General features: G+C 35.7%; 10 protein-coding genes and 3 pseudogenes across 14 annotated transcripts; 1 reads left to right on the top strand and 12 right to left on the bottom strand.

The window, feature by feature from the left end:
* The first annotated feature begins 37,912 nt into the window (after nucleotides 1–37,912).
* Nucleotides 37,913–38,398, top strand: LOC143611374 (zinc finger protein GIS3-like). Its single transcript, XM_077085582.1, has one exon. The coding sequence runs from the start codon at nucleotides 37,913–37,915 to the stop codon at nucleotides 38,396–38,398; it is 486 nt and encodes a 161-aa protein (XP_076941697.1).
* Nucleotides 38,399–40,839: 2,441 nt separating this feature from the next.
* Nucleotides 40,840–65,291, bottom strand: LOC143611378 (cytochrome P450 CYP72A219-like). Of its 2 annotated transcripts, none has more exons than XM_077085589.1 (4): nucleotides 64,834–65,291; nucleotides 42,788–43,005; nucleotides 41,890–42,134; nucleotides 40,840–41,789 (listed from the first exon to the last, which is right to left on the bottom strand). In XM_077085589.1, the coding sequence occupies exons 1-4, from the start codon at nucleotides 65,105–65,107 to the stop codon at nucleotides 40,979–40,981; spliced, it is 1,548 nt and encodes a 515-aa protein (XP_076941704.1). In that variant the 5' UTR covers nucleotides 65,108–65,291; the 3' UTR covers nucleotides 40,840–40,978. The 2 variants fall into 2 exon arrangements, with proteins under 2 accessions (XP_076941704.1, XP_076941703.1); XM_077085588.1 differs by lacking the exon at nucleotides 64,834–65,291 and adding an exon at nucleotides 44,426–44,699 and having other exon boundaries at nucleotides 40,846–41,789.
* Nucleotides 60,086–61,187, bottom strand: LOC143611381 (cytochrome P450 72A14 pseudogene; annotated as a pseudogene).
* A 1,713-nt stretch (nucleotides 65,292–67,004) lies between the features above and the next one.
* Nucleotides 67,005–69,390, bottom strand: LOC143611379 (cytochrome P450 CYP72A219-like). Its single transcript, XM_077085590.1, has 4 exons — nucleotides 68,951–69,390; nucleotides 68,459–68,676; nucleotides 68,128–68,372; nucleotides 67,005–67,879 (listed from the first exon to the last, which is right to left on the bottom strand). The coding sequence occupies exons 1-4, from the start codon at nucleotides 69,222–69,224 to the stop codon at nucleotides 67,069–67,071; spliced, it is 1,548 nt and encodes a 515-aa protein (XP_076941705.1). The 5' UTR covers nucleotides 69,225–69,390; the 3' UTR covers nucleotides 67,005–67,068.
* Nucleotides 69,391–71,558: 2,168 nt separating this feature from the next.
* Nucleotides 71,559–75,759, bottom strand: LOC143611373 (cytochrome P450 CYP72A219-like; annotated as a pseudogene).
* On the bottom strand, nucleotides 75,623–79,342 carry LOC143611383 (cytochrome P450 CYP72A219-like; annotated as a pseudogene). The gene is made up of 4 exons (XR_013149759.1): nucleotides 78,791–79,342; nucleotides 78,332–78,550; nucleotides 77,999–78,243; nucleotides 75,623–76,801 (listed from the first exon to the last, which is right to left on the bottom strand). The product of XR_013149759.1 is annotated as a cytochrome P450 CYP72A219-like (transcript).
* Nucleotides 79,343–80,646: 1,304 nt separating this feature from the next.
* Nucleotides 80,647–83,583, bottom strand: LOC143611380 (cytochrome P450 CYP72A219-like). The gene is made up of 4 exons (XM_077085591.1): nucleotides 83,248–83,583; nucleotides 82,359–82,576; nucleotides 81,618–81,862; nucleotides 80,647–81,524 (listed from the first exon to the last, which is right to left on the bottom strand). Exons 1-4 carry the CDS (start codon nucleotides 83,519–83,521, stop codon nucleotides 80,717–80,719), a joined length of 1,545 nt encoding a protein of 514 aa, XP_076941706.1. The 5' UTR covers nucleotides 83,522–83,583; the 3' UTR covers nucleotides 80,647–80,716.
* A 14,029-nt stretch (nucleotides 83,584–97,612) lies between these two features.
* Nucleotides 97,613–98,347, bottom strand: LOC143611377 (putative germin-like protein 2-3). The gene has a single exon (XM_077085587.1). The coding sequence runs from the start codon at nucleotides 98,326–98,328 to the stop codon at nucleotides 97,870–97,872; it is 459 nt and encodes a 152-aa protein (XP_076941702.1). The 5' UTR covers nucleotides 98,329–98,347; the 3' UTR covers nucleotides 97,613–97,869.
* Nucleotides 98,348–103,040: 4,693 nt separating this feature from the next.
* LOC143611384 (uncharacterized) lies at nucleotides 103,041–128,914 on the bottom strand. 3 transcript variants are annotated; one of them, XM_077085594.1, is made up of 4 exons: nucleotides 128,441–128,914; nucleotides 126,738–126,806; nucleotides 126,541–126,656; nucleotides 103,041–103,302 (listed from the first exon to the last, which is right to left on the bottom strand). In XM_077085594.1, exons 1-3 carry the CDS (start codon nucleotides 128,852–128,854, stop codon nucleotides 126,651–126,653), a joined length of 489 nt encoding a protein of 162 aa, XP_076941709.1. In that variant the 5' UTR covers nucleotides 128,855–128,914; the 3' UTR covers nucleotides 103,041–103,302; nucleotides 126,541–126,650. The 3 variants fall into 3 exon arrangements, with proteins under 3 accessions (XP_076941709.1, XP_076941707.1, XP_076941708.1); XM_077085592.1 differs by lacking the exon at nucleotides 103,041–103,302 and adding an exon at nucleotides 125,583–125,811; XM_077085593.1 differs by lacking the exon at nucleotides 103,041–103,302 and adding an exon at nucleotides 125,583–125,798.
* LOC143611371 (uncharacterized) lies at nucleotides 112,167–112,532 on the bottom strand. The gene has a single exon (XM_077085581.1). It carries the CDS (start codon nucleotides 112,530–112,532, stop codon nucleotides 112,167–112,169), a length of 366 nt encoding a protein of 121 aa, XP_076941696.1.
* On the bottom strand, nucleotides 112,798–113,550 carry LOC143611370 (uncharacterized). The gene has a single exon (XM_077085580.1). It carries the CDS (start codon nucleotides 113,548–113,550, stop codon nucleotides 112,798–112,800), a length of 753 nt encoding a protein of 250 aa, XP_076941695.1.
* LOC143611369 (uncharacterized) lies at nucleotides 113,706–114,399 on the bottom strand. The gene is made up of 2 exons (XM_077085579.1): nucleotides 114,075–114,399; nucleotides 113,706–113,920 (listed from the first exon to the last, which is right to left on the bottom strand). The coding sequence occupies exons 1-2, from the start codon at nucleotides 114,397–114,399 to the stop codon at nucleotides 113,706–113,708; spliced, it is 540 nt and encodes a 179-aa protein (XP_076941694.1).
* Nucleotides 128,915–132,302: 3,388 nt separating the features above from the next.
* Nucleotides 132,303–132,980, bottom strand: LOC143611368 (receptor-like protein EIX2). The gene has a single exon (XM_077085578.1). The coding sequence runs from the start codon at nucleotides 132,978–132,980 to the stop codon at nucleotides 132,303–132,305; it is 678 nt and encodes a 225-aa protein (XP_076941693.1).
* Nucleotides 132,981–144,179: the final 11,199 nt, after the last annotated feature.

Here is a 144,179-nt window from a genome sequence, read left to right as displayed (position 1 = left end):
TTAAGATACATCCGCTTAGAAGAAGATAAAAAGATCCAGGATTGTCTTGAGGGACAAACGAAGCAAGAAACTCCTGAAAAGAATAAAGGATTCTGGAATAGGAACAACAACTCAAAGCCGTACGCCAAGCCCAATAATCACAACGTACGGGCAGTTGAAGAAGGAGATGACGATGAAGACTATCCTTGCATCTCCGATTATTGTTTCTCTATGGACACTCATGGCTTGATCTGTGCCATGAAGGACTTGAGAGAAAAAGCGAGGTGGCCACGAAAGAATGAAAAGGTTGTCGGCTTCAAAGACAAGTCTAAGTGTTGCGCTTTTCACGAAGATTTTGGCCACGCTACAGACGAGTGCATCACCTTAAGGAAAGGAATTGGATACCTCCTGAGCAAGGGTCACTTTAAAGAACTCTTGGGAAGAAAGAAAACCAAGATCCAGAATCCTGAAGATCCTCCACAAAAGGCGACACCGCCACCGCCGGATGCTCATGTGATCAACTTTGTCTCCGGAGACTACGAATTGTTTAGAGATTCTTGTGCCATAGCAGAAAGTCCCGCAGAAGAATTCGAGTTGGATAATGAGAGAAGACCACTCATCCTCACTACTCGAGTGACTGATCAAAGAATATTTTTTAATTCAAGGATCCAAGATCCTCGACAAGACAAGCCAGATGTGCGAGCAGTTAACTTCATCTCGGGAGGTTCAGACATATGTTGAACTTCCTTCTCTGCCGCAAAAAGATTCGCCAAGGAGATCAAGATGGATAACGGAGATCGTCCAATAGTTTCAACCACATTAACTACAGACAAAAGAATCTTCTTCGATGAAGAAGACAAGCTGAATATTCAGGATCCTCACCATGACGGTTTGATTATTACTTTATTTATCTCTAACCATTATGTACGCAGAATCCTAGTAGACGGTGGCAGCTCGGTCAACATTATCCAACATGATGTCCTTAAGAAAATGAATATCCCGGATTCAGAAATCATCCCCAGAACATCGGCGCTAGTTGGCTTCAGTGACGAAACCAAGAAGACACTGGGGGACATCAACCTCCCAATTTATATCGAAGGGTTAAATTCATACCAAAAATTTTGTGTTATAGATAACCTTTCCTGTTGCAATGTTATTTTAGGTAGGCCGTGGCTCCATGGAATGAAGGCTGTAGCCTCAACTTATCACCAGTGCATCAAGCTACTTACTCCTTGGGGAGTTGTAAAGATAGTAGGTGACCAAGCGGAGGCCAAGAACTATTATTCATCATCGATGAAGCCGAAAGCCAAGCCAACCATAGCATAGCAACTACAGCAACATCCTAGGGACGTGATAGAAGCTCGGGAGAAAAACCTTAAAGAAGTATCATTGGACCCCGAGGATCCTGAAATAAAAGTGTTCCTGGATCCAGTATCCCAAGTAAGATTGAGGTGGATATAATATCCTTCTTGGGGCGAAGAAGGTCTACTTTTGCCTTCAAGCACTCGGACATGACATGTATTTCAAAAGAGGTAATCACTCATAAACTCGACCTTGATTTATCTATAAAACCTGTCCATCAGAAGCGAAGGAAATTCGCTCCTTAGAGGAACAAGATCATACAAGAAGAAGTTGAAAAACTTCTTAAGGCCGGTATGATCAGAGAGGTTCAATATCCTCGATGGTTAGCTAATGTGGTCGTTGTTTCAAAAAAGAATGGAAAGTGGAGGGTGTGTGTCGATTTTACTGATTTAAACAAGACATGCCCCAAGGATCCTTTCCCATTACCACATATAGATTCCATGGTGGATGCTACGGCAGGACATGAAATGCTTACCTTTATGGATGCTTCCTCTGGATTTCAACAAATTCAGATGGAACCATCCCACTAAGAGGATACAGTATTCATGATTTCTACCGGCATATACTGTTATACCGCTATGCCGTTTAGACTAAGAAATGCAGGGGCAACATACCAAAGATTAGTCAACATGATGTTCAAGGATCAGTTGGGTAAGATCATGAAGGTCTATATAGATGATATGGTGGTGAAATCAAAGAAAGCTGAGGATCACCTTAGAGACCTCAAGGAAGCATTCAACATCCTCGACCAATATAACATGAAATTAAATCCATCAAAATGCCACTTTGGTGTTAAGGCTGGAAAATTTCTGGGATATATGGTGACTAAGAGAGGAATTGAAATAAGACCCGAACAAATTGAGGCCATCCTCAATTTGAAATCTCCTGCAAACACAAAGGATGTCCAAAGGCTTACAGGAAGAATAGCTGCTCTCAACCGATTCATCTCAAGATCCACCGAGAAATGCAAAGACTTCTACGATATTCTCAGAAAGAATAAGAAGTTTGAATGGACAGAAAAGCATGAGGCAGCATTCAAGTCGTTGAAGGATTAGTTATCCTCAGCACCATCCTTAATGAAGCCTGTAGATGGAGAATCCTTATATTTATACCTAGCAGTTTCAGGTAATGCAGTAAGTGCTGTTCTTGTTAAGGATCATGAAGGTGAACAACACCCCGTATATTATGTAAGAGTCTGTTAGATGCAGAAGCCAGGAAACCAGAATTATCAGGTAGAATGGCCAAGTGGGCTGTGAAATTAAGTGCATTTGATATCCAATATGAGCCAAGAACAACAATCAAATCTTAAGCATTAGCAGATTTTGTGGCTGATTTCACTAGTGATCTACAAAAAGAAGCTGACTTGGAGGTCCAACAACTGGAAAAGACCAAGGATCCTTGGATACTCTTCACAGATGGAGCATCCAATGTAAGAGGAACAGGATTAGGGATCCTACTGAAATCGCCACAGGGGGACATAATACCCCAATCCATATCTTGTGAGTTCCATGCAACAAACAATGAAGCAGAGTATGAGGCTCTGATCGCAGGTTTGCAATTAGCCAAAAGCATGGAGATCAGGTATCTTCAAGTTTATGTAGATTCTTTATTGATAACTAACCACTTTAATGGCTCGTATGCTGTTAAAGGTGAGAAACTAATGAAATATTTATATGTTGTGAGGGAGTTATCGAAATCCTTCGAAATATTTAGTATTACACAGGTACCGAGGGAATAAAATGCCGGGGCAGACGCCTTGGCAAACTTAGCCTCATCTCTGAAGATTCCTGAGGATTTGAAAATCCCAATAATCCACATACTCTCGCCAGCAATAGGAGAGCAAGAAGTTGGGGAAATAACAAATGATAAGCAGATTGTGCTTTGGGATCCATTATCCTTGGACAATCAAGGATCCTGGATCCTCCTGATCAAAAAGTACATACAAACAGGAGAAATTCCAACAACAGAGAATCCCAGATCCTTCAAACTCAAGGTATCATAGTACATTTTATTAAATGATATACTATATAGAAAATCTCTTGCAGGTCCATATTTGAGATGCATTGAGGATCCTGAAATCAAAGAAGTACTCAAGGATTTTCATGAAGGAGATTGCGGCAATCACACAGGTGGAAGAGCATTATTTTCTAGAATAATTAGAACCAGATACTTCTGGCCAACAATGAAGAAGGATGCAGTGGAGTATTCAAGGAATCTGATGCTTGTCAAAGACATGCAAACATCCTTCATCAGCCAGCGGAGCCTTTATATCCTATATTCTCCTCATGGCCTTTCATGAAATGGGGTATGGATATTGTAGGCAAGTTACCAAAAGCACCCGGTGGAAAAGTATTTATGCTCGCCATGACTGACTACTTCTCCAAATGGATTGAGGCAGAAGCATTTGTACAAGTCCGAGAAAGGGAAGTAATATCTTTTATTAAACGAAATATAATAACTAGATTTGGTATTCCTGCTGAAATTATTTGTGATAATGGTTCCCAGTTTATCGGGAATAGAACCACTAACTTTTGTGACAGTTGGGGCATCAAAATGATTACTTACACTCCGGTTCATCCTCAAGCCAATAGTCAAGCAGAGTCTAGCAACAAGATCATCATCAACAATCTAAAGAAGAAGCTAGGATCCAAGAAGGGAAAATGGGCTGAAGAACTTCCTTACGTTCTTTGGGCAGACAGGACAACTCCAAAGAATGCAACAGGTCAAACACCCTTTTCACTGGTGTTTGGATCCGAAGCAGTAATTCCCACTTCCTACTGCGAGAACGAGCATCCGTGATCCTCAAACCAATGAGGATATCCTTCTTGAAGACTTGGATACTATTGAAGAACTCAGAGACCTAACAAAGATCAGAATGACAGCTTATCAACAAAGGGTAGCTGGGGCATACAACAAAAATATCAGAATCAGAAGATTTCAAGAAGGAGATTTGGTGTTAAGGAAAGCCTTCCAAAACACAACAAATCCGGCTGATGGGAAGCTAGCGCCCAAATGGGAAGGACCTTATCAGATTGAGTCGGAAGCAGGAAATGGAGCATATCATTTTCTTACAATGGAAGGCAATAGACTACCAAGAGCATGGAATGCTATCAACCTAAAGAATTATTTTTTTCTAATTAGGATCCAATATCCTGAGAGGATATATTATCCTTAAAGGATCAAGGATCCTAAAATCGGTAATATCTATCTGATTACTTATTCATTTTGTATTCTTGTTATTCTAAGGATAATATATTTTTAACATTTATCTATTCCAAGTTTTTAAGTAACCATGCAGATTCTAGTGAGAAGTTCAATGTCTAGGAGGTTGGCCACCTCTCCTTTACATATAAGGTACTTTACTATTTCCCTTGGTCTTGGCCACGATTTGGTATGACCCCCGATGGTCATATCCCCTACAGTTTAAAGGTTTTCACCTTTCTCACGATCGTCAGTTGCGCACGCTATCCGATGTATAGTCCGGGGCAGCGGGACCGGTACACGCTTAGTGGCTGACAATTTCATTGTTTCCGGCTATATAGAGGATCCTACGAATTATGGTAGACGTACCATTTCCTAAGGTTTAAGGGGTTTTCACCTCTTCCCCAGGGCCATGTCGCCAGTTTAATCCCAAGGTTTAAGGGGTTTTCACCTCTTCTCAAGGGTCATGTCGCCAGTTAACACCAGTTTATTCGGCTTGTCCCCATAATATTTGTTGGGCTTGTCCCCAGTTTATTGGGCTTGTCCCCAGAATATTTGTTGGGCTTGTCCCCAGTTTATTGGGCTTGTCCCCAGAATATATGTTGGGCTTGTTCCCAGGTTATTTTATGGGCTTGTCCCCAGCTTAACGGATTTGATCCCGATTAATAATATGAATTATTTGCAACGAATTTTCTAAGTTATTACTGAAGATCGAGAAACTAAGGATCTCGGATTCTAAAACTACTCTTGTAAGGAACATTGAGAGTTCAATACTTCTGGTAACTTAGGTCTATCTGGACCTTCTGGTATGATCTTTATCGATAAACCTAGACTTGTTATTCATTGCAATAAATTCGGATATTCCGATTGGAAAGACTATTTTTTTTAAGGTTATTTGGATACTAAAAATTTTTCTATCTTAAGGATACTTTATCCTAAAATTTATGATTTAAGGATATTCTTTTCTAAATATTTTCTTCCTTAAGGATATGTTATCCTAAACAACTTTTAAGGATCTTTTATCCTAAAAACCTTTTACTTATGAATATTTGTCAAACTATTAATAATGCTAAAAGTTATATATAACAAATATTTGAAGATGAATAACATGTAAATAGGCAAAAGATTTATATATTAATTAAGATAAGCCCCGAGGACGAATCCAAAATTACCTAACCTGGACTTCACCATACGAAAAGATGGACCATCCATCCGGGTTAAGTGAAAGTTACTAATTGTTCATAAAAACACAATAAAAACAAAATAGAACGGGCTTAGGCCTTGTCTTTCGTATCCTTCATCGCCCGTTCATATGATTGTCTTCACCTCCACCGGTGCCTCGTTTCCACCTTCAGCCTCATTCAGATCCTTCACACCGCTTGTTCTTGCATCGCCCGCTTCAACCATTATTGCTTCAGTCTCATCCTCGCCTCCATCCAAGTCGATCAAGGCTTGCTTCCATTCTTTGATCTCCCATGAAGACTTATCGAAAGATGGATCGTTAGCTTCGGTAAACATTTTGATTCTGGCCTCAAGGATTGACTTGGCTGCCCATACTTTCGCTTCTTCGGCAACCCGATTGATTTCGTCCTGCATCTGAACGGCCAAAGCAGCAGCGTGTGCCTCTATCTCTCTTTTCTCTTTGGTCATCTTCGAGAGGGCCTTCTACTTGGCAGCAGCCGTTGATCTCAGCACAGCGAGGGTCTTCTCATGCTCTTCCATAGTCTTCTCATAGTGGTTTCGGGCAGAATCAATGGCCTATGAGTGAAAGTGGAATAAATTCAGGAAGATGCATGGAATAATAGAAATTAACGAAGATAAAGGATCCTTACAGAAGAAAGCATGTCCAGAATCTGCTTTTCGGCGTCAAAGGGATCTTCCGTATCTGAACTCCTCTTTCTCTTGGATCCAGACTTCGTTCAAGTTGTGATCAAGCGAGGCTCGAATGTAGGGGTTGATTTCGGGGTCTTTTTCTTGGTAAGCATGCAATCAATATCTTTAAGGGAAAACTTGGAGGCAGATTTTCCTGATTTCAGAGCACCTATGAACAACAAATAGACAAATAAGTTTTCAAATGATTAATACTTTTTATACTAAGAGTTAATATTTGACATAATTGATTCTGAGTTTGATCTTTGGAAAGCTTCAACAGATTTTGCTTGAAAAGTCCTAATTGCAGGATCTAATGACAGAAACCTCTTCACTCTATCTTCAACTCCTGGAAGATCAGCCAACAATTCGAAATTTTCAACTGCACAAATGATAAAAACTATTAGCAGAAGGATAGAATATCCTGTCTTGGTGACCTAAGGATCCTGGATCATACCCTTTGGTATCCACCTTTTGGGAAGGTTAGTTCCACCCGGAAAAGAATCTCGTCTTACGAAGAAAAATTGGTTTTTCCAAAGGGTACTATTAAGGGTGACTTTGGAAATGGGATTTTCTTGGTGAGGTTTTGATTTGAAGACAAAGCGTTGGGAACCTTTGGTAACAAGATTGTATTGATACGCTAATTCTGCTAAGCCGAACTCGACTCCTTCTTCTACGATTATCATTTCTATGGTATGAAGGACTCTCCACAGCATTGGCGTGGCCTGGATATAAAAAATTCCCGCTAAATTGAAGAACCTTTGCGTGAAACTGGGGAAAGGATACTTATTGTTTTGGACAAAAATCTGCTAAGGATCAAGTATCCAAATATGTTAAGTGAGGTAAGGTGCAAACTCGATAATGACAAGTGTGTAATCGTAATATTGGTGAATACAAAGGTTTGATCACGAGGGAAAAAGCCCTTAACCAAGATAGTCTTACTTCGGTCAAAACTTATCAAGGTAATCTTTGGTAAAATAACTTCGGTCAAGGATTAATAAGATAATCTTTGGTCAAATTACTTTAGTCAATGATCAACAAGGTAACCTTTGGTCAATGAGTATATGATTATCGTGATCTCTGGCACAAAAAACCCCCGGACGGTGAAAATTATCACCGTCAAGTTTATTAATGGTAAAAATCGGGTTACAAAGGTGGAGATATGATCAAAGATTACAAAGAATATCTAAGTGTGTGTGTATGAACTGCTAGAGAGTTCTTGACAGAGTATTTACGAGTGTAAGCAGTGAATGAATGTGAACAAGTGACCTAACTTTGATCATAATCTCAATATATATAAAAATAAAGGCTAACTAACTCCTATTTTTATGGCATTACTCCCACTAACTTAGTCTTCACTATTGACCACATGCTAGAGGTGCCTTGTAGCATAATTTTGGGTAGACCACGTCCTTGAGCCGTTACACTTGATAAATATCAGCCTTTATATAAGAAATAACCGTTAACAACACCAAATACCGAGGATCCATGATCCTGACATAGCTCTGGAACTCTTCATAAGGATAATTGGTCCAGACATGTCTTCAAGAATAACATATCCTCAGCATTCAGTTATTTGTGACTCAACAAGAAGTTCTATAAATCCGCCACTTCTCCCACTAAACGTGTTATAGCCATTTTACCACGTGTTTGACAAGTCCAATAGCGAAATATCCGGTGGAATAAGTCTTGGAGCCGTTATACTTATTAAATAACAACCTACATACAAGAAACAATTGTTAATAATACCAAGTACTGAGGACCACTGATCCTGACAGGATCTGTCTAAGGGTAACTGAGCCAAGAACATATATCAGGATAACGTATCCACAATGTCAAATTTCCGTGCCCTAACAATTGCCCCCAAAACGGCGGTTGTGATAAGATCACAGCTGTCATTTTGCCTTTGATTTCAAACTTCCTGCAAAAACATATGAGATTTGACAAGCTAGATATAATTATCATATATCTGTAGAGTTTCCTTGAGAACTTCCCTTCAAGCTAAATATCTAAATTTTCTTATTCTCCACTTAAATCATGAACAACTAGCAACATCTTTTTAACCCGGGTGGACGGTTCATCTTTCATATGGTGAAATCCGGGTTAAGGGTTTGGATAAGTCCAAGTGACTTATGTTTAATAATATAAAACTTTTGACTGTTTGCTTGTTATTTATTTTTGTGAAAGTTTGTTTGATATAGCTTTAGCTTTATTGAAAGTTTTAAGAAATAATATATATTAGTAAAAAGTTTTTAGGATAAAATATCCTTGCAAAAATAAACCAGGATCTCAAATCCTTATAAAAATAGATTGAGAATAATGAATCCTTATATCTATGAAGATATAAACTGAAATCAAATAAGTGTAAACCGATAAACAAAAATCATACCGTAAGGTCTAGTTAGACCTAATTTACCATAAGTATTGATCCTTTTGCAATCCTTATAAAACTGAATTAAAGGATTTTGAATCCATAAGTATTGATCCTTCGGTGATCCTCAGAATCTAATTTATGATACCTGATGCAAATAACTTATGATATTATCTGGGATTAAACCCAATAAATCAGGGACAAGCCCATAAAATTAATTGGGGACAAGCCCAACAAACCGGGGACAAGCCCATAAAATAAACTGGGGACAAGCCCAACAAACTGGGGACAAGCCCATAAAATAAATTGGGGACAAGCCCAACAAACTGGGGACAAGCCCATACAATAAACTGGGGACAAGCCCAACAAATATTCTGGGGATAAACCCAACAAATATTCTGGGGACAAGCCCAATAATCTGGTGTTAAACTGGCGACATGGCCCTTGAGAGAGTTGAAAACCCCTTAAACCATAGGGTTAAACTGGCGACAAGGCCTTTGAGAAGAGGTGAAAACCCCTTAAACCTTAGGGTTAAACTGGCGACAAGGCCCTTGAGAAGAGGTGAAATCCCCTTAAACCTTAGGGAATGGTACGTCTACCATATATCGTAGGATCCTCCATATAGCCGGAAACAACGAAATTGTCAGCCAATAAACGTGTACTGGTCCCGCTGCCCCGGACTATACATCGGATATCGTGCGCAACTGGCGATCGTGAGAAAGGTGAAAACCTTTAAACCTTAGGGGATATGACCATCGGGGGTCATACCCAATCGTGGACAAAGCCAAAGGAAATAGTAAAGTACCTTATATGTAAAGGAGAGGTGGCCAACCTCTTAGACATTGAACTTCTAATTAGAATCTACATTGTTACTTAAAAACTTGGAAAAGATAAACGTTAAAAATATATTATCCTTAGAATAACAAGAATATAGAATGATAAGTAATCAGATAGATATTACCGAATTTAGGATCCTTGATCCTTTAAGGATAATATATCCTCTCAGGATATTGGATCCTAATTAGAAAAAATATTTCTTTAGGTGGATAGCATTCCATGCTCTTGGTAGTCTATTGCCTTCCATTGTAAGCAAATGATATGCTCCCTTTCCTGCTTCCGACTCAATCTGATAAGGTCCTTTCCATTTGGGCGCTAGCTTCCCATCAACTGGATTTGTTGTGTTTTGGAAGGCTTTCCTTAACACCAAATCTCCTTCTTGAAATCTTCTGATTCTGATATTTTTGTTGTATGCCCCAGCTACCCTTTGTTGATAAGCTGCCATTCTGATCTTTGCTAGGTCTCTGAGTTCTTCTATTGTATCCAAGTCTTCAAGAAGGATATCCTCATTGGCTTGAGGATCACGGATGCTCGTTCTCGTAGTAGGAACCACCATTTCTGTGGGAATTACTGCTTCGGATTCAAACACCAGTGAAAAGGGTGTTTGACCTGTTGCATTCTTTGGAGTTGTTCTGTCTGCCCAAAGAACATAAGGAAGTTCTTCAGCCCATTTTCCCTTCTTGGATCCTAGCTTCTTCTTCAGATTGTTGATGATGATCTTGTTGCTAGACTTTGCTTGACCATTGGCTTGAGGATGAACCGGAGTGGAACTAATCATTTTGATGCCCCAACTGTCACAAAAGTTAGTGGTTCTATTCCCGATAAACTGGGAACCATTATCACAAATAATTTCAGCATGAATACCAAATCTAGTTATTATATTTCGTTTAATAAAAGATATTACTTCCCTTTCTCGGACTTGTAAAAATGCTTCTGCCTCGATCCATTTGGAGAAGTAGTCAGTCATGGCGAGCATAAATACTTTTCCATCGGGTGCTTTTGGTAACTTTCCTACAATATCCATACCCCATTTTATGAAAGGCCATGAGGAGAATATAGGATATAAAGGCTCCGCTGGCTGATGAAGGATGTTTGCATGTCTTTGACAAGCATCAAATTTCCTTGAATACTCCACTGCATCCTTCTTCACTTTTGGCCAGAAGTATCCGGTTCTAATTATTCTAGAAAATAATGCTCTTCCACCTGTGTGATTGCCGCAATCTTCTTCATGAAAATCCTTGAGTACTTCTTTGATCTTAGGATCCTCAATGCATCTTAAGTATGGACCTGCAAGAGATTTTCTATATAGAATATCATCTAATAAAATGTACTGTGGTACCTTGAGTTTGAAGGATCTAGGATTCTCTGTTGTTGGAATTTCTCTTGTTTGTATATACTTTTTGATCGGGAAGATCCAGGATCCTTGATTGTCCAAGGATAATGGATCCCAAAGCATAATCTTCTTATCATTTGTTATTTCCCCAACTTATTGCTCTCCTATTGCTGGCGCGAGAATGTGGATTATTGGGATCTTCAAATCCTCAGGAATCTTCAAAGATGAGGCTAAGTTTGCCAAGGCGTCTGCCCCAGCGTTTTCTTCCCTCGGTACCTGTGTAATACTAAATAGTTCGAAGGATTTTGATAACTCCTTCACAACATCTAAATATTTCATTAGTTTCTCACCTTTAACAGCATACGAGCCATTAAAGTGGTTAGTATCAAAAAAGAATCTACATAAACTTGAAGATACCTGATCCTCATTTGTTTGGCTAAAAGTTAACCTGCGATAAGTACTTCGTATTCTGCCTCATTGTTGGTGGCTTGGAATGCACATGCAATGGACTGGGATATTATGTCCCCATGTGGCGATTTCAGTTGGATACCCAATCCTGTTCCTCTTACGTTGGATGCTCCATATGTGAAGAGGGTCCAAGGATCCTTTGTTTCTTCTAGTTGCTAAACTTCCAAATCAGCTTCCTTCTGCATGTCGCTACTAAAATCAGCCACAAAGTCTGCAAGCTCTCGTGACTTAATGGTTATTCTAGGCTCATACTAAATGTCATATGCACTCAACTTCACAAACCACTTGGCCATCCTTCCTGACAACTCTATCTTTCTAAGCATATCCTTAACAAAATAGTTAGTTATCAAAATAATAGTATGGTGTTTAAAAATAATGTCTCAACTTGGTTGAGGCAATAATCAAAGCAAGAATTAATTTCTCAATGTGAGAATACTTGACCTCTACGTCTAAGAGGTTTTTACTTACATAATATACCGGATGCGGTGGACCTTCATGATCCTTGGACAGAACAGCACTGACTGCATTACCTGAAACGTCTAAGTATAGAGACAACAGCTCACCATAAATTGGCTTCATCAAGGCTGGTGCTGAGGATAGCTAATCCTTAAGAGCCTTCAGCGCATCCTTATGCTTTTGAGTCCATTCAAACTTCCATGGTCTTTCCTAACTGGTCTTTGAACATCATATTGACCGTCTTTGATATGTTGCCCCTGTCATGTCTGAATGCTTAAAGGAAAAGGTAGATTTTCTTCGCCCTAAGAAGGATACCAAATCCTCCTCAATCTTGCTGGGGATACTGGATCCTAGGAACACCTTTATGTCTGGATCCTCGGGATCGAAGGATACTTCTTTAACGTCTTTCTCCCGAGCTTCCAGAACGTCCCTAGGATGTTGCTGTGGTTGCTATGCCACAGTCTGCTTGGCTGTCGACTTCATTGACGAAGAATAGTAGTTCTTGGCTTCCACCTGATCACCGTCTATCCTTACTACTCCCCAAGGGGTAGGAAGCTTGATGCACTGATGGTATGTAGAAGCCACTGCTTTCATTCCATGTAGCCAAGGCCTGCCTAAAATAACATTGCAACAAGAAAGGTTATCAATTACACAAAATCTTTGATAAGAATTTAACCCTTCGATGTATATCGGGAGGTTGATGTCCCCCAATGTTTTCTTGGTTTCTCCATTAAAACCAACTAGTACCGATGTTCTTGGGATGATGTCTGGATCTGGTATGTTCATCTTCTGAAGTACATCATGTTGGATGATATTGACCGAGCTACCACCGTCAACTAGGATCCTGCGAACATAATGGTTAGCTATAAATAAAGTAATAATCAAACCGTCGTGGTGAGGATCCTGGATGCTTGATTTTTCTTCTTCATCAAAAAAGATTCTTTTGTCAGTGGTCAGAGTGGTGAATATAATCGGTTGGTCCCCGCCATCCAATTTTATTTCCTTGGCTAGCCTCTTAGCTGCAGAGAAAGAAGTGCCGCATATGTCTGACCCTCCGAAAATGAAATTGATCATGCGAGCATCTCGATGAGGATCATGGATCCTTATACTATCTTCTTGTTCAAAGAAGATTCTTTTATCAGCTATTGACGTAGTGGGGATAAGCGGTCTTTCCTCATTATTCAATTCGGTCTTCTCAACGAGGGTCTCTGTTGTCGGAGAGGAACTTCAAAATATATCTGCGCCTCTGGAGACGAAGTTGATCACGTGCGCATCTGGTAGTGGTGCTGCTGCTTTCTAAGGGGCTTCTTCAGGATCCTGGATCCTTGATTTCTTACCGGGTGACTCCTATTTTGTTGAAGTACACAATCTTTCCTAGATCCTTTTATCATCCTCTATCTAGTCTTATGAATCTGAGTGCCCTGTTTCTGACTTCATCTAAAGTCCTGCATGGAGTCATCACAAGATTGTTATAAAATGGGGAGCTCCTTTGAAGTCCCATCTTGAATGCTTTAACTGTAACTATATCAAGATTAGGAATCTCTAGGGCCTCCCTGCCAAACCTTGTAACAAAATCCCTAAGGGACTCATCATAAGGTTGGACATCTCTATATAAGTCACTAGTTAACTTCTCAAATTTCCTACTACAAAAAAATTGGATATTGAACAAGTTAACTAAATGTGAGAAAGAAATAACAGAAAAGGGAGGAAGACTTAGCAGCCATTTTAATGCAGATCCTGTTAGTGTGGATCCGAAACCCTTGCACAGACAAGCCTCCTTGAGTCTCTCGGGAATTGGATTGATCTCCATTCTTTCCCTGTATTGGGCTACATGCTCTTCAGGATCAGTGGTACCATCGTACACTTTCATGTTGGGGGTTCGAAAGCGTTTTGGGATCTCCGCGTCGCAGATTGGTGGAGCAAATCTGGAAAGTTTGTGGCTTCCTTCTGGTATCTCAGGAAATGGACGGATCACCCCTGGTACGCTGGATATCATATCCTTGAGTTTCTGTAGTTCCTTAGCCATAGCTTGGTTGATACCTGCATCCTGCATGGAACCACAGTTAGCATCTAAGGATATAGGATCATACAAGTTACCTCTTTTTTGCGTGAAAGTCGGCATTCCAGAAGAGTGGCTGATTTAACAAGCGTCTGCTACAGGAGTTGGTCCACCATAAGCTATGGTCTGCATGGGGATTATATCTCCTTCATGATTTCAGAAGATCGTTGGTGTTGAAATCCTAAGGATCCTTGACCCTGATAGAAAGATCCTTGAGGCTGGAAGTTGTAGGATCCTTGAACATATAATCTGGAGGATCCTGGTTGAAGGATCAATAGTCCTTGTTGAAAGGTTGAGGATCATTGAGCTGGTTGACCCACGGACTCCTGGTGAAGGATATATGATCCTTGCTGAAAAGTTGAGGGTCCTTGAGCTGGTTGATCCATGGACCCGTGGTGAAGGATAGATGATCTTTGCTGAAAAGTTGAGGGTCCTTGAGCTGGTTGGCCCATGGACCCGTGGTGAAGGATAGATGATCCTTGCTGAAAAGTTGAGGGTCCTTGAGCCTGTTGACCCATGTACCCCTGTTGAAGGATAGATGATCCTTGAGAGAACTGAGCCATGGATCCTGGACTGGTGAAATCCAGTACCCTGGGCATAAGAGGAGTGTGATCCTCCGCTGGCCTCTTAGTCTTCTTGAGATCTTCTATCGCACGAAGGATTCTCTGGTTGGTCTTGTTCTGTTGCTCCATATATTCTTTAACCTGCGAAAACATAGATGAAACATCATTGTTAGTATTAATCATCGGGGCTGCAGCAGCGGATTTTGAGCTCTGGAAGACTGGTAGTTGCGTCTTGCTCCCAGCAGCAGCAGTTCGTTGTACTCCCGTGATTGGCGGAGGCATCGGTGGCAAATTTCTTGATGAGAAAGAAATCCATGATGGCATGGTTGATGAAGCAGAGGTTGATTGAGAGGCCATTAATAGTAATATGGGTATGAAAAAATCAAAAATTGATGGGATTAATATGGATTATAGCACCAACTGCCCCACGGTGGGCGCCAAATTGTTTTGGACAAAAATCTGCTAAGGATCAAGTATCCAAATCTGTTAAGTGAGGTAAGGTGCTAACTCGATAATGACAAGTGTGTAATCGTAATATTGGTGAACACAAAGGTTTGATCACAAGGGAAAAAGCCCTTAACCAAGATAGTCTTACTTCGGTCAAAACTTATCAAGGTAATCTTTGGTAAAATAACTTCGGTCAAGGATTAATAAAATAATCTTTGGTCGAATTACTTTAGTCAATGATCAACAAGGTAATCTTTGGTCGACGAGTATATGATTATCGTGATCTCCGGCACAAAAAACCCCCGGACGGTGAAAATTATCACCGTCAAGTTTATTAATGGTAAAAATCGGGTTACAAAGGTGAAGATATGATCAACGATTACAAAGAATATCTAAGTGTGTGTGTATGAACTGCTAGAGAGTTCTTGACAGAGTATTTACGAGTGTAAGCAGTGAATGAATGTGAACAAGTGACCTAACTTTGATCATAATCTCAATATATATAAAAATAAAGGCTAACTAACTCCTATTTTTATGGCACTACTCCCACTAACTTAGTCTTCACTATTGACCACGTGCTGGGGGTGCCTTGTAGCAAAATTTTAGGTAGACCACGTCCTTGAGCCGTTACACTTGATAAATATCAGACTTCATATAAGAAACAACCGTTAACAGCACCAAATACCGAGGATCCATGATCCTGACATAGCTCTGGAACTATTCAGAAGGATAATTGATCCAGACATGTCTTCAAGAATAACATATCCTCAGCATTCAGTTATTTGTGACTCAATAAGAAGTCCTATAAATCCGCCACTTCTCCCGCTAAACGTGTTATAGCCATTTGACCACGTGTTTGACAAGTCCAATAGCGAAATATCCGGTGGAATACGTCTTGGAGCCGTTATACTTATTAAATAACAACCTACACACAAGAAACAATTGTTAATAATACCAAGTACTGAGGACCACTGATCCTGACAGGATCTGTCTAAGGATAACTGATCCAAGAACATATGTCAGGATAACGTATCCACAGTGTCAAATTTCCGTGCCCTAACACTTATAACCGATGAGAAACGGTTGGGCCGGAAAGTAAACCCAGTTTTTCAAAATGCTGTCACTACGAGCTGAAGGATCGAAAGTTCGAAAAACGGTGTCTGCTGGAAAATGTGATCGAATTTCATCGATATCCGAATTTGTGAATTTACAGATTTCGGAGGAGGGTGATTGAAGGAGATTTTGTGAATAAAGGTCATCAGGATGGAAAAAAGAAGAGGAGGAAGATGTAGTAGCAGTTGACAGGTTAAAGGAAGATTAATGAAAAGAAAGAAAGATACCTGAGAGACGCTTGGATATGTGGTTATAAGAATATTATAGTTATCATATATATAGGTGGAGCGTAATTATGGTTTGTGGATATTAAACCACCTGACACACGTCTAATCACCTTCTGTTTTGCAGGATTTTAAATTTCAAAATGACAGCTGTGCTCCACTATCACCCGCCATTTTGGGGGCAATTGTTAGGTCACGATTTTTATACTGAGGATCCTTTATCCTTGACTGTCTTATGGATAGTTTATCCTTGAAATATACATCAGGATATAAAGGATCGACGATCCTCGGTATTGTTTGTTTATTAATGATTGCGTTTAGTATGGTGATGTGTTAGACATGTATATCAACTTTAAGACGAACTTGCATCAATTATCCTGGGACATGTTGGGTCAAGAGTTTGACCCAAATGAGGAGATTTGACCTAAACGAAGAATTTGGAAGATTGGAATCTTCTCAACCTCCTCAGAAACTGCTAAGTATTGAATCCGAGCACACCTTGGACCTTCGAGTAAGCTTTTACTTAGACGAGTACGAGATTTTGCCTTCCGAGCAAGGTTTACTTCAAATAGTCTTCTTAAGTGGATATCCGAGCAAGGTATGCTTTTTAGTGATTTCCTGAGTAAGGATAATTGATTTTTCATATCCGAGCAAGGTTCACTTTGTCAAGCAGGGTTGTTCTTCAAGATCAAGTATTTTACTCTTCCGAGTAAGGTATGGTCAACCAAGTCCAAGAAGCCAAGTAATTGGAAGACCGGGCATGGTATTCTTTAATAATTATGGTCCGAGTATACTTGATGAGTTAATAGAATATCTCTAAGTTATTTCGAGTAAGGTTTTGCTCAAGTAAGGTATGTACTCCTGAGTACGCCTTATCAATAAGTTGTTCAACTGACAATGAGCCGAACAGGACCATAGAAGAACAAGGTTGCTCGTAAGGATTTGTCGGGCAAAGTTTGATAAGTCCAAGAAGATTGAAGTCTACTCGGTGAATATTTTACTTGGTAAAATATTCTTTAAGTAAAGTCTACCCTGAAACTGATTCCGAGTACACTTCTATGTTTACCAAGTCTGAAGGAAGCCCGAGTACACTGCGTACTCGGAGACTGAAGATTAATGAAAAGCCTACCCGGAAGACTTGTTTTACACTTAGTTTTATTTTTGAATATGTTATTTGAATATGTATTATCGGATAGGGTTTCTAGAAGGAATGACAGCTGTCTTAGGTTGGCAGGCCTATAAATAGAATATTTAGGGCACGCCGCCAAAAAAAATACGGATAACACTGACTCATTTATTGAGAGAATATTGTGTGACGGCTGTCTTAGGATTCCTAGAAAACCCTAAATCGATTATCCTTTTGTATGATTAACATTATATAAATGGAAATCTTTTGAGTGAATCCTGGGTGTGCCTTCTGTCCCTGAATATTCATTGCAACCGTATGTTTGTTATTGATTCCGCCTTTAACAAACGGTCATCTTTCTAAATATAGTAACCCGTCATTAACTCTCTTGTCAACACGATTAATTTTGTGTGAGTTGTGACATGATTGATTAAGATCCGAGCCGAATCGAACATCATATAAGTGGGACCTGACAAGTGGTATCAGAGCCTGATTACTGCTATTTTTAGAAAGATTGTTGCTGATTAAGATTTAAAGAAGAATGACGTAAGCAGGCACTGTTCGATTGATTTGTGACGTCAGCAGCCCTATTTTTTCATTTTTCTTCCAGATCTACAATCTACCGGTGTTTTCTCTTCCTTATTTCATTTAAATTTTTAATATTTATATCTAAATCTTGTTCTAATCATATCAGACACCTCAGATCTGAGCATTCTGTTTTCAGATATTATTATTTTGAAACTTTTTAAAGAAACTGATTTTTGATTTCTCAAAATGTCTGGATATGAGGAACAAGAGGTGTCTACTAACAAGATACCTAGGTTGTATGGACAGGAAAACTTTATCAAATGGAAGGTACTCTTTGAAGCAGCTGTATGCTACAATGACATTGACATGTGGAACTCCATCAAGAATGGTCCACAAACTACTGTTGAAGAGGGTGCAAATGCTATTGCAACTGCTGCTATAAGAGAAAAGATGAGAAAGGTGGATGACAAAGCCTTGGCTATGATTAAGCTAGGTTTGTCTTGGGAAATTCTGACCAAGGTGGCTCATCACACAACTGCTAAACAAATGTATGATGCCATCCTTGAGATGTATGAAGGGAACACTGAATTGAAGAACATTAAGAAACAAAGACTGAAGCAACAGTTGGAAAGGTTCAAGTATAGAGATGGAGAAAGGTTGAAGTCAATACTTGAACGTTTTCTGAGTATTGTGAATGAGTTGAGAACAACTGATTATGTAATGACTGACTTTGATTTGAATACAAAGTTGCTCAACTCAATGCCAAAAGAATGGTATACTGCTTGCAAATTCATCCTTCAAAAGCAGAATTTCAATGAATTGAAATTGGATGATGTGGTATGTTTTCTTCAAGCTGCTGAACTTGAAATGATTGAAAATGAAATGATCAAGGAAGATAGACCAAGCTTCAATATTTCAAATGCATTAATTGCACCTACGGGAAACCTGTCAACAAAGAACCTACAACAAATTCCCATCATAGAAGAACCTGCTGAACATAATGTTGTGACTCCAAAGTCTTTCATTGGGGGTAGTACAAGTACTCAAGGAAATCAGCAGAGGTTCAATGTGCAACTAATTGATGATTCTGACTCTGCATCTGTGTCTAATGGAAATGTTCCTAACCCTGGAACAGGACATGTTCAAAGCAATGAGACACAAGCTTTGTTGTCTATGTTTACTGAGTCATATAATGCATTTGTTGCAAAGAACATGATTCACGCAAGTGTGGTTCAAGATGATTTAGAACAAATTGATGCAGATGACTTAGAAGACATGGATTTGAAATGGCAAGCTGCTATGTTGGGATTGAGAAGTAGAAAGCTGTACAATAGAACTGGTAGATCTCTGGTTTCTGGTCCAAATGACAGGATTGGGTTTGACAAGTTAAAAGCAATATGCTACAATTGTCAGCAACCTGGTCATTTTGCTAGAGAATGCAATCATCCAAGAAATTTTCAGATGAATCAATTTCAGAATCAACAACCAAGAGGTCAACCTCAATATCAGCAAAATCAATCAAGAGGTCAACAACATTACCAGCAAAATCAGCCAAGATTCAACAACAACAGCAATCAGATGAACAATTTCAATAACAACAACAGTTACAATCCAAACTTCAATCCAAACTTCAACAACTTTCAGCCTCATATGAACAATCAACAACAGAATATGCAACAGACTCAAGGCTTTCAACCTCAAATGAATCACAATCAAAACCTTCAAGTAACACAAAGTAGTCAAAACAACACTGTTCTAGCAAATCAAAATCAGATCAGAAATCAAGGAAATGTGGCAGTGACTACACAACATGAAGGAAGCTTTGATTGGAGCAGTCATGAGGAGGATATTGCTGATGACATCAGAAAGGCAAATGTGGCATTCATGGCCATAATTGAGAAAGAAAAGGGAACCTCCTCTCAGGTACACTCTGCTCCTACAGTTGATTTAAATGAACTTATTAGTGAACTAAAAACAAAGGTAGGTAAGCTGGAAGGTGAGTGTTTCAGAAAACAAAGTATCATAAATGAGTATGAGGCAAGTGAAATGATTAGTGATGAAAAGATTAAGAGCCTTGAATATGATTGTATGGTCATTTATAGATCTCAAACAAGATACATCACTGAGATTGATGGTTTAAAAAAATTGTTGATTGAAGAAAAAGTGCAAAACACAAGACTAAAGGTTGAAACTGAATTTCTTAAGAATTTGGTCTCAACGAGGCAACATTTGTGGAATTCTGAATCAAGTGAAAGAACAGGACAAATACAAGACAGTTCCACCTCCATTCAACAAGAACTTTATGCCAAAAGTTGACAAAGAGAAAAGAGATGCATACTTACAACAATTCAAAGATGTCTTTCAAGACAGGGAAGAATTTGTTGATTTATACAGAAAGGTAGAAGTGAATGAAGATGGAGAGTTTGCGATTAAGAAAGAAGTGAAAATGGAAAAGTCAATTGGAGTTCAAGTCTCTGAGGATGACTTTGATTCAGATGAGTTTGATCAAGATGATCTGAGTGATTTGAGTGATCAAATTACTGAAAAGGAAATTCAAGCTGCTGAAAAAGGGAGAAAGTATAAAAAACCTGAATCTGTTGACAAGCTTCCAAAGTATCCACCAGTCCCACCAAAATCAAAGAAGCAAAAGGACAACATTAAAAGGGAACATATCTCTTTTGACATCTGTGAAAGGTGGAAGATAAACTACAATGCAGTTAGACCTCCAAGCAAGACTATATTGAATAGGATAAAGCAGAACAACAAGAAGAAGAAGGAAAATGAAAAGATTGATACAGAAAACTTTATCCCAGTTTATCCAATCTTTTCTAGTCATGAAGTGTTGGATGTTGGAGAAGTGGAGACAATGGAAGAATATGAGAAAAGACAGTCAAGGGTTAGAGAAAGCAGTGATGAAGAACCTATGATTATGAAGAAGATTGTCTTTGTTAAAAGCAATGTTGAAAGACAAGACATCAAGATTGAGGAATTTGTTCCTTTTTCAATTGACTTTGATGGTTTGAAAAATCAGAAGACTCTAGGAGTCAATTCACCTAAGCCAAGTGAAAGATTCAAGAAACCAAAAGAACATGAAGTTTTCAAAGGCAAGGTTTTGTGCAAAAGGTGTGATGAATATGGTCACCACACAGATTCATGCTATGAGAGATTCAAACTCAAACCATTTCATGTACCAGATGAAAAAATGTATGGTCAAGACTTTGTTCTGTACAAAGAGAAGTATGAAATGTATTTGGGAAAAGGAAATCTATGTGGAAAGAAGACAAGTAATGAAGAGAATGCTGAAATCAAAGGAAAGAAACAAGTGGCTGAGTATGTAAGAAGAAGCATGTCACCACAGAAGCACAAGAATATGACAAGGAAGAAAAATCAGTCATTGAAGATTAATCAAGACATTCAATCAGTTAAGTTTGATGACTCTCAATGATCATCAAACAGTGAAAAGACAAGAAGAAAAGATACTTATCAGAGAATGAAATCAACTGAACTTACTGGTGATGAGAAGTTCTTGATGAAACATGGATATGAACCACAAGGTTTCACTTGGAAACCTAAAGCAGAAACTAAAATTGAAGCTGTGGCTGATGTAAGAGACTACTCAGAAACAAAGGACTATGTCTTGAGAGAGAATGTCACTGACTCAGTTGAGCCTCAATGTTCAGTTTCACTTTTCAAAACACCAAGAGAATGTGGCAATGAAACTGATCATTCTAATAATCTGGAAATCACTCATGCAGATTCTGAACCTACAACACTCACTTCCCAGGCTGCCACTGAAATTGACACTGATAAGTTGCAAGTTGATGAAACTTGCACCTCATCACTTAACTAATCAAATTTCTCTTTGTGCAGGAACAGGCCACTCCATTGAATGACATATGGTATATGGATAGTGGTTGTTCTAGGCACATGACTTGTGACAAGAGGTCACTTGTAAACTATGAAGAGAAATATGAAGGTCCTGTTGCCTTTGGGAGTGATGAAAATGGTGGAAAGATTGTGGGAAAAGGAATCTTGACAAATGGAAAGGTGTCATTTGACAATGTGTTTCATGTTGAGGGACTTCAATACAATCTTCTGAGCATATCACAGATGTGTGATAAAGGTTACAAAGTTAGTTTTGATGATTCTCATTGCTTCATCTTAAAACCTGAATTTGTAATTCCACCTGAGATGATTATGATGATGGCACCCAGAAATGGCAACTTATATGAGTTAAATATGAAGGAAGCCATTTCAAGAGGTGGTGCATGTTTTGTTTCCAAAGCCACTGAAAATGAATCAAAATTGTGGCATAGAAAATTGTGTCATGTAAACTTAAAGAACATGAATAGACTAGTCAAGGGTGAACATGTGATTGGTTTACCTACAAGAGAATTTAAGTTTGATGATCACTGTGATTCATGTCAAAAGGGAAAGCAACACAAGTCTACTCATAAGACAAAGCTCATCAACTCAATTGATCAATCACTTGAGTTACTTCACATGGATCTTTTTGGTCCTGTGAGTGTGCCAAGTATTGGAAAGAAAAGATACTGTTTGGTGATCATTGATGACTATTCTAGATATACTTGGGTTTATTTCCTAAGTACCAAGGATGAGTCTGCTGAGTTGATTATGGGTTGTGTTACAATGATTGAGAACAAGCTGAATACGAAAGTCAAAATGATGAGAAGTGACAATGGTACAGAGTTCAAAAATGGAGTTATGGAAGAATTTTGCACAAAGAAAGGAATATTTCAACAATTCTCAGCTCCTAGAACTCCTGAACAAAATGGTGTGGCAGAAAGAAGAAACAGAACTTTGATTGAAGCTGCCAGAACCATGTTGACTGATGCAAATCTGCCTGTCACTTTTTGGGCTGAAGCAATCAATACAGCATGTTATGTTCAGAACAGGATACTTGTAAACAAAAGGCATAACAAGACTCCATATGAAACTTTCAATAATAGAAAGCCTTACATCAAGTTTTCAAGCCCTTTGGTTGCAAATGTTTTCTATTAAACACTAGACATTATTTGAACAAGTTTCAAACCAAGTCACTAGATTGTTTCTTTGTTGGATATTCTACTCACTCAAAGGCATACAGAGTTTATGTGAAAGATCACATGAGTGTGATAGAGTCATCTGACATCATTTTTAATGAAAATCAATTCAACACAGTCAGTGGTGCAACATGGCTGTTTGATCATGAGAGACTAATAAAGTCATTCAAGATTTATTCTGAAGACTTTGATGATTCATTCTACAAGACCAGTGTGATTGAAGAGAATAAGAAGAAAGAACTGGACTTGGAGGAATTGTGGAAAAAGGTTGCAAGAAAAGAAAAGGAATATACTTTTGTAAAAAGCTCCTCAAGTAATGCCACTGAACAAGATGAGGAAGTAAACAATCAGGACATTCCAAATGTATAAAATGATCATGTTCAGAATGGGAGTGACATATGCAACCAATCAAATGAAGATGAAAATGCTTCCACAGTAAGATTTCAAGACTTGTTTCAAAGCTTGAATCTGGGAAACAATGGTGCATCTACTTCAGGACAAACCAATGATGAAGCACCAGAGTTTCATGATGCAGAAGCTGATTTGATCATTGAAGAACCTGAACTTAATGAATCAAATCTTGACACAAATTTGTCTACAAATATGATAATACAAACTCCTACTGTTGAAAATATCATCCTGTTGAAAATATCATTGGTGACCTGCATGAAAGAGTAACAAGGAGTCATTCTGAGATAGCAAACATCTGTCTTTACTCTTGCTTTCTATCCCAATTAGAACCAAAGAATATTGCTCAAGCCTTAAAAGATAATAGTTGGGTAGAGGCTATGCAAGAGGAATTGGCCCAGTTTAGAGATCTACACGTATGGGATCTTGTAGACAAGCCACATGACAGATATGCAATTGGAACCAAATGGGTGTTCAGAAACAAAAGGGATGAAAGGGGTTTGGTGATTAAGAACAAAGCAAGACTTATAGCACTGGGATGTCTTCAAGAAGAAGGGATAGACTTTGAGGAAGTGTTTGCACCAGTTGCAAGACTGGAAGCCATAAGAATTTTTCTTGCATATGCTGCCTCAAAGAACATAAGAGTATTCCAGCTTGATGTTAAATCTGCATTCCTAAATGGAAAGATTGATGAAGAAGTGTATGTGGCTCAACCACCAGGTTTTGAGGATCCCATGTATCCAAACAGGGTGTATAAGTTAAACAAAGCCCTTTATGGATTGCATCAGGCTCCTAGAGCATGGTATGATGAGCTGTCAACTCATTTACTTGAAAATGGCTTCACAAGGGGAGCCATTGACAAGACACTCTTCTACAAACGAAAAGGGTTAGATTTGCTGCTTTTACAAGTCTATGTTGATGATATCATCTTTGGATCTACAAATGAAAATATGTGTTTGGAGTTCGAAGAAGTGATGAAGTCCAAGTACAGCATGAGTTCCATGGGTGAAATGAACTTCTTTTTGGGACTGCAAGTTCAACAAAAGGCTGAAGGGATCTTCATTCACCAAACTAAGTATGTGCAGGACATTTTGAATAAGTTCAACTGTCATGATTACAAGACTGCTTCAACTCCAATAGACACCAAAGAAAAGATGATAGCTGATGAAAAGGGGGAGTCAGTTGATGAGCATGAATACAGAGCCAAGATTGGATCTCTGATGTATCTGACTGCAACAAGACCAGATATCATGTTTGCTGTATGTGTGTGTGCTAGGTTCCGGTCAAATCCAAAAGTCTCCCACATGAATGCTGTTAAAAGAATATTCAGATACTTGAAGGGAAGACCAGACTTAGGGATTTGGTATCCAAAGAACCAATCCTTTGATCTGATTGCATATACAGACAGCAATTATGATGGATGCAATATGAGTAGAAAGTCAACATCAGGGGGATGCCAGTTTTTGGGAGAAAGGCTAGTGTCATGGCAATGCAAGAAACAGACTACAGTATCAATCTCCACTGCAGAAGCTGAATATGTTGCTGCATCTGCCTGTTGTGCACAAGTTCTCTGGATTCAAAATCAGATGCTGGACTATGGTTTGAATTTTCTAAACACCCCTATTCTGATTGATAATACTGCTGCATATTTTAATGTTAAGAATCCTGTGCAACCTTCTAAGACTAAGCACATTGAGATCAGACATCACTTCATCAGAGATTGCAGTGAAAAAGGTCTGATTGAAATGCAAAGAGTTGATACAAGTGATAATTTGGCTAACCTATTCACCAAACCACTTGATAGAACCAGATTCAACTTTCTTTTGAAAGCCCTGGGGATGATCAACTCTGATAAAGGATGTGTGCTTGGTTGGCTACCTCTATGTGCTACTTGAATATTTTAGAAGAGGTCACACATGTTGAATGTTACTGAGTATGTTACTAAGTATGTTACTGAATATGTTACTGAGTATGTTACTGAATATGTTACTGAGTATGTTGCTGAATATTTTACTGAGTATGTTAAATGTTATGTGACTTAACTGTTTCTATGTGTGTCTCTCTGTGATAACTGATTATTTGATTAGAGATTACACATATTGAATATGTTTCAACTGAATGTTGATTGAATATGTTTTGATTATGTCACTGTTTTGAAGTTAACTGATAGGTGCTTAAGTAAATATCTGTGCAATTTGTTTGAAATTGATGGTAATTCTTGACTATCATGTTAACTGATCTGATGTTATGATAAGCAGTTTGATCTGTTTAGGTGAAATTAAATGCTTATGTGATGTCATGAGTAATCACATGTTTATGGTTACTTGAATATGTCCTTAATCTGATTTTCTGAAGTTGTTAAGATAGGATAAACATTGAATGTTAGAACAGTCTGTTTTTCTTGATGATATTAAGATGATTAAGATTTGAGTGTGTGATGCAACTGTTTGTGTCAAAATTGTTTTATGTCAAAATTAAGTGATTCAATGAATTTTAATAACGAATTTTGCATAAATACTATATTTTGGTCAGAACATGAGCAAGTTGATTAATGGTGTAGAGATATGATAAGATTATTCAGTTCAAGCTTTTAAGAAGCTTAAAAGAATGATTTTTAAAAGGAAAAGTCTCAAGCAGTTATTTTTGCTGAAAAATTATGTCATTTGCCCAGTTGGAAGGACATACACTTGTGTATGTTTGGTCCTTAAATCTCTATAGATTCAAAGGATAGCCATTGACCTGAAAACTGAATGCATTTGGGGCAATTATGACTTGTTTCTTATTTCTTCACTTAAAACTATGTCAATAACTCTGACTTTGACAGGACATATATTCACATGTATGTTTGGCCCTGTTGACCACTTTTGGTCAAAACAGGATAGCCATTAACCTGATAAGAAAGAGATATTGGGGTGATTGAATATTAAACTGTATTTATGGGAAATGATAGTACATTGACTACTTAGCTGATCATATGGAATTAATAGGCTAAAAAGACCTTAGTATAGCCATTAACATGTATGGTTGCTTTCCCATGATGATGTAAAATCTAAGGTGATATAAACATAATGAATATGCTAATCTTTATGTGGAGATGCATAGTTGTTTTGCATGTCTCAAGATAGATCTCTCCGAATGATATGGCAGAAAAGTGATTACCCAGTCATACACGAGCCTGTTGTTATTTGGTCAACTAAAATGAAACATTTTTAAATATGAAAAAGAACATGCTTTAAGAAAATTTGAGAAAATATCAAAAACAAGGGGAAGAGTGAATAAATCAACCAAAAGTTGATAAGTGTTTTAAATATTTTATCAAACAAGAGGGTTACAACAAGAACTACAAAGATGTTGGCAAAATCTGTCTCATCTTTAATGAAAGGCATGTTGCTAACTGTAAGTCCAACGTTCTGTCATACAAAAAACTATTTTTGAATCTAAAAATACAAAAATACAATAATTTCTGTCATACAAAAAACTATTTTTGACTAAATACAGGAGGTTGGAATCAAATTGGGGTGATATGGGGAAAGCCAAATAAGCTTTGAGAAGAGATATGAGGCATCATAGCACAGTGTTGACCATTATTGCATTATGCTCAAATTGAACTTTAATCATATCACCAAAGAGATGAAAATCATGCTAAGTTTATACCTGCTGTTAACCTATCTAAGTTGTCATAATAATGCTGAGAGTGAAGTAATGAGATAGCTACTTAGTCAATATGATCCCATCCCTGAGATCTTTTCAGTTTAATAAAGATATTGTTTTGAAATGAATTATAACTGAAATTTGATCTCTAAATGCACCATTTGCTCTTAAACTATGTTCTGAAATGATACATAACTTAGAAATGTCTTTGACAAGTGGTTTAAGTCAAAAAGTGTTGCATTTTGCCTAAAATAGGTTGAATATGTAAGTTCGAGTAAGGTTTGATGCTTTATAACCTTATCGAGCACAAACTGTTTGAATATGTATTTTCGGGTAAGGTTAATGAATTATAACCTTTCCGAGTACAAAACAGTTGATTATGTGTGAATATGTAAGTTCGAGTAAGGTTTGATGCTTTATAACCTTATCGAGCACAAACTGTTTGAATATGTATTTTCGGGTAAGGTTAATGAATTATAACCTTTCCGAGTACAAAACAGTTGATTATGTGTGAATATGTAAGTTCGAGTAAGGTTTGATGCTTTATAACCTTCTCGGGCACAAACTGTTTGAATATGCATTTTCGGGTAAGGTTTAACTTTTCCGAGTACAAAACAGTTGTTTATGTGTGAATATGTTGTTTCGGGTAAGGTTGATAATTTTCAAACTTTCCGAGTAAGCTTAGTCATTTCTGACTAACTTTATGATTTTCGGGCATACTTTGAAGTGTTTACACTTTTCGGGTAGAGTACACTGTTGCACTCATTTTCCCGAGTAAGCTTGAAGTCTTGAGGTGATTATGTGTTGAAATAGCTATCCTTTAACAACAAATTCTTGTTTCGAGCAAGCTATGCATGTTATATGCTAGTTTCGAGTAAGCTATGCATGTTATATGCTGATTGTGTTTCCAAGCAAACTTTGTGAACTTGAGTAAGTACACCGAGTAAGCTTTGTGTGAATATGTTGTTAGGAAAGACTTGTTAATCTTTCCGGGCACACTTAAATGTTCTGTTTAAGTTTGTCATTTTTCGGGTATGATTTGATATGTTGAGTTTCCTCAAGCAAGGGAATACCTGATGATTGAATGTGTTTATCCAAGCGAGTTTAGTGCTAACTTAGGATTTTCGAGCAAGCTCTATGAAATTTTAGACTATAGCACACTTAAATGTTTATGTGTTTAATTTCATTCCGAGCATGCTCTGTGATATGTGTGTGTATGATTTCTTTGAAATTACAAGTGTTTTCGGGCAAACCTTGTTTTCCTAGCACACTTTATATTTCGAGTACACTTGTGTTCCTTCAATATACTTGGTAATTTCAAACTTTAACTTTCCGAGTACACTGTCTGCTAGAATTTCTTTTCAAGCACACTTAGTACTATATGAAAGTTATTCGGGTATACTTTACATAAGATTGTTGTCCGAGCACACTTTTCATTTGAAAGAGTGCTCGAGCACACTATGTCTACAAGCATACTTGAATGAATGCGTTGTTTGAATATGTTAGTTAGTATGATAAAATTTGATTATGATTCTTATTAGGGTTCATGCTAGATAAGTTTCAATTTGAATTTGAGAAATCTTTGTGAGGATCTTAATTGATTCTTAGTAAGAATGTTTATTTGATAACTGTGCTTGATTATTAGTCTTGTGATTTATTTCTCAAGAAATCAAGTATTTCGGGTAAGCTTTCTTCATAAAAAAAGAATTCGGGCAAACTTTGTATATTCCAAATTGAAAATTGTGCGAGTAAAGTTTGACCGAGTAAGGTTTGTTAGTGGAAGTTGATCGAGTAGACTTTGGATATATTAATCCTTCGAGTAAGGACTTATGATCTTAAATGAAATTAAATGTTTTTAATATATCAAGTGGATAATGTTACTGGGTGACAGCTAATAATTCACAAAATGACAAAAAGTATTTAAAACCCACTTTCAAAAAGGTATAAAAGAGGGACTTAAGAAAAATTTTCAACATTATTTCCCTCTCTCTCATTCCACTGCAAATTCTCACTCACTAAGAAATATAACCGACTTATCGAATTCAACATTAATCCAAACCCTAATTTTTATCAGTCACTAATTCCGACTCGGTAGGCATTAAATATTATGTTTTCTGATCACGATTAGACTGTAATGTGACTTGATTATGTATTTGAGTACTGACACTCTGTTTATGTGTTTAGGTTATTAATTTGTCGAAGAACAGGTTCATGAAGATTTCTTTCTTTCTTCTTCATTTTTATAACTTGAAATTATCTAAAGTATTAAACTTTATGACTAATTTCACTTTGAATATGTTTGTTTGTGAATTTCAGATATGGCAGACAACGAGCCGAAGTATGTTTTTGAGCCAAAGCACAATATGTGCGCATTACTACAAGTGACACCATAAAATGCACCAATGGCTCGAATGATTTCGTGGATGGCGCGGTCGAACATCAATTTTGCACTCACTGAAAGCCCGATTATTTACAGAAATCACTCATTGGATTTCTGGAGATCAGCAGAGTTGGTTGAAGATGTTGATGGAAAAAGAATAGAAGCAACCGTGGCCAGACAAGAGATTCAGATCACAGAAAGAATGATAAGGAGGTGTTTAATACTGAATGATGATGATCACAACCACATAAACTTCAACACAAAACACTTGTTGAAAATCTTTAAAGAAACGATGGGTTATCAGGGAAATGTCCATGAAGGACAGTTTCAGAAGGGTTTATTTCCGATGCTGTACAGATTTCTGATTCACCACATTATTCATGGATTTGCTCCGAGGAAGGGATCATGGACTCTGATGAGTCATGATCTAGCAAATGCCACAGTTGGAACTATTTTTGATCTGCCCTTTAATTTTTCCAAGATGATCTTTGAGAGGTTAGTAGGGAATCTAAAGAAACCAGAAAGGAGGAGGTTTTTACAGTACCCAAGATTCCTGCAGATCATATTCAACAGCATATTACAAGATTTACCAACAATTGGAGACACACATAAACTGCAAGACCCTGATGCCTACAAAAGAATCAAGAATCCTGTTGTCTCTAATACATTTGATGCAAGTGTTCCTTTTGAAATCTTACCTTGGTTGTTAAACCATGATTTGGCTATAATGCCTGTGCCTGAGCTGAGCTCAGAGGAGGACGAAGGGGGTGATGATGAAAGTGATGAAGGAGATTCTGATGATGATGTTGATGATAATGAAGGTGGAGATGGAGATTATGGCACCTGAACAGGGGGAGCAAAGAGAAGAACCTGAACAACCAATTCCAACACTACCACACTCACCACCACCAACCTCACCACATCAAACACCACTTCAAATCCCTACCCTAGACCAACCAGAAACATCCACACATCAATACACACATCAATCACCAACACCACAAACACCTACCACCAACCAACCTGACTTTGAACCATTTCCTACATTAGAAACTACAAGTCCACATGTTGATACACTCCAAAGAAATGCTGAGTTGATGTTGGAAAATGATGAGTTGAAAAGACAAGTTGAGGAGGTTAGAGGTGAGAATGTTGTATTGGGAAGGAAGAATGAAGAACTAACTAATGAAAATGAAATATTATTGAGAAAGTTAGCTGATGCTGAAATGATGATTCGAACCCTGGTGCAGGAGGTTGAGAAGACCTCAGCTGCCCCAAAACAGGGGGAGAATATAGATGATAATGATGTGGTTATGACTGATGCTGTAAGTGTTGAAAATGTTGATGGTTTGAAGATGATCTTAAATGCTTATGATGAAAGTGATGAGAATGAAGAGGAAGTGAGTGGAGATGAAACCGATGAAAATGAAAATGAAAAGTCAAAGGATGATGAGAATGTGCTAACAGAAGATTGACTGAGATTGTGGATGAGGAGATGAGTGTGGAGAATGCAAATGTGAATGCTGCTACTGAGGAACTGGTAACCACTGAACCTGAAGATGATCAAGAAGTTAGTTCCAAGAGGGTAGAACATGATTCTGAACTAGAGCAACTGTTCAAAGAGATTGATGAGTATGAAACTTCTGATGAAGAAGAAGATGAAGAGCAGTTGAGAAAAAGGAAAGAAAAAGGTAAAGGGATAGCAACAGAGGAAGAGCCTGCTGTGTATGTTGAAAAAGATGTAACCTTTAGAGATGATGCTGTTGCTGCTGCTCTTGCTGAGAAAGAAAGACTTATTAAAGAATCAATGGAAAGGGAAGCAATTGCCCATTCCTTGATAGAAGAAGAGTTAGCACAGCAGGACCTATTGATCAAAGAAGCCAATGTAGCAAAAGAGATATTTCAAGATGTGGCATATCAAGAGGTGATTGAAAGTTTGGTAAATATGAACAAAAATCAAGAGTTTGATGATTCTTTGGGAAGGGTGGTCAGCAAGTTTCAGGAGCAACAATCTGAGACTGCTGAACCATCAACCAATCTAAATACTGACATGATTATACCTGAGGAGATTGGTGAAGCCATGGATGTACTGGCTGCAAGAAAGTGGAATGAGCAAGTCAAAGTTGATCAGAAAACAAACCCACAAGAAAGTTGGTCTCAAAAAGTTCAAACTGCTGAAACACAAGAACCAGAAAAGGCTGCAGAACAAGAAGAAGCTGCTCAAGATGAAGAAACGTAAACTATCCATGACAAGCAAGAAAGACTATCCAAGATGCATGGAGAGTTTGCTGTAAAAGCATAATGATTTGCACAGTTTTATCAAAGAAGGAAGAGATCTGCTGAGCAGGCTGAAGCTGAAAGAGCTGATAGGAGGGGTATATGGGATGAAAAGAATAAATGTTATGTGGAGACCCCAGAGGATGATGAACCAATCAGAGCAATCCCCTTACAAACACTGAAACCAGGAGAAAAATTACCAGGGGTCCCTGATGTTAATGTTTCTGATCAAGATGAAAATGAAAATAATGATGAACCAGAGCATCCTGACTCTGATGAACCTAAAATAGATGCCATGATTGATTTATCAGATGATGAGGAGGATGACTCTGAGGAGTCTAATGGAAAGGGTGATGACAACCTGATCAAGGATGAGAGAAAGTTGGTACAAGCTCCACTGCTGAGACCCCTCAAGCTAAAAAGACTTATATTCAAAGGGGCAACATTGAAATCAATGCAGAGGAAGTCTTAAAGAAGGTTGAGAAGAGAAAGAAAAATGCTGAGCATTATAAATATTATTTGAAACTTAGAGGCTATCCTGAAGCTTCCTTGGAAAAATACACTGTTGACCAAATTCAAGATTTTTACAACAATGAGAAAGAGAAAGTTTCAGAAAAGTTTGTAAAACAGGATGATAAGGTTGAGTTGGAAGAGTTAAAGAAGAAATATGATGGTATGTGTGGATACCTGCTTGAGAAAGGCATGAAGCCTGAGGTTGTAAGAAATCTGAGTAAAGAGGCAGTATTTGACCAGTATTCCAAAAAGAAAGAGAAAGAATTAAAAAGGGTCTATACTGAGAGCTCAATCTTAAAAGAAATATCTGATGAGCCACTTGCTAAAAGAACAAGAAGACTCAGGACTGTGAGGGAAAAGGAGATGGAACAAGAAAAGACAACTGATCAACCTCCAATCCCTCAGCCAGAACAGCCTGAGGTTAAACCTGATGATGAAGAGATTGTGCTATGGGAAAATGAAGAGATGATTGGGATATTGAGGAACATAATGATAAATGAAAGGGGGATGACTGAGGCTGATTTTAATGCACTGGAAAAGATTGACTTGAGAAATCTATTTTACTACCAGAAGGAGGAATGGATGAAAGTATTAAGGGAGGGTGAAAACCCAAGATATTTTTCAGATGGCAGGTTTGTGCCAGCTAGGTTTGCAAACACTGTAGAAATGGCCAAAATGCTGAATGACCTTCACAAAGCTGGGGAGAATATCAAAGACATGGAGAATTGGCCAGTTGAAATGGTAGAAGGTGCATACAGGAAAGTATTCAATTTGGGTCCTGAAAAGCCAAGGAAATCCATCCCAATCAGACCTCCATTTCATCAAAGATTTCCTAGAGGAAGAGGTCAAGGAGGAAGAGGAGAATCAAGCAGCTCAGTACAACACAGAACAAGACCACAATCTGATGTGGATCTACCCAGAGAGCTGTATTATGATTCAGTCACTGATTCCCTTAAAGTGATTTTGGAGAGCAGGTTGCTAAGGGAGATTGTGGTCAGAAATGACTTCCGTGATTATAATGAAGAACAATTAAGAAGAATGGCCACACTTCACTTGTATGACTACAGAAACAGGGACAAATCAGCAGGAAGACAGATGAATGACTTATCAAAGTATCTACATGAAGAAGCTGATAAGGAATTCAAGTTTTTAAAAGAAAAAAGAAGTTGGAGAATGATTCAACTTCATAGATCAAAAAGGTCAGAGAAGCTGAAGAAAATGGACAGGGCTGAACTGAACTACCAGATAAGTGTCCGAGATTAGAATCCACTGTCCAACATGGATACGTGTATAAGATTGGGAAGAAGAATGAGAAGGCCAAACTATACAGTGCAGAAGAACGGTGTCATTGCTGAAGTGGAATACAAAGAAGACATTGGTTACTATGTACTAAGGAACTCTGATGGAAAAGCTTTGGCGACAATCAAGAAGGATGCAGATCTGACATGCTTACACAATGATGATCTTACAGATATAAGAGACTTGGTGATACCAGAAGGACACACTCACTACCAAGTGCTCAATATCTTCAGAGAAAGAGCTGCATCTGTAATCCAGCTGAGAAGACAAGCAGCCTACAACGAAAGAAGAAGACAAAATAGATAGAATAGGCTTTGCTATGTAATGTCTTCGGACAGCTTTTGCTTATGTAATTTGATTATGAAATTTGTCTTTTAATTTGATGTGTATTTTGCTAAGTGTATGTAACCATAGAGTGTTTTGGTTCAGCTGAGGTGTTCCAATCTAGGGGGAGATTGTTGGGTCAAGAGTTTGACCCAAATGAGGAGATTTGACCTAAACGAAGAATTTGGAAGATTGGAATCTTCTCAACCTCCTCAGAAACTGCTAAGTATTGAATCCGAGCACACCTTGGACCTTCGAGTAAGCTTTTACTTAGCCGAGTACGAGATTTTGCCTTCCGAGCAAGGTTTACTTCAAATAGTCTTCTTAAGTGGATATCTGAGCAAGGTATGCTTTTTAGTGATTTCCCGAGTAAGGATCATTGATTTGGCATATCCGAGCAAGGTTCACTTTGTCAAGCAGGGTTGTTCTTCAAGATCAAGTATTTTACTCTTCCGAGTAAGGTATGGTCAACCAAGTCCAAGAAGCCAAGTAATTGGAAGACCGGGCAAGGTATTCTTTAATAATTATGGTCCGAGTATACTTGATGAGTTAATAGAATATCTCTAAGTTATTTCGAGTAAGGTTCTGCTCAAGTAAGGTATGTACTCCCGAGTACGCCTTATCAATAAGTTGTTCAACTGACAATGAGCCGAACAGGACCATAGAAGAACAAGGTTGCTCGTAAGGATTTGTCGGGCAAAGTTTGATAAGTCCAAGAAGATTGAAGTCTACTCGGTGAATATTTTACTTGGTAAAATATTCTTTAAGTAAAGTCTACCCGGAAACTGATTCCGAGTACACTTCTATGTTTACCAAGTCGGAAGGAAGCCCGAGTACACTGCGTACTCGGAGACTGAAGATTAATGAAAAGCCTACCCGGAAGACTTGTTTTACACTTAGTTTTATTTTTGAATATGTAATTTGAATATGTATTATCGGATAGGGTTTCTAGAAGGAATGACAGCTGTCTTAGGTTGGCAGGCCTATAAATAGAATATTTAGGGCACGCCGCCAAAAAAAATACGGATAAGACTGACTCATTTATTGAGAGAATATTGTGTGACGGCTGTCTTAGGATTCCTAGAAAACCCTAAATCGATTATCCTTTTTTTTTCTTTATTATTCATAATGAGTTTTATATAATTTACTATAAAACGATTACAATAAAGTGGCAGGCAAACGGGCAACAAGCTGCGCCGCAACCCCCTTTTGAACAGCAAAGCCAATCCTGCTAAAACAGCCGTATGTTTGAGTGAATACTGGGTGTGCCTTCTGTCCCTGAATATGATTAACATTATATAAATGGAAATCTTTTGAGTGAATACTGGGTGTGCCTTCTGTCCCTGAATATTCATTGCAACCGTATGTTTGTTATTGATTCTGCCTTTAACAAACGGTCATCTTTCTAAATATAGTAACCCGTCATTAACTCTCTTGTCAACACGATTAATTTTGTGTGAGTTGTGACATGATTGATTAAGATCCGAGCCGAATCGAACATCATATAAGTGGGACCTGACAGGACATCCTATAACTGGAACATGGTTCTAGGATCCTAATTCAACATAGCTGATTATGGACGAACCCTCTAGAAGATTGACGTTTAAATAACAACAACGATATCTAGACCTGGTCTACCGCTTTATTCGCTAGTGAGTGGCTATTAGCACGTGGTTAAAGAGCACGTTGGTGAAGAATGGAAGACTAGCGGATTAACAGGATGAAGTTGTTAAGTTTGTTAATTACTTTTTACTTATATATTTGAGTATGATTGGGTAGGAAAACACATGTACTTACACACACACTAGAGCAGAAATTAATACTCTCTACACACTAGCTTACTTTGTAACCTCGATCGTATACTCCACAAACACTTGTAATCACTTTTTGTTATCAATAAACTCGACGAGGATAGTTTTCACCGTCCGGGGGTTTTTTGTGCCGGAGACCACGATAATCATATACTCATCGACCAAAGGTTACCTCGTTGATCATTTACTAAAGTAATCCGACCAAAGATTATCTTAATAATCATTGGCCGGAGTTATTTTACCAAAGATTACCTTGATAAGTTTTGACCGAAGTAAGACTATCTTGGTTAAGGGCTTTTTCCCTCGTAATCAAACCTTTGTGTTCACCACCATTACGCATATACATTTGTCATTATCGAGTTAGCACCTCACCTCACATAACAAATTTGGATACTTGATTCTTAACTGATTTTTGTCCAAAACAAACATTTGCAGATTTTCTTAGATCGATTTTAAAAGTACTAGTTCGATTTGACAACACGTATTGTTTCTCAAGCCTAGATCGATTATGTCCCCGACGAGACTCATCATTTGTCTATAGCACCACCATACATACATTCACCGAACATGACCCTCCCCTTAATTAATTTGCTTCTACTTTACTCCTAATGATAATGATACATCTCATCATTTGTCCCATGCATGTTGTTAATTAATTTGCATTATTTGTACTTAAAAATAAATAAAATAAATACATTCCCGAAAATGGCAGTGATTAGTTGGTGTAGAGGCTTAACATTATCTTTGTTAAAATTTGATATTAATCCTTTGATAGTTCAACTACCATGCAACAGCAACATGCATCACATTCTTTAACCCCTATCCTTCTTCTACGTCTTTAACTACATACATGACTAATCAAATAATATTACCACACGCGAAAGAAGATTAATTAGCTTAAGTAGAACTAGTTTAAAACGGCCGTGATTTGTTTCAACTTTAAAGTAGCTTAGAAATCGTTAATTATAATGAATCTTGATAGAATTAAAACAAACAAACAAAATGATAATTGATGAATGTGTTATGTTAATGATCATAATTAACGACAATCTCTAAACAATTAAAAGTAACAAAGCATTAGTTACATCAAATATTTGAATCAATAATGGTTGTACTACTTAGCACTTACTTTAATTCATGTCATTATTAGAAGTATGTTAAGGGAATAGTATCTCTAGCGTTCAATGTAAAGAAAGTATATGTAATACTCAATAGTTTTCATAAGTCCTAATTTACAAATACATAACCAATAAAATTGACTGTTACGAGTTATGACATTTTACACTAAATTTGCATCATTAACTTTTATGTATTTTTGTTGTTCGTATATACATTAAGATGTTGTTTAACAATCTTGTACTGAATCTTTGAAAGACCTGATCAAATAAGAAGTACGTAACCTCTGAATGATTCAATGTGTCTCTGAAATTTACTCATTAAGAGGCTTCAAGACCCTTAAAGGGTTTTCGTTTAGGTGAACTTAACATGTGCGCCTCTGACCGATTCAGATGTAGCATATTAATGAAATCATTAAGAGTATATCAAACAACCTATATCAGTTTCTTCAAATTGAGAACTTTAACTATAAATAGTTTTGGTTCAATTTATTTCTCTATGGAAATTTTATAAACAATAGGTAGAACGAAAAGTGTATTAACACATTAACAAATACGGATGTACGGCATAAAAGACATAATAGAAGATTCATATATATAGAAAGAAAATACTAATCATGCATGATACAATCATGCATTTTATGAGATTAATAAGTGATATACAAATAAACATAGACACAACCATAAGTCACCAGTCACATTTTTCTTTATCTAACTCTATTATATATTAAACACAATAATTTTCTTTATACAAAGAGATGCTCCTAACATATGATCATTGCAAGATTTAAAATGAATATAATATAATATAATATAATATAATATAATATAATATAATAATATAATATAATATAATATAATATAATATAATATAATATAATATAATATAATATAATATAATATAATGTATGTTGCTAGTCAAAACCTGTACAACTTACCCAAGATACTTTAAACATTATGTACCACATGCATCAATAAAGACTTGATGTTTGCCAAATTTACACTTACTTTTCTTATATGATAGAGATGTCTACAATAGTGCAACACCACCTATAAATATCACGACTCATGCAACATCTTTAATCCATGTAGCTAGATTCATAACTTATATATACACACACATAATAATTATATTATGGCAAAACCTAGTACCAACACAACACCACCTAGGTTAAAGCTCTTTGGATTCAACGTACTTGAAGATGAAAAAATTGTGGGGCCCACCAAACCACCGACTGTCTCCACGGACGGTCGAAAATACGAGTGTCAGTACTGTCGTCGTGGATTTGCAAACTCGCAAGCTCTGGGTGGCCACCAAAACGCTCATAAGAAAGAACGTCAGCAGCTAAAGCGCGCCCAAATTCAAGCTAGCCGACACGCAGCCTTCAATCCACCTCATAATGGCACCCGAATGATACTTCCAGCTAATGGCTTTAATCCCCCATCATGGTTCTTTGTTCCTCGGGTCGGATATGTCTTACCGGCTTCTTCATACGCTCGCAGCGTAGGTGAGCCATCGGCTGATCAGCCGAATATTGGAGCTAGTCGTGGGCTAGCCGGTTCAGATGGTGGGCCCGGGCTAGATGATTCATTTGGACTTGACTTGCATTTGAGACTTTAGCCGAGCCAAGCCGAGCCATGGTTAGGAGAAATTTTGAGTTTTTACTGGCTTGGATCTTGTAAATCGGATTTGTTAATTTCCTTAAAATATGGAGGCACTTGTTTAGCATTAGTGTATGTTTTATTTAATAAAAGGGAGATGATTAAGCTTGAAATTGTTGTACATGTATGCTTTATATTGATGTATAATAATTAGATAAATCGGATTTTAAGTTAATATTTAGAGTTTATTTGGTAGGCATGAAACTATAAAGTCAAAACATATTTTCTTGGAAAAAAATAGGACATAATGCAACATTTAGATAAAAATATATAAAAGTATTTTCTATAATATATAGTGGCTTAAGGTTGTGTAGTGAATGGCTATAAAATGAAGTGCTTTGCGCCATGTAACACACCCAATCAACAAATGATGAGTTTTTATTTTTGAGATGTAATGGTGTTGAGCCCAATACACACACACAAAAACAAACATCTATAATAATAATAAAACCAAGGTGAAGAAGGGCAAGTAATATTCATCGCCCCCTTTATCGCCTTGTGCCCCTAGTCGCCCAACTTTGTCACCCACTACACCCAGCCTAAATGGTGTCCGAGTGAAGTCGGGACAACCAAGGACATGATGAAAATGGTTTGGTACCGAAGAGGAATTGAATGCACATTCATCGATAATAAGATCTATTCTAAACCATCATCTTCAGAGCACTACATTCTGGAGTTCACTTAAAAGAAAGAAGAGATATAGAAGGATGGTGTGTCCTTAAATTTCATTAAAGGAAAGAAAAGAAATAAAAAAAAGGAAAGAGAAAAGAAATTGGGGGTGGAAGTGGTGTAAAGAAAAGAATAAAAAAATTACTTTAGTGGTTAACTTGTTAATTTTCTAAATGTTTAAGCCTCTGTAAAGAACAAAATAACAAAAGTTATAAAATAAACTCAAAAATCTACACTATCCCTAATAAGTAGGTTGTGATTAATAACATCTTTACAGCGTTCCTTTTCCAAAAAATAAGACTTTAAAATATAAATAAAATATTAATTATTCAACTTTAACCTACTAAAATAAGCTTTTTATAACAAACCAACTACATAAATGTAGTTCTTATTGAATTACTATCTATCGCCCACTTATTTTTTTTTATTATTAACCACTAACGACAATGTTTCTTTTCTTTGAAACGGACGACAATGTTAATTAAAATGAGATAATTATCACATGTCAATAAATCAAGATATATAAGTATATTTATAAATTTTAATTACTACTGTTAAGTCAGTTATAGAATATACAAATATATTTTGTGATGGAATGACTTAAAATATAAAATATGGCCCACTTTATATATATTATATAAAGAAGGTTATAGGCAAAAGTTTCATGTGCTATTAATTTAACTAGGAAAGAAGCTTGCTTTGATAAACTTGATATATAATTTGTTTGCTTGTTTTTAAGTAGGTGTTATGGAATTTTTAATGTTATTTTTGTTTTTTTGGTGCTCGTTGTGGAAGGCTTCATGACCGACATCAAAGCCACCTAAGCCTTTAACCACAACATCCCCCTCCTACAGCGGCGCCAATTTCTTCCACCCCCACCCCTCCTTTTAGCACCATCAGGTTACCCAAGACACTTACTAGTTGGGGTCCACCTTCACTAACAACCAATATCATTTTTTTATATTGTTTTATTTTAATATCTAGTTAAACCTAGTTAAATCACAACACGCTTTTAAAAGGTTGGCTAGTTAAAGTCCTTTGTCTAGATGGCAGTTAATGACGTTGATGTAACACTTTAACTAACCTTTACTAGTTAAATCACAACACACAACTTATTATTTATCACATGATTCAAGTACCACCAATACTATAAAACAAAAACATTGTATTCTTATCGAGTTTTTTTTAATTTTGAATGCTAAGCACCCACCCTCTCTAGCTAGCTATTTATAAATCTAAACTAATGTTTACCATAGGATTATAACCTCCAACTATTTAAGGAGCAACACCTTTACTACATACATTGATATCTTAGGATACACAACATTTGGTTGTAGAGTTTACCTTACATTGAAGAATCCCTATTCCCCAATAAACACTATGATATAATAAAACACTAAGTGACGACTACAACGACCACGACGATCGCATACCAAATAGTAAAATATGTTTGTTATTTTCTATGTTTTTTGTACCGAGATTATGTTCGTGAATTCTAAAATTTTTAGAAATATACAAAAAGGGGACTTTTTATTGAGTTTATTTTTAGCATTAAACTGATCATTAACCTAACCAGTATCATAAGTTAGGTTTTTAGACAAGTTAAAACCTGTTATTAACCTAACCGGTTATTTTTAAAAATCACGTCGACCAATAACCAGTCCAATTATTAACCGACGTGACCAAAACAGTTAACCGGTATTTAAACAATAACTGAGATTTGCGTCTTTACATACTGCATATTTGTGGGACTCTAAAGGCCCACTTTGTAGTAGATATGTCGCATGTCCTATATATGAATATTACAAACTATGAGAAATCACATAGTAGTATTATTTATATATAAACTACACACATAAAAAAATAATAATTATGAGATATTACGTAGAATCAAGTGAGCACCAAACTGAGGTGGAAAAGTGAGCATAGGAAACGGAGAATGCTTGTAAGACGGTGAAAGCTCAAACGAGAAGCGTTGCAAAATCATCGCCATCGCTGTTTTCGCTTCCATCATCGCAAGATTTTGTCCAATACAAACACGAGGACCACTAGAAAACGGGAAGAATGGACTCGACCCTTTACCCTTGGTTGCATTCACGATCCCTTCTGCAAATCTTTTAGGCTTAAACTCGTTTACATCGTCTCCCCATATTTCCCGGTCATGATGCACATGCATCATGGCTAACATTAACTCAATGCCCGATGGTATCGTCATGTTTCCTAGTTTTGTGTTCTTGTGAGTCGCCCGTGTCATCATGATCACTGGTGGGTATAACCTAAGAACCTCGTTTAGTATTATTGTCAAAATCTTGAGGTTTTTTATACCTTCATATTCAAGTTCTTTGTCACAGAAAACCTTAACAATCTCTTCTCTAGCTCGGGTTTGCCATTCTTGATGCATACTCAAACAAACCATCGTCCAAACCATAAGATTCGAGGTTGTTTCGGATCCAGCAATGTAGAATAGTTTACATTCTTTGATAACATCTTCCATACTCATTCCAACTCCATGTTCTTCAATCTCCTTTTTGTTTGATTCTAGCAAAATGCCAAGTAAGTCATCACATGTATCTTCTCCCGTCTCGATTGCTTTCTTCCTTTCGTTGATTAAATCCGTCAGTAGTGATCGGAGCTCCTTAACGTTTTCTTTGAACTTCTTTTTCGCTCGGGTTGGTATAAACCTAAGTTTCCAAACAACTCAATTCCAATATGTTATTCATTATATATAATCTGATTAAGATTACTAGACTAGATATATTATTTACTGTTTTAATTACTTACCTTGCTCCGGGAATACGAAGCATAAAAAGCATTTGGAACATAAGATTGATTTGTTCCTTAAGGATTTGGAATATCTTCTCCCCTTCTTCATAAGAGCTACCGAAAGCTGTTCGTGAAATCACATCTCCTGCCAAATTATCGATGTATGGCCATACGTCAACTTCTATGGGAGTGGATCCGGCGGTTAGTAGCTCCCATTTGTGGATCATATCACTACAACTTGAGCGGATAGCCGAGAACATGATCTATGCACACATAAATCCATGAAATGTATTAGATTTGGACAGATCAAGAAAATGAAAGATGTTATGTATTATGTATACCAACTGATATTATCTTTTTCACTTACAAAGAGTTTACAAATTTATTTTTCGTTGCTCAAAGGAGACCTCTAGAATGCATACATCCAATGCCACCCGGGAAAAAATTTACAACGTCGGAAGATGATCAGTGTCAAAATTTCATAAGAGGCAGTCGGGATTTTTAACATGTATATACCTCTGAATAATTTCATAGGGGTCCGTCAAGGGATTAAAAAAAAGGCTTATGGATTTGTTTGCGTTGTTTGAGTAGACCCTTCCCATGAGGTCATACTTTCCGGGCCATCCCCACCCACACACGTTTAACTAGGGAGCTCTCTGTTAACCTAGATAGAATCCGTCTAAAACATGTATTTTATGGTCGGGTATTTCTTATGAGCCAAATATCCCTCTTGTCCAAATTGGATGATGTTAAATTTGATCCATTTATAAGTTTACAAATGTCCTATTTTTGTAAAACCAAACACATTGGTATTAAACGTGTCAATGAGTTATAGATATATAAAACTTTCTGATCAAATATAATTAAGTTCCATAATAAATTGTGAGTTATGGGTATCAAGATCATCTACACAAACCTTCAGATTTTGAAGATTAAAAGCTGGATTGATGATTTTACGATGTTTGATCCATTTGTGACCCTCGGCGACAAGAAGTCCACCGGCGAGGCTCTCTTGAAAAGGCACGGGAGGGGGCTTTCGAAACTCGTCCGGTCTTAATAATATCTCTTTTATCAACTCTGGATCCCTTATATACATCCTTGGCTTTGGCCCCAACCACACGAACGATTTTTCACCTGCTCAAATGTTTTATGTTAAAACTTACCATTTTCAAAATCATTTTTTTATCAAAACTTAAAAATAAAATAAATTTAACAATTATTTTTTTGAACTCGTCTCACATACCCGTTTTCTCCCCAAAAGGAGAGATTAAACACAGAAAAATATAAAATAGAGGATCGTAAAAACTGCAAAATAAATATGTAAGACTAAGAGAAGCATTTACATAACGTTTTGATATCATATATAAAGTACGGGTGTGCATAAAACTGAAAAGGACCAATCCGAAAACCGAAAATCAAAAACACGAAAAACCGAAACATAAACCGACGGTCTGATTTATGTTTTCGTAAAAGACAAACTTACGTTCGGTTTTGGTTTTGGTTTTGCAAGTAAAAGAACGTGAAAAACTGAACTGAATTTATAGATTTTAATTTTTTTTATATCGAGTAATTTATAAAAATTTAATAAATATGTAAGTCAATTTTACACCCAAATTTCAAATTTCGTTACTTTGGGCTAGGGCTGTCACTTTTACCCGAAACCTAACCCGAAAAAACTTGTACCCGAACCCGAACCAACCCGACTTGAAGAACCCGAACCCGAGAAAAGACTAACCCGAACCCGAACCGAAGTAATTCGGATTGGTTCTTGGGTTTGATTTAGAAGATTTGGGTTAACCCGAAGAACCCGAATAAACTTTTAGTTTTGAAATTAAATATATTTTTATGTATAATAGGTTAAGTCTAGTCACTAAAGTTATCAGAATCTGGCTCTAATCGACTGTTGTCATTCTAACTATTATGGATTCATTGCTTATTAAAAATTTATGAATTCCGTTTATTACTAATAGCAACCATAATCGAACAACCAAATCACGCTCGATTGAATACGATTATGGTTCGAGTTAGTTTTACTCTTCTTTTGAATTGTTTTATCAAGTCAGGTTAATTTATTATTTGATTATATGTGTTATAAACAAAGAAGAATATTTTGTTTTAATTTTAGCATTATACTTTTTTAAAAAAATTTGGTTTTGTGTTTTTTTTAAAATACACGAAACCCGATTAACCCAACCTGAAAAAACCCGAACCCGAATTACCGAACCCAAAAACCCGTGAGAGATTTGGGTCGGGTTTCGGGTCAAGATTTAAAACTTTGAAACCCGAATAACTCGACCCGAAAAACCCGAATCCCGAAAAACAAACCCGAAAAACACCCCTACTTTGGGCTAAATTTATTTTAGACCAAACTTTTCAAGCTCTATATATTGACAAACCGAAAACCAAAACTAAACAAAAAATGAAAAATGAAACCAAACGGTTTTCAAAAACTCAAAAACCGAAATTTTAGTTTTAGCCCAAAACCAACAAAGACTGAACTATGCACCCTCCTAGTTTAAAGCAACAAATACCGCTACAAAGAATAAATTAATACCATATTTGGAGATGATATGATGATCAAAAGGTAGAGCATATGAAGTGATATCATGGGTGACTGAAATTGGCTTTGATCTTCCTTCTTTCACTATTGCTTCAAGCTCTTTCATGTCACCTATTAGAAGCTTGTATGGATTACCTTTATACCCTTCATCTCTTAACCACTTCTCTAGTTTCTTTGGCTTCAACCATACCCAGTTTAGTAATTTCCACCCCCAACTCAAGATCACAACTACAACAACGGCCATTGCAACTTTACCAATTGTTTCCATTTAAAAAAAGATTATAGAAGAAAAATGACAAGAACAATGATAAGGGCAAATAATTTTTAACAACGATGAGTCACTATGGAATTGTATGGATGTTAAGTAAAACATATACACCTCATGCTTTAGTGTAGGTTCCCAGCCGGATCTACACGGAATATCTCGTTCTACGTAGGTGCGGAATCCCTACGTAAGACGATACGAGCATAGAAGACGATACACGTTAAACACAAGCAAACACACGTTACAATAAACAAAGAACACGTTGTATTGCAACTAATAACACGTGATATATCAATCACCGATTACACGAACTAAACAACTTATTACAAACAAGCCGTAACCTAACACTTATATCATTCGACAACTTCGCCTAACATGCTAGGCGAAGTTGTCACTAACTTCGCTTGTTCCACAAGTTCGCCTATATCAGGCGAACTTGTGAGACAACTTCGCTTAATCATAAATACAAAACATACTAACTCGATTACAGACACTAGATACTTAACTACTGACATCATGTACCAACAGACTCCCCTTTGGCAGTAGCTTCATATCTCTATCTTCAAACACGTGTCTCGTAATCCCAAAAATCTTGTATCTTCCATCTTCAAGCATGAACGTCTTCTCGTACGCAAACTGAAACGACTCTTTGATATTTCTTTGCTTCTTCTTTCCAGGCAGGAATATAAAATATCTTTTTCTCATTTAGCACCTGCAGATCAGCTTGAGACAAATTCACTAAATGCATTGGATCATACACTCTCATCAGCTCTTGTTCATCTTCATCCTCCATCACTGCTTCAGCTGTTTCACTATCAACTTACCACCATTTCAGATCCTTTAGCACATCCTTGGGCATTTGTTTCATCGGCACTTCTTTTAAGCACCAGATCGGCTTATACTTCATTATCATCCAAGGCTTGCCATTTGCTCTCATTCCTCTGTCTCTGTCTTCAACGAGCTTTCCTTTCTACGGTTTCAATAACTCGAACTTTTTCTCTTTTATGCTTTCTTTCCAGACTATCTTCCCAATGATTCTAGCCTTGTTATCGTCACTCCTGTTTATCAACCCCAACCTGGCTAAGTCCTTCACCTCACACTCAGGCAACGTATTCAACGACCTCAACAATCTCTTGAAATACTGAACCCCATCATACCGTTTGATCACAAAGAGCCTCAACTGCTCATCATATAACCAGCATATAATCCCCTTTTTCGATTCAGCATAACCCCTGATGTTGTAACTTTTCTTGAACATAGTAGGGACCGCCGGTTTCTTAGTCTTTACGAACCACTGAGCGTAGCCTTCTTTCCATCTTGGCTGCTCCTCCCATTCTGTCTCATCACATTCCGTATCTTTACCCAAATCTGACTTTTCAACTGCTGGAATTTCATGCTCAACATTCTCCTCCACAATCTCTCCCTCTTCGACTTCACTATCAATCACGATCTCAGCCCCTATCTTCTCTATCTCCTCTAACGGTAACACATCCTCATCACCTATAACATCATCATCCAACACCTCCTCAGCCTCCACAACCACCACATCATCACCCCCTGAACCTCCAGCTGCACTCGTTGACTCCCCCTGAGATGTGGAAGTCCCAAGAGCTTGTTCAGTTCTTGGCAACTCTCCACCTGCACCTTTCGATGCATTGGGATCATCGTCTCGATCGTTGCTCTTTTTTGTCCTCAGCTCGTCACCCTTACAGCTCGTCTCCCCCTGAGATGCCAAGAACTATTTCAAGGCATCAAATATTTTACCATGCTCGATCAGGAGGGACGACTGAATTTGATTCTCCGCAACGAGGCGCTGAATAGCATGAGTCTGGATAAGATTTACTCTTGATTGTTCTGCCACGACCCTTTCAAGCGCTGCTATTCTTTTCGAGTCGGATAAGGTTGCGTCGAAATCAAACCTCATATGTGATATGTCTTGAGCGTACGGAGGAGGGATTCCCAATGTAACCGGCACCTCAGAAACAGGTGGAAACGTAACCGACAACCCTGCAGTGGCAACAACTGTCGACTCAACAAACCTTGCTACAACCTCCGATGGTGTAAGAGTTGGAGGTGACAAGGACACAATCTCCGGAGCCGAGAGCTGGAATGTAGTGGGTGGGATGCCGAAGGAAGATGAGGTAGTCACCACGGGAACATCCGCGGCGCTTAACCCTGTAACTGGCAGTGATGAAGGGACCATGGTCATACCAGACAGTGCGGGTGGAGTGAAACGAACCACCCTTGAGCTCTCACCAGCTCCTGAACCTGCACCTGCCCTTTCCCTTCTCGCTCTACGGACCAACCGATATAAATCTTCCTCAAAATCCGAATCACTGTCATCGGTGTCCCTCTTTCTCTTCCCATGAATCCTTTCTTGTGTAACTAAAATCCGTCTAGCTTCAATCACATCATCATCTGAGGAATCAGAGTCAGCCTCCGTCGTTGCTGCCATTGCCACATCCACACTAGTAACCCGTGCAACCGAGACCTGTACATCTTCCTCTGGATCAACACGTTCCATATCAAAGAATCCTTGGCCGCCAAAAGCAGCTTCAAGATCTACATTTTCCTCCGGTGCCACAACATGAGCAGCAGGTAAAGCTTGTTGTACCTCAGGCGGTGGTTGAGGTGCTCCAGCCTGTTGTGGTGCCGGATCCCGAAACTCGTCCCCACGAGCTGGAACATACTCTGGGTTGATCAAGTACCCAAATAATGGAGTATGTCGAGGACGGAGCTCAGGTTTACTCCTCGCACTTGATGATCTGCACTGGGCGACGATTCGCTTGCTGACACTCTCCACATATCTAATCGGGCGGCGCTGAGGTAACGTGGGAGCATCGTGGTTCAAGATCATTTGAAGGAATCTTGGATACATCAGGAATCTCTCACGCTCCACCGCTCGTCTTTGACGGTCTATCTCGTAGAACACCATCTGACTAAAGCTATAACGCTTATTGTAAGTCAGTGCAGTCATCGCCGACTGCATCGTCGCACCCATTCCATCTGTACCAGCCTTTCTCCCCGACATACACACGATCATCACGTGCATAAGAAAGCGCCATTGGTCTTACAAGAACCCCTTTCGTCTTTGAGTATCCCCCAATGGACCAGAGTAGCCCATTCTTAAAAAAGCACCATCTCTGAATGGAGCCACGAAGTCTGTGGGATCGTCTCTCGTTTCATTCCCAAACTGCAAAGCCACCCTGATCTGCTCAGACGAGAACTGCACAACCTGATTGTTAACCTTTGCACGCATAACCGGGGGCTCGACTCGACAATCATATTCCACTGTCTGCCAGAAATCTTCTATGTTTGGCAAAGAGATAGGCAGTGTTGTAGTAATATCGTGGAAGATACGCGAGTTGATAAGAAACGTGATGATTTCGCGGAAATCATCAACACCGCTCGCATCCGGGTCCAAAGTTATGTACATGTTATGCCCCGGGAAAAACTGCCGGTTGTTGTCTCCACCTTCATCACCACCTGCACCACCTGCTCCAGCTACAGCTGCCATTTCTGTAACAAAAACAGTCTAAGTTAGAGAAACGTCGAAGCAAATCACAACTTCGCCTTTTACCAAGAGCGAAGTTATGATTGTTTCTGTATAAGCGAAGTTAGAGAAAGGGCGAGGTTGTGAATAACTTCGCCTTTACTACAACTTCTCCTGATTAGCATTTAATATAATATAAAAAGTCAGGCGAAGTTAATGTTAACTTCGCCTAACCACAACTTCGCCCCTTAATACAACTTCGCCTCTTATTGATTAACATTCAAGGACCAGGCGAAGTTAAACCTTAGGCGAAGTTAGGAATAACTTCGCCTAAACTATAACTTCGCCTAAACTGAAGCGGCAACAGTTCAGTAGGCTAAACAAAGTTTATTTTGGATAATTTGTCGATTGTGGACACTAAGAAACATGTTTTTATGAAGATCTAGACGATCAAGTTGGTTACGACCACGTAAAAACGAGTTTAAAAAGTGGGTGTTGAAAGGGTTTGCTTGACCGGGGTTCCGTATCGGACCAAAACAACCTCTTATTAACGCAAATGACATTGATTATAAGATATAGTGACACTACACACCTTGAACACGGATTGAAACGAAGAAAGATAACAAAGATTGAATCGAAAAATAACTTCGCCGAGGTTTCTGAGATAAGTTCGCTGGTTTATGAAAAAAAATGAAGAGTTTGACCAAAAATATCTTTATATAGGGGTCAAAGATGAACAGGCGAAGTTGGGGCTAACTTCGCTTACCCCTTAACTTCGCCTGTTTTATTAACTTCGCTTGATAACCATGTTACAAAACAGACCATTATAATTAGGACGTTATGCCACTAACTTTTAAAACTTCCTTTAAAGAGTTAACTGATCCGATCAAGAACCAAGTAACCAGGTATAAAATCATAAAACAACATAAGTAGAATAAATTTTAGAAATAAGGTACACGGGATCAAATTTCAGTCTTGTCGGGGGACTAACATGTTTTAGAAAAGATCCGAACAGGAATCATACTAATTAAGTGACTGTCACATAGATCCATGTTCAGCTGTATTATGACATAAAGAAACAGGTTGTAAGCAGGTAAACAAACTTAGTATGGTTTTCATCGCTTCTGTGATACGGATTAGGTTCAATTAAGCTCAAAACTTAAATGGGCAACACATCAGAGATTGTGATGCCTCCTATCTATTCTCAAAGCTTATTTGGCTTTCCCCAAGTCACCCCGAGTTGACCTCGACCCGTAGTGTCTGATTAAATAGTAAGTACTCTTCGATCTTTAGACTCTTCTTCCCGTTCTCTTTCATGCCTCATGATTGATAAGTATTACATTATAAGCTTTAGAAGGCTTGAATTTTATTTTATTTTATTATTTTTTTTATTTTTTTTATAATAATAAGATTTACACAGCTTCAAGTAAACTACTGCAAGTCCCGAATCTGGATCACTGCAGTTTCTTGACACACCATCTTCTCGGGAATCAGAACACTCACGGGCTCGTGTATGACTGGGTAATCGCTTTTCTGCCTATCATTCGGAAAGATATATATGGAGACATGCACAACTCTTAAGGAGTTTCCACGTAAGATCGAGGAGATTTAGTTAGTATCACTTCTACTTTTACGCACCATAAAAAGCTACCATGACATACAATGACTGTTCTAAAGTCTTTTAGGCCTAATAACTTCACTAGTTAAGCCCACAGAATCAGTTTGTCCATCACTTTCCAAGGTTGGATCAATTTTCTTTTAAACATTGTATAGACACTTCTTACGAAGTAGTAGACTTGAAAAATTATTTCATCTCCCTTAAAAAATTTTAAGATCTATCACCCCGTTCAAGTCAAAGTCATCAGGTAAACGGCTATCCTGAGGATCCAATGGATCAGCTGGACCGACTACATACGAGTATGTGTCCTTCTAACTAAGTATGAACGACTAAATTTTCAACGAAAGAATAAAAACCCATCATAAACCGCCCCGGTCACTTTCAGTCATCTAATTAATGGCTATCCTCATCCTCTACATGTAGAAATGAGGACCAAACATATCCGAAGATATGTCTTTCAAACTGAAGCAACCGACATAATTCTAAGCGATAGTGACGTTTTTTTTTTGTACGAAAACACGGTTACTCGGGATTGATCATCCCATTTAGCTCAACAAGGTTTTGAAAACGAGTTTTGTCGAACGCTTTATTAAACAAATCAGCGAAATTATCTAACGAATCAACCTTTTCGAGCACTATCAATTTCTTCTCAGCACAATCCCGTATAAAATGATGACGGATGTCAATGTGTTTAGTTTTGCTATGCTTTACGGGGTTGTTAGTTACTGAGATAGCAGCAGTGTTATCTATGCAAATAGGAGTATGAGTGAAATTCAGACCGTAATCGCGCAATTGCTGTTGTATCCAAAGAACCTGGGAGCAGCAGTTCGATGCTGCCATGTATTCTGCTTCACAGGTAGAAATGGCGACTGAGGTCTGCTTCTTGCACTGCCATGACACTAATCTGCCTCCAAGAAACTGACATCCACCTGTTGTCGACTTCCGATTCTGATTGCATCCTCCATAATCAGAATCTGTGTAGGCGACTAACTCCAAGTCTCCCCCTTTCGTGTGCCACAACCCTAGCTTAGGCTTGCCTTTGAGATAACGCAATATCCTCTTCACACCTTTCATGTGAGATTTCTTTGGGTTTGCCTGAAAACGAGCACAAAGACAAACTGCAAACATAATATCAGGTCTAGATGCAGTTAAATACATTAAAGAACCTATTATTGCCCGATATTGGGTGGGGTCCACGTTTAAATCACTGTCTGAATCAGCACCCAATTTATGGTTGACGCAAACTGGAGTATCAAATGGAGTGCTGTCCTCCATCTTGAAGCGTTTGAGAACGTCTTGGACATATTTAGTCTGATGAATGAACATCCCATCTTTCTTCTGATCAACCTGCAATCCTAAAAAGAAAGTTAGTTCACCCATAGCACTCATTTCAAACCACTTTTTCATGACGGCTTCAAACTCCTGACACATGGCGACTTTTGACGCAGCAAAGATGATGTCGTCCACGTAGACTTGAACCAGAAGAAGGTCTCTTCCTTTTCTCTTCACGAACAGTGTGCTATCGATCTTTCCCCTTTCAAACTCATTCTCAAGCAAGTAATCGGATAGAGTTGCATACCAGGCACGAGGGGCCTGATGTAGCCCATATAGCGCTTTACTTAGCTTGTACACGTGATCAGGAAAGTCTGGGTCAGGAAAACCCGGAGGCTGCTCAACGTACACAACCTCATCGACTTTACCGTTAAGAAATGCACTTTTCACGTCTAACTGGAACACCTTCATCTCCTTGTGTGCAGCAAATGCCAAAAACAGTCGAATCGCTTCCAATCTTGCCACGGGCGCAAACACTTCATTGTAGTCGATCCCCTCTTGTTGATTAAAACCTTTTACAACCAGCCTTGCCTTGTTCCTTATGATTATACCTTTCTCATCTCTCTTACATTTGAAAACCCATTTGGTGCCAATCGCATGCACATTCTTCCGTTTTGCAACCAAATTCCATACCTCCATCTTCTTGAACTGGGCTAACTCTTCTTTCATGGCTTCGACCCACGAACTGTCCTTGAGAGCCATTTGATAGTTCTTTGGTTCAATCTGGCTGATGAAGCAGGTGTACAAGCATTTGTTAATGATGCCTGTTTCTTTAATGCTTGTGTAAACACAAGTGTGCTCATTCAAGCTTCGTCTTGTTTGTACACTGTCGGACAGATCACCTATCACGTTCTCCAAAGGGTGATTTTTGTGAACACTCGTCGTCGGAACCGAACTGACTTGCAGATTGTCTTCCAGGTTCGAAGATAGTTCATCAATGGGTGATTGTTGTTGAGAGTGAAAAGGATTGAAAAATTCCTCTTCTGTAGAGGTAGCAGGGGTATCAACAGCATTTGACGAGGAAGGTTGACATTCATCGTACTGCGGTCGTTGCACAAAATTTTCTTCCTCATCATAAAGAATCTTCGTAGCTATTCTCTCATCAACTTCTGCACAATCCAAGTAAGGCAAATTAAAAGATTTAAACAGCCTATCATAGTCGAAAGCCCCAGCGGGTCCCGTGCTTGGTTTTGGTGATTTGTAACTTGTGATGTCAGTGTTACACACCACCTCAACTTTGCTGGTCGATAGATTAAAGACTCGTCTGTTGGGTGTCCTAACAACATATCCGACTAAAATACCTTCGTCGGCTATCTCACCAAATTTTGAGTTCGTCTTTAATATCGAACACGGGGACCCGAATGGTTCGAGACCACTCAAGTTAGGCTTTCTACCATGCATAAGTTCATAACATGTTTTATTCAATCTTTTAACAGTTAAAACTCTATTAAGGATATAACAGGCTGTTGCAACAGCTTCAGCCCAGAACACCACAGGAAGTTTAGAATCAGCTAGCATGGTTCTGGCTCCTTCAATTAGCGTTCTGTTCTTCCTCTCAGCCACCCCATTTTGTTGCGGAGTATACGGAGCGCTGTACTGGTGGTCTATCCCTTTCTGTAAGCAGAATATCTCCATCTGATAGTTTTTGAACTCTGTCCCATTGTCACTCCTGATGTATTTAACCTTTTCCCCCATAATATTCTCAACCTTGATAATCAAATTCATTACCAACTGAACCGTTTCATCCTTTGTCTTCAGGAAATATACCCAAAAATATCGAGAAAAATCATCTGTTATCACAAAGCAGTATGATGTTCCACCTAGGCTTTTTACATTCACGGGACCGAAGAGATCCATGTGAAGTAGTTCTAGGGTACTGACTATTGAATTAACCTTCTTGGTGTGATGAGATTTCTTGTGTTGCTTTCCCTTTTTGCACGATAGACATTGGTCTTCAAAGTTGAAATTTTTCAAGGGAACACCTAGCACCAGCCCATTCTTGACAATGTAGTTCATTTTTAAAAGATGTATATACCCCATTCTTCGATGCCATAACTCGGACTCCGATTCAGTTGCTTTTGACAGAAGACATGATTCTTCTGTTGCCATCTCAGTCGACCTCATGTCCATAACATATGTATTCTTTTCCCTTAGAGCCTTCATTACTATCCATGCCCCTGGTATCTTGAAACCAGGATACAGTACAATCGCTTCATTTTTGGTAAAGTGCACAGTGTAATCTTTGTCACAGATTTGAGACACACTCAGCAAATTATGCTTCAGCTCTTCAACGAAATTCACATTTTCTAGCTTCATTTTACCATTTGTCACCGTCCTCATTCCAGTAATTCTACCACCACTATCTCCAGCAAAACTTACTCTACCTCCCTGAACAGGTTTCCATTCGTGTAACAAATTCTTGTTACCCGTCATATGCCGGGAACAGCCGCTATCCACAACCCATAGATTGTTTGCAGCCCTGTTCAACTGTTCCTGCACGATTAAAGCAAAGGATTAAAATCTGGGGACCCAAGACCTATTGGTCTTGGGTCGATTAAATCTGTTAAAAGGCATCCCGTACTTTGGCTGTCCAAAGTTAGTATTAGAATGATTTCTGTAAGTCCTAAAAGGATACCTTCTAGTAGATTGACTATGAGGCCATCCAAACCTTCGTGAATTAAATGAATTATAACTAATGATTTGGTTGTTAACAGGAAAAAACTGTGATCGACTTCTTTGAAGACCTGGATTAGTCCAATATCTGAACTTTGATGAGTTTGCATTCTTACCATTATAGTAATTACTGTTAGCTTTATTCTCAGTTTTCAAAGGCCTCATACCTCTGAATCTCTGATTCAGAGGACAATCAGCAATCAGGTGTCCTATTTGATTGCATCTGAAACAACTCCTGTGTTCAACTTTCAACTCAACAGTTGTTTTAGATGTTGAGGTTGCATTACTGCCCGTTTGTCTAACATATGATGGGACATACGGGTTTAGTGGAGAATTCTTCTCAGTTGGTTTAGGTTCCTCTCCACGTTTTAGTAACACTGCCTCTTCTTTTGTCTCACTAGACTCGGATGTCTTGTCCGAATTTGATGAGACAGAACTAGGAACAGAAATCTTAACATTCGAAGCAGGCTTACTCGTTTCGCTTTTACTAACTTCTGGATCTTTAATCGTAACCTTAACAGGAACTGTCTGACCAATTTCAACATCAACAGAATTCTGATTACTAGGATCAAAAGTATAGTTATGATTATAAGGTGGTGGAACTTCAGAATATCCAATTCCTCCCCTTTTAACTGGGGAACGTTGATCACTTACGAGGTGATCAAGTATTGCGGAGGAATTTCTAAATTGCTCAAGCTTTCTGTTTAGTTCCACCACTTTCACCTGGTAATCAGCTATCTGTTTATCCCTTTCAGCAATTAGTTTGGTTTTCTCTTCTAACACTTCATAGCTAAGATCAATTACTTGTATTTTTTCAGCTAGACTGGCTTTAAGACTTCTGATATCTTTCTCACTAGCTTTTATTTTTACCGTGTAACTGTTTTCTCTAGTTTTAGTATAATAATGATCTTCTTTTAATGTTTTAAATTGAGCATCCAAACTAACAAACTGATCAGTTATTGTTTTCAATTGTTCAGACAGATTTTCACATTTCGTACAAGGGAGTTTAGAACTTACCTCAGAGAGCTGATCATTCACCTCTGCCATATAAGCTTGATCTTCTCTTGTCTATTTGTTTTTTCCTTCAGTTTCGATGTTAACCAAGTTGGCCTGTTCGAACACTTCCTCAACTTGCAGATTCCAATTGTATTCCCCGTTCTGTCTGGATATCATCGCCCTATTCTCGTTACTTCCCCCATTCGGTTGTGTTGGCCTGTTCTGACTACGTTCTACTCCTTCATTTGTGCATTCTTTAGCAAAGTATCCATTCTGTTAACAGTTATAACACCGGACCTTTGACTTATCAAAACCTGGTCTTTCACCCACGAATTTTCTACCAGTCTTCTTCATAAACCGTTTAACTCTTCTTAATATCATTGCCATCTGCCACTGCAGATCCATCTCTTCTAGATCATCAGCATCAATCTGATCATAATCTTCATCCAAAGTTGCGGGATCGACTATTTTACCTTTAATGTAATTTTCGTAAGAAGCAATGAAAGATGCATAGAGAGCAAACTGCTGTTCAGCAGATTTAACACTCATGGGCATCTGAGAGTAGTTGTTGTTCGGAATACTTGAAGAAAAACTACCCTTTGTTGTTTGAGGTTTAGAAGTATTTGTTCCACCAGCTACGAAACACACATCACCATCCATGTTGAGAGTTACATGACCATCATGAGTTGAGTTAGAGCTCGAGTCTCCCTTTGAGTAGTAAGCAGATGATTCTGACTTCGAACTTGAACTTGAATTAACTTTCGCACCATACATTCCTGGATCCTGAACTTGATCAGTTGGTGTCTCTTTTCGAACCATGTTAAGTTCAAAAGTTCGTAGTTTGTTGACTGCTGTTTCCAAGTCAATGTTGACAAACTCTTTATCTTCTCTCATCAAGACAGTGTACATCTCCCATTTCGGTGGGAGAGCATCAAGGAGTTTTTCCACGATCTCTTCTTCTTTATAGTCAATTGAAAAGTTCCTGAGTTCGGTCATCAAGTGGTAATACCTTGTGATGATATCATCAAGTGTCTCATTCTTCAAATGCTTGAACACCGAGAATTGGGTTTTGAGTAGCTTAATCTTGGATGCACGTATCCCCAAATTACCTTCATATCGGTTTTCAAGCGCTTCCCATAGCTCTCTGGCGGTTTTATATTTCCTGAAGGTGTGAAGAATCTCTTGTGGAAGAGCCATTGTTATCGCAGCATGAGCTTTGCTTTCAGCCTCATACATTTTCTTTTCTTCCTCTTCCATCTTATTGTATTTCTTAATTTGTTCACGACCCTCATACAAAGACGTTGGTGGAATGTATCCATCTTGAATGCACACCCACATCTTAGCATCTTGATATTTAACATACTGCTCAAACCGATCTTTCCAAGCCACGAAATCGGTACCCTTAAGCATTTTCGGTGCCTTAGTAGCTGAACCTGCTTCCACCTCCATTTTTACCAGTTCCGTAATATTTATGGAAGTCATCTTTGGAAGAAATACTAACGATCACTCGAAGAAACAAACAAAAATATTGAATTATTCTGAACAGTACCAATAGGCGAAGTTAAACTTAACTTCGCTTAAGCCTTAACTTCGCTTGATTTTTCAACTTCGCTTTCTTCTCAACTTCGCCTGATTAGGCGAAGTTGTGGATAACTTCGCTTAAGTTAAGCGAACTTGTGAGGTAGGCGAAGTTGTTAATAACTTCGCTTAACCTTATATCTTCGCCTAAACCCTACAAACAGTGGCGGCAACTTCGCCTGATGAACACAACGTTTTTGCAGGTTTGATTTTTACGTTTTGCGAGGTATGCGAAGGTGTAATGGGTTGTTTTTGGTGAAGTGAGGTGAGTAGGACACAATAACTCGGTATTTTAACGTAAACTCGTCCCGCGAATAGTCGAACGGAACGATTTCTACACCCGTGTGATAATCCCGAACCACACAATCACGAGCAAATGCTCTGATACCAATTGTAGGTTCCCAGCCGGATCTACACGGAATATCTCGTTCTACGTAGGTGCGGAATCCCTACGTAAGACGATACGAGCGTAGAAGACGATACACGTTAAACACAAGCATACACACGTTACAATAAACAAAGAACACGTTGTATTGCAACTAATAACACGTGATATATCAATCACCGATTACACGAACTAAACAACTTATTACAAACAAGCCGTAACCTAACACTTATATCATTCGACAACTTCGCCTAACATGCTAGGCGAAGTTGTCACTAACTTCGCTTGTTCCACAAGTTCGCCTATATCAGGCGAACTTGTGAGACAACTTCGCTTAATCATAAATACAAAACATACTAACTCGATTACAGACACTAGATACTTAACTACTGACATCATGTACCAACATTTAGCATCCAAATATTATAATAATCAACACGTGGGGTGTTCCAGTATGACGGGTGAAAGTAAAGAGTAAGTTTATATAATCACTTAATAAGCTTAAAGCTATATGGTACGTAAATTTTATTTCATAATTGGGTATCACGTATACATCATGTATCATAGTAGTTTATAATATAAAACGTACGTTCATATATAACTATTAACTAGTTTATGTAATCACGTAGCCGCTGATATAGACATATTATTACGTAAAAGGTTATACATAAGAACTTAAGACTTGAAAAAAAAAACACAATAGCAATAGGCCAAATTTTAATTAAATATATATTAGAAGGGTGCCCGCACGATGTAGCGGGCATTTGAACATAGACCTTGGTAATCATGTAACAGCTATGGGCGTTCATGGTTCGACACGACGTGAAACACGACCCGAACACGACATAATTTTAAGCGGGTTTGAAGTTAGGGCACGAAAATTTGACACTGTGGATACATTATCCTGACATATGTCTGGATCAGTTATCCTTAGCATGTATCCCAGATCGTATCAGGATCAAGGATCCTCAGTACTTATTACTAATTAACGGTTGTTCTCATGTATAGTCTTATATTTAGCAGGTATAACGGTTAGAAGACTCAGTCTATCCACTAACTTGCAGTCAAGAAGATATTGACGTGTCTGGATCAATTATCCTTCTGAAGAGTTCCAGAGCTATGTCAGGATCATGGATCCTCGGTATTTGGTGCTATTAACGGCTGTTTCTTATATGAAGGCTGATATTTATCAAGTGTAACGGCTCCAAGACCTGGTCTACCCCCTATTTCGCAGCCTGAGTGATGAAGCACGTGGTCAAAGTGGCAGTTACGATTATATTGAAGGCAATGGCGGATTTTTAGGAATTATTAGTTAATAGTCTTTATTATTCATAACTCCATTGAGTTATTATCTTTTATGTATAAATAGAGGCTATGATCAGTTAGGAAAGGATACAACAACACACTCTGCTCACTACGAATACAGCAGCATACACACACACACATAGCTTTCGTTGTAATACTGATCATAATCTCCAACCTTGTATCCTCATTTTTTATATTAATAAAGTGGTGATCGACGAGTTGTCATCACCCGGGGTTTTTGTGCCGGCGATCCGAACCAGATCAAGGGCTTTTCCCCGTAACAAATCCGTGTGTTTGTGTTTGCAATCGATACATACTTGTTTTCATCATCATAGCACTAATCCTCACTAAACGAATTTGGATAAATTATCCTTAGCAGATTTTTGTCCAAAACATTCGATACAACACAAATAGGTATATGGGTCGACTAAAGGTTAAAATTAATAATGTCACAAGTATGAGATTTATTTTATTTTAGAGAATAGTGTAGAAATATGTAATGATCCATCAAACTAGTTAATTTAATATTAAAAATTAAATTATTATATGTTACGGTTAAAAAATTAATGTGCTAATATTTTTTGTATTTAAATTATAAAAGTGAAAAATAATGTGATTATTGAAGTGTATTGAATACCCTAAGTTGAGTTGTAATATTTTGGAGGCATTGTTTATATCTTTGTGAGAAAAATTAGGTGGACAATGGATGCTTTTAACCACCTTTTGTATTTTGATTGCGTATTTAGATTCTACATTCATGCTTTGTTGACTTGTACATTATAAATGACAGCTCGGTATTGAACGAAATTTATATCACAACGTTGAAAAAAATGAATCCGTCGTAATGGTATGTTTCTTTATTTTTTATGATATGATGTACTTAAAAATAAGGGGGAAAAATAAAAAAGAAAATAAAGTTGTCAAGTAGAGGTTAAAGATGAGGGGGCGAATATGTAACAATTCTTTAAATTAACAAAAAATTAGTATGGATGAGAGAACAATGTTGTAACTATATTTAAATAAATTGATATGTGAGATTTATTAATTCAATGATCATTTTGCCCCTATTGAAGGTTGTATCATATGCTTAATAGATTGTAAATTACTTAATCATAAGTGTCTTAATTATTTGTCCTCCTCTTCTATATTATATATAGTATATAAATATATAAATATAGTTTGTAATTATGTAATAAACCATTAAAAGTTATTCGGTTCTAAAAAAAATTGGTGAAAGAGTGAAAGTAGATATTAACACATAATGAGGATCAACAATTGTGGTTATTCTTTTCTGTCAATGGAGCCTTATTTCATAAAAAAGAAATATAATTTGTATTCGGTGTGAAAAAAATGAACTACTAAGCGTACAAATGCTTAGAATTTATTGATAAAACCATTTGTATTTGATCTAGTACAAAGGAAAAGAGCAAGTTGGGGCATCCAAACTTTAGTGCATCCACAACAAGCTTAATTTCCTTAGATCCGGATCTATGTGACGGAAGCAAAAAGACAAGCAAAGTCCACCATTGTAGATAGAAGTCCTTATGTGGGAAGTTTGCTCCTGCAAACTTAGTTTGCAACATATATGATGTGGCACACTCTTTCTCTCTATCATACATACATACATACACATACACATACATATACACATACACACATTATACGTATATAACCTTAGTTTTTAATAAGTTTGTAGATGTTTGTTGTTATGGAAAAAAGTAGGTTTTTTTAGAAAAGTAATTTGGAATTTAATATGGCGCTGATCTGGCGGTTTATGTAGGATATTATTGTTATGGATGCTCTAACAAACTTGACATTTGCCTTTGTTACGACATTTGAACCAATCTTTACTCAACCTGCTCATTTAGGTTTGGACTAACCTCTTAAACTAGATCTTAACTGAAAAATAACACTATCTCATTCCTGAAACCCGTTAATCGACATATCTTTCAATTAAAAGCGACCTACTTGATAATTCGGTAACCAAAATGTTGTGATTGTTTGGGAAAGAGAACAAGAAGTATATGGAATTGATTCAGGAGATTAATTCATATTGATTAATGTCTACTAGATTGAAATAACAATTCCGGTATATTGGTTTATAAAAAAAATTAACAACACTAAATTATAATACCCTCATGATGATGCATGACACTCATTGTACATGGCTATGTTGTATGTAGGTTTAATTAGGAACCAATGGTGTGGCATGTAACCTCAATTGAGCACCAAACTGAGGTGGAAGAGTAAACCATGGGAATGGAGAATGTTTGTAACATGATGAAAGCTCAAACGAGAAGCGTCGTAGGATCATTGCAATGGTTGTTTTCGATAATGTTATTGCAAGGTTTTGTCCAATGCAAACACGAGGACTATTAGAAAATGGGAAGAACGGGGTCGACCCTTTGACCTCCGTTGCATTCACAATCCCATCTTCAAATCTTTCGGGTTTAAACTCGTTAACTTCGTCTCCCCATAATTCAGGGTCATGATGAACATGCAACATTACTAATGCTAATCTTACACCCGGAGGTATCATCATGTTTCCTAGCTTCGTGTTCTTCTGTGTCTCCCGCATCATCATGATCACGGGAGGGTATAATCTAAGAACCTCGTTTAATATTATTTTCAAAATCTTGAGGTCTTTTAAACCTTCAAAATCAAGTTCTTTGTCACCAAAAACATTAACAACCTCTTCTCGAGCTCGGATTTGCCATTCTTGATGCAAACTCAAACAAACCATCGTCCAGACAATTAGATTCGAGGTTGTTTCAGATCCAGCAATGTAGAATAGTTTACAATCTTCGATCACGTCTTCCATACTCAATCCCACTCCATTTTCTTCAATCTCTTTCTTATTTGATTCTAGAAAAATGCCAAGTAAGTCATCTTGCTTACCTTCTCCCATATCAATTGCTTTCTTTCTCTTGTTGATTAAATCCATTAATATAGATCGAAGCTCTTTATCGTTCTTTTGAAAATTCTTGTTGGATCGAGTAGGTATAAACCTAAAGTTTCAAAACAAAAAATTGTTCATATGTTGTGCATATAATTTGATTAATATTATCCAAGTGTCTTTTTTGATACCTTCTTCCAGGAATGTGAAGCATATTAATAGATTGGAATAAAAGATCAATTTGTTCTTTTTGGATTCGGAATATCTTCTCCCCTTCTTCATAAGAGCTTCCAAAAGCGGTTCGTGAAATTACATCATGTAACACCCTATTTTCGGTTATATTAATAAAATAAAGTTCGTTTATTTTATAGCGGGTCGTTATCGGTTTAGTTGAATAGAATACGGGATGGACTTGTGTTGGGTAAATGGATATGGGTTATGGACTTGGGTTATGGAGGAATGAAGGAAAGACCATGGGCTTAAGCCCATGATCAAAAAATATATATATACCCTTAATCCTCCATTTAATTCATTTACACATATCCCTTACACCTCTCAAACACACACACTTAAGCTCTCTCTCTCTCTAGCCTCTCTAGCCGAAATATAGAAGAAGAATCGGATCCCGACCCAAGGTATGATAGTATTTTATTGTATGAGCTTAAATCCGTTAGTTATGGTCACTAAACGACGAGCCGACACCGTTAAACCGTTTAAGTCACGAGATCCGGGTGGAATCGGGTATAAACCGAACCTATGATGAGCTTAGGGGTAACCCTAGCTCAGATTTGGATCGAACGGGACGAAAAACGGTGAAAAACGAGTTAAAACTCGTTTTTCCGACGTGTTCGCGGTTTTCCGGCGGCTTTCCGGCAAAGGCGGCGCCGGAAAGGCGGCGCAGGAATAGTGGTACGAGGATAAGGAATGTCAGGGAATGTTCTGACATTCCCTGACCTAACCCTAGTTCGCTATGGGGGCTTAACGAATTGAAGGTGATTCGTTAGTTGATTCGCTTAAGGGAGCACAGCGAACTAGCTCTAGTTCGTCTATGATTCGTCTCCGATTCGTTAAGGGAAATGGGTAACGAATTACCCTTGATTCGTTATGATTAGTTCGTTAAAAGAAATAACGAATTAGAAGGTCCAATTCGCTATATGGACTGATTCGTTAAGAAGTCCAGTTCGTTAAGGGTTCAATTCGTTATAAGAACTAGTTCGCTAGGATAATCCAATTCGCTATGAACCAATAACGAATTAGAAGTTTAACAGAATGACAATAACAGTCCCTGGACTTAGAAAAGAATGATTTAATTACAAATAAACCCTTGAACTTTTAAGTAACATATTATTCAATGATTCAAAATGCTAACGGAAAATGTGATAAGATAGTTAATGAAAATAAAATTTTTCCAAGCTGACCTGGCAGCTTAACCCCAGCCAGGGGCTCTGCCCCTTGGACCCCGCTAGGGGCTGCCGCCCCTAGAACCCCGCTGCCAGGGGCGCTGCCCCCGGACCCCCGTTCGTTGTGGGTAATAATTAAACTAGAAAGACGATATGTGTAGTAATAGTTATTGATACGTATAATTATTATACAGTTAGTCGCGCACAGCTAAAGAAGGGGACAACCGTAAACGGTGAACGCAACCTCCTTGAGGTGAGTTTCTAGCCCCACTTCCTTGTTATGTTTTCAGGGCTGTGTGCATACTCGATGTGATAGTTAATACACTTATCTTAAGTGGTAAGTGTATGCCTTGTATGATTTATGTATGATGATTGTTTGACGATGCGTGAACGATCTTCGGATATTGCATGTACCGTCAGGTGGTAGTTAAGATATGATGAAAAATAGGATGTATGTATGAATATATGATGTATGCATAATGTATGTATGTTATGATGATGGTACGTGAACACTCTTCTGAGATTGCACGTATTGTCAAGGAAAGTATGTATGAACAGGTACGGTACAGTTACACGAAACAAAGGAACCAGACCCTAATAATATCTGTGATGTTAGGGACCAGACCCTAATAATATCTGTGATGTTAGGGACCAGACCCTTATAATATCTGTGATGTTAGGGACCAGACCCTTATAATATATGTGAGGTTATAGGGCGAAAGGCCCTTAAAACGTATGATTATGTATGTAAAGGAAGTATGAAGGTAAGAATGAAAGTATATGCACTTACGTGTGCATGTAAGAAAGTTAAGAGGTTAAGTATGAAATGTAAGAAGGTATTGTATGATTATGTGATTAGCTAGAACTCACTCAGCGTAGCTGACTTTTAGTATGCACGCAGGTGAGTAGGATGAGGCAGCTCGCGTGAGGAGACACGTGGCACTGAATAAGGGGCTGGCATCGGAAGACGCAAGACGTTTAAGTTTAATGTTTTGTTTATTTTGAAAGACAAGATGTTATTTTAAGACAAGAGGTGTTTTGTTATGAAATGTTTTATGAAAGCTTTTATATTCCGCAAATGTTTTAATTAACTCTGATATTTAGAACTGCGTTTATGAGTAAATCCAACACGAAAGTAGGGCTACCGGTAACGGGGCCTTACACATCACCTGCTAAATTATCGATGTATGGCCATATGTCCACTTCGGTGGAACCGGATTTAGTAGTTAGAAGCTCCCATTTGTGGATCATATCACTACAACTTGAGGTGATAGCCGAGAACATGATCTATGCACACATCAAGCAATGAATTATTTAAGAGTTGTATCGTATGTATCATGAGACCCTCCAAACCAATTAATATTGCTCTTTTACGGATTTGTTTTTGATTGCTTAACTAGAGATTTACCAGTTGTCACCCATCATGTACTTTTCAACTGAAACATATTTAAATCATTAGATTAACATCTATTTGAATGGTGCTGGTGTTACCAAAAATCCCGATGAAACCAAATGCGTTACTCAATGACATCACGTATGTTGCGGCACAACTTCCTATAACACCGCAGGGGGGGGGGGGTCCGACTCCTCTATTTTTCGCTCAGTGGTGTAAATCTACCTAGATTATGAAAAGTTTTTATATATATTAAGTATGCCATCCTCACTTTTTTGTCGAAGCTTCACCATTACCTGTATACCCTTACTAACTAAGACATATCTATATATCAAAATTCTCCTTTATATACTTTTTTATTTTTAACGATAACTCACATACTTTTTTGACTCTCTTCTTAAATTAAACCATTTTCTTTACCACCACGGGACTCGAACCCACACCCTATTGGGAAGATTATCCAACTCCTTTATCAATACTTGGTTTCTAAAATGCCCTAATACAATATAATTGAATTTGGTAGTGATAGCATTCTAGTAGTCAAACGTACCATATTACTATATTAGTTAATTATAATTTAAACAGAAGTATGATAATGTTTGTATAGATTTGTTATCTATGAAAATAACATAATTAAATAATGAGTTAAGTCTAAAACTGTTGGATCAAATCCAATATTAGTGTATTCTCTAAACGAACCTTGAGATTTGGCAGATTAAAAGCGGGATTGATGATTTTACGGTGTTTCATCCATGTTTGACCCTCGGTAGCAAGAAGTCCGGCCGTGAGGCTATCTCGAAACGGTTCAGGATATGGCTTTTGAAACTCATCTACTCTTAATAATATCTCTTTTATTAACTTTGGATCTGTGATATACATCCTTGGTATTGGCCCTAACCATATGAAAGAATTTTTACCTATTCAAAAGTGGTAAGAGAAAGAGAGTGTAAGAGATGCGGCTAAATAATCTTATCGTGTATCACATTCAAAACATTCAAACTAATAATAAAACACCGAGAAAAGGCGACTAGAATAAAATAGAAATAGAAGAAAATGATGAATGTATACCGTATTTGGATATGATATGATGATCAAAGGGGAGTGCATATGAAGTGATATCATGGGTGACTTGAATGGGCTTTGATTTAACTTGTTTCATTAGAGTTGCAAACTCTATCATGTCACCCATTAGAAGCTTGTATGGATTACCTTTATACCCTTCATCTCTTAGCCACTTCTCTAGTTTCTTCGGCTTAAGCCATATCCAGTTAAGTAATTTCCAACCCCACCTCAAGATCATAGTTGCAAAAATGGAGAGTACAACTTTACCCATTGTATCCATATCTTTTTTCAAGAAAAAATTAAGAAGATGATTAGTAAGAAAAATTCTTTCACTTTTATAGCACCTCTAGATGATGGAGTGGTAGTTTATCTTATATGTTATGATACGAAATGAAACGATATAATTTGTTATTATATAATATGACATGTGCTATGAGGTATGATATTATATTATACTACAAGAATAGAAACTCGTGTATTATATGGAGTTGAATAAAATAATAAAAATATCCAAAAAAGTACGGATATCATAACAATAGGTGTTGGTTACATAAAAAAACATAAATTTATAATTCACAAGTGTGTTGGTGTTTTTTTGCGGTAAATATAGAGAAAGAAGGACAAGATCACTTAAAAGTTAAGTTAGGAAGTATAACTTTATAAGATAAAAGATAGAAATTAATTGAATTGAAATTCAAATTACATATCAATGTTTTTACATTCAAATTAGGACATTGTGTAATTTAATAATTTCAAATCTCAATATTAGTGTTATCAAAAGTTTTCCAATTATGATTCCTTAAAGCTCCTTTTATTAATTTCCAAATGTTTAGCATTATATAATTAAATAAACAATAATATTTGTATATATGGTAACAACTAATAAATAAAGGATTTTGGTAACCAATTAATTATTTTTTCCGATTGTTGATATATGCAAACAAAATTAATTCAGTTTAATGAACAACTATCTGAATCATCAACGTTAAGTGATAATTGATGACTTAACTGTGAAAGTTACCGTTCGAAAAAAAAATTGATAAATTCAAAAATTAGGAGATTATAAACACAACCAGACGTTTACCCATGATTGTAGTCAATATTAGGGGCATCTTCTTCATTTCACACATCACCATCAAAATCATAGACTTCTTCATTTAAAAGCTCATCATCAAGTTCAACACCAATTAGTTCTTGATATAAACAATTACTTCAAATAAAACGTTTACTTAATTTATATAATTTGTTTCTTGTTGGTACCGTATTTTTTTTAAATATTGTTGTTAGTACCGCATTTGTGTTTTTTTAATATGTTATTTTTTTTATTATAAACCATACAAGATCTTTTCAGTGTTGACATGTTAATTTTTTTAATTTAGTGTAGCCACAGCCACAACACGACGGGTACAAAGTTAGTTTAGCTTAAATATTGATAACCTTCCATGAAGTTATATCATCAGTAGGTGATATTACCTACATGTCCTTGATGTTTTGAATGAACAAACCAAACTTGAGCACTTATAATCTAGTTACGAATAGGTGTATATTCTACTCTTAAAGGTTTACTAATTCAATTTATTTATATAAATTGTGTGAACTTGTGACTTTGGGGGTGAGTTGAACAAAATTGGACGTTCATACATTGTATTCAGTGTTGTAAAAATCGCTAGTCATTAGTCGCACGATGGAGTGAGAATTAGTGATTAATCGGGATTAATCGAATCAGACTTTAATGTATAGTTTTCGGTTTTATCTATACACGCAAACATTTTTGTATGTAATTTTCAGTTTTATACATATAAAAACATATTTTGGCTGGAAATTGGTCGAAATTTCGTTAGAAACTGCTAGTTTTTGCTGGAATATCGTCGGAAAGCGTTGTTTTTTTGTCGTAATCTCGCCAGGAACTGTCGGGTTTGGCTGGATTTGACCGTTGACCGATTAATTGGCCGACTAGCCCGAAATAATCAGTGAATTGAGAACTAGCGATTAATCGGTGCCTAGTCGGAGTCTTGCAACACTGATTGTATTGAAGGTGTATGCATACCACCTATTAAATGTTTGTGTGATTTTGCCAATACAATTATTCATCGTTAGTGCCAAAATCATCGATGTATCATTATTCTGTATACAATTTTTACATATTTAAACAATAAAATTTGGTAATACAAAATTATAAAGAAAAAAAGAAAGAGAAATTGGGTATGTAGTATACTGTTATTTATACATCAATGATGATAATTATGATATGTTATGCAGAATCAAGTGAGCACCAAACTGAGGTGGAAGAGTGAAAACCGGGAACGGAGAATGTTTATATGACGGTGAAATCTCAAACGAGAAGCGTTGCAGAATCATCACCATGGCAGTTTTAGCTTCCGTCATTGCAAGGTTTTGCCCAATGCAAACACGAGGTCCGTTAGAAAATGGGAAGAAAGGACTAGACCCTTTTCCCTTGGTTGCATTCACGATCCCGTCTGCAAATCTTTCTGGTTTAAACTCGTTCACATCGTCTCCCCATATTTCAGGGTCATGATGAATATGCATCATTGCCAATGCTAACTGCACACCTGATGGTATCGTCATGTTTCCTAGCTTTGTCTCCTTGTGAGTCTTTCGTGTCATCATGATTACCGGTGTGTATAGCCTAAGAACCTCGTTTAGTATCATTGTCAAAATCTTGAGGTCTTTTAAACCTTCAAAATAAACTTCTTTGTCACCGAAAACATTAACAATTTCTTCTCGTGCTCGGATTTGCCATTCTTGATGCATACTCACACACACCATCGTCCAGACGATCAAATTTGATGTTGTTTCGGATCCAGCAACGTAGAATAGTTTACATTCTTCAATAACATCTTCCATACTCATTCCAACTCCATGTTCTTCAATCTCTTTCGTGTTTGATTCTAGCAACATTCCAAGTAAGTCATCTTGTTTACCTTCTCCCATCTCGATTGCTTTCTTCCTCTTATTGATTATTGCCATCAGTACAGATCGAAGCTCCTTAACGTTTTGGTTGAACTTCTTGTTTGCGTGGGTCGGTATAAACCTAAATTTAAAAAAAAATTAATTCAACATTTGTTATGAGTATTAACTATATTTTAACTTAATTGTGTAACTACAATGGAGGTGAGAATATTCAATATATAGTATAAAGCAAACCAAACCAGAACAAACCTTAGGAAAACTTAACTTAGGCTTGTGGGAAAAACATAAGTAAATCATAATACTAATAATCTAATTCAAGTTAACAACATATAATGCTATTAAAATTACTAGATCTTTTCGTGTTGTTACCTTCTTCCGGGAATTTGAAGTATAATAAGCATTTGGAATATAAGATCGATTTGTTCCTTTTGGATTCGGAATATCTTCTGTCCTTCTTCATAAGAACTACCAAAAGCGGTTCGTGAAATCACATCTCCGGCTAAATTATCAATATATGGCCATACGTCGACTTCTGTGTGACTTGATCCGACGGTTAGTAGTTGCCATTTTTGTACCATATCAATGCAACTTGAACTGATAGCCGAGAACATGATCTATGTACACATATTCATCCGTAATTTTGTTTTTTAGATATTGATTATTAATATAAATTATATAACGTAAATTAAACAACTTAAACCTTGAGATTTTGAAGATTAAAAGCGGGATTGATTATTTTGCGATGTTTGATCCATTTGTCACCCTCGGTGACAAGAAGTCCCTGGACGATGCTATCTCGAAAGGGCTCGGGGTGTGGCTTCTGAAACTCATCCGATCTTAATAATATCTCTTTTATCAACTCGGGATCCCTGATATACACCCTTGGGGTAGGCCCCAACCATATGAAAGATTTTTCACCTATTCAAATGACTCATAGTTTGGTGAACATCCATTGTCTAAATGATTATTTCTTATTCAAAACTAAGGAAACAATATTATTTGGCTTCACGCTCAATATAGAACCAATTTTAAATAGAAAACTGTACGAACTGCATTGCATAGTGTGTGTGATTACATAACGTTCTAATTAATCATATAAAAGCAATAATCAGAACTAATATTTAGCAAACTCAACCATTAATACAATAAAAGTTTAAAAAAAGAATAAGAATAAGAAATTGATGAAATATACCATATTTGGAGATGATATGATGATCAAATGGGAGAGCATATGAAGTGATATCATGGGTTAGTGGACTAGGCTTTGATTTACCTTCTTTAACTACACTTGCAAACTCTATCATATCACCCATTAGAAGCTTGTATGGATTGCCTTTATACCCTTCATCTCTTAGCCACTTCTCTAGCTTCTTTGGCTTAAGCCATATCCAGTTTAGTAATTTCCATCCCCAACTCAAGATCAAAGCTACAACAATGGTGATTGCAACTTTACCCATTGTTTCCATCTTGTGTTTCCTTACTAAGTAAGAAAGCAGATCGTTGATAAGAACAAATAGTTGACTTCTATAACACCGACATTAAGATGGGATCGAGTGCTAGTTGATCTTATATATTATTATTATAATAGTTATAATAACTGTAGTAATAGAGTAATAATTAATAATAGACTTTTTTTTTTATAGTGTTTGGAACCACCTCAATACCCACACGATATTTCATGAGACGGGATATTAATCGTTGATACTGATTTTAAAACTCTAGGCCTTACTCACTTAAACACATCATTAAGGAGAAAACTCATAATGAGGAAAAACTATCTTAAATCAGGTTTCAAACTTGAGACCTTTAAATCTTAAGGCTTAACTATCGTTCTCATGTTACTGGAACATAAGACTAACTGCATTAGTATTAGACTAATAATTAACGATAAGTTAGACAAGAGCAAGTAATTGTATGAATGTTGTTTTTTATTAATGGAAAGTTATGTTCATTTACATATTTTTTTTATTCATGTGTTTATTTTTGTTATATATCTTTTATATGTATTTAATTTCCAGAAATCTTATATATAATTTTGTATTAATGTTGTTAGTCTTCTATTAAATTTATCATAATGTGTTTCTTCTTTTAAATTTGTTGCTTTGTGGTGTTGATAATAATTAATGTCAAAATGAATTACTTTTGGATAATAATTTTTTTTTGTTTTAAGTGTTTGGATAGTTATATTTTTGTGATGTGTGTAGTAAATGTTATTTTTCAAGGGTTATGATAAATGTCATATAATAGCATAGTCCATTTCAATAAGAGTACGTAGTACAAGCAGGCTTCAAATACCATTTCAAGGATTATGATTAATTGTACCCTCATCATCATTCTCTTCAAGTAACTACTAGCCAATACATTTCAAAATTTTGGTTATCATGTACTCAATGATTTGTGGATATTAACCATTGTCTTGACTCTTGATTCACCACACGCCGGCCTCTTTAAGGTCGGGCGTGGCATTTATGCTCGGAGGGGGCTTCCTGAGCATTCAGGTCGTCGAGAAAAGATTCAGATAGGCAAATATGGTGGGTAGCATATGTTACCACATGATTCTCTTCCTTTGTCTTTGTATGATATTATTGATATAAATTTATGAACATTTTGCCTTTTTGCATATTTGAAAACAGAACTACTTTCCGCAGGAAATAACCAAGTGAAGAGCGTATACACAAATTTTAACACAAATTCATTCAACATTTGTAACGTACGCGTATGGCAATGGAAGAGGATAGCCGAGAACATGATTTAACGGGTAGTAGTTCCCATTTTTGTACCATATAACTACAACTTGAACTGATAGCCGAGAACACAATCTATGTACATATCAATCCGTGATTTTCTTAAATTCTGATCATTAGTTTAAATTACTAAACGAGCACACACGTGATGCAGTGGGGAACACACACCAGTGAGGATGACAAAACCGATCCACACCGACCCGATTCTGAAGACATTCAATAAGAAGAACCGATACCAATGTTTGTTTGTTTTTTAACATTTAAGTTTTTTTTACCAATAAGTTATGTGATTAAATTCACTTAGATTATTGTGTGAACTTTGTGATTTTGGGGCTGAATTGAAGACAAGTGGACGTTCTGACGTTCATACATTCTATAGACATTGAAGCTCCTTATTTAAAGACTTGAGAAAATCATCATCACCATATCCTTATTCAGTATACGAAAAATTACATATCTTAATGATAAAAATTATGAGAATTTACATATGTAGTGGTATACTTTAAATAACTAGTGTTAAAACTAGTGGTATACTTTAAATAACTAGTAACACCTGTTGTGAGAAATTAAGGGTCATGCTAATTGAACAATAGTTGAACAAATCATTGACTCGGTTGTGTTTAAATAAAGTGGAGATGTAAGGAAGAGCTACATGCAAGAACAAATGAGTTTGACTCTTTGAGGACTATAAAACATTAGCCATATATAGCACGTATCACACTTACCACACAACTAATTTCAACTGATTAATTTTAAAATTGTATATGGATTTCACTATGTTTTCATAGATTTTGAAGGATTTATGTGTAAATCTGGATTTTCTATGGTATTTTGCATTTATCTTATATAATTATTCATCATTCAGTATAGTCAATCAAAGCTCTTATCAATCATATATTTTTTATTTAACACAAAATATTCAGACGGGTAAAATAGTCATTCCGCACTATCATTTCAGACATTAAACCAAACAACACTTACTGATTTAGCACTTACTGGTTCAGAGCTACTTAACCATTCAGACCTCTTACTGGTTCAGCACTTGTCAAAAAGCCCCTATGAGATGTTACGTAGAATCAAATGAGCGCCAAACTGAGGTGGAAGAGTGAACATAGGGAACGGAGAGTGTTTATAAGACGGTGAAAGCTCAAACGAGAAGCGTTGGAGAATCATCACCATGGCGGTTTTCGCTTCTGTCGTCGCAAGGTTTTGGCCAATGCAAATACGAGGGCCGTTAGAAAATTGGAAGAAGGGGCTCGAACCTTTGCATTTCGTTGCATTCACGATCCCTTCTGCAAATCTTTCTGGCTTAAACTTGTTCACATCGTCTCCCCATATTTCAAGATCATGATGAACATGCATCATTGGTAACGCTAACTGCACGCCGGATGGAATCGTCATGCTTCCTAGTTTTGTCTCTTTGTGAGTTGCTCGTGTGATCATGACAGCCGGTGTGTATAACCTAAGAACCTCGTTTAGTATCATTATCATGATCTTGAGGTCTTTTAGACCTTCAAAATCAAGTTTTTTGTCCCCAAAAACATTAACAATCTCTTCACGAGCTCGGATTTGCCATTCTTGATGCATACTTAGGCACACCATCGTCCAGACGATCAGATTTGATGTTGTTTCGGATCCAGCAACGTAGAATAGTTTACATTCTTCAATAACATCTTCCATACTCATTCCAACCCCATGTTCCTCAATCTCCTTCTTGTTTGATTCTAGCAAAATTCCAAGTAAGTCATCCTGTTTACCTTCTCCCATCTCGATTGCTTTCTTCCTCTTGTTGATTATAGTCATCAGTAGAGAGCGAAGCTCGTTAACATTTTGGTTGAACTTTTTATTCGCTTGGGTTGGTATAAACCTAAATTTCAAAACAAATTAATTCAACATTTGTTATGAGTATTAACAACATTACGTAATTACAATGGAAGGGAATATTCAATAGATATATATATACAAGAAACAAACTGGAACAAACCTTAAGAAAACTTAACTTAGGTTTGTGGGCAAAACATAAGTAAATCATAATGTTGATCAGTTCTTCATGTAAGTAATAGAAAACATGATAAATATTAAACCTATGAACCTGTTACAGCATGGAGAGTAGTAACCGCAGCAGAGTATGAAGTCGTCGACATGCTTGTCATCTTGATCGAGTTCCCCTTTAGGATGTATAGTCAGTAGTATACTTATGTGTGTGTGAAATTAGGTTATGATGTTAATATTTATCTCTCTTTATATACACCCTAGGGGAAACCCTTTATTAGTTAATTATAGGTAATATGGCCCATCAACAATTACCAAACTAATATATAATAAGGTAAAGTTAATATTTTGATCTATTATAATATAAATGATTATAATGGCCATATATAAATATATATAATTATAAATTTAATCTTACATTCTCCCACTTGGCCGAGTAATAATTTATTATGAGTATTAGATAAGCCTGATCAGGAGTTAACACTCATTTTAGTTTTAAACTTAAACTGGAGCAGAGAAATACAGTCATTGAATTGAACATCAGCTCAAGACCCCCATTAATCATACTGCAATCCTTATTTAAGACCTAAGTAGTTATGATCAAAATTTTCAAGTAAGCCCTTCAGAACGTTTGATTTGTATATTAATTCGTCTATATGTCATTATGCATACTAAACATATTAAGAGACGTACAAAATCAAAACTGATGAGGAAATTTAATAGTTAATCATTCATACTACGATATGCAGCTGTACGCGGTCATCAATAAACCCCTCATGATTATAAGCATTTTCGTAATACTTATGGGTAATAGACCTTTAGTTATAGGTTCCTTAATCATATCATGAATTTATTCGATATGAAAATTTAAATTCCTCAATTCATTCATAAACGAATAATTAATTTCATATCAAAATTTAATGCAGCACCTCTCAAGCTGTTACTGTTTGAGAAAACATGGTAGCTGACTTTATCACAATAAGTCTTCAATATATAATTTATATGGACTTTAATAAAACTTACGAGTCCACTAATAAATGTTCAACAACATTTATTGACAAAGCGTTGTAATTAATCAACATATTATGTCGTTATGACTTAGGTCGTTGTTATTAGTTCATTATGACTCCTCCATGAGATAGATTTGTCTAATGACATAAGAATATATCCCGAAAATTACATTTTCTTATATCTGAATATGACAAAATTTAGAGTAAATTACCGGTTTGAATTCTCACTTCTTCTTTTAAATTAAGTCTTTCGTTTCTTTTAAAGATATCTTAGTACTCTTTTAGATGCTTCACATTAATCTAGACATATCTAGTGTGTTGCAATTTGAGTAATATCTAAACAAGTATAGACTTGAATTTATATAAAGGGGAGAGCATATGAAGTGATATCATGGGTTAGTGGACTAGCCTTTGATTTACCTTCTTTGGCTACACTTGCAAACTCTATCATATCACCCATTAGAAGCTTGTATGGATTACCTTTATACCCTTCATCTCTAAGCCACTTCTCTAGTTTCTTAGGCTTCAACCATACCCAGTTTAGTAATGTCCATCCCCAACTCAAGATCAAAGCTACAACAATGGTGATTGCAACTTTACCCATTGTTTCCATCTTGTGTTTCCTTACTGAGTAAGAAAATGGATAGTTGACTTCTATAACACCCACATTAAGATGGGATTGAGTGCTAGTTGATCTTATATATTATTATAATAGTTATAATATATAACTATAGTAATAGAGTAATATTAATAATAGACTTTTTTTTAGTTGTTGGAACCACCCTTAATATAATACTCAGGTAATAATTTCTGAGACGGCATATCAATTGTTAATACTAATTTTGAAACTCTAGGTCTTACTCACCCAAAAACATTATTAAGGAGGAAACCCATAGAAGAAAAAAAAAACTATCTTAAACTTGGTTTCAAACTTGAGACCTTAACATCTTAAGGTTTATCCATCGCCCTCATGTTAATGGGACGAGCATAAGGCTAACTGCATTAATAATATACTAATAGTTAAACGATAAGTTAGACAAGAGCAAGTAATTGTATAAATGTTGTTTTGTATTAATGGAAAGTTATGTTCGTTTACATATTTTTTTATTCATTTGTTTATTTTTTTATAATATCTTTTATATATATTTAATTTCCAGTAATCTTATATAATGTTGTATTAATGTTGTTAGTCTTCTATTAAATTTATCATAATGTGTTTCTTCTTTTAATTTTGTTGCTTTGTGGTGGTGATAATAATGTCCAATTTATTACTTTTTAATAATATCTTTTTGTTTTAAGTGTTTGGATAGTTATATTTTTGTGATGCGTGTAGTAAATGTTTTATTTTCAAGAATTTTGATAAATGTCATATAATAGCAGAGTCCATTTCAATAAGTGTATGTAGTACAAGCAGGCTTCAAATACCATATATATGCAGGGGGGGGGGGGGGGGGTTGTCTATTTGCTATGACGCTGCGAGAAGAGGAAAATGAGCTAATGAATGAGCTAATGGGTGTGGCCACAGCTTTTTTCAACTAATCACACTCACCTATTCATATTTTAATTAAAATAAATAAATAAATAAGTTAGTTTAACCATTGCACATGCTTATTGGTTTAGTTATTAAATAGCCCTATGTCTATATGACATTGACATGACCACACTTATTGTTACTTAAAGTCCCTTCACTACACATGGAATAAGAAGGAAGAGCTGTGGAACATGCATGCCGATATATAGTAATCTTAAAGGTAAGATAACCATTCACATGAAACTACTACTTAGAAATTTCACTTGTATGAGCCTGAAGACTAGTGTTATACAATGATAATTGGGGTTGAGTTCTTAAGGCCGATGTACATATGAGATCCTCACATCATTGGTCGTCTAAGTGATGCAAGTTTCTATACAATAAACATTTGGTATATAAGACTTATTTGTTCCTTTTAGATTCGGAATATCTTTTTGCCTTCTTCATAAGAGCTACTAAAAGCGGTTGGTAAAATTACATCTCTGGGAAAGTTATCGATATATGGCCATACGTCGACTTATGTGGAACCTAACCCGCGGCCATTTAAGAGCTCCCCTATAACTGCAACTTGAACTAATAGCCGAGAACATGATTTATGTACATATCAATCCGTGATTTTCTTAAATTTTGATCAATAATTTAAATTACTAAATGAGCACCCACCCGATGCAGCGTGAAACACACACGGATGAGGATGGCAAAACCAATCCACACTTGAAGACATTCAAAAAGAAGAACCGAGACGAATGTTTGTTTGTTTTTTAAACGTTAGTTTTTTTACCATTAAATGATAAAAAATTACTTAGATTATTGTGCTAACTTTGTGATTTTGGGGCTGAATTAAAAATCACTATATCCTTATTCAGTATACAAAAATTTACGTATTGTAGTGATAAAAATTATGAGAATATCTTTACATATGTAGGCACTATTATTTATACATAAATAATAAAAACTATGAGATGTTACGTAGAATCAAGTGAGCGCCAAACTGAGGTGGAAGAGTGAACACCGGGAACGGAGAATGTTTGTAAGACGGTGAAAGCTCAAACGAGAAGCGTTGCAGAATCATCACCATGGCGGTTTTGGCTTCTGCCATCGCAAGGTTTTGACCAATGCAAATACGAGGGCCGTTAGAAAATGGGAAGAAGGGGCTCGAACCTTTGCCTTTCGTTGCATTCACGATCCCTTCTGCAAATCTTTCTGGTTTAAACTCGTTCACATCGTCTCCCCATATTTCAGGGTCATGATGAACATGCATCATGGGTAACGCTAATTGCACACCCGATGGTATCCTCATGTTTCCTAGTTTTGTCTCTTTGTGAGTTGCTCGTGTGATCATGGCAGCCGGTGTGTATAACCTAAGAACCTCGTTTAGTATCATTGTCATGATCTTGAGGTCTTTTAGACCTTCAAAGTCAAGTTTTTTGTCTCCAAAAACATTAGCAATCTCTTCACGAGCTCGGATTTGCCATTCTTGATGCATACTCAAACAAACCATCGTCCAGACAATGAGATTCGAGGTTGTTTCTGATCCGGCAACATAGAATAGTTTACATTCTTCTATAACATCTTCCATACTCATTCCAACTCCATGTTCCTCAATCTCCTTCTTGTTTGATTCTAGCAAAATTCCAAGTAAGTCATCCTGTTTACCTTCTCCCATCCCGATTGCTTTCTTCCTCTTGTTGATTATAGTCATCAGTAGAGATCGAAGCTCGTTCACATTTTGGTTGAACTTTTTATTCGCTTGGGTCGGTATAAACCTAAATTTCAAAACAACATCATTCAACATCTGTTATGTGTATGGACTACATGTTGACTGCATTGTGTAATTACAATAAAGGGGAATACTTGATATATAGAAAAGAAACAAGGAACCACAGAAAACTTAACTCAGGCTCGTGGGTGAAACATAAATAATAATAATCTAATCTAATGTAATTAGGGGTGACAATCTTGACCCAAACCATTTTAAATGAGTCAATTTGAGTTGTTTTACAAGTTAAATGAGTTGGTTTGGGTAAAATGTTTTAAATAAATGGGTCAAAATGAGTTATTTGAAATGCCATCATTTTATTTTCGGGTAAAAATGGGTCGGCAAGTTCAAAGAAATGGGTTGATGTGGGTTAGTGTCCTAAGGAAATGTGACAGGTTTCGAATCGGAACGGGTTTTCGTACAAGACAGGTTTCGGCACGAAATGGGTTTCAGATCAGAACGGGTTCGGTTCAGGTTTCAAGTCAACACGATTTTTCACCCGTGACGTGTTGGGTTTTGGTTTCTTTTGTTTCTTTCTGGTCGATTCCGGACTCGTTTTTGTTCGTTTTTTTAGTTTTGTTTTTGTTCGGTTTGAATTCTTTTAGTTTCGTTTTGATTGATTTTTTCGATTTCGATTGATGTGGTCCGGTTTTGGCTTTTTGTTTCTTTGTTTCATTTTCGTCGATTCTTTCGGTTTCGGTTCGATTCTAGATAGTTTTTTTTATGGAACGAGGACAATGTATGAAACATTTTAGTGTTTTTACTTTTTTTGTATATGATTTATATTTTGAGTTATAATTTTTTTATTATTATTTTTGAATATTTTTTTGAGAGTTTTTGATCTTAATAGAAACCCCTCAAAAAAAATAATTAAAAAATCATAACTTAAAATATAAGTAATAAACAAAAAATCTATAAAAAAAAAAATAAAATGTTGCCGCCGTTATTCTCGTTCACAAAAAAAAAACTACTCAAAACCCGGTTTGACCCTAACCTATTTTGACCCAAACCAAAACAACCTTTTTTTTAATTGACTCGTTTTGACCCAAACTCATTTTGACTCATACTCGTTTTGACCCATGACTCATTTCAACCCATGACTCGTTCGACCCAACCCAACCCAACCCATTTGCCACCTCTAAATGTAATCAATATTTAATAGCATACGATCTGATTAAATTACTAGATCTTTTAGTGTTGTTACCTTCTTCCGGGAATTTGAAGTATGATAAGCATTTGGTACATAAGATCGATTTGTTCCTTTTGGATTCGGAATATCTTTTGGCCTTCTTCATAAGAGCTACCAAAAGCGGTTCGTGAAATCACATCTCCGGCTAAATTATCAATATACGGCCAAACATCGACTTCTGTAGGACCGCATCCGGTGGTTAAGACCTCCCATTTGTGGACCATGTCACTGCAACTTGCACTTATAGCCGAGAACATGATCTATCCACGTACATATCAATTCGTGAATTGTTATATATTTTGATCATCAAATTAAATTATATAACGGAAATTAATTAACGGCTCAAACCTTGAGATTTTGAAGATTAAAAGCGGGGATTTATGATTTTACGATGTTTGGTCCATTTATCACCCTCGGTGACAAGAAGTCCTCGGATGATGCTATCTCGAAACGGCTCAGGTTGTGGTTTCTGAAACTCATCTATTCTTAATAATATCTCTTTTATCAACTCGGGATCCCTAATATATATCCTTGGTGTTGGCCCCAACCATATAAAAGATTTTTCACCTATACAAATAGTTCATGGTTTGGCTATAGTTTCAAAATGATTATTCCATAATCAAAACTAAATTCAATACAAACCAATTTTGAGTAGAAAACTGTAAGAGCTGCATAAAGTGTGTGGTTACATAACCGTCTTGTTTATCATATTCAATGAAATAATCAGAATCACAAGTGAGAAAGTCAACTATAATAGAATAAAAATGTAAAAATTAAAAAGAAGTAGAAGAAAATAATTATGATTACCATATTTGGAGATGATATGATGATCAAATGGGAGAGCATATGCAGTGATATCATGGGTGAGTGGACTAGGCTTTGATTTACCTTCTTTGATTGCACTTGCAAACTCTATCATGTCACCCATTAGAACCTTGTATGGATTACCTTTATACCCTTCATCTCTTAACCACTTCTCTAGTTTCTTAGGCTTCAACCATATCCAGTTTAGTAATTTCCATCCCCAACTCAAGATCAAAGCTACAACAATGGAGATTACAACTTTACCCATTGTTTCCATCTTGTGTTTTGTTTCAGAGTAAGAAAATGGATAGTTAATAAGAAGAAATAGTTGACTTTAATAACATCGACATGACGATGCAATCAAGTGCTACTTGCTCTTGTATATCGTTATTATAATAATAATGATAACAACAATAACGATAATAATAGTTAAAGGCAAGTCAGAAATATTGGTTATGACTTTATGTGTTGGACTAAAGAAGGAGTTCAATGTGGCCAGACTCAATGGTGCCGGTAGTAATGAATCGTTCTCGTCTGAACTAACCGGAACTGCCTATTACTCTAGCGAGCCGACATGTTTCCGTTCATCTTTAGAACCAATTTTTGCTAGATCAGCTCATTACCTAACTCAAAATACATCACATGTTTTTTAAGATTTATGTGGATAGAGACAAATACTTAGGTAACACAATATAACCTTAATGTATTTGAGTAATTAAATAACCTCATATACATCCCCTTGAAGTTATTAACCATTCTGGTTTATGATATCGTCGGTGTAAGCTAACTAACAAAACAAATTAATATTTCGTGGTGTCACATGATAGCAAAAACCACAAGTATGCGTAAATTATTATGTTGCCGCTCGCTACTTTTATCTAAAGTTGTAATGTTGCACCCTGGTTTTGTTTTACCGGGAGCATATGAAAACCAAGAACACGTTCGGGTTCTGGTCAAACTTGATAGACTCCTTTCGTTTATTACTAACTTGATGAAAAACAAAGAGCATTACAAGGGTTTATATAGGCCCATAAAACTTAGTAACAATGAATAAAAACTAGGATTACTGGAAACTAAAACAAATACCAAAATTAAATACAACTTAGTCTCTAAGCTATTCATTTTCATTTTAGCCATTTTGTCCCTCCGAGATCAAACCATACCACCCTTATCACCCGACTATTAACTAGTATTACTATTTTCACATGTTACACAAATTAAATACATAAAAGTTAAAAGTTAGGAGATGTCACGTAGAATCAAATGATTACCAAACAAATTAAGGTGGAGAGTGAATATAGGGAATGGAGAATGCTTGTAAGACGGAGAAAGTTCAAACGAGAAATCTTGCAAAATCATTGCCATGGTTGTTTTTGCTTTCGTCATCGCAAGGTTTTTTCCAATGCAAACACGAGGACCATTAGAAAACGGGAAAAACAGACTTGCCATTTTCCCTTCGTTGCATTCAGGATCCCTTCAAATCTTTCAGGCTTAAATTCGTTTACAGCGTCTCCCGATATTTCTAGGTCATGATGAACATGAATCATGGCTAACGATAACAACATATTATCGATGTAAAATCATCTGAATTATTGGTAACTTATCAGAAATCAAACTACTAACACCTTGATTTTCAATGGAGTGTCACCAATAAATTACCATATATACTCGCCTTTATCGATGGAATTCCGACAAATATATATGTTCATAAGGAACGTCATCTTTTTTTATTGTGGAACCTGTCAACGAGTGACCGCAAAATGTAAACCCGGCCCTTAGCTTTGGCTATGGACATATGTCATGTATACTAATATAATGTAGACATGTAGTCATATATAGTTTATTAACAAACAGATAAATATCACATATTTTAATATTCAAACCTTTGAAGGGTTGTATCATATAACAATTACTAACTTTTAAAAATTATTAGATGTTACGTAGAATCAAATGAGCACCGAACTGAGGTGGAAGAGTGAACACTGGGAAGGGAGAATGCTTGTAAGACGGTGAAAGCTCAAATGAGAAGCGTTGCAAAACCAAAACCATGGCTGTTTTTGCTTCAGTCATCGCAAGGTTTTGTCCAATGCAAACACGAGGACCGTTAGAAAATGGGAAGAACGGACTAGACCCTTTGCCCTTTGTTGCATTAGCAATCCCTTCTACAAACCTATCAGGTTTAAACTCGTTTGCATCGTCTCCCCATATTTCCCGGTCATGATGGACATGCATCATGGCCAACGATAAATGCATGCCTGATGGTATCATCATGTTTCCAAGCTTCGTCTCCTTATGTGTCGCTCGTGTCATCATGATTACCGGTGTGTATAACCTAAGAACCTCGTTTAGTATCATTGTTAAAATCTTGAGGCTTTTTAAACCTTCAAAATCAAGCTCTTTGTCACCAAAAACATTAACAATCTCTTCTCTAGCTCGGGTTTGCCATTCTTGATGCATACTCAAACAAACCATCGTCCAGACAATGAGATTCGAGGTTGTTTCTGATCCGGCAATGTAGAATAGTTTGCATTCTTCTATAACATCTTCCATACTCATTCCAACTCCGTGTTCTTCAATCTCTTTTTTGTTAGATTCTAGCAAGATTCCAAGTAAGTCATGTTGTTTACCTTCTCCTGTCTCGATTGCTTTCTTCCTCTTGTTAATTATAGCCATCAGTACAGATCGAAGCTCGTTTACATTTTCTTTAAACTTCCTATTGGCTCGTATCGGTATAAACCTATAGTTTCAAGACAAATAAACTAATCATATGTTAGTAAATGCATATAATCTGCTTAATATTACTAAATCTTTCAAGTGTGTTTGTTACTACCTTCTTCCGGGAACAAGAAGTATATAAAGCATCTGGAACAACAAATCGATTTGTTCCTTTTGGATTCGGAATATCTTCTTTCCTTCTTCATAAGAGCTACCAAAAGCCGTTCGTGAAATCACATCTCCGGCTAAATTATCGATGTATGGCCATACGTCCACTTCAATGGAACCGGATTCAGTGGTCAGGAGCTCCCATTTGTGGATCATATCACTACAACTTGAGCTGATAGCCGAGAACATGATCTATGCACACATCAATACATACATTATTTTAGATTTTAATTGATAAAGAAAAAAAAGAGATGACGTTTAACATATTGTTTTTAGCTATTAAGGATGTCACCCATCGTGGAACTTCCACAATGTACCAAAGCGTAATTAACTGTGGAGTTCTTCTTTTATCTACGAAGTCAATGTGCTCAAAATGCGTTAATGGTTTTTGTTGTCTAAAATTCTTAGGGGCAAAGAAAACGGTTCTGAAACTGGAGGGTTAAAACCAGGGGGTGCAATCGGTCAAACCCGATCTTTGACTTTTTCAAACCGGTTTCAACCCAAACTGGTTTCAACAAAGAATGTTTTTGACTTTTGTTGACCAAAGCCAGAACCTGTTCCAACATGAACCTATTTATTGTGTACCTCTATACATATTTATTATCGACTCAAAGTAACATAATTAAATGATTAGTTGGGTCTAAACCCCTTGAAACGGACCCAATATGAGGGTATTAATTAAACAAACCTTGAGATTTTGAAGATTGAAAGCGGGATTGACGATTTTACGATGTTTGATCCACTTGTGTCCCTCGGTAACAAGAAGTCCCCCGATGAGGCTATCTCGAAAGGGTTCAGGATGTGGCTTTCGAAACTCGTCTGGTCTTAATAATATCTCTTTTATCAACTCTGGATCCCTAATATACATCCTTGGTCTTGTCCCCGACCAAACAAATGATTTTTCACCTGCTCAAATAATTCATAGCTAATTTTGAGTGGACAACCATTTTACAAATGATTTCTTCCTTAATCATAATTATAAAAAATAACAATTTTCAAACAATTATTATCTAGGGGCTTGTTCAACACAAACACGATATTAAATAATGTCACTACCTGAAGAAAAAAAAAACTATTATTAACTACTAGGCATCCGTCATTGATTGTGCTATTAGGTACAGAATTATACACTAATGTTTCGGGTCCAAATACCCTTCTTTTTTTATAGTGAGAAACAGTGCCGGATCTTGGGTTGGGCAACCCGGACGACCGGCCGGGGCACTTATTTTTTAGGGCATAAAATTTTCTTTTTATATATATATTTTAATTATTTTATATAAAATAGGTACAAATCTTAATCAGTTAATCATCTTATTAGATATTAGGCTCAATCTTTTTTTACCCATAACCCATTTGAGATAATGGGCATGCAGGTCATTTTATTTCGTTACTCGTTAGAGTCTACGAGTATTTTCATTTCAGCTCGCCCGAGACATTTAAATTCTCAGAGACAGCTCTGATGAGAAACAACGGACCAATTTTGAACACGTAATTGTAAGAAAGGCATAATACAAGCATATACAATACATAACAAAATTGTAAATAAAAAACACTGAAAAAAAGTCAACGATGAATACCATATTTGGAGATGATATGATGATCAAAGGGAAGTGCATATGAAGTGATATCATGGGTGACTGGAATTGACTTTAATTTAACTTCTTTGATTATAGTTGCAAGCTCTATCATGTCACCCATAAGAAGCTTGTATGGATTACCTTTATACCCTTCATCTCTAAGCCACTTCTCTAGTTTCTTTGGCTTCAACCATACCCAGTTTAGTAATTTCCATCCCCAACCCAAGATCACAGCCACAACAATGGCGATAATAACTCTACCCATTGTTTCCATCTTGTTTTTTTCTTAGGAGAAAGAACTTATAACTAATAAGAAGGAATTGTTGACCTTTATAAGTTATAATTATAACAACCACATGACGATGATATCTAGTTGAATGTGTGTATATATAGATATTAAAACAACTAAAAGACAAACTAGATGGTATTTAGGAAAAAAAGAAAAAATGGACCATTTAACCGGTCAAATGTCGACAAAATCTCAATTTGATCAACTAATTTTTATAATGTCCATTATAAACTCGTTAACCTGATCACTTTATATTCATCATTCGACGAAATTTTTAACCAACCAGCAGCTGTCACTTGTCCAAAAAATCTTGTGAAGCAAAAAATCTTGTTGGAAGCCATAAAAATCTAGTGAGACGCCAAAATAATCATGTCGGCTCGACTATTTAAAAAAAATAGCAACCCGACGGTTTTATGATGCTTGGGAGAATCTGGTTGGTTAAAAATCCTGAACGAGTAATGATTAAAAGTGATCGGGTTGATGATTTTTAGAGTAAACATTTTATTGACATTAACCCAATCATTTTTTTTATTACTCTACGACATTTTTAACCAACCAACAATTATCACTCATCCAAAAAATCTCGTTGAAAGCAAAAAAAATCTTGCTATAAGACAAAAAAAAACCTTATATGATGTCTTAATAACTCCATCGGCTTTGACTATTTATATAAATTAGCAACCTGACGGTTTTATGACGCTTGACAAAATCTGGTTGGTTAAACAGTTAAAAGTCCAGTCAAATAATTATTAAAAGTGAATCGGGTCAACAAGTTTTAGAGCAGACATTTTATCCATGTTGATCTGTCAAATGAACATTTTCGTCAAATAGTTAATGTATTTGTATGAAATGAAATTATGAGTTATTAAGGTTAGACTAACGGGATAATCAATTTAGCCTGTCCAAAGAAATGTAGATTGTAGGGGAAACAAGAATAGAAAAGGATAAGGCTAATTTAGAGGAAAAATATTGATCAGGAATTCTTCAATAGGGTGCCTCACTCGCTATTAATGTTTAAAAACCGAACCGGCTGTTAATCAAACCTAAACGGTTTACTAGTCAGATCGGTTTAATCTTTTATAAAAAATTGAAGACAAAATAATTGTTTTTTCAGAGGATGAAGAACAATGTCAAGTTATTACACAAAGAGTGATAAAAATGAAAATGATGAAAATGATTTATAGTCACACACAAAAATTGTAAAAAAAAAATAAATAATAACTCAAAATTTAATACAAAAATGAAAAAAGTAAAAACACAGAAATGTTTCCACCGTCTTCCTCGTTATAAAACCAAATGACGATGATATCTAGTTGAATGTGTGTGTGTATATTAAAATAACAACTACAGACAAACTAGATAGTATTTAGGAAAAATGGCCCATTTAACCGGTCAAATGTCGACAAAATCTCAATTTGATCAACCAATTTTCATAATGTCCACCTTAAACTCGTTGAGTAGATCGCTTTCTATTCATCATTTGACAACGTTTTTAACCTTGTCCAAAAAATCTCGTGAAGCAAAAAATCTTGTTGGAATCCATAAAAATATTGTGAGACGCCAAAATAATCTCATAGGACGCCTGAATAATCCCTTCGACTCGACTATTTAAAAAGATTAACAACCCGACGGTTTTATGATGCTTGGCAGAATCTAGCTGGTCAAAAATCTAATCGTGTGATGATTAGAAGTGATCGGGTCGACTATTTTTAGAGTGAACATTTTATTTATATTTTGAGTTATGATTTTTTATTATTTTATTAATTTTTTTGTTGAGAGGTATTTATTGTGGTCACAAATTATTCACACGCTTCTCATTTTTCTCTTCATTTGTATTTTAATTAACATTTCCCTGAAAAACATACATAGTTTGAAATACTATATTGTTTAAAAATCATTTATAAATAGATATTTAAATAAAACTAGTACCGGTATGCGCGTTACAGCGGGAGCATTGATACATATTACCTTGTGTGTCGCAATGGGACGTTAATAATACATAAAGTTACAAACGTTTACCACGTGTTACAACGTAGATAGATGTGAAGTTGTCGTGAAGAAAACATAAAAAATATATTATATTTAACCGGTTGTTTTGGTTGCGTATTGCGTAAAGTCGGTATTGAATAAAATTTATATTGATGTTTGTATTCGAAATTTAAAGTAACATTACAATGTTGAAAAAAAGTTGAAATTATATTATATTTGACCCGGGTCAATTTCGAACGAAACTTATACCGGAACGTAATTATATATAGTCATGTTGCAATGGTTTCATGAAATATGTCAAATATTAATTATATGAATAATACAAAATATGTCAAAATGTTAAATTAATCTTGCAAAGGAATCGAATATAATCAACATAAAATATTGAGTTAAGTTGCAACTTCCAAATGAATTAAGCAACTACCATGAAATGGTTTATTTGATGAATAGTAAAGTTTGTAAGACAACTAACATATAGTTTTTTATATATAGATTATAGATATAATATATAATTATAGTTTTATTTAAAAGAATACATATATTTCTTACGAAGCTCACTAATAAAGACAAAATTTAAAAGTTGGGAGAAATGTATTTGTTCAAACCTGGAGAGTTGCATTTTGATAACGTGTGACAAAATATGGGAGAAAATTATTTGTTCAACACGTGACAAAATATTGTAGGTCTAATATTATAACTTCGAGAGTTGCATGCATGGTCAAACGTAACTTAACACACAAGTAATATAATGGAATCGGTTCAATAAGAAAACCTTGTTCCCGGCCTGACTGGGTTTGACAGAGCCGTCTTTAAGGACAACTTTAGTCCTCCAATTTCCAAAACAAAATAAATATTTATGCATTTGTAATTATTTAAATGTTTCCTTTAATTACAAGAAAAGAAATAGAACAAGTTATCAAAAATATATAAAGGTTGAGTGATAAAAAAAATACAAATAAAAAGATTTTAGATTGATTGGATATAAAGATACGTAAGAAATATGATATAAAACGTAGACGTAGTGGCTATTCGACACGACCTCAATCGATGTTGATTAAGTTCATTCCCATACCAAACTAAACCCAAAAAAATAAAAAATCCATAAAATTAATACATTTAAATAAAACGACAAAAAAATTAAATATTTGAAAATAAAAAAATCAAATAAGAAAAGAAATAAAATGAAAAGATTTAGAACGAGCTACTTAAAAAATTAAGAAACTATTGATTAATATAAAAATATAAAAAAAAGTCATTGGATTTATCAAATAAAATAAAATATAAAAAATGTAAAATAAAAATAAATAATAGATTAACTGATAGAAAAACTAAACTTAAAAGTGAAAAAATGAATACAAATTAAGAATAAAGTTAAAATGCAAATGACAAAAAAATGAGAAGGGTGAGAATGAATCCAGTCCATTGATCTTAGATTTGAATGGCTGAGATTAATTTAATAAATAAAAATTGATGAATGTAATAACTCATCTTTGTTGATTTTCTCTCTCCACATGCAATGCACATGTCAATTCCCCCATCATTTTAAAATGTCCATAACTTTTTCATACGACATTATTTTTTTTTAAAAAATTCACGATAATAATAAGCGTTTTTTATCTTTAATATGAGTATCATATTGTTATATAAAAATAAAAAAAATTTAATGGGTTTTTTAATTGTGTTTTTTTATTGTTCATTGTGTCATTGTGTAATATGTTGTTTCTATTGTGTTTTACGTTTCAAGTCATTGTGTTATACGTATTCACCATTGTGTCTTACGTTTTAGGTCACTGTGTTATACGTATTCACCATTGTGTTTTACGTTTCAAGTTATGTGTAACATATATTAAGCATTGTGTTTTATGTATTAGATAAAAAGACACAATGGTGTGCGAAAAAAGACACAATGGTGTGCGAAAAGAAACAATGATGAAAAAAGACACAATGGTGTGCGAAAAGACACAATGACGAAAATAGACACAATGGTGTGCGAAAAGACACAATGACGAAACAGACACAATGATAAGGAAAAAGACACAATGGTGTGCAAGACACAATGACGAAAAAAACACAATGATAAGCGAAAAGACACAATGGTGTGCGAAAAGACACAATGGCGTGATTTTTGTTTTAAAATTTTATATAACAAAAATCATACTCATATTAAAGATAAAAAAACGCTTGTTATTATGATGAATTTTTTAAAAAAAAAATATCATACGAAAAAGTTATAAACGTTCTAAAATGATTGGGGTATTAACATGTGTCTCGCATTCGGAGAGAGAAAATGTGTACAATTACCTCTATACCCTTTTTCTTTTGGTCCCCACTTGACACATGTCAATTATTTATGGCTTGTCACACTTCTCATTTTTGTTACCCTTTGTAGAATAACTTCACCCTACAAATTAAATGAAAACATCAAAATAGTAAATATTTTTTTTCTATCAACACTAGTTTGGTATAGTTTTTAAGAGCACCATAATAATAAATATTCTTTCCTTTCTAGTTTGAGAAAAAAACTAGTTACATGTTACCAAAAGTTGTATATAATTACAGCCTTGTTTTGTAAAATCGGGAGCACACAAAAGTTTAATTGATTGATTTTTTTTCGTTTATTACTAACATGATAAAAACAAGGGTTGGTTTACAATAACCCATAAAACTATGTCATGAAAGACGAGTAAAAGGTTATAAACTCTTGTGCAAACACCCATAAAAAAAGTATTATAATCTGTAGTTTCAAAATTGAGTATAGATGAACATGTTGACCGCAAAAGTCAAAACTATATGGCGAACTCAAATAATTGTTTCTCGGATAATCAAATATGAGTATTGGTCTATTGGATGGCTTTCTAAATTATGTAAATCTTTATCTTAGATTCTTAGTTGATAGAATTTGATTAATGATGTGAACGTGATAAATATAGATTATTTGTTGAGTTACTTAAGGACATTGTATTGGTCTATTGGATGGCTTTCTAAATTATGTAAATCTTTATCTTAGATTCTTAGTTGATAGAATTTGATTAATGATGTGAACGTGATAAATATAGATTATTTGTTGAGTTACTTAAGGACATTGTGGATTAATTGATCTTATCAGGTTCACTTAGTGTTTCTTCAAAAGGTGTGTATCTAAACATGGAGTATATATATTAATCACAATGGCGTGTGTAATATTATATCATGGTCATGTCAACTGGCATCTGGCTGATTGACGGTATAGTTTCTCGATAGAACGTCCTAGTAAAACTCCAAAGTTAGTATGAGTCCGGTTAAGACAAAATAGTCTGGCTAGAGTGGGGTAACATGGTTCTCCAAATTTGAAGAGTGCGGTAGCCTAACACATAAGAAAGTCATCGTTCCAAAAAGAGTACATTTCATTTTTCTTGAAATAAAGATTAATTCAATAACTTGAATACATACAATTGTTTTCGGTTGAAGCAATTAAAAGATTAATTTTTTTTGTGTTATATTAATTAAGGCGCTCTTTTTTTTCAAATAGAGGACAATATATGAACATTACTATTGTAAGAAAATAGTAATAGACTAAATGTCCATACTGAAATGCGAGTGTGTTGTATGTTCACAAAATGATTTTCAATATCCCAATCAAGTTACTTTCATGTCGTGTTTTAAACACGTTTGCATTTTAGTTAGTTTTTTTAAAATACAAAAATAAAATTTTCATTTGTCATGTATTAGCTTCAACTATAAAAAAGAGATGAACTTCTAAATAGAAAGGAAAATAAATAATGAGTTGGGTGGTATGCTTAGATAAAAAAGATGGACTAAGAAGTTATGGACTAAGGGTGTTAGGGCTTAAGGTCCATGAGCTTGGAGTATTTAAACTCATTATACCCTCCATAACCCTAAATCTCACATTTCCATCTTTGACTCCACACACTCAAAACACACACTCCACCCTTCATCTAAAATCCCTAGATCTAGAAGCTTAAGAGGATATTTGAGCTCCTTAATAGCTAACTAACAAGAAACATATCAAGATCTTCACCTCTAACCTCATTACAACCAAATCCCGTTTTTGAGTGAGCAATTGACCACGATCGCAATCGCAATGAACAATAATGCGATTGCGATTTGGACTTATGATATTTTGTGATATTAGAACTTAAAAGATATGTTTAAATATTTGTTCAATTTAAGACTTATGTAATGATTGGGTGAAGTTATTTTCCTCGAAAAGTTTTAAATCACTCTAATATTTAAAACTGTGTTTATGAGTAAATCCAACGTTCAAGTAGGGAACCTGGGTTTGGGGCCTTACAAGTTGGTATATGAGCATAAGTTCAAGAGAAATAAGCATCCTATATGCTTAGACTCGTGCATAGAATGTGACTAAGTGAAAGGAAGTAAAGAGAAGGCCAGTTCAAGAAAGTCATGTGTCGCTCAAGCAAGCTTGAGAACGATAAGGTACATAATTAAGTTCATAAATGTTTATCCAAACTGTTGATTCGTTCAAATTGGTTGGTGGAGGCATGTCGGAGACACATTGAATCGACTTCCCTGTTTTTGGCAAGAATTGAACAAGAGCGGGTCGTATATTATGAAAACCGAAAACTTGTTAATGATGATCCTAACGAATGGATCTACGCACAAAGGAGCGTCATGAAGAACGAAATCAAACCCTTACTGGTTCATCCCCTGCAAACAAAAAAGTTAATAGTGTAGACGGCCGAACCCTACGGTGTTCAAATTTCCGCCACTGAACACGGGGTCTCGGCTGAGTTCGTGATCGAGAGACTTAACCGCTATGTAACTTCAACATGCCTTCTTTTGGGAAGAGTAGAAGCGAAACTTGAAGAGTACTTGAATAACCGACAACAATAGTCAACAACCGAAGACGAGGAGGAGCAGGACCGCGGTATTAAAAAGAAAAAACCAAATAAGAGAAAGAAGAACAAGAAGATAAAGCAACAACATGTTTTGGCAAAAAGAATGCAAGTTTACGGGTTTTTTGTTGCTGCGATTATTCTGCTCATCACCTTTCTTTACAACCAATTTCTTCAAGGTTTCAATGAGTTTCTTTTGACGTATTTTAATTCATTTCTTGATGGGTTTTGATGTATTTTTTTGGGGGGGTTTTGATGAGATATTCTTTGATGATCATTAAATGGTGCTAGTATAGTATAATAGCTAAATCTTTTTTACCTTTTAGTCAATTTTAATATTTTGTTGCTACGATTATTCTCAGAGGTTTTGATGAATTTCTTGGAGGTTTTGATCAGTTTCTTCTTTGGGGCTTTGATGATCATCATTATATGGTGGTAACTAGTAGGTAATATTTTAACATCTTGTAACATTCGAAATTTTGTGAAATAATTATAAAGGATTTATTATTATTATTATTATTATTGTTGTTGTTGTTGTTTAAATTTTAAATAATTAATGAGTTTGGTGGTATGCTTAGATATAAAAGAAGGACTTAGAAAGATATTGACTAAGGGTGTCATGGGTCTAAGGACCATGGGCTTGGAGTATTTAAACTCCTTAAATTCTCTATAAACCCTAAATCTCACATTTTCATCTTTGCCTCCACACACTCAAAACACACACACACTCCACCATTCATCTAAAATCCTTAGATCTAGAAGCTTAAGAAGGAAATTTGAGCTCCTTAATAGTTAACTAACAAGAAGCATATCAAGATCTTCACCTCTAACCTCATACCAACGCAAATCCCTTGTTGAGTGAGTAACCCGCAAAGACCCGACGATTCCTGAAGATCTAACCGCCAGATCGACCTCGGATGTTAATAGAGTGTTCATGGAATATAAACGAAGATTCTTACTAGTCAGATCGGGAAGTTTGTTTTTATCAAGAAAACCGTAACAATGAGAGAATGATGATTCTGGTGACTGTTCGGGATTTCCGGTGACTGTAGCGGTGGTTTTCAGCGACGGCGAGTATAGGGTTTCGTAGATCTTGGCGAGACGGTTCTGTGGCCGCTTGAACCAGCTAAATCGGAGCTCGTTGATATAGTTTTGGGCTATTCGATTGTTGTCAAGCATAAACCTCAGAGGTACTGTTTTATTAAAAACATGTTACTTTTCGTGTACAGATTTTCATGAAACTTAGTAGGATGATAGATTCGATCTTGATTAATGATAAAGTAACGAACTTGATTATAAATGTGTTAGACGGTTCGTTTCGATTAAATGGGTAAGGTTCGATCCGTGAAAAGGATGAGTAAATGAAGTCGGTATGACATGAAACTTGGTATGATATTAAATCGAGTCATAAGAAATCAAAAAGTAATGAACTTGGTTGAAGGAAATGATTGAAACAGAAAAGTGAATCGACTGTCGATTCGGTAAGATACATGATGAATTTCAAAAATGTTTATCCAAAATGTCGATTCGTTCATATTGGTTGGTTGAGGCATGTCGAAGACACATTGAATCGACTTTCCTGTTCTTGGCGAGAATTGAACAAGAGCGGACCATCTGTTATGAAAACCAACAACTTGTTAATGATCTTCTTAACGAATGGATGTCCGCACAAAGCCGCGACAAGAAGAACATAATCAAACCATTTCTGGTTCGTCCCCTGCTAAGAGAAAAGTTAAAAGTGCGGACAGTCGAATCCTACGGTGTTCAAATAGCCGCCGCTTAACACGGGGGTCTTGGTTGAGTTCGTGATCGAGAGACTTAACCGCTATGTAACTTCAACCCGCCTTCTTTTGGGAAGAGTGGAAACGAAGCTTGAAGAGTACTTGAATAACCAACAACAATCGCAACAGTAGTCAACAACCAAAGACGGGGAGGAGCAGCGCCGTGGTACTTAAAAAGAAAAAAATGAAATAAGAGAAAGAAGAAGAAGCAACGGCAGGTTTTGGCAAAAAGAATGCAAGTTTACAGGCTTTTTGTTGTTGTGGTTATTCTCGCCTTTTTTTACAACCAATTTATTCAAGGTTTCGATGAGTTTATTTTGACGAGTTTTGTTTCATTTCTTGATGAATTTCTTTGGGGTTTTTTATGAAACATGCTTTGATGATCATTAAATGGTGCTAGTATATCATAATATATAACATTTAACAAGTTTGGTGCCACTAAGTGCTGATTGGGCCATTTGGCGGCACCAAATTGGTTCTTGGCATTATAATTTTTTTTCTAGTACCGTAACGAACATAACGTAAATCAACTGATGTGTCTAGACTCACAACCTCAAAGTCCGCAATTGACAACACACGAGTTTTATCAACGCCCAGTTTTACCAATCGACATCACCCCATTGGTCCGCCTCAAATTTTATACCTTTTTTCCCGTTTTTAGATCCGGAACTGTAACCAAATTAGTAACCGAAAACGACGTCCGAACTCGTGTCGAGTTACTGTCTCAATGCCTGGGATCGATAACACTTGACTTTTACCACCGCACGGGTTTACCGACTAGATAAATGTTGAATGATTTAATTGATTTATATGTTATTTGACGAATTAAGTTTTTTGGGTTTTATTGTTCATGCTTTACCAACAGTGTCTATATTGTAACGAACGTAACCAATAATGTTCGAATTCGCGTCAAATTCAAGTAACTGAAACCGCTGACATTGCGTCGATTTACCTCTGCAACGCTTATGGCATCTATAGATTTCCAAGATAATAGTTAGCATTAGGTTTCGATATGCAAAGTTTACTTTAATGCATAAACTTTGTAATATATGTAAAATCGAAGTTTATATTCCCCATGCGAACATATATTCATACATACTTATTTTTATATCCTTATTTGTTTATCACTATACCTCAAGTACTCTCTTTCATTTAAAAAGTTTGATGTGGATCACTCACTAAAAAGTTTTAACAAAATAACAAATAAAGATAAAGGTGTGGTCCAAACTTTACCTCATTAGATTTCCGTACCATAAACAAACAAAAAAAACAACACCTAAGCACTCTTGCACATCATGCATAGAAACTTGTAACCGAAACCAATGACATTGCGTCGATTTGCCGCTTTAACGCTCGTGACTGACAACGTTATGGTTTATCACGACTGGGTTTTTACCGACTTACCGGCGCAACGTTCCGGGTAAAACACTCGTTAGAGTATAATTGCTAAAAAAATTTACTTTCGAGTCAGTTTTAATATCTTGTTGATGTGGTTATTCTCGAAGGTTTTGATGAATTTCTTGGAGGTTTTGATCAGTTTCTTGGGGGCTTTGATGATCATCATTAAATGGTGATAACTATTAGGTAATATTTTAACATCTTTTTACTTTTGAATCAGTTTTAATATTTTGTTGTTGCGGTTTATCACATACCTTCTTATATATCATTAAAGATTAGTCTCTACCCTTTCGATCGTGAGTACTTCTTTTCAAACTCAGGATTATCTTGTTTATTATTCATTAATCAATTCATACACGTTTATAATAATAATAATAATAACAACAACAACATCAACAATAATAATAATTGTTTGTTTATGTAAACAATAGGCGCATTTTGGCTCACGGGCCCACTTATTTTAGGCCCAAGCCTGTTTATATTCGGCTTGGTTTGAGTTTTACAAGCCCGGCTCATTTAATAGTGTCGAATCACCCCCTTTGTACCCAAGAAAATCTGAATTTTATGCCACTGTGTACATGATATTTTATGCGAACCATATCCAGTCCAAACAGTAGTTTCTTTTCGCATTTACGGCACCCGCTCTCATATAGAAACCCTTTACTTAGATCTATGATGCACGCCAATTGTGACACCTTCATATATCAGTTTCTTTGTCAGAAGAATCTGATCAAGACCTCATTTTAGAAGTTCAAACACAATACTAGTTGCAACTTTTTTTTGAATATGCATACAAAGTGGGCTGAGAGATAGGGATGACGCGCACCCTATATTACTATTTATAAATAAAATGTGAGACTTATTTTTACCAGTTAATTGAACTCAAGTGAATTTATTGGATTGATGATCATTTTAATTAATTTTAATACACATCATTCATAGTTAACATATGTGCGTGTAGCCTGCCTAATAATATATCTTGTGCAATACACTAGTTACAAAAGATTAAGGTTTCTACATATATGATTAGATGAATATAAAATAGTTGACTTGTTTACTTTTACCTTTACTCGCTTCGTAAGCGGCAATTCATTTCAATATTTGACTTTTTAAGTCAAACTGTGAATCTTGGACTGCAAATTTGACTCTTAATACTCAAACTACCCTAACCTGCAATGGATCCGATGTATCAAACAATTATCGATCCGCCCTTGTGACCTTAGTGTATATACGCTGCTTGATCAATCTGAAATCTCAATTTCTGATTGACAACGTTATGGCATCTATAGATTTCCAAGATAATAGTTAGTGTGAGGTTTCGATATGCAAAGTTTACTTTAATGCAGAAGCTTTGTAATATATGTAAAATCGAAGTTTATATTCCCAATGCAAACATTTATTCATACATACTTATTTTTATATCCTTATTTGTTTATTACTAGGCCTTAAGTACTCTCTTTCTTTTGAAAAGTTTGATGTGGACCACTCACTGAAAAGTTTTAACAAAATAATAAATAAAGATAAAGGTGTGGTCCAAACTTTACCCCATTAGATTTCTGTACCATAAACAAACAAAAAAACAACACCTAAGCACTCTTGCACATCATGCATAGAAACTTGTAACCGAAACCAATGACATTGCGTCGATTTGCCGCCTTAGCGCTCGTGACTGACATCGTTATGGTTCATCACCACCGGGTTTTTACCGATTTACCGGCGCAACACACCGGGTAAAACACTCGTTAGAGTATAATTGCTAAAAAAATTACTTTGAGTCAATTTTAATATCTTGTTGATGTGGTTATTCTCGGAGGTTTTGATCAGTTTCTTGGGGGCTTTGATGATCATCTTTCAATGGTAATTAAATTAAAAACCAATCTCACTAAATATCTGATTTAAATATCCAATAAAGTAGAGATATACAAAAAATTAATATCTGATTTATTTAATATAAGATATATATTATTTATAATTAAAAAACCAATTTTATAGTAAAATAAATAAACGGGTCTTGTGTCTCATCAAACCCATATAGTTTTTAAATCGGGTTATAACATCTCATTTATTTGTTAAACAATTTATCATCAAACCATAAGTATATTATTAACTTTCATACAATAAAAAAATAAAAATTCTAAAAATAAATAAATATTAGAAACAAATAATATAAAACAACTCCTGTAATATGAGGGATAAAAACTAGTTAGGTAATATATTAACATCTTTTTACTTTTGAATCAGTTTTAATATTTTGTTGCGGTTTATCACATACCTTCTTATAAATCATTAGAGATTAGTCTCAACCCTTTCGATCGTGAGTACTTCTTTTCAAACTCAGGATTATCTTGTTTATTATTCATTAATCAATTCATACACGTTTATAATAATAACAATAACAACAACAACAACAACAACAACAACAACTTCAACAATAATAATTGTTTCTTTATGTAAACAAGATGCGCATTTTGGCTCGCGGGCCGACTTATTTTTAGGCCCAAGCCTGTTTATGCTCGACTTGGTTTGAGTTTTACAAGCCCGGCTCATTTAATAGTTTCTAATCACCCCCTTTGTACCCTTGAAACCGAAAAACAAAATCCGAATTTTATGCCACCGTGCACATGATATTTTATGTCAACCATATCCAGTCCAAACAATAGTTTCTTTTCGCATTTACGGCACCCGCTCTCATATAGAAACCCTTTACTTAGATCTATGATGCACGTCTATTGTGACACCTTCATATATCAGTTTCTTTTGTCAGAAGAATCTGATCAAGACCTCATTTCAAAAGTTTAAACACAATACTAGTTGCAACTTTTTTGAATATGCATACAGAGTGGGCTGAGAGATAGACAGACGCACACCCTATATTATTATTTATACATAAAATGTGAGACATATTTTTACTAGTTAATTGAACTCAAGTGAATTTATTGGATTGATGATCATTTTAATTAATTTTAATGCACATCATTCATAGTTAACATATGTGCGTGTAGCCTGCCTAATAATATATCTTGTGTAATACACTAGTTACAATAGATTAAGGTTTCTACATATAAGATTAGATGCATATAAAATAGTTGACTCGTTTACTTTGACCTTTACTTGCTCCGTAACCGGCAATTCATTTCCACATTTGACCTTTTCAAGTCAAATTGTGAATCTTGGACCTGCAAATTTGACTCTTAATACTCAAACTACCCTAACCTGCCATTGATCCGATGTATCAAACAATTATCGATTCCGCCCTTATGACCTTAGTGTATATATGCAGCTTGATCAATCTGAAATCTCAACATCTGATAATGCCATTAGAACTTTTGAAATTGATCTGCACTTTGTTTACAAAAGTCAATATTGACTTTGAAATGTACAAAATCCACTTTTGACTATCAATTCACAATTTTGGATAACAAATTCAATTTACCAAACTTTTGGCGAACATCCCAAAATACCCTTTGAATCTTTATATGTAATTTTGGAATGCGCAGAGCAATTGTAATATCACTTCCCAAAATATCCCTTGAGTAAATAGCATTCAACGTCGGATGATAAAGTAATCGAATCAGAAGGCAATCCTTCATTATCGACGCTGTCTTCTTTATCTCCGTTTTCATAACACGGTAGTTCTACGCAATTATTTGTTGCAATGTTTTAATGGTTGTCCTGAACGAACTTAGTTTGGTTCATATAGAGTTTTTAATGTTTTCAAAGTAAATGTGCATTAATTACTAGAGTAACCATACAAATCATATTACACACATACATCTTCACAAAATTACATATATGTAGAATTGTAGTATAAACAAAGTACATATGTAATATGAACACTTACGTACATGTAAATTAAACAATTGTTCATAATACATATGTAATTGCTATATAATATGAACAGTTGCTCGTATTACATATCTCATAATATGATAAGTCGTTTATAATTTATATAATACGTGTAATTGTTCATATTACCCACGCAGCGTTAGGTTAATGCGAGATGAGATTTCAACCATTAGATATTTAATTAGTTATCAAAAACAACAATAAAAATTTTATAACTAAACATAATATTTAATATATGAATTAATTAGCTATGGGTAATATTAACATTTTTCTTCTTGTTCTGAATCCTAGCACCATCAAGCAATTCCATCAATGTTTTATTGGCCGAATCGCAACCATAAAATCACAATAAAACAGTAGTCATCATTCACTTATAAATATAACAAGAGTAAACGAAACAACGTTATCGCATTCAAAAATACAAGTAAAATCACATGTTGTGATCATCACATATATAAATAGTTCAAAATTTTGATTGAATCTGTTCAATCACCTTAACGTCAACTTGAAAGGCCTTTGCAAGAACATCCTCAGCAATATCAGGGTCCGATCCAAACACAACATTTGCAATAGTAATGACACCCGGATTTTGACTACTCAAACCCGCAATAGCAAGAGCATACCCATATCCTATGTTTTTTTGGAAGTGAATTAGACCTTGTGGGAACACGAACACATCACCCTTCTCAAGTACTTTCGTAATCAGGCGGTTTTCAAGGTTAGATGTGACAAACCCGACAAGAAGACTGCCTTCAATGACGGTCAAGATTTCAGTGGCACGAGGGTGCGTGTGGGGAGCGTTAATACCCCTTGAAGCATAGTCAATACGAACCAAGGAAATACCCAAAGTGTTGAGTCCTGGTAACTCTGCTACAGTCACTGCAGTCACATTAGACCCCACGTCATTCGACGTATTGCCCATTATATTTAGCCCTTTATAGAGAAAATCATCTGCTACCACAAGCTTCACATATTTGCAAACCACACCATTCACGAATACCACATAAGCAAATCATGCCAAGGGTCAGAAATTTTACAGACTGAAAGTTTATTGCATATGACTATATAATAATTTTGCGGTCCGGGTCATCAATTACATCCTCAGTAGATATCATGCTCAACCATTTTTCAAGCCTAATTTAGAAACAGTTCATGGACCGTGATGATTCGTTTCGTTTCTTTATATCAATTATTATATATAATAAAAGAAGAGTTTGGCGCCGCTGGACTATAATTGGTCCGTTTGGCGGCGCCTGACTCACCAGCACAACGTCCGAAACAGACAACGTGCGTGATTTACGGACATTTTTTTTAGTTCAAGGACCATAAAGAACGTAACCAAGACCGACCAAATTAATGTCGACTCACCGGCGTATCTTCGGGACTGACAACGCTCGAGTTTTACAAAACCCCGGGCAATATTTTCAGACCTGGCCCGGACGTCTTACCGGGTCAAAGGTCGGACCGACCCGGGAGGGCGGACCGGTGTTTGACCCGGATGACGTCATAAATAATTTAAATATATATATATATTATATAAAATAATCACCAATTTTCATTTAATTGAACTTTGTTAATCGAGCAACATAGCCCAGCCAAAGCCCATTCATCAAAGCCTATGTAATAAAAGCGGCGAAGTCGGCAGAGGCATGAGAAAAGTAGAAAACAGAGTGGTGTTCTTCTTCTTCTTCAATTCCCATCTTCCTCTTAGTAAATCAAGTGTCCGGGGTTCCAATCGATAGATCCAATCCAGTAATTGATTGGCTTCATTCATAGTCGATTACAAAACTGGAGACGACGCACAGTTCAAAGCTTTTTTTTGTTGCCTTCTGGATTAATATCAATTTGGGGCGGCGGTGATGAGGTCGCAGGTGGGTGGGGCGGCGGTGGTGAGGTCGCAGGTGGGTGGGGCGCCGGTGGTGAGGTCGCTGCATATTATCAATTTCACTAAAAAACAAATCGGCCGGTCCGATCACCGGGTCCGGTCAAACCGGCGCCCGCACAGACCGGCCGGTCCAATAGAAAACGGGTCTTACACCCCGACCCGGACCGGTATTAAGGCTTGTATGTAGTTAATTATACACGGGCCGACTTTGCAATATATTTGTTTTTTCAACGAGTTAAAATGTGTTTTAAAATGGATTTTAGGTGAATGGGATATTATTTGGATATATGTTTCAAAATGTAAAATCATGTAAAAGTAGTATGTCGTAACTAATTGTGTCTTGAATTTTATCATAGTATGTAGGTGTTTATGAATTGAGTTGAAGTAACAACTACAAATGATACCATAAAATTAAAAATAACAGAAAACAAAATAAAGCATAGGAAACAATACATGCTTTATTTAGACCAAGCAACATAAGGAAAACAAAAAAATTAACTAAACCATTGCACACTAGTTTATTTTGATCACATAATCAATAGGGCTATCACTTTTACCCGAAATCCTACTTGAAAAAACACGTATTCGAACCCGAACTAACCCGACTCGAAGAACCCGAACCCGAGAAAAGACTAACCTAAACCCGAACCGAAGTAATTCGGGTTGGTTCTCGGGTTTGATTTAGAAGATTTGGGTCAACCCGACCCGAATATACTTTTAGTTTTGAAATTAAATATATGTTTATGTATAATAGGCTAAGTCTTAGTCACTAAAGTTATCAGAATCTGGTTCTAATCGGCTGTTGTCATTCTAACTATTATGGATCGATTGCTTATTATTAATTTATGAATTTCATTTATTACTTATACCAACCGTAATCGAACAACCAAATCACGCCCGATTGAATACGATTATAGTTCGAGTTAGTTTTACTCTTCTTTTAAATTGTTTTATCAAGTCAGTTTACTTTATTATTTGATTATATGTGTTATAAGCAAAGAAGAATATGTTGTTTTAATTTTAGTATTATAGTTTTTTTTTTTTAAATTTGGTTTTGGGTTTTCTAAGATACTTGAAACCCGATTAACCCAACCCGAAAAAACCCGAACCCGTTTTACCCGAACCCGAAAAACCCATGAGAGATTTGGGTTGGGTTTCGGGTCACGATTTAAAACTTTGAAGCCTGAATAACCCGACCCAAAAAACGAACCCGAAGAACACCCCTAATAATCAATGCTAAAACCGAGAAAATAACTAACATTGTTAGCCATTTTGTTCCATTTAAATAAGAGGGGAGATACTAAAGCACAGGGAAAAAATAAATATCCATAATACCCTTAGCTAATTAATTCGTACCTTAAATATTATATTTAATTGCAAGTATTTCATTGCTAATATTGAATGTTGATTAAATGGTTTAGTTGTTAAGATCTCTTCTCATGCTTGGCGTAGTAACAAGTGCCTCCCGGACTAAAGTAACTATATAAGTGTGTAATATGATTTGTATGTGCATTTATTGAAAACATTAAAAACTCTATACAAACCAAACTAAGATCGTTCAACACAACCATTACAACATTGCAACAAATAATCACGTAGAACTACTGGTTTATGAAAATAGAGATAAAGAAGGATGATCATCCGCCGGTCAGAGATGTCGCTTCCAATACGTAATCGTCGGTGTGGTTAGCTTCTCAGCCCATTTTGCTAAAATGCACGAGTGACGATCGATTGCTACAAACCCCCTGATTTGTGAAAGAGAATATAGTGTATGATGGGTGACAGTAGTTCATGGAAAGCCAAGAGGAGGGTCCTGAGGCTGAATTAATTTGTGAAGCGTGTAGCACTAGTCCTAGTCGTGCGTTTAAGGGCACTAGATGCTTGTCACACTTTATGAGCAATCAACATGTTATGAAATGTTCGGTTCCTTCATAATGAAATCATCAGTTGTTAGTAATTATTATCCATTCATAACAAAGGAAAGTTTGTTATACAATCAAAACACAACTCATAACTAGATGGAAATAAATAGAAGTTACAAAACAAGAATTAAATAATGATTTACCCTTAAATGACATTGCTTGATTTCATCTTACATCGGCAACCAAACATTACTAGCTAGGGTTGGCGGCGGCACACAGCGCTAGTGGGCATTGAAGACACTAACAAAAAAGAAGTTTAGGGTTAATGATTTTGGGTAGAGTAGGACCCGATGTTTTCTTTTTATAAAGAAAATTGGATCGTTTTTGGGCCTAAGAAACAAAAGATGGGCCGAGAATGGATCGTTTTGTTAACATTGTTGATGGTTCATTGTGCTTGAGTGATGGGCCCGGATGCTCGACCAATTCTATACGAGTCGAGTCGTGCCCTTATCTTTCTGCCTTCTTTATTCATCCGAGCATAGCCTCGGGCCTAGGTAAAATGGCCATTGACAAGGGTACCTCGTCAGTTAAAAATCATAGATAGCCTGTTTTTTTTTTAGAAGAATAACAATTTACCTTGTAACGATTAGGAGTGTCTTAGTGAGTCTGTATGTTTTTATGATAACATGTTCTTACTTTCACAGAGTGAAAACTGTCAAGTGTTTTAACCACTTAAGAAATGATAAGACATTTATAACTTCTCTCAAACAATACATTCATCCTCCAATCATCTTTACATTTTCCATATTATTATCAACTAATTTTTTTTATTTTCCATAACCAATTAAGTTTAAATAATTATAAAAAAAATAAGTCTATTCCTTATAAATTAATAATGAAAAAAAAAACAAAATAAAACTACAAATTATGATAATTATTAGAAACTTAAAACATAAGTTGTACAAGTCTATGTTTTGATAGAACCAACTGATTTGTTCTTTAGCAATTAGCACCCACCCACATCTTTCTTCTTTCCCCTTATGGCAAAATTAGTCACGAACAAGTAACAACGATCTTCCCCGCTACAACAACAAAAAAAGTATTCATGACTTTGCGAGGGACCTGCACACACTCATAAGTTGGCCCTATCTCAACGAACATCTCAAGAATGGCCAACGGTTGTAGTTTTGCAACAGGGCGTCTATAAGATGCGCCCATCATCCTTGGTGGGTGTATGTCAAACCCTTGTTGCCGGTGATCAAGTGAAGTAAGGCAATGTGTAGTGGGCGGCAATTTAGGCCGAAAAATGGGCGAGAACACCGCCCCATAGGCGACAAAGGGGCGATTTATGGGGGAGAAAAGGGGGGCGACATACATTTGTCGTCTGCTTGTGCTATAGAGGTGCTGACATGGCGGTCACCTATAGGTGGAAGGGGCACTTTATGGGCTACAACATCCCCCCCTCCCCCGGGGCTACATGTCGCCCCCCTTGGCCACATGTTAGAAACACCCTCCATTTTATAATCCTCCACTACACAGTCTAATATCTTACACTTACATTTATATTTTACAAAATCTAGAGATTCTCTTTGAAACAACTCGTCATCAATTTATAGTGTGGCATAGTGGTAAGTGCTTAAATCTTTTTAGTTAACGTCTCGGATACAAGTCCAACTTCAGCAGGTTATTAGTGATGCTGGTAACGAGTTCTTACTGTTAAAAAAATTGAACGTATAAAGTACAAAGTGTAAATCGAACAAAGAATTTGAGGTCTACTTGGTTCGAAATACTATTCGGGTTGATTTCTAATGCAACTCAGCTTTGTGGCAAATATCGATTACGAAAAAGTAAATAGCAAATTTATCATACTTCGGCAATTTGGCATCATTTAGAATGTCAGATGATACTTAGAATTTTCTACGGCAGCATAATTTACCAGATACTAGCATAATCGATGATCAAAATCAAGTCGGTTTCAGAGTAACAAAGAGACCATATACAGGAGCCAAAAGTGTGAGAATTTCGACCACAACAGCCACCATATCACGGCATATAGCTAAGAAATTGACTTGTGATTGACCAGTTTGACCATAAATTCCACCCGTGAAGAAGCTAACACTGGACAGCTGGTTGAAACTGATCCTATAAACTGCAAACAGGATTCTAAGAATGAAACTAACATCAATCAATTAAAAAACAATAAGAAAATAGTTATCTGCCTGTTTGCATTGAATTTTGAAAGATCAATGGAATATACATACAGGGTTATATATATATACACACACAGACAGAGATACATATATCATGTCAAATGTGATTGCAAATGAGGTTGCAGGTGAACCAAGAAAGCAAGTGTTGTATTGTGATCTCTTTTTTTTCTGATTATCACAATAACATTATAGAAAATAGAAATATTTTATGTGATTTTTGACAAATAGATGCGCATATTAGCATCCATGACCCTATCCAACCCAAATTAATATTCATGTAAATAGATACACATATTAGGTTATATAGGTTAAGGGATGTGCATGGTGCAGTTCAGTGCGGGTTTTGGCTAAAACCAAACTGAAAACCAAAACTTCGGTTTTTTGGAGTTATTGTCCTTGTGAGTTAGGAAAGTGACCGGTTCCGGGTCGGGTTTTTGACCGGTTCCTCCGGGTTTTTTCCACCGGTTCTGGGTACGGCTCCGAGGAGAAATCCTATACCTGGTCCTACCCGCGGGTAGGGTATGGGTAGGAACCGGTTCCGGGTCGGTTCCGCCGGGTCGGGTTCGGAACCGGTTATTTTGTGCACCTCTACGGCTCTACCCCACGTCATGGTTGACGTCTTCTATTGAAGCGCACAATGAACCAATTGCCTAACCTGTTTAATGGTCGGATTGGTTTTAAGAATCAGATAATGCAATTAATTTGAAATTTCAAAAGTCTGAAAATTTGTTTAAAAATTTAAAGGTACTCAAATTATAGCTTTAAATTTTTTAATTCACCTTTGATTTCCATTGTTTTACTTCTTAAACAGACCAACACACTGTGTTACTAGGATATGTATACTTTTTTTACTTCATTTCCTATAAAATCATAACGCTATGTTCTTCATTTTCTCAACTAGTTAACGGTCAGACCGGTGAACTGAACGTTATTTCATAGATTAATTAAATGTTTAAAAGTATACAAAGCTGGAAATTTCCCAACTTGTAAAATAATGAAAACCCCGTAAGGTGTAAGACTGTCTGCATCAGTTTGGTGCAATTTTTTACACAAACAGCCTAGTCAGCATGCCACATCAGCTTTACATTCATTCTTTCCATAAACAATTTTTTACCTACAACACTAACATATTCATCCATTCCACAAACAACTTCATATTTTTCACATCACCAACATTAGGGGCCCACCAACCACCATTCTTCACCATCCTTGGTGAAGGATGCTTAAGGATAATCCACCTCAACCTTCACAATAGTTGTCTTTTCCATCCTTCTCACAAATAACCTCCACATAAGCCATGGATGGCCCTGATGCGGAAGGTCTAATGTATTATTGATCAACTATATATAGAGTTACAAGAGATAAATACAAGGAAACATAATCAAATGCAATCTCCTAACTATGGTAACACTATAATACTAAAACTCTAATAATATATTCTATAATACTCTCTAATATTCCTCTGCAGTTAGAGTGGTAGGAAATCGGACACTTGGACCGGAGCGCAAAGCTTGTGAAGATATACGACCGGCTGTCACGTAGAGCAGGAACTCGATCGGTTATAGGATCTAAGAAGATCGGCAGCGTCTTGACCGTAGTCAAGCGGCTAGGCATGATGACAAGAGCTTCGACTTTGACGGCAGGAGCTATGACTGAGTCGGCCGAAGCAACGACTTGACGGCAAAAAAGAAAATTATATATTCTAAAGAATAAAACAAAAAAAGAAAATAAAAAAAACTTTTATTTCAAAGAAAAGAACTAAAACTATATAAAAATATAAAAAAATTTCAATCGTTTATAACACTATAGTCTAAACAGAGAAAAAGAAAAAAAATATGGATAGAAAAAGAAGGAAAAAAAAGAAACTCAAAAGAAATTTTAAATCAAATTACGTAAAAGAAATTTTTAATTTTTAATTTTTGGTACCAAAAGAAAAGAACATAGAGAAATAAAAGCAAACCAAAGAGAATCAACGAAGCACTAAAACAAAATTGACAAAGAAACTCAAAACCGTGGTTGACCGGACCAAAACAGAGGAGAATAAAAGAAAGAAATTGCTATGGGTTTACTTTGGCTGGTGGACATGTAGATTTGAGAGAACGACAAAAATAAAGTAATATATAAATATGTGTGACGTCCCTGAGGCAGGACGAGAATAAGAACAAAAGAATGAAACAGATCATAATCTTAAGGCTTTGATACCATATAAAATAATGAAAACCTCGTAAGGTGTAATGTATTATTGATCAACTATATATAGAGTTACAAGAGATAAATACAAGAAAACATAATCAAATACAATCTCCTAACTATGGTAACACTATAATACTAAAACTCTAATAATATATTCTATAATACTCTCTAATACAACTACTGTTAACATTTAACAAGCATGCTAACACAATAAAATTGATCAAAAGATTTGCTTTTGAATTCTCAACAACCAAACTCATGCATGTGTCGGTTGAAACCGAATTTTAGGCTAGTTCAAAAACAAGTTCTGTGTGTTTCCTTTTAACTACATCGGTGTCATAAACCGACGCTCACCCACCCCTTTCTCATCTACAAATTATTACTCTTTTAATCAGCATACGCATAAATGCGTATAGAGAAAATTATTCAAACCCGTAATGGTACTTTGTTGAGAAAGGGGTGATCAAGCGTCGGTTTATTAGACATATGAACACAATCGATTATCGCCACCATGGCTATGCTTGGACGACTAATTTTGCAATCTGCTTAGGAATCACTTAGGTAATTAGGGGCGTTCAAAACCAGATATCCGAACAACATTTTGGATAGTGGATTTACTTTCGGAATCTGAATCCGAAATCATATAACATATATTTAAATTTTGTAAAAATAAATATTTATAAAAAAGTTTAAAAAATTATTTTTAAAAATATTTCCGATATCCGAAATCTGAAATTTATAATTAATAGTTATTTAATAAATTAAAAAATATATATTTCGGATAATTCGAATATCCTAAATATCCGAAAAAGTTCAAAACCAATATTAGAATCCAAGTCTGAAAATTCAGAAATCCGAGATTCATCGGATAATTCGGATTCGAATACTTTGAATACGGATTCAGATTCGATTTTTTAACACCTCTAAGCTAACATATTGCACAAGAATGGTACAATTAGCTAAACCAAACTTTTAAATAGTCATCTTAATTTATTAACTCTTTAATGCATCCTTCAACCTTCTAACGGATAAAGATTATTTTAATGATCAGAAATCTAAAACTTGTCACAAGTAACGAGGAGATTAAACCAAATAAAAAAAAAATACATATCTTTCAACCATTGCATATCTAACCTCCTCATCATCATCCCTTATCAGACTTTCTTGAAAACATTTGCCTAAATCTTACAAACATTTTTCTCTTTCACTAACTCATTCATAGTTTTCATGGTAATCAAATTCATAGCCAGCTGATTTAGAAATGGTGTTTTGATGTCATTCTTCAGGATTTTGGTTGTCGAACCCCCCTGTCACCACCTCTTCATCTCTAATGTTGGTAAGTAGTTCAGGAGCTTTTTCAAAAACTTTTTTGATCGTCTTTTGCCTTAACCTATAATATTACATTCAAATTCAATTAATTCAATAGTTCAAAAGCAAATCAAAAGTTGTTACTATTATTTTTTTCACTTACAGAATGTTTGACGCGTCTTGGTTTATGTAAATGATATGTTGAAAGCCCCCTAGATTAGCTCTCGATAATCTTTGAACCTCCATGTTCATGAAAACGTTTGTCACCAATTCTTTAAGTCTTTCACGTCTGTAGCCCCCACTCCCGGTGAATACGGACCGGTGGTCAGCCAACGAGAGGGTATTTGCGACTGTCAGGTTTCCACCCCAAAAACCTCAGCTGTTAACCAAGAGAATTTTAGGGTATGGTCACCAACCACTACCGTGTGTTTTGTCATTGATTCAATAGATATTGCTCTTTTGATAAACATGTTCACAGCCAATCTTGTCCCCGACATCATTTTAGCTTCAAAAGATTATCACACAGTTAATTAGTTGTTTTAATTATAAACTATACACAACCCCCTAGCCCAGATAAACACTTAAAAACACAATAATAAACTTCATAATAAATTACTAACTTGTTGCATGCACTTGTTTATACATTCAGGTATTACACATATTTTCCCAAATCATCTCCATGAAGCACCCGTTTTTCCTTTACCAGAAAAACACGTTCAAAATACGTCAACACAATGGTTGGTGAGTTCTTAATTTTAAAAGTTATCTTTTGAAACAAAGATTTTCTTGTTTTCATAAATACCACTTCGCTCACACAGCCTAAAGTTAGCGTTCGTTAGAATAACAAAAATAGCATTAACGACTTACGGTCGTAAGAATATTTAAAAGCAAAATTTATTTGTTAAAATATTTATTCGTCCTTATTAGAACGAAACCATAAGTCACATCGAAACCAGTCTTTCTTCCGGGTAGAAGACAAGCTTCGGCCGCCACCGGACCACTGCGCCGGACCACCACCGACCACCGTGCACCACCACCGGACTACCGCCGGACGCCGGCAACCATGACGGAATCCTCTAACCTCTCTCTACCTTTCTCTCTCTAAAATGTAGTAATATGATGTTAAAATGAATGTAAAGTGGGGTGACCCACCTTATATAGTGCGGTTTTAAACGCGTTTTGCGATCGCGTTTCTGTCTCTCACTCCAACGAACCTGCTACTTCAAGTGACGTTATATTTTCCAAATATAATTTCGTCAAAATATTTATTTCAATCTCGACTTAAAATTGTCTCGCTAGCTTATGATTTCTACTAATAAATTTTTGACGATCGTTTCCCGGTGTTGGTTCCGTTGAACTCCGAACTTAATAAAACTAGTGTAGTTTTTCCCAAAAACAACTCATCCAAACTTATGATGTTTATTTGATTTATTTATCTAAATGATAAACCTCAAATACAGAGATTGTATTAACTTTTACAAGCTCATCGGTACATGTGTTTTAAGGAATGTGTTTGAAAATACTAATTTGCATTTTCTCGTTTCGTTATAACTCATAATTGAGTCACATTTCCGCCGGCGTTCTCGGTTTTCAATCCTTAACAATATTCAAATGGATTCAGCCATGGTCATTTTATCGAATGTCGGGTTGAATATTCACACGTGCAACCAAAACGTTCGTTTCTTCTTAACTTATCACCAAAATTTCTTTATTCTGTCTAACTTTTCTAGCGTTTTAAAAAATATATATTCCCGTCATTTCTAGCATAAAATACTATATTTAACTTATGGATCTTAATTCTCACATAACCCAGTCTAAACATATCTTAATTTCATTTATGAAATATAATAATACTTTTTTTTTATTTTGACGGGAATGTCCTCATGATCATGTCCTCAACATCATTTTAGCTTCAAAATATTATCACACGGTGAGTGGAGTGATACTTCTGTATAATAAAAAGCATATACACCTCACAGAATAAATTACTAACCATCAACTATACATAACTCACTAGCTTATATACACACTCAAAAACACAATGAATTACTAAAGCAAAACATGTAGAAATAGAATGAATCATGTAAAATGTGTTTTTTTTCTTCAGTGAATTTGTAATATCTAAATGGAATTTAACCAACTTTTCATTCTATAAATCTTAATAACATCAATCCAATTCTTTTAAAAAACTATTTCCACAAATTCAAACAAATAATTTGTGTATTTTTATATATAATCACCATAATATCTATAACATTCATTTTAAGGAGGGGAAACAACTTATACAAGCTACAAGTCAGGTACAAGAATACGGTCTTGAATAATTGATATTGTCTTCACTTCCGTTCCCCATAACTTGCTCATCAGATTAATCTTAGTAATATTTTATACAAAAATATATTTAAAATAATGTATATACACCAGAGACGCAAACGAGTCGAGCTGCTCATAAACTACTCAAACTCGGATAGATAAAAAGCTCAAAACGAGAGCTTTGTCAAGCTCGAGCTGAGCCCAAGCCTCTAGTGAAGCTCATTTAGTTATCGAGCTCGAGCCTTGTATGAGAAGCTCGTTTAGGCTAGTCAAACCTTGTGTATTTTTAGGTTTTACCTCTTTTAGAATTCTAAAGTATTAATTTCACATTGCCGTGTTCGATTCGAGCTTTGGACCGTTTAAGATTTTCTCAAAATATATAAAAATAATTAAAAACGTATATATATTAATTAAAATAATAATAAACGAGCCGAGCCCACACCTGAATAATGACGCACGAGCTGAGCTCGAGCTTTAGAAAAAGAGTTTGAAATGAGCCGAGCTCGCTCGTTTACGTACAATTTACACCTCCACAACTACTTAAAATATTATATTAAGCTTACCAACAAGTTTTGTGTGTTTCCTTTTAAATACATCGGTGTCATAAACCGACACTCAGTCGCTCACCCCTTTCTCATCCACAAATTATTACTCTTAATCAACATACACATAAATGTGTACAAAGAAAATTATTCAAACCCCTAATGGTACTTTGTTGAGAAAGGGGTGATCAAGCGTCGGTTTATTATACATATGAACACAATCGATATTGCCATCATGGCTATGATTGCACTAACTAATTTGCAATTTTCTTTAGGAAATTAGTTAGGTAACATATTGCACAAGAATGGTATTAGGTAATTGATTTGTTAAACCAAACTTCTATAGATAAGGCAAATTAATTTTTGAACTCTTAAAAAAAGTGTTGTTAATGGTGAATAGGGTTTGGATCAAATATAAATGACTTTTATCGTGAGTACAAATAAGTGAATAACTAGAGTAATTATGCTAACATTAAAATAATAATTACGGGTATGTAAAAATTAAATGGCTGTAGTAATTCTTGGTAAATGTTAAAATACAAAATGTCACACCAAAGAAAATATCTAATTTTTAAAGCATAATAAAACCACAATCCAACAGATTAACCAAAGAAAGGCAATATTGTTAAAAGCAAACACGCGGTACACATGTCATAGCAAGCTTCTATAAGCCCAAATACAGAAGCTGCAAAATACATAAGCCAAAATAAGTTTAGAGGTTTTAAAGAAGTCAGAATGACTTGCAACACAAACAGGAGAAATAAATATAGATATAGATATAAATATAAATTCTAAAAGTCTTAGATCTTCTTGGGCCTTCCATAGTGTTTGGCAGCACTGTCATCAAGTTCATTCAACAGAGTGAATGAACGAGATCCCATGGCTGCTCGGAATCTTGAAACAATCTCAACGATTTTAGATTCCGGGACATGAAAGGCAAAGGCACATCTTTCGAAACCACTATTGATGACCATTAACATCAGAGTATGCACCCTTATAGCAGATTCGTTTACTTTTAGACTCCGAATCTTCTCAATCGTCGTCTCCATGCTATGCTGCTTCAACAGTTTTATAACATATTAATAGGAGCTTATTCATATGCATGTACAAGACTACATAGTAATGATCAATTCCCATAAAACATATTCTAATAAACAATAACAAAACTAAAGTATTAAAGATTCGGGAATAAAAAAAAATGAATCAAACATAGATTTAAAATAGGGGTGTGCATGGTGCAGTTTTGGGCTTAAAAAAAAACTTCGGTTTTGGGATTTTTAATATCACTCGGTTTTGGTTTTTTGGTTTTTGCCATTTGGACTTGAATATATTAGGCCGAAAATAGTGAGTACATGTGTAATTACTTTTGTTAATTAATAAACTAGGTAAAATAAAAATATAGAAATTTGGTCCGGTTTTTACTATGCAAATTTTACAAAAACATAAATAGAAATTTGGTCCGTTTTTTTTTTTTTGGGAGGGAGGGGGGGGGGGCACGGGATTTGGCCTAGCTTTTTTTTTAACAAAGCTTATAGCTTTTTAAGTTTTTTTTTTACAAAATAAGCTTAATTTGGTGTTTGGTTTAGCCTTTTAAGCTTAAGCTTATTAGCTTATATAGGCTAATTTGAAGAAGCATGTTTGAAGATGGTTTTTTTTAGCTTACTTGGAGAAGCAGCTTATTTGTTTAGGTTTGGTTGTTTTTCGGTTTCTTTTAAAACATATAAATATAAATACAGAAGAAGCGGGTGTAGAAGGTGGTCCCATTATCCAGATGTAGCTCAGTATGTGTTATATATAAATTTAAATTTAAAAAATTATCAAAAAAAAAGGAGTTTAAAACATATATTCTAATAAATATAAATAATAAAAAAGAAGGTATATTCGAGAATAAAAAATACCTGTTTTTGGAGGGTGACATCATCATCATCATCGTCATCCGGTAGTTGTTTGTTATTGTTGTATTCAGCAGTTATGTTTGCAGATGACGATGATAGGTATGCATCCTGTTTCAACCTTAAGCGCTCCAAAAGAAGCCCACGGGAGTGCTGGTACCCGGCGACGATTCTCGTAAGTGTACGTAGGTCGACGGCATGTGCGATCGAACACAGCTTCAGATCATAAGCATCCACTGCTTCCACTTCCAGATCAAACAAGTGCTTGGCAATCGACATCTGATAGGGTTAGAACCGTAAGGAAGAAGAAACACAAGTTTAGGAGAAGAATTTGTTAATTTTGCTGAATGATTCGATCAGCCTTAACATTCCAAATAAATAGCCATGCAAGTACAATATTAGTCCTCATACTCAAAACATAATGAAAAGCAAACCCAAACAATAGAAATAGGCCATAATGGTCCTTGACAAATGCAAAACAAACAAACCACACTCAATTAAATAAAAGATAAATAAGAAGCGTATCAATACTCCCCGCTTAACCACTTTTTGTCCTCAAGAAGTGACCTCAGTAAAATCTGGAAAACGCAGCTTCAAATCATCAAGGAACTCCCATGTCGCGTCTTGAGTCGTCTGACCTCGCCAATGTACCAACACCTTCATAGCTGCCTTAGCAAACTTACGATCCAACACGTCTTGTGGCTGAAGTGTGAAACGGGCTTCCAACGGAAAGGGAATCACTGTAGTGGGCGGCCCCACCGCCTCCTTGAGTAATGAAACATGAAACACCGGGTGTATTTGTGCTTCTTCCGGCAAGTCTAACTTGTATGCAACCACCCCCACCCTTTCCACGATTAAAAATGGCCCGAAATATTTAGGCGTGAGCTTAGAATATTTGTGAACCCGCAACGAATTTTGCATATATGGTTGGAGCTTAAGGTAAACCCACGCAGTGGCGGATCCAGGAATTTTTTTTTTGGGTGGTGCACTACTTTTATATGTTTCAATTTCACCAAGTCGGGTATATAAAATTCCGGGTCGGTTTGAGGTTCGGGTCGGTTCTATGGTTCGGGAAAAGTTCATTACATAATAAAAATACGATAAAATAATAAAAGAGACACCGTCATTAGAAATTAAAAAACACGTAATATCAATACAATAGTCTTTACGAATTAAAAAAAAATGTTTATAGTTGTTCCCTACGAGTCTTCATCTTTTGAAAGCGTTGCATTACTTCTTCAACCGAAACTTGCTGGAGGAATTCCCTTTCAATGTAACAAATGCAAGAATCGTTCATGTATTCATCACCCATCCTATTACGCAAATATGTTTTCACATTCTTCATTGAAGAAAAACATCTTTCAACACTTGCTGTTGCAACCGGCAAAACTAATGATAACTTTATTAAACGATACACTAACGGATAATCAATGTGTAATCTTGTTTTTACCATCATTTTAGCAAGATCACCTAAGCCACTCAAGTTGGCAAACCGGTTATCTTCTTTCATGTTAGTAATGTAGTGGCCAAGTTCATATGCAAGCTTATCCTTTTCATCAAATTCAAAATCACATGGATACATCTCGGCCAAGTTTAACAAGTTTACTTTACTAAAGGCACTAAAATTACAAGACGGACTCAAAGAACTCATATTAGTAAGCAATTTAGTGGTTACCTTATTAAAGCGGCTTCCAAGCTCTTGAATTTGCATATCGAGAACCGTGTTGAAATTATTAACCACATAATGATGACGATTGGTTATACCGGTCTTCTTTCTTTTAAATCTCGGGTCAATATACTCGGCTTCCATATCAACCACTTCAATTTCATATTTTGCACAAAAGGATGTGACATCTTCCAAAAGTGAGTCAAAACCTTCAAGTTGATACCTTTTTAGGCTTTCATCGGTTAACTTAACTAGCTTAACTGCATTCAACATATCTTGATATTTTCTTTGAAGTGCTAGACACAATGTGTTAGTAACACCCAAGATGTATTTCATCAAATGTAAATAAAATACAAAATTAAAAGTTTTCATGAATTCTTGAAGCCCACGTGATTCATTTTAGTGATTTGAAAACTCTTCCGATTTTTCTATATATTCAAGCCGTCAATAACACTAGGATATAAAGTAAGCAAACGGAGAATTGTTTTTTCATGAGAACTCCAACATGTATCCTCAGCTCTTGCAAGTGACAATTCTTGATTCTTTCCACTTCCGGTTTCAACTTCCGAATTTAATCCCAAACTTTCTCTTTGACTGTCTCTTAATAAATCTATTCTTTTACAAGATCCACCAACAACATTTACTAAATTTGATAATTATTTATAAAGTCTGTAAATCTCATAATGTTTGGTTGCAAGGCCCACAACAACAAGTTGAAGTTGGTGAGCAAAACAATGAACATAATATGTTGAAGAAATTTTCTTTCAAAATTAAAGCTTTCAAACCATTAAACTCACCGGACATGTTGCCTGCACCGTCATATCCTTGGCCTCTTACCCTACCAATACTCAAATTGTGGCAAGCAAATAATTCATCAATTGCAGCTTTAAGAGATAACGCGGTTGTTTCCATAACATGAACAAGGCCAATAAATCGCTCCTTCACAAATCCTAATTTATCAACATATCTTAAAACCACGGCCACTTGTTCTTTTTTAGAAATATCTCTCGATTCATCAACTAATATGGAAAAGACACCATCATCAAGTTCTTCAAATATCCTCTTTAATACTTCTTTTGCAAAACAATTACAAAGTTCTTTCTGGATTGATGGAGACGTCATTTGATTATTCCCGGGAGGATTACCTAATATAACCTTACCAATTTCTTCACTTATTTCTCCAAACACTTTTAAGAACTCAATAAAATATCTCCGGTAAAGAGATTCTTCAGACTCATCATGACCACGAAAAGCTAACGAACTATTCAACAATGCTTTGGTAAGTCTAGTCGAAGCATGTAATCGGACTCTATATTGTTTTTTATGTATATATGTTCCTTTATCAGTGGCCACATGTATAGACTGAGCTTGGTTAAGTAAGTCTTTCCCCTTTTTACGTGCTTTGTTGTGAAAACTATTTCATTTACCAACATGATTGCTAAATTTCTCCCGACACCTATTCCAACATCGCAATCCTTCACTTAGAAATGCATCATTTTGTCCACTTTCCTTAAACAAGTAACAATGCAAACAATACACTTTATCCGCTTTGATACTATATTCCAACCAATTTCCAAATTCACTAGTATACCATTCCTCATTAAAGCTCTTAATTTACCACTAAAATTTGTTAGAGGACAATCATGCCCGGTTGGTTGACATGGACCTCTAAGTAGATATGTCCGCCTAATTTCATCTTTTTGACTTGGGTGATAAGATGAAATTGGTTGCCTTTTGGAAGGATCCCATGGTAGATCATGCAAATTTATTTTTGACGGTTTACTACTTGAAGATGATGATCCAATGTTCGATGGTTCACTGATGTGCTGTGTGCAGTGTTGCGTAAAATATGAAAGGTTGGATGATTTGCTTTTGCACAAGATCGCGTTTTAAATTTATAAAAGTGATTTCTACAAAGACTAAACACACACAAAATAGGCAAGTGTACCTATCGTATATGTAGAATAGTATTGGTAAGAACCAAGTATCGATCCGTGGACACAAATGTTTCTAATAATGAATCGTTGTTTTACTTTAATCGGAGGTTTTAATCATTTTGGGGTTAATTTTCTTCAAACTTCTTATAAAATATAAATACTTATATATATAATATATAGGTGACCAAGAAAAGAGATTCTAAACGAGTTGTTCAATTATGCGAAGGTTACCATCTAAGATCAAGAATCCACTTCATTTTAGCATTGATAAATAATATTTGAACATGTGGTAAACTTACCATAATAATATATGATAGATAGCTCCTTAAACCTTAAGTGAGCATATTTGGAACTAAGGAGATAGCATGCGCATTTTAAAGTCCACCCTTTCCTAATGTCATGCCTTCTCAATGATGTCAATTTAAGTTGGCAAGTAGTTTCGTAAAGTAGAAAGATTAGGATTGACTTCGATTTCTCAAATACCAATTCTAACAACTTCGGGTAGTTGTAGTTTAGTCACACAACCTCCCCTTGGTTGATTTATGTAGGTTATAATTACACATTCCATTAACATATGATTTCTTTAACTAATTTGATATCCTAAGCAAAGCCATTTTCGGATTACCAAGGTTTAGAAAAATACATCATAACTTATATCTCATCATTTCTAAGTACAATATAAGGATCCATGTTTCGATAATGTATCAAAGTATTTTTATCTTTCAAGAACATGAATCGATCATGAACGATTGCCAATGGAATTGACAACCACCAACTTTGAATTAGTGATTTAAGATGGTGAAACATTTCTCATCAAAAGATAATTGTAATATAACCATGTACTTTACTAGACTACACCACATATTTTATATAATTATCAACTAAAACAAAGCTTCTTCATAGATTTTAGATGGTAAAATGAGTTTAGCTCATAATGAGCATGATGATAAACATTAAGATGAATGATAATAACAAATACATGATTAAACTTGGAACAATCTAACCAAATGTAGATGAATCTTCCTTCTTAATGATGATGATGATGGATGATGATGATGGTTGATGGTGATGACCTCCAAGCCTTCAAACTCTTCAATAGATCTTCAAAGTGAGTGTTAGTGTGTGTTTTTATAAGAGAGAACCGAATAGATTTCTTTTCAAGGCACACTCTTCAAATGGCACAAGAGCCACTATTTATAGGCAATCTGGAGTGTGAAGCACGGCCCCGTGCATTTTTAAGATGTAAGGCCCCGTTACCGGTAACCCTACTTTCGTGTTGGATTTACTCATAAACACAGTTCTAAATATCAGAGTTAATTAAAAACTTTACGCGGAATATAAAACTTTCATAAAACATTACATATCGATTCATAATCATGTCTTAAAACATTCCTCTTGTCTTTCAAAATCAAAACATAACTTATAAAACATATCAGATCTTCAGATGCCAGGCTTTAGTCTTCTGCCATGTGTCCTCCACTCAAGTCAGCTGTCTCATCCTACTCACCTGCGTGCATACTAAAAGTCAGCTACGCTGAGTGAGTTCTAGTTAATCATACAATACTATACAACACCTTCTTACATACATACGTACTTAACCTCATAACTTTCTTTTATACACACATAAGTACTCATACCTTCATTCTTACTTACATACTTTCTTTCTTACTTACATACTTTCTTTACATTCATAATCATACGTTTTAAAGAGCCTTTCGCCCTATAACCTCACAGATATTATAAGGGTCTGGTCCCTAACATCACAGATATTATAAGGGTCTGGTCCCTAACATCACAGATATTGTAAGGGTCTGGTCCCTAACATCACAGATATTATAAGGGTCTGGTCCCTAACATCACAGATATTGTAAGGGTCTGGTCCCTAACATCACAGATATTATAAGGGTCTGGTCCCTAACATCACAGATATTGTAAGGGTCTGGTCCCTTGCTTTCGAATATTAGTAGGGTTCAGTTTCCTCTTCGTTACCATACAACCATGCAACATACCTCGAGTATTATTAGGGCTTGGTACCCTTTTCGTAACCATACAACCATACAACCGTCATTTCCTTCTTTTATTAACTTTATTACGTTCATACACGTAAACATACATATCATACTTGCCATATTTATAACGTTACAACCTGACAGTACGTGCAATATCCGAAGATCGTTCACGTACCATCAAGCAATCATTCATACATATCACATATATCACATATGGCATACACTTATCACTTAGGATAAATGTATTAACAACACATCAAGTATGCACACAGCCCCGAAAACATAACAAGGAATGGGGCTAGAAACTCACCTGGATCCTGTTACGCTCGTCGTTGATCGTAATTCCTTTCTTTAACTGGGCTCGGCTAACTGTATAATATTTACACATATCAATTAACTACTACTACTCGTTTTGTATTTCTATCTATATATGACCCACAACGAACGGGGGTCCGGGGGCAGCGCCCCTGGCAGCGGGGTTCTAGGGGCGGCAGCCCCTAGCGGGGTCCAAGGGGCAGAGCCCCTGGCTGGGGTTAAGCTGCCAGGTCAGCTTGGAAAAATTTTATTTTCGATAACTGCCTTAACACATTTTCCATTAGGTTTTTAATTTATTTTCTAAACGAACTTCACTTCAGGCGAAGTTAAACCTTAGGCGAACTTGGCTTCAGGCGAAGTTATACCTTAGGCGAACTTGGCTTCAGGCGAAGTTGTACCTTAGGCGAACTTGGCTTTTAGGCGAAGTTAAACCTCAGGCGAACTTGGCTTTTAGGCGAAGTTAAACCTTAGGCGAACTTGGCTTTTAGGCGAAGTTAAACCTCAGGCGAACTTGGCTTTTAGGCGAAGTTAAACCTCAGGCGAACTTGGCTTTTAGGCGAAGTTAAACCTCAGGCGAACTTGGCTTTTAGGCGAAGTTAAACCTCAGGCGAACTTGGCTTTTAGGCGAAGTTAAACCTTAGGCGAAGTTACCATTTCAGCGAAGTTGCCATCAGGCGAACTTGGCTTCAGGCGAACTTATCATCAGGCGAACTTGGCTTGCAGGCGAAGTTCATCAGGCGAACTTAGCTTGCAGGCGAAGTTGCCCAGATGAAGGCGAAGTTGTCGCGCTGCAGATCTGATTGCCCATAACTCCTTCGTTTCTTAGCCAAATAACTCGATTTTGGTACCCACGGAATCGTATGATCGGCGCCTACAAATCCCAACCATCAAATCGGCCTAAAATCGACGTTTTAGGGGTCCGATTTGGGCAGTTGTGTTTCGGGTCCGATTAACCCGTCAAATCCTAACCATTTTCAGTAATATTAGCTTTGCGGGATTAGTTCTTACCTTTCCAACTCAGATCTACCAGCAAAATCTCGGGTCTCGACTTCGGATCTCGGTCGGTTATGAGTGTGTTTTGAGGAGTGTGTGGAGTGTGTGTGGGGTTTGGTGAGAAATGAGATATTTTGGGATTTTGGGGGTATTTATATCCCTGAAATCCCATTCTCATTTATCCTATCTCAATTAATCCAAGTCCATGACCCGCTCCTACTCGATATTAATAATTAAAAACGCGAAATCACTAACATAACTTTCTTTATTCAACATTATAAATTTTAGGATGTTACATAAGACATGTGCCAGATTTGTTTTGTCTTTTCTGTGACGTGGTCACGGCCCCGTGGTTGAGAGGTACAGCCCCGTGCTTTTTAGTGACATGTGCTAATTCTTTTTGTCGTTTCTGGAGGTAAGCACGGCCCCGTGCTTCCTGAGGCACGCCCCCGTGCTTTTTAGTGACATGTGTTAATTCTTTTTGTCGTTTCTGAAAGGTTAGCACGGCCCCGTGCTTCCAAAAGCACGGCCCCGTGTTTCCTGAAACACAGCCCCATGTTTCCTGAAAGCACAGCCCCATGTTTTGCTGTTTTCTTTGGTTTTTTCTTTGGCTTTTCATTCGTTTCTTCGTTTGAGGCTGGATTCACCTGAAAATACATGTTAACATGATAAGTAGTTATTTTAACTATATTAAACGATAGAAGTTGCACTTTTTAGAGATTATTTGATGCTAAAAAGATGTATATTTTTATATACATCAAACATCCCCACACTTGAACCTTACTTGTCCTCAAGCAAGCTACTTATAAATATTCTCTAAAAATAGCAAGTTATGACCATAACTTAAACATCCCCAAAAGAGTTCCAAGAAAATGGGAACAAAATAACCAACCTTAAATCATGGGAATATATGTAGTGATACATAAAAAGGTGATTTTGTTTTTATGAGTTTCCGTTTATGCAAAACGTCACGTTCTCACAATGTTCACTCACACTCGGTTTTATATTTGATCACACCTGTGATGTATGTATGTGAACACTCTTAGTCAAAATGCAACCTGTGAAAAATAAGCTTGTAGCAATTTCAAATCTCCACCTTTGTGAAGGGTTGCATAGATTAGAAGGTAATATGGGTTGGTTTTGAGTAGGGATTTGGTATTTTGTGGTGGTTCAAGGGTTTAAGTTAATGAGGATGAGGACGGTAAATACAACTTCTGCTGATTGTCGGGAGTCTTAAGATGTCTTCAACGATTAGCTCCTTTCTCCCAATTGCTATTTTTTTTAACCTAGTGACTCTTTTAAGGTCAGATCGTCAAGACCAGTTTTGTCGAGGATGTGGATTAGTTCTTCCTCAATCCTGTTCTGAAAATAACTCCCAACTCTAATGGATCGTTCGGCTCTGAGCCTAATAGCCCCCACCCTCATTACTTCGGTATATTCATGCTGAGACTGAGTTTGACTTTTTCTACATATTCCTTTGTGGGACCAGTTTCCGCAACCTAAGCATCGTTCGTATCTTTTCGCTCTTCTCTTCATTGCGTTTTTGGAAATTCCACAAAATGGTGGCCTTTGTTCGTCTTGGCGCCACTTTTTCCTCACCTCATTGCTAAAGAGAAAGATTCTCTCCCTAAGTTATGGAGGCAACCTAGGTTTTGTGAAGTGATGCAGCAAAGGAAATTGAAATCAAAATAATGTATTTCCAGTTCTTTAGGGTCTGCCGGTAAAAGACTAGTGTTGTATTTTACCGGTGAGAGCGATAAAGTGGAAAAGTTTTGGTTTAGGATTTTGGGTTTTGTAATTTGGGTAATGGTTTGAGAGGATTGTGACAATATTACCTTTTTCCTTATACAACGCTTCGTGCGGTCTTGAAATGAATAATTGCGACAAGTTCTAAATCACACGAAACATATTACTCACTCAATGCTTCCGAAAAAATATTTATATGGCATGAGGTTTATCTCACAGTAACGGAGGGATTTGGTATAAACGCCATATTTTGCATAAATTTGTTCTCATTATTACAAAACTTCTTTTTACTTTTTCACTTTTTTGGTTATAGTAGATTTGTAGTTAGTTATTTGCAAAAAAAAATTCTCTTGGATTTTCTTTTGGTTTTGTCAAAAATAGTCTTTGTTTGCTACAAAAAAATTGTTATTAGAGAATCTTATAATTAGTTGAGCAAGCAATTGGTCAAGTAATTCCCCTCCCCACACTTGAATCTCACGTTGTCCTCAATGTGAAAAGATTCATAAAAGATTAATAATAAGATTCATATGAAGTATGGAGGGTAAAATGGAAAGGAACTTCCCTACGGGCCAACGAAATTTTGACAGAGCGTCCCCTGTTGTTCGTCCGTTTTCCTGTAGTGTACCTATATAAAAATTGCATACGACCAACAAGCATAATAATACTTAAAATTATTATTATTATTATTATTATTATTATTATTATTTTATTTATTATATATTTTAACTTTATTTCAATGCCTAGTTTAATCAGGGTCTTGGCCAGACCCTACTTCCAAAATGTTCGTTGATCTGGGTGGAGGATTAGTACCTCCGAGACGGTCTCTAATGGTCCATCGATGTATGGTTTCAATTGAGGTCCATTAACTTTGAACTTCGGGCCTTCAGAATTTGAAATCTCAACTGCCCCATAGTCAAAAACTGATTCAACTATGTGTGGACCTGTCCAACGAGATTTCAACTTTCCTGGGAAAAGACGTAAACGTGTGTTATATAACAGTACACGGTCGCCAACTTGAAATTTCTTGTTTCCTTTTAAATGGGCGTCGTGTAAACGTTTAGTCTTTTCTTTGTAAGACCAGGAATTTTCATATGCGAGTGCTCTTAGTTCTTCGAGCTCGTGAATTTGATCTTCTCGGTTTTTACTGGCAGACATTAGATCAAAATTCACTGCTCTCAGAGCCCAATACGCTTTGTGTTTTAGTTATACGGGTAGATGACATGCCTTCCCATAAACAAGTTTGAATGGTGTTGTTCCTATGGGGGTTTTGTATGCCGTCCTAAGGGCCCACAAAGCGTCATCTAACTTTTCTGCCCAATTTTTGCGATTCATTCCTATAGTTCTTCTAAAATCCTTTTAATTCCTCGATTTGATACCTCCACCTGCCCACTAGTCTGAGGGTGATATGGTGTTGCCAGTCGGTGGTGAACCCCATATCGTGCTAAGACTTTGTCCATCAGAGCGTTACAGAAGTGGGTACCTCTGTCGCTGATTAGGGCTTTCGGAGTACCGAATCGTGAAAATAACTTTTTCAGAAATCGTACAACTACTCGAGTATCGTTAGTGGGAAGAGCTTGTGCTTCTACCCATTTAGACACGTAGTCGACTGCTACAAGGATGTACTTATTTCCGAATGAGTTAGGAAATGGGCCCATGAAATCTATTCCCCATACATCAAAGACCTCACAAAATTGAATGCCTTTTGGAGCCATCTCAATTTTGACTGAGATGTTTCCGGCTCTTTGACAAGCATCGCATGCTTGGATCAAAACATGTGTGTCTTTATATATGGTGGGCCAAAAAAATCTTGCATCAAACACTTTTCTGACCGTAGTGGTGGTACTGTGGTGCCCACCAGTAGGTCCTTCATGACAGTGTTTGAGAATATCTAAGGCCTCCTTTCCCGCTACACACCTAAGAACAACCTGATCGGCCCCGATCCTAAACAGGTATGGATCTTCCCAGTAGTAGAACTTAAGGTCGGAGAAGAATTTCTTCCGTTGTTGATGAGTTAGCCCTTTTCTTAGGATTCTACAAGCCAGATAGTTTGCGAAGTCGGCAAACCAAGGACTTTCATCCTTTTCCTGCATGACTGCTTGGATATGCGTGAGAATTTCGTGTGGAAAATTATCATCGATAATTTCTTTGTGAAGTTCCTCTGAATCTGGGCATTCTAAGCGTGAGAGATGGTCTGCGGCTACATTTTCTGCTCCTTTTTTGTCTTTGACTTCTATGTCGAATTCTTGGAGTAGTAGAATTCATCTGATAAGTCTGGGTTTGGCATCCTTCTTGTTGAAGAGGTAACGTATGGCGGCATGGTCGGTGTAAACTATGGTTTTGAAAAGAACTAGGTAAGATCTAAACTTTTCAAAGGCAAAAACTACTACTAGTAACTCTTTTTCTGTTGTGGTGTAATTCTCTTGTCCACGATTAAAAATGGCCCGAAATATTTAGGCGTGAGCTTAGAATGTTTGTGAACCCGCAACGAATTATGCATATATGGTTGGAGCTTAAGGTAAACCCACGCAGTGGCGGATCCAGGAATTTTTTTTGGGTGGTGCACTACTTTTATATGTTTCAATTTCATCGAGTCGGGTATATAAAATTCTGGGTCGGTTTGAGGTTCGGGAAAAGTTCATTACATAATAAAAATACGATAAAATAATAAAAGAGACACCGTTATTAGAAATTAAAAAACACATAATATCAATACAATAGCCTTTACGAATTAAAAAAAATGTTTATAGTTGTTCCCTATGAGTCTAGGGAACAACTATAATATAACACACAAAGTGCTATAATATAATAAAAAATAAACATGGCAGGCGACAAAAACTAGTCGCCCACCCCATTATCGCCCCTTTTGTCGCCCCAGGGAACGGTGCCCGTGCCCCTTATCGCCCCCCTTTAAGTCATCTACTACAAGTAGCCTTATTGATATAGTTTAGTAAATTGATGAGGGCTTCACAAGTTAGAACAAAAAAAAAACAAGTGCAATTTTTTTACTCTCTTATACAATTTGTTGATTGTTTTATTTGTGTAAATTGATTTATCCTTCGCTTTCATCAAGGAATTGTTAACAAATTCTTAAAAAGAAAAGTGTTATATTTTAGTGAAATTCCATCTAATAATAGTGTTAGTATGAGACAAATTGGAAATAAATAATCTTATCTTTTGTGTATTGGTAATGGCCGATAATAATCAAAACTTATAAAATCACTACTAACGGTTCAACCTTTCAACTATTTTTGTCTTAATGGACTTCCGTTAAAAAACACTTAACGTTGTCAGGTTTTTTCCGAGTTACTAACCGATGTTTTAGGGATTTTGATCGGAAGAAGAATACGAGTCAACTGATGTAAAACTTATTTCAAAATGGTGATCCAAACGACAAAACATGGTTTCGATTCGGCCGTTTGATTTTCCAATTAACAAAAATCAAGCCATTTGAATCACCGTACGAGATAAGTTTTACCTCGACTCGTATCCTTCTTTCGATCAAAAGCCCTAAAACATCGGTTTTTAACTCTGAAAAAGACATAACGACGTTAAGTATTTTTTAACGGAGGTTCATTAAGACAAAAATAGTTGAAATGTTGGACTGTTGTTAGTGATTTTTAAAGGTAAGATTATTTTCGGCCAATACATAAAATGTGAGAATATTTATTTTTAATTTGCCAAATCTATACCATATATAATATAGGAATTATGGACCTCTTAAATTTTAAGAGGTACCACTCTTATTGCATGTCATACAAGTAATAATGCATAAAATTTTAAAAATTTAGGGGTAATTTAGTCTTTGCTCATTCAAAAATAAGTTACAATAATAATGGTTTTTCAATTTTAATTAAGTTTTGTTAATTTATTAAATAGTTACACATTTCTCCATAATTCTAAACTAACTACCCCCATGACTCTTTAACGACCGTAGCTTTTTAACTATTTAATATTTTTTCTAAAAAATTACACCATAAAAACGAGCATTTTATTCTCTTTAATTTGAGTATGGAATTGCTATAGTTTATTAATTTTTTAAAAACTAACATGTTACGCGATTACCATTTATTACTGGCAACTGGTCGGACAGGTTCAGCTAATGGTGTTGGAATGGGTTAGATTGGAACATGTTAATACAAAAATGGTTAATTTAGTTCATCCTGGGATGAGTTTAGATCTAAAGGGTTCATGTCAAAATGGAATTCGGGTCGGAACTGGTCCGTCAAAACGAATTGGGTTAAAAAATAGTTTATTTGAAATTACTATACATTTCATCTTTGTTTCTTGCTTGTCGCCACCAGTTACGCGCGTTTAAGCATCAGTTACGTGGATGACATACCGAGTTGCTCACGTATAGACGTTATGTGATGCGCTTACTGGCACCGGCAACATGTCCGATGCCACGTTAAATGCATACCACCGTCGGGTTACTTACGTACCGTTGCGAGGTTACAAACATACTAACATCAATTACGTTTGCGCGTACACCGCTGCATCGTGCGGGCAACTGGCTAGTATTACTAATGAACTGGTTTATTTGTGAATCATTTTTATTTGTTTCGCCTATTTTTAGTTTATCCAAATTGTACCCCCGTATTAAAAATTGTTGTATACGTCTGTTTGTGAGTAAAGAAAAATTCACAAAAATCTAATGATTTAAATCTAGATCTGAATCGCTCTTAGAATTATAAAACGAGACAAATATACATAGTGAAATCAAAACAAACACGAATGATAAACAATGTAATCAATTGATTTGATTGCAACCAAAGATTACAATCAACCTAAGGAGTATGCGTCTCTCGTTTAAGTCCCTCCTGTTGGGAATTATCGACCCCGGTTTCGGTGAGTTGGGCCAAACGAGTTCGAGTTATAATCAAACTCGTTTTACTATTAAGGAATAAATAAACATGTTGGTTTATTTATTTAAGCATATTAGATAAAGATAGTTTGTGTTTGAGTTTGAGTAGAATTATGAATCATCTAATTCTTATAAATACTCTTTGTAATCATTTTTTGATGTAATTTTCTGATGAATAATATTTGCAAGTTAGCAATACGTTATGGGTTTTCTCTTTGCTAAGTTTTCTGATAATCAATTCATTACTAGATAGGTATCAGAGCTTAGTAGAATATTTGCAAGCATGTGGCATATTAAGACACTCAACACACTTGTAATCCATAAAGTTTATTTAAAACACAAATAATTATTATACTTAGGCAATTTGTCATCATTTAGAATGCAAAATGATACTTGTAAATTCTACAGCAGCAGATTCTACCAGATGCTATTTAATATTTTTGAGTTAATGTTTAAAATAACTTGTAATTTCGAATCAATGATCAAAATCAAGTCAGTTTTAAAATAACAAATAGAGCACATACAAAACCCAAAAATTGCTGCCACTCGATCACGGTTGATAGCTAAGAAATTGACTTGTATTTGACCAGTTCGACCATAAGTTCCACCCATGGAGAAGCTATCACTAGAGAGACAGCTGGTTGAGACTGATCCTATAAACTGCAACAGGATTCTAAGAAGGCAACCAACGTTAAACAGTTAAAAACATCGAGGAAATAGTTGTTCTTAATGTCCAACAACTTAGCATCCATGACCCTATGCAGCCCAAATTCATCTTCATGACAAACAGATACATATATTAGGTTATATTGGTTTAGGTTTGGTATGCATATATAGTGGTAACCGTGAGACCCCAGTCAGGGCCACTAATACGGTAGGCAGGTGGCCTTCACTGGCTTAAGATTTAACTGTTACAGACAGAAACCAGTGAAAGCTGGATTCAAACTTGAAATATCTACAGACACTTAGCACTGCACCACCACCTCTAGAGGTTGGTTCAGTATATAATCACTGCAAACTAAAGGGGTATATACGCGGTTCAATAAAAAGGTAACATTATCAGCCATCTTGTTACTTATAGAACACTGGTGATAATTAAAAGAAAACGAAAACAACCATGAATAAGGGATATACGCCAGTACAAAAAGAATACACAGATGCACGAATCATATATATACGCGAGTAAAAAAAAGAATACTATTCACAGATCGTATAAACAGATCTAGCATACCATGTAAAATAAAATCACTAGTCAAAATATCTTAACATGAATCTGTCTAAACGCCTTGTTACAAAGACCAATTTCTGAACCTTCCCGAAAGAGTAAAAGGAAAGAATTCATACACAACAAGTATGATGTTATATGAAATTCTCGCTATCACAGTACCAAAAAGATACTTACATTTTGGTGCTCTTGCTCTCCACTCTCCAGTCATACCGAAGCACTTGACTTTATTCAGCGTCGGTCAACTATAGACAAAATTCTTCAAAGTTCCAGAAATATAGAAACCGCTACCTCTGCTTTGAACGAAAGTAAACACAATAAGATGCAAAACTATAGATTTAGAAGAATAAAGAATAGGAATAGAAGTATTGAACCTTCTTAGTCTCGGAAACTCTATACAGATCAGCGTGTATCTCAGTTAACCACAAACCAGGAAATAGAGTCTGCAATAATATTAATACAAATACAAGTTAGCATGAATGAACAACAATCAAATGCAATAACACATCACTTAATAAAAAACTTGCTTCAACCTTATGTGCATAAGATAAATGACGATTTGCAGATTGGGGTGTAAATGAGCCCACCCCGAGCTCGACTAGGCTCGAGCTGGGCTTGTTTTGACTTACGAGAGCTCTAGCTGTAGCTCTTTTTCTAATGCTTGGGCCCGGCTCGTTTATTATTTCTTAGATTATTTATATATGTTTTTAAATTTTTATATACTCCAAAATAAAACTTAAACGAGCCTAAGCACGGCTCAAGCTCGTGTAGCACCTTAAACTAGCCTAAGCTCGGCTCGAGCTCGACTGTGCAGTGTTAAGTCAATACATGCAAGTCCAAAACGAAATAAAACTTATAAAATACACAAGGCTCATTATAGCTCAACGACCCTAAACGAGCTTCCGATACAACACTCGAGCTCGATAACTAAACAAGCTTTATTTGAGTCTCGGATTCGGCTTAAGCTCTACAGTTGCAGTATGAAACTAATGCATACAAGTCCAATACAAGGTTAAACTTATTAAATACACAAGTCTATATGAGCCTAAACAAGCTTCCCATACAACACTCAAGCTCACTCGAAAACTAAACAAGATTTATTTAAAGCTCAAGTTCAGCTCGAGCTCGAAAAAGCTCAGCTCATCTCGAGTGGCTTGCAGCCGACTAGGTTCGTTTGCAACCCTGTTATTGCAGACAGTATTGTGCTTTGATTTGCTCTTCTTGTTCCTCTATACCTAAATTTTACCGTATACATTCTAATGAAATCGGCTCGTTTCAGGCTTTTTTTTCCTAAAGACTGAGCTCCGATCGTGAGTCATTCTTTCAAACCTGGAGTCTACTCGTTTATAACTTCTTAGTTGATTTATATACGTTTTTAATTATTTTAATATATTTTGAGAAAACCCTTAAACTAGCCACAGTTCAACTCGAGCTCGCGTACTACCTTAAATACATACAATACAAGTTGTATGATACAAGTTCAAGAAGAGGTAAAACTCAAAATACACATATCGATAACTAAACGAGATTTATTTAAGGCTCAGGTTTAAATCCAGCTCGAAAAAACTCAGCTCATTTCAACCTTTTTATCAATCCGAACTCGATCTCGGCTCGTCTGCACCCCTATTCGCATGCAGTATTGTGTTTCGATTTGATCTAGTTCCTCGGCTCGTGAGTCTTTTTTTTTCAAAATCGGGCTTTGGCTCATTTATTATTTCTTAGTTAACTTATATACGTTTTTAATTATTTCCTATACATTTCAAGAAAAACCTTAAACGAGCCGAAGCTCGGCTCGAGCTTGTGCAGTACGTTAAACTAGCCAAAACTCAACTTGGGCTTGATAACCTATAAATTACACAAAGCTCGAGCTCGGGCTCGATAACTAAACGAGCTATATTTGAGGCTTGGGTTTGGCTCGAGCTCAAGTTTAGAGCATTTTCTCGATCCGATCTCGAGCTAGTTCTAATTCTCATATCAAATTACTACAACTTAAATACTAATATCTCTATCAATACATTATTATACACAATTATATAAAAACAAACAATTAAACTAGGGTTTGAAACAAACAACTTACATCAAGATGATTCTGAATACTTTTCGGTCTCTTCTTCGGCTTCCGGGGCAACCGGCGTTCACCCATATCTTCAAAATCCTTCTCCATCTCACGCCGTGAAAGCGGCACACTAAACTTCGCCCTACCCTTCTCTCGTCTCTCAATCCCATTACCATTAATATTATTATTATTATTGGATGATGTGGGTTTCAACTGTTGTTGTTCTGCATCAAGTTCTTTCTTGAAATTGAGTATTGTTTTCTCCCAATTGGCTTCCATATCGCCGTGTTTGGCTTTCAATTTGAGGATTAGATTGTCGATTACTGCTGTGGATGGTGGCCACATGGTGGTGGTTAATGGGTCGGTTGAATTGGTGCATTTTGTGATGTTTAATTGGGGTGTTGAAGTGGGTGTTGAGTTGGATTTCTGAAGCATTCTTATTCAATTCAATTGAATTGAATTGAAGTGGGTTTTAATGTTTGATTTTGATTTGATTCAATTGGTTTGATGGATGTGAATGTGAAGTTTGTGTTCGTCACGTTTATTACAGATAGGTTTTCCGGCGAGGTATATATATATATATATGTATTAATGTATATATATTGGTGAGCCCAATAAGGGTATAAACTATAATATATAAAGCCCATGAGTGCACAACCCACCCGGACCCGTCAAAACCGAAAATACCCGGTCAAAACCCAAAAAAAAAACTAGAAAACCTGGTTAAATGCTCAACTATACCCGGAACAGATTCCTACCCGACCTGGTTTGACTTTTGTTGACCAAACCTCGTTACGGTTCTTGAAAATAATTGGTTTGTGGACCTCTAATTCTAGATGCCAATGAAGGATTTGAACTACCTCTTGTGAGATTGTTTGTTCGAAGCTCGAGTTTATTGGAGTTTCCGTTCCGCTGCTTGTTTTGCTAGAGAATTATGCTTTTGTGGTGGCACGATGGCTGTCAAGTGGCAGTTGATGGTATGATTTCTCAGGGTAATGCCCAAGCCAAACTTTGAAGTCGGTATGGACCTGGTTAAGACAACATGGTCTGGCTAGAGTGGGAAATGGGGTTCTTCAAAATTGGAGAGTACGGTGGCATAATACACAATAAAGTTGTCGTTTAAAAAGAAAAAAAAAGATGTCAATGAGCTGGTGGTGAAGTGATAAGGAAGAGACTTGGTGTTCCATATGACTCAGGTTCGATGCATGCCCCCGACATTTAGCTTCAGCGGCATTTATTAGGTGACGTTCACTAGTTAGATCTTTGAACTGAACGGGTTTTACTCACCACCACACTGTCGTGCCTTCGAGCGAGTGTTCACGTGTGTTGGCCTTATGTGAGAATTTTTCTCAGGTCGAATGACAAGTGTATTCCGATATAGTGAATTTAGTCAATAGCCTATTTGGAGGATTCGTTGATCATTCAAGAAAAAAAAACACTTCCTAGAAGTGACGGGAACTCAACCGATATCGGTTTGTTATGACATAGGTACAGTTCTTATGACACCAATATAGTATGCATATGCTATAGCGACCGTTAAATAAACCGTAAAAATAAATTCATAAAATAATCAAAATGATTTATAAATTTACATGTTTATTAAATCTAGTTACATGATACCATTTTAAAGAAGAAAATATTAAAAAAATGAAAATCACCATAACAGTTTTTTTAAGCGTTTTGTCTTCATGGTAAGTCAATGGATTTGTCAATTACTAATCACCAGAGTTTGTTTAATATAAAGTTAATTTTACTTGTTGAATGTTGATTATGATATTGTTTTATGGTGTTTTTGCAAAGGTGGCATTGGGATTTGATGATTATTGATAACTGGAGTTGTTACTGTTTGGTATAAATGCTAATTTTGGTTATAATGGTAGTTAAAACATGTTCATATCATCCTATATGTCCTTTCTTATTTATAGATTTTGATTGCTAATGGAATAAAATTATTCCTTCTTGAAGTGTTCATTGTAACCTTTGGCTAACCTTGGGAAACCGTGTGGGTCGGATACTGGTTGTTGTTCAAAATAGGTTTTGACCGATTTGGATTCAGTTCCAAACTGGCTTGATTAAAAAAGTTGCGATTATTTTGGGGTTAAAATGAGTTTTAATCATAATGGGCTCGTCTTGTAATGTGTTGTTTTAGAATAAAAAAAGTACATATTATTTGTTTTTATGATGGCTAGCGATGTTGCATAGTAGGGTTGAAAATCAATATAGATTATGTAAGTGTCATCTTTGTTTAGTTCTAAGTTTGTAGTATGTATTGATTGTGGTATTGGTATTGGACTATTGGGTGGGTGGGTGGGTGGGTGGGTTGTTGATTAATGCTCAAATTAGAGGGAAATATGAGCCTAAAAGTCTTGAAACATTCTAGTTGTAGCATCTGACTTCTTGAATTTACATCTTCCACATTTAGACCAAACATAATCGGGCGTTTTGGGGGGCGCGTTTTGGCCCAAAACGCCGGGGAACACCACACCCCTCGGCGTTTTGGGGTGTTTTGGCTTTTAAAAAGTCTCTCAGCGTTGTGTAGAAAACGCTGGTTGAAAAAAATGGTGGGGCCAAGGGAATAAATCATCCAATGAGATGGGAGGTGGTGGCGTTTCCCACTTTATGACTACGGATGGTCTAATACTTTTTTTTTGTCTATTGTTCTATTGTCTAAACCCCATCCTCAACTCAGGGTTGTCTTAAAACGAAACAAGAATCGGGGTTCTTTTCGAACTTTATTGTAACAAAGCGAAACAACTAACCCGAATATATTTGTCTTTTCAAATAACTTAATGGTCATTTTCATCGTTTAATATGTTTTTGTTATAACTTGAACACTTATTCATGGTGTTTATATAACCAACCTTAAAATTGGAGACCTTGGGGGCTAAAGCCTTATCCATTGTCTTTATTTCACTTGAAGATGAAACTTTTCTTTTAAAAAAATAGTTAAGAATTCCTATATGAAAATCAAATAAATATATATCAACTTACTTAAGTGTCAAATCACCAATGCTAATGTAAATCAACCCTTTCTCAAAAACAAAATATACAATAATAATTCAATTAAAGTAACATTTCAATTTGATTAAACAATCTTATCTTTTAAAATGATATAAATTATACATAAATGATATAAATATGCATAGTTTGACAATATTTATTGTAAACAGTTAGAATTACATTTAATAAAAATATTGAATTTATATACTGAAATAACTTAAAAGATAAGGACCACATATTAAAATATGTTAAAAAAGTGAGGATGGCTAAAAGATTGACAAGTGGCAAGAATGAGTAGTGTTTTATTAGAATAGATAGAGAGATTTTCTATTGTAACGCAACATCAATCAATATACAACATTTTGAACCTTTCGGTATACAATATACATATCAAGAGGGCATTTGGTATGTAGCAAAGTCATGCCTTCCTTCCCCTATTGTGGGACCCATTTGTTCGGTTCCTTACATTTTCTCTGATCTGAAAGAGCATGAGTACATATTGGGTACATCTAACGTCAAATAATGTCATCATCATCGTACTCAATATATCCTACCAATAGCAAAGCTATGATAGGGTCTGAGGAGGGTAAGATGTAGACAGTCTTACCTCTACCCATAGGGATAGAGATGCTGCTTCCGATGAGACCCCCGACTCGATAGTAGTTTTGCATCAAACCTTGGACATAAGGCACATAGCACTCAATCATCGGGACATCGGCTGATTGGTGCATGTACCCTTGTCTTTCTAGTGTATTTGAAGTCCACACATGGTGTAATTTTGTCATACTCGAACAGATCCATCGATAATTAGGTGCATGCAAATATAAGTATTTTGATAGTCAAATTAGTGCATAAATTTGGATCAGTACTATTTATTATTTTCTCATCTCTGGAAGTACCTGATCATTAGATAAACTTCCTCCTTAGCCGAGCAAGATTCAACAGAAATAATCCATCCAGGAGCAAGATTCAACAGAAATAATCCATCCAGCCAACCGTAAACATTCCCAAGAATCTTGAAGTAAGACAACCTGCAAGCCCTGATGAAATACAAGCTACCAACTAGTCCTGTGAAACCTGCAACGAAACCCGATCCCATGCCACTACAAAACCACAATGCTTCATCTTCATCTTCACCAACACGATTATGTGGTGAATTGTTTCCTTTGCAACTCCTTGATGATGGTGGGCCACATAGTTTGTTGTTCCCTGCATAAATAGAGGGGTCTGCAAGAGTCTGGAGCTGATTTACAGTCGGGATTGCACCGGAAAAGTTGTTGAACGATGGGTTCAATGAGCTTAGATAGTTCAAGCTAGTCAAACTTTGAGGAATCCGACCAGACAGCATGTTCATTGAAAAATCTAAAGATTCCATTTGACTTAGATTTCCAATCATCATTGGAATGTGTCCTATGAGTTGGTTTCTTGAAAGATTCAAGCTCTTCAATCCCACAAGGTTCATTAGAACATCTGGAATTTCTCCATTAATCTTGTTGCTAGAGAGATCTAAGGATATGAGAAACTTTATTGTGCTTGTGTACACCAACTCAATTCCCTTCATGTAAGCCAAAATATTTTCTTCATAGTAATAATCGTAATAACTGAAGTTAACATGACTGGTATCATACCGCTCAAATTAACGAAGCAATGAGGGATCCTCCCAGTTATATTATTCTTTGCCAAGTTTAAATGTTGAAGAGCATTGAGTTGGCAAAGTTGTAATGGAATCTTTCCTATAAACTTATTTGACCGGAGATCCAAGATTCTAAGGCTTGATAGGTTTTCTCCAATCCAGAAAGGGATAGTACCCTCTAAGAAGTTGCTCCCTATGTCCAGTGTGACCAAGTTTGTCAAATTTCGTAAGGATAGCGGGGGATTCCCCTCCAATCTGTTGTTGCGCAAGTGCAATGAGCTGAGGTCTGTAAGAGAACCCAATGAACTTGGAACATAACCGCTTATATTGTTGTTTGAAAGATCCAACACTTGCAAACTAATCAGATTCCCTAAGCACCCAGGAAGCCTTCCAGAAAAATATTTTTTGATAAATCCAAAACCAAAATGCTAGAAAGTTTGCAAAAGTGTACCGAAAATATTCCAGTGAAATGGTTGTTTGAGAGATTAACAACTTCCAGACTTAGATTCATTGTTCCATCTGTTTGAGGAAAGTGTCCAGACAGTAAGTTATCTGAGAGATCTAGAATCTGCACAGTATACGGAAATGTAGCTAGTGTTCCCTCAAATTTGTTCGAGTTCATCTTCAGGATCCGGTCGCCTATCTCATTGCTACTAACAAAATGAAATTGTGGAAGTTTGCCACTGATCTGGTTATTGGACAAATCCAAGTACAGAATATGATACAATATGTTCTCAAACCACTCTGGTATTGTATCTCTAATACTCGAGTTAGAAAGATCTAACCTCTCAAGATTTGTTGTTGTTTGAAGCCAATTTGGGAAGTGGGGTCCGATGCTGCATGAACTTGCAAAAAATTTCTTTAGTTGGAAGGGGGGAATCCATTGAGAGCTGAAATTCAAAGCTAACGAATTCAGCGACAAATCTAAATGAATCAGATTCTTTAGGTTTGTGAAGTGAGTTTCAGAAAGAACCCCAACCAATGAATTGTAGGAGAGATCTAGACTTTTGAGCTTGGAAAGTTGCCCAACACTCATTGGAATGTTTCCAATCAATTGGTTATTACTAAGATTTAGGTCTTCTAGACTCAAGAGTTGTCCAAGGCTTGCTGGAATAGGACCTGATAACATGTTTTCTGAAAGGTCCAGACTAACGAGGGTGGTCAGGTTTGATAACCATATAGGAACGGTGGAATTGAAGTGATTCTTTGAAAGGTCGAGTGAACTAAGAGACGTGAAATTGATGAATTTAATTGGAGGGATACTAATACCAGACCATGCCAGGTTTAATGTAAGCAAAGAATGGAGCATGTTAACTGGATGGAACCAATTTGTATGCTTACTAATGGTTATCCCTGATAAATCCAAGTACCTTAATGACGATAGCGAAGACACCATCCCAAATCATTGATGATCGGCGCTTGTAAGAATTTCATATAACGGGGAACTTTTTTTTGATCATAATACTTTACAAAACAATTCTTAAAATCAAGATATTGTAACCTTGAGAGATTTCCTAGATGATGAGGCACTATTCCATAAAAACCTGATTGTGACAAGTTAAGGTATTCCAAGCGTTTCGAACGATCCTAAGAATTTAGGAATGTTCCCTGTAAAGTTGTTTATGCTCAGGCCCAAATAACGCAAATGCTTCAAGTTCTGTAACGAATGACTCAAATCACCTTCGAGCCAATAATCATCGAACATAATTTCCCCAGGAGATCGAAGATCAAGTTTGACAACATGACCGTTTAGACCATCACACCCGACTCCATGCCATTCACAACATTCTAATCCGCTCCATGTCGACAGAAGATGATGTGAGTCTGTAAGGGCTTGTTTGAGTTGAAGAAGGGATTCCCTCTCCGTTTGGATGCATGTAACATTTGAGGAAGCGGTAATAGTGCTTGTGCCACATGTTTGGAAGAAGATAATTTCTGTCATGTGTCATCCTTATAGAAGCTGTGAACACGTGGAGAGTAAATTTACTATCGTGCTCATCATTTAGCCCATTCACGCATCTCATTTACAAAAACTTCCTCTTCACACCTCATCAGCAAATTCAAATTTGAAAGCTTCTACCCTAATATAATTTACACACGTCGTTTCTTCTCCATCAACACCTAATTTACAAGCCCATCTCTTTCTTAAAACCCTAAATCTGCAAGTAGGAGTAGGTATGTTTGATTTTAACCTAAATCTTGCAAGTAGCCGGTTCACACGTTCGTTGAAAGCTCGATTTGAGAATCGTATTTTTAAACCCTAACTTCAAATCTTTAATCTGAACTTTTGGATTACTTAAGTTATTAGTCTACAATTTCATGTTCATTAATCATCCCATTTGAGAATGAACCCTAATTTTTCGATTTTGATTTAATTTTAGTTATTAATAAAAAATCGTTTCTTTGTTCAAATATATATTTAGAACCCTAAATATTGGAATCCCTAATTTTGATGTTGATACGCTTCCAGTAATATCCTTAAATCGATATATACTAGGGGTTATTTCACTTGCAAATGATAATTACGTATTGACCAAATAAATAATTTGATTATACTATCATCACCGTTCTTTTTCCTGTGTTTGCTTTTATATGTCAAGATTAATATTATTTGCAAGTTTTAAGTCTGATTAGTTCATTATATCACTTTGAACACCCCTTTTCAGAATCATATTTATTTTGACATGATATTTATTCTCCTATGTATCTGTGATGTCAAAATGTTAAATTGAAGATTTGTTTACAAATTATATATTGGTTCCTTGATTAAGTAAAAAAGCAATGGTTTTTTTTTTTTTTTTTTTATTTGAAGGTGAGTCTTCTAACTTAGTAGAATTAGTAATATAATCTGTAGTAAGTGTTTTCATAATAAGTTTCCATTCTAATAATACTAATTACAAATTTTCCACTAATGTATCTCTTATCAAAGCTTGGTGGCAATTTCATTCTAACTGGCTTTACCCTACAGTAAGTCATAGCTTCAAATTAGTCAATCTATTGACTTTGGTTAACTATGAAAAGTCAAAGCTTATTCTATTTTTACTTTATCAGGGTGAAGACAAAGCATGATTGGTACAAGAAACGTGATTACAACTAAAGCATATTAATAATTGGTTCATCAATCAAAGAAAAAGAAGCTGGCATCGTACTCCTTCAACCTCAAGCAAAACGCAAAAAGTAAGCTAAGCCACTTACCCCCACTCCACAGTCCACCCCTACACACGTGAGATCTAATATTATTTTTTTTTCTGTCCGTAAATTTTGTAAACACCATGGGGATGGTGTGGTGATTTTGTTATGAAACTGGTTATCTCAAGTTTTGTTTTCTTACCCGACTCGATAAAGCTAATTAGGTAATATGTGAACTTTATCTTCTATTATTCAATAAGTCCTTTCAGTGGTTGATTCACCGCATGTTGTTGATTATGAAATTTGTTTGCTTAAAAACAGGAGCTGAGATATTTTATCTAAACGACTTGAATGGTTGAAAGGGTTTGGTGCTTTTGTATTTGCGTCCCTTATTATACAATTTTACATGTTTTTTTATCAGCTTTGATGCCCTTTTGTAAATATGCATATGTGGTTGCAGTATGATAACAATTTGCAAGCAACTCTATTAATTTTTTAATAATCCAAGCAGTGGCGTAACCAGAAATTTTTTCCTACAAGTTCGGAAAATTTCGAGGGACGGACGACCGAGTTTGATGTTGGAATTTCTACACCTTCGATGTTCAAAAAAACACTAATATATAACACTCAAAACAAATACTTTTACGGGTTTGGCCGAACCCGTCCCCCAGAAGTTGTCTGCGCCCCTGAATCCAAGTGTTGAATTAATTAATTTAGATATATGTGAAAGCTATTTTCGTTAAAACGTGAAGTAGACTTACAGTGTTAACAACATTTTGAGGTTCAAAACAAGATCCAAATGTGTGTGGGAATCATGTTATTGACTTTGATTGGTCAAACTTATTGATACTACTTACTAGCACACTTGAGTAACATATGGTACGTGTCTGCTGGTTTAAATCTTAAAAAAGGGGGGGGGGGTTGAAAATAGAAAAAGAATCTGTAAATGATAAAATTATGCTTAAAAAACTTAACTTTCTTCTATGTGCAGGTTAAAAATGAAGAAATGAAGACTTAACTCACCTAATCAGGCCACTGTGTCAAGCATAACTCAATTCGAATTTATGTTATGTTTGCATTAGTTTTTGTTAGATTCATCATGTAAGTTGCAATTATGATTTGTAACAGAATTACAAGTTCTTTTTTGAAAGATTTTACAATTTAAAATTACATGCTATCCTGTTTGCCATGTTCAGTATCTATGTTTATTTATATTTATTAATATGTTTTGAAAATAATTTTTTTAACACGTGTATCACACGGGTATATAGGCTAGTTACGTATATATACTTTGGTTTAGACTTTAGAGGTGAGTTCCCAAGGCTTTAACAAAAGACAATTGTGCTATGGCTTAAGTCAGCTCTTGGTGGCTTCAAGACTTACTTTTGTCGTCAACTCTCGCAAAAGTGTACTTGGTGGTTTGCACGTGAACTTTTCAATCAATTGCCAAGGTTCAAATTTTGAATAAACTATTATTTGATTATTAATTTATTAGCTTACATATAGTTATTTTCATAAGGAACCTTCCACCAACGGTGGAGTAGTTATGCTAATGACGGATAAGCACTACCATTTTTGAGGGGCCAGGTTCGAATCTTGAAGCCCCCGATTTTTCTACTATAGTATATTTACTTCAGAGAGGCTTCTCTTGTGGAGGGTACAATATCTGTCATATGGCAGGTGGCTGGAAATTTTCTCGGGGAACGCCAAGCCAAACTCGAATGCCAGCGTGAGCCCGATTAAGACAACATAGTCTGGCCTGAGTTGGGTGGTAGGGCTCCTCTTTAAGGAGTTGCGATCTAACTTAACTGTGAAATTCGCCGTTCAAAAAAAAAGTTATTTTCACAAGGACTAAAATTGCATTTGAATTTGTATTAAATACGTCCTTTATTACAGATAGTTTGATTAACGCTTAGAGTATTTACATTCAATTTCTTATCTCTAAATCTAAAATTATACTAAAAATTACTAAATTTTCTCTTTTCAATTAAATATTTTTAAATACTTTTATCATTACCATTTTATATATTATTCACTCACAACCACTTAACAAAAAAATATATATATAAAAAGATTATAGTGTGAATAGTAATTTTTTTAAAATATACAGAAAAATCACTTTGGTGCTTTCTCATTCACTCACAACACCCTAAACCACTCCCTATATTATAAAAACTTTTCACTCACTTCTTTTATTAATTGAGTGTGAATGCTCTTACACTTCCTACAAATGGTGAATTACAAAATAAGTCTTTTGTTTCAAAGATGCCTTTAGTTCTTTAGCTTCAATAAACATATTAAACTTCCATGAAATTAATGCGTTGTCACATTTTCTATCCTTTCCAATAATTGGTGTTATCTTTTAGACCATGTGTAATGGTTCAAGTCCTTAGGGACATATTTTGACATGTGAACGTCATGTTAGAAGGAGTACTTTTTTTTGTCTATTCTTCTAATGCCTAAACCCCATCATCAACTCAGGGTTGTCTTAATTCTTATAACATCTTTGAAGAATTAAAACGAAACGATAATCGGGGTTCTTTTCGAACTTTATTGTAACAAAGCAAAACAACTAACCCAAATATTTTTAAAATAACTTAATGATCATTTTTATTGTTTAGTATGCTTATTTTCATCCTTTAGTATGTTTTTGTTATAACTTGAAAACTTATTCATACGTTTATATAACCAACCTCAAAATTGGAGGCCTTATTCAAGTTGGAGCCCAAAGCCTTATCCATTATCTTTATTTCACTTGGAGATTAAACTTTTCTTTTTAAAAAATAGTTAAGAATTCCTATATGAAAATCAAATATATATCAACTTACTTAAGTATCAAATCACCAATGCTAATGTAAATTAACCCTTTCTCAAAAACAAAATATACAATAAAATTTCAATTAAAGTAACATTTCAATTTGATAAAACAATCTTATCTTTTAAAATGATATAAATTATACATAAATGATATAAATATGCATAATTTGACAATATTTATTGTAAAACTACTAATTAATTCATATTTCCTTATAAAAAAGACTAACATAATGTAATTATGTAACCTTTAATTTTTAGGTTTCAACATCATATGGTTTGGGGCTTGGATGATGGGCATTTGGGGCTAAATAGAAAATTATGGTCACCATACCAATATGGAACAGACGATGCGCCTATAGTCACTCTCTTTAGACCTTGTATCTGCCTCTGCTAACACAATTCTTTAACATTATTTTCATATTAAGGTCATTTCACATGTTAAATCTAAACAAAATTATAAATCGTTTCTCTCATTAATACTAAGTAAAGAAAAGAACTAACAATAACTAATGTTTTAAACTGAACATTTGTCAAAGCAAAGTATGCTCAATGTTCTTATCCATTTATAATTCAATAAGTTGGTAATAACAGATAATCTTTAAATACATGAACATGAATGAGTTATAAAAAAAACATATGAAATAGTTTGTGTTAATTTAGAATATTTAAAAAGTTACATAATTTTATCGTTATTATGCATAAATTTTTTAAATAATGTTTTTATGGTTTCCTTCAATTATAATTAAGAGAATTTCTTTTCTCTTAAATCAACATTTTATTATACCTTTATACAAATAAGCGGAAAGTATGTTGTTTTAAAAATAAGATATTGTTAAAGAGCTTTTATGTGAGAAAAAAAAATAAGGCATGTTAATTTCTATGTGCAAAAGAATGTTAAAGAAATTTTATAATAAAAGACGAACAATATTGGCATTTTATGATATTTTCCAATGTAATTTCCCAAATTGAAATAATTAACTTTCTTAATTAAGTGGGTGTGTGATTTTTACTTACACCATTAGGCCTTTGTTGGCCCACCATTTATTTCTCAGGCCCAACCGATCCAGTTTTCTTTATAAAACAAAAAATATCGAACCCTACTCCACCCAAAATCATAAAAACCCTAGTTTTCCTTTTGTTGGTGTCATCAGTGTAGCGTCGTGTGGCGCCGCTAACCCTTGCTAATAATGTTTGGTTGCCGGTGTAAGGGGAAACAGGCGATGTCATCTCATGGTAAATCATTATTTAATTCTTTTTGTGTAACTCATAATTCCTTGTTCTTGTAAGTTGCGTTTTGATAATATAACAAACTTTCCACTTTGGTACCAATGGATCATAATTACTTCTAACCGATTTATAATGAAGGAACCGAGTAAAGCATATTCACAACATGTTGATTGCTCATAGTAGTGTAACAAGCGTCTCGTGCCCTTAAATGCCCCTGGTAAGGTTAAACTTTGTAGTAATAACAAATTTCAATTTAACAATCTCTTAGATCTGTTTCACTATGTTCACCCATTCATAAAACTAAGTTGATAAATACTCACTAACTCATTTACAACTATCACCTCATGACAGCCACGACTACAACTACAAGCATCACAAATCCATTCAGCCTTAGGACCCTCCACTCAGCCTGCCATGAACTCTGACTCCCATCAAACACGTATATACCTGCCGTTTTTGAGAAATTTTTTTGGCACTTTTCGTACCTCATTAGGACAACAACGCTGGATAATGAAGTAGTCGAATTGGAAGGTGATCCACTAGTTATCGACACAGTCTTCTTTATCTTCATTTTCATAAAGCTGTAATTCTACACGGTTATTTGTTGCAATGTTGTAATAATTATCTTGAACGAACTTAGTTTGATTTATATAGATATTTTAATGTTTTCAAAGTAAATACACATTTATTATTGGAGTAACCATACAAATCATATTACACACACACACACACATATATATATATGGTGAAGATTCTAAGAGAACATTTTGAAATTGAGAACTTTGAGACCTATTTTGAGTCACATAAAACCTCTTAAAAATAGTTTAAAAAAATCATAAAACAAAAAAAAAATTTTAAAAATTAAAATAATAATTATCTAGAACGAACTAAGTTTGGTTTATATAGATATTTTAATGTTTTCAAAGTAACTACACATTTATTATTGGAGTAACCATACAAATCATATTACACACATACACACATATATACAGTGAAGATCCTAAGAGAACTTTGAGACCTATTTTAAGCCACATAAAACCTCTTAAAAATAGTTTTAAAAAATTATAAAACAAAATTTTAAAAAAGTAAAATAATAATTATCTTGAACGAACTTAGTTTGGTTTATATAGATATTTTAAGGTTTTCAAAGTAAATACGCATTTATTATTGGAGTAACCATACAAATCATATTACACACACATACACACACACACACACACATATATATATATATGAGAACTTTTTGAAATTGAGAACTTTGAGGCCTATTTTGAGCCACATAAAACCTCTTAAAAATAGTTTAAAAAATTATAAAACAAAAAAAAATAAACAAAATTTTAAAAAAATTAAAAAAATCAAAATGTTTATTTTAATCCCGGTTTCATAAAAAAACCCTAATTATACGCATGTGTATATTTGTATTTAATCTTGATTTACATAATGTGCATTATCATTTATCTTAATTGCATATATGTGTATAAAGAATAACATGTAAAAAATTAAAAAAAAAATAGTATTATACATATTTGTATAATTTTGCTAAACCGATATTTTTTTAATTATTTTTTATGTAACCGGGATGAAGAATACAAAATTTTGTTTTTTTCTTACTTTTTTTATTGTCACGTTTTTTTTTTTGTTTTGTAATTTGTTTATTTTTTTTAAGAGAGTTTTTTTATGATCCAAAGTGGTTTTCAAATTTCTCAATTTAAAAATAATTTTTACATGATCATATATATATATATATATATATATGTATATATATATAAGGTTAATGTACAAATGAAATTAACGTGTTAAACGTGAGAATCAAGTAGAGTAATTATATATACAAGTGAAGTAATTATGTAATTACATCATAGAGTAATTACATAATTACTTTACTTGTATATATAATTACTCTACTTGATTTTCATGTTTAGCACGTTAATTTCATTTGTATTTGATCCAAACTATATATATATAATATATATATAAACGAAAGCATAAAAATTCTACGTGTCGCGATGTGGTCGCTCCCTCTTTTTTTGGAGTCACTAGTTTTGCTTGATTTTTAAATGGAGGTTTCTCATGCATTTGACCCGAATTCATGGGTATGGGTCTTACCAAACCGAGATATTCTTTAAACGGGTTATAACATCTCATTAAATTAAAAATTATTCTCACCAATTTATTGATGTAAAATCCTATAAAATAGTATATAATAAAAATTAATATCTTATTTATTTTAAAAAGGATATATATATTATTTAAATTAGAAAACCAAGTTGATAGTAAAATAAATAAATAAACGGGTCTTGGGTCTTATCAAACCATGCATAAGTATATTATTAACTTTCATAAATATTATTTATAATTAAAAACCCAATTTTATAGTAAAAAAATAAACGGGTCATTGGTCTCATCAAAACCATATAGCTTTTAAACCGGGTTATAATATCTCATTTATTTGTGAAACAATTTATTATCAAACCATAGGTATATTATTAACTTTCATACAATAAAAAATATAAATTCAAAAAATAAATAAATATTAGAACAAACATATAAAACAACCCCCGTAATACAAGGCGACCCGTGTTGCACCCCTTGTGGTGGTCCGTTGACATTGGCCCGAATAACACCGGAAGACTCGAATGGTGGCCACCGTGGTGCTACGTTGAGACCGCCCCACTTGTCGGTGTACGACTCGAGTGGCGACCACCATGGCAACGACATTCCGTCCTTGAGGACAATGACATTTTCAAGGGGTCGGGAATTGATACGATCGTATTATAATAATAATATTATTATTACTAAAGTTTATCTTTTATTTAGTTTCCATTGTAGTCAAACTATGTTTCCTTATCGTTTATCTTTTTCTATTTTTATGTCTTTTGTTTTCCTATATATTGTAATCTATTTTAAGAAAAAGAATAAGAAATTCAATTCTCAAATGAATGGACAAGATTATTTCCAATCCTTCCTAGGAAAACTAATCTTCTTATTATAACTCAATCCTATATATATATATATATATGTATATATAGGATTAAGTTCATGAGAGAAGTGATTTTATTGCAAGAAGTGTAAGAAGTCAATTTAACCAATCAAAAATTTTCTTTTCATTTTATAATTAATTTATTAGAAGGGTATTGTAGTAAGTTGATTAGCTATATTAAATTTAGTTAACTCCACAATTTTAGGCATGTATTTAATCTTATATATTTTATCTACCAAATATTAATTTTAAATTACCACTTGAATTAAACTATACATATTTATTTATATCGTTTTTTGTTTTTTATTTGTTTTTTAGCAATGATTTTTTAATATCTAACTACATTATCAAATAAAAAATAATTCAGATTATAAAAGTTACTCACCTATTCCTACAACAATTTCAAAGCCATGAGTATCACCCTACACAAGTATATTATCTTCCTACACATCTTCAAATTCTTCCTACATATTTTCAATTTCTTCCAACACATTCATAAATTTTTCCTACACGTCTTCAAATTCTTCCTACATATATTCAATTTCATCATATACTACCATAATTTCTTGCTACCATAATTTCTTGCTACACGTCTTCATGTTCTTTCTACATATCTTCAATTCATGCTACACATTTGCACATTCTTCCTACACACTACATATTTTTCTTACAAAACTGCATATACGCATGTATACGAGACAAAACACAAAAATAAATAAATAAATAAAATACATACAAACATACACGAGACCAACAAAGATTCTTAAAATGCATAGATATCGTTATATTACAAACATTCCAACCTAAAATCAATAAATCTTGGTACCCATACCAGTACTCGAATTATATGGTACAGGTACGGGTACCCGTATGTAACATCCTTTATTTTTTAATATTAAATATAGAAAAGTTATGTGGTGAAACGCGCGTTTATATTTAATTAAGATTAAATATTATAAAGAATATAGACTTGG

Source organism: Bidens hawaiensis, unplaced genomic scaffold, assembly GCF_021521415.1.
Source record: "Bidens hawaiensis isolate Kalapana, Puna unplaced genomic scaffold, B.hawaiensis_p1.1 tig00030891_1, whole genome shotgun sequence".
In the NCBI taxonomy this organism is placed as follows: Eukaryota; Viridiplantae; Streptophyta; class Magnoliopsida; order Asterales; family Asteraceae; genus Bidens; species Bidens hawaiensis.
The sequence above is the reverse complement of the archived record's forward strand: the minus strand, read 5'-3'. Positions and strand labels throughout refer to the sequence as shown.

Excerpts from the sequence above, each read along its gene's own strand:
- LOC143611374 (XM_077085582.1), top strand. The coding sequence starts at position 37,913 with ATGGCAAAACCTAGTACCAACACAACACCACCTAGGTTAAAGCTCTTT.
- LOC143611378 (XM_077085589.1), bottom strand. The coding sequence starts at position 65,107 with ATGGATACAATGGGTAAAGTTGTACTCTCCATTTTTGCAACTATGATC. Across the intron at positions 42,135-42,787 it reads TTAATCTTCAAAATCTGAAG|ATCATGTTCTCGGCTATCCG; the intron begins GTTTGTGTAGAT and ends ATGTGTGCATAG. Across the intron at positions 41,790-41,889 it reads CTTCGTATTCCCGGAGCAAG|GTTTATACCAACCCGAGCGA; the intron begins GTAAGTAATTAA and ends TTGGAAACTTAG.
- LOC143611379 (XM_077085590.1), bottom strand. The coding sequence starts at position 69,224 with ATGGAAACAATGGGTAAAGTTGCAATCACCATTGTTGTAGCTTTGATC. Across the intron at positions 68,373-68,458 it reads TTAATCTTCAAAATCTCAAG|ATCATGTTCTCGGCTATCAG; the intron begins GTTTAAGTTGTT and ends ATGTGTACATAG. Across the intron at positions 67,880-68,127 it reads CTTCAAATTCCCGGAAGAAG|GTTTATACCGACCCACGCAA; the intron begins GTAACAACACGA and ends TTTTAAATTTAG.
- LOC143611380 (XM_077085591.1), bottom strand. The coding sequence starts at position 83,521 with ATGGAAACAATGGGTAGAGTTATTATCGCCATTGTTGTGGCTGTGATC. Across the intron at positions 82,577-83,247 it reads TCATATCATCTCCAAATATG|GTGAAAAATCATTTGTTTGG; the intron begins GTATTCATCGTT and ends TTATTTGAGCAG. Across the intron at positions 81,525-81,617 it reads CTTCTTGTTCCCGGAAGAAG|GTTTATACCGATACGAGCCA; the intron begins GTAGTAACAAAC and ends TTGAAACTATAG.
- LOC143611377 (XM_077085587.1), bottom strand. The coding sequence starts at position 98,328 with ATGGGCAATACGTCGAATGACGTGGGGTCTAATGTGACTGCAGTGACT.
- LOC143611371 (XM_077085581.1), bottom strand. The coding sequence starts at position 112,532 with ATGCAAAATTCGTTGCGGGTTCACAAATATTCTAAGCTCACGCCTAAA.
- LOC143611370 (XM_077085580.1), bottom strand. The coding sequence starts at position 113,550 with ATGTTGAATGCAGTTAAGCTAGTTAAGTTAACCGATGAAAGCCTAAAA.
- LOC143611369 (XM_077085579.1), bottom strand. The coding sequence starts at position 114,399 with ATGACGTCTCCATCAATCCAGAAAGAACTTTGTAATTGTTTTGCAAAA. Across the intron at positions 113,921-114,074 it reads CGGTGCAGGCAACATGTCCG|TAAATGTTGTTGGTGGATCT; the intron begins GTGAGTTTAATG and ends TATCAAATTTAG.
- LOC143611384 (XM_077085594.1), bottom strand. The coding sequence starts at position 128,854 with ATGCTTCAGAAATCCAACTCAACACCCACTTCAACACCCCAATTAAAC. Across the intron at positions 126,807-128,440 it reads GTATTCAGAATCATCTTGAT|ACTCTATTTCCTGGTTTGTG; the intron begins GTAAGTTGTTTG and ends ATATTATTGCAG.
- LOC143611368 (XM_077085578.1), bottom strand. The coding sequence starts at position 132,980 with ATGAAGGGAATTGAGTTGGTGTACACAAGCACAATAAAGTTTCTCATA.